Source organism: Phoenix dactylifera, chromosome 3 (assembly GCF_051530095.1).
Source record: "Phoenix dactylifera cultivar Ajwa chromosome 3, Ajwa_hap1_PhDact_Kaust_v1.1, whole genome shotgun sequence".
NCBI lineage: Eukaryota > Viridiplantae > Streptophyta > Magnoliopsida > Arecales > Arecaceae > Phoenix > Phoenix dactylifera.
Window position 1 is genome coordinate 2473615 of NC_143192.1, and position 144179 is coordinate 2617793.

Here is a 144179-nt window from a genome sequence, read left to right on the forward strand (position 1 = left end):
AAATGGGTGTAGATAATGCATGAATAAAAATGAATAAAAAACAAAATGAAAAGTGAACAAGTAAAAAATTTAAAAGAAAAATATTCTAAAATTTTATTAACCATAAAGAGATTGGATTTTCCAAGCCCTATCTAAACGAGTGTTGGTTGACCAAATTGTACAAAGATCCATGAATTATTCGTATTGGACAAGGTAGACACCTGATCTACATCCGGTGATGAGGTTGCTTGGACCAACTCATGAAGTGGTTCCAAATACTAGATATCAATTATTAGATATGTAAACATCCAGTGGTTTAAAATCAATTTCGCCAAGTTGGTTTCAGGCAATTTAGATATTTAAAAAGAAGACTCGGGGCTACAATCCCCTCTTCAAAACCTTTGACAACTGACTATTATTTGCCGCAATCAATTCCTTGGGAGCACCCATGAACTTCTTGCATCTTGATTCTTCACAACAATTCCATCCTAGAGATCATTTATCTACTTAATTATTTTCTTCTATATAATCAATTTTTATCAGCATGGTTTTATACATGTGAGTTATTATTTTTTTCTTTCTTTCTTTACAATACTATTGTTCGATCGAAATTTTGAATCCTTTTACTAGGGCAAAAAATGCCGAATCTTGTCTCTTGATCAACACATGCCTACTTATCGACCTGATTGATTTGGCACACCAGCAATCCAATGGACTACTAAACTAGTTTTCCAGAAACAATGGCAAATATTTTTCTTGTCTAGATTTGTTTTATTTAAAATTTTGCTACTGACTCCCAGAAGGTTAAGTGACACTGGAAAGTAATTAGAAAACATGCTTAATTTGTAGTACTTTGGAAAAAATAATGGTACCATGATTCTAGTTGAATAGTGGCAAAGCTTGTGGTAAATTCAAAGCACAACACATCATGAACTCTGTCTCACGTGCGAACAACAGTTGAATCTGATCAATAGCACTTGAATGAATTTATTTGTGATTTCCAATCAAACTTAGGCTGCAAAGGAGCAAGAAATAGAGAAATCGGAAGTGGAGACTTCTCACCCTACGGCTGTCTCTTGCGGCGCACCGGACTCCTCCCCCTTCTCCTTCTCCTCCTCCGCCGCTGCCTCCGCCACAGCCGCCGCGGGTGGGTTCGCCGCCTGCGCCGACTCCCTCTGCCGCCGCTCGAAATCCTGCACCAGGTCCGGGTCTACATTAGCCTCCGGCTCCCACGTCGCCTCCTCAATATCCACCCACTTTACCAAGTACTCCTTCCCACCTCCTTCCGCCGCCTCCCTCCGAGCCACCACCGCCTCCGCCACCCCGTACTCCAGACCGGCCTCGAAGTCCGCCACCAGATCCTCCGCCACCCACTCCTTCCTCACCCACTCCCTCCCCCCGTCCTTCCACTCCAGCAAGTACTCCCTCCTCTTCCCCTCCCCCCTCCCCTCCACCACCCTCTCCACCTCCGCCCACTCGTACACCGCCCCCTCGAGCTCCGCCGCCGCCGCCGCCAGCCCCGCCCGCCTCCCCAGCGCCACCGCCGGCGTCGCCGCCAGCACCTCCCTCGCCAGTTCCAGCGCAGTTTTCCCCTTCCCGTCCACCGCTGTCGCGTCCGCCCCGGCCTCCAGCAGCGCCCGCACCGCCGCCGCCTGTCCGTACCCCGCCGCCACGTGCAAGGGCGTCAGCCCACCGCCGGCCCGCTCCGCCCGCCCCACGTCCGCCCCCGCCGCCGCCAGCATCCGGATGCACTCCTCCGATCCCAGCCCGGCCACGAAGTGGAGGGCCGTCCGGCCGTCCGCGTCCTCCGCGTCGGGGTCCCGTTCGCCGGACTCGTTGGCAAGGAGGGCCGATAGGGCGGCGGCGTCGGCCTTCCGGGCGGCGGTCCACCAGGGGGTCTCGTACTCCGCCACCACGTCGGTGGCGATGGCGGCGGCGGGGACCCAGGATGGGGCGTGGCCGTCCTTCCACTCGATCAAGTACTCCATTGCGGTAGTGGTGGAGACGGAGCCATCGTCGCCATAGACGGGGGTTCTGACGGTCCTGCTGCCGATGATCCGGCTAACCTCTCCGTAATCCTCTTCTTCCTTCTTTAATTCTTGTGCTTCTTCCTTCTTTAATTCTTGTGCTTCTTCCTGGGGTTGGGTTGGAGATGAGGGTTGCGGGAATTGGTCTTGGAAAGCGAAAGACCGGACGCCGCCGTGGCGGCGACGGCGGTGGCGGAGGGTTAGGCAGGTGGCGGCGATGGGATGGAAGAAAGTAAGGGGTTTGAGTTTTGGAAGAAGGAGTTTGAGGCGTGAAAGAGATGGATTTGTGAGCACTGCCTGCATGGGGAGGAGCGGGGGTTTGTGTGTGTGTGTGTGTGTGAGAGAGAGAGAGATCTCTTTTGTTTATGGCCGGTATGATAGGATAAGGGTGTCGCTGAACAAGAGTGGAGGGGATTGGATTTCGGATTTCCTGCTGTTGGGTCCCATTGTCCAGGACCGTATCTCCCAACCAAGAGGAGAAGGTGCAACCGCTTGACACCACTTTATTTATTTATTATTATTATTATTATTATTAATAAAAGCAGCAATTTATATATGAATACATCTTGCCAAGTCACGAAAAAATAAAGAGTATAAAGAAAAGAAAATATCTCCTATATCAGTATACCGCCAATGTAAACTTCCAGTTAATCTGTGATACCACCGAAGAGCAATTTGCTGACATCTTTATAAAGCCATTGTAGTTAATCAAGAACAATTTTCATTATGGAAGAGCTACTTCTAGTTAAATTTTATTTGCTATCTTCTATTTAGTATCTTTTTTCTTTTTGATTAAGGCCTATCTTTTGCACTTATTTGCTTGGTTTTGTTTATTGTAAGTCGTTAGCATTTCTTATCCTTTTCTTAATTTGATTATATTATGAATAAAAACATCTCATTACCAACTATAGCAAATAGAAAGTGTAATTTAGAAGTTTGTGAGGAAACTTCAATTAGAGCATTACAAAATTGAGAAAGTGTAATTTTATATGTAGTTGGGATTTTTTTTTAAATAGAGCATTACAATTTTTTTTTGTTGATGAACATAAAATTAAAATATTTAATAAACATTAGCAATAGCAATTAATATTTATTTCCTCCTTGAATATACCAAACATAGTTCTTTCTCTTTCTCTCTATGAAGTGTAGATGTTAGGCAAAATTAAAATTTAAGTAATTCTTTTATTATTTTCCCCAATCAGCTAATGATATTGGGATGGTATTATGTGCTTCGATGGAATATCATGCATACAAGGTGCTGAAATTTTACCAGGGATTGAAAGATTTACCATTACAGGATTATATCTCTACACATCCATCAACACAAATAATAACAAAACCAATATCTTGACCTAAATTGTGGATTAAGTACGATAGGTTTGAGCTATTAAGAGAACAGTAAACTCTGAAATAAAAGAAAAAAACAAAATATCAACAAATTCTTATCAACCTAAAGAAAATCATATTCACATACTAACATTTTTTCAGCTTTCAGATTTGTTTGGTTCAGGACCAGTACAACTACAAGCATCAACTTATCCCAGCTGTTATTGTGACAAATACCATCAACCAAAATCATCCAAACACATTTGCTAAAATATTTCGTATTGGAGCATCTCATTCTCTCAGCCTATAGAGATCTTATTATTTTTTTCGTGAACAACATTACATGCTCAATTGATAACATCTATTATCTTCCTTCTATTGTAAAATCTGAATGGAATATTAGAGTTCACTTGATTATGCAAACCTTTCTTTATTTGTTATTTATTTATGGTTGAGTAGTTTTATTTGTTATACTAGTGATATATCCCTTGTCTCCACTTCAAAAATACCATTCATTGCCAGGATGCCTACCACTATAGTTATTAAAATCTTTAATGTTTAATACCCACCATGATTTTCATGATTTTGGCCACGATTTCCACATCCTGGTTCCAAAATTAAAAAATTATTGCCAATATATCCACATTTCAACTTGATACTCTAAAGGTTCATCTAACTTCTTTAAATCCCATTAAAGCTTATAAAGTACACCAATCGATTCATGTCATAGTGGATGTTGAATGAGGCAACAAAGAAAATGGCGCTGCTGCATGGCATTTAGGGCTAAAAATAAATCGGATACGGATTGGATATTAATATATTAATATTTGTATTCATATTTTTTAATAAATACGGATATAGATATGGACATGAATATTAAACAAATATCAAATTAATATCCATATTTTTTCTAAATGGATATGGATACGAATTGGATATTAAGGATATCTATATTTATTATAAACGGATACATATACGAATTGGATATTAAACATATCCTTATATTCCATCCGAATATAGATATAAATCGAATACTTTTTCAGATATTAATCAAATTTGAGCAAAATTTAATGATAAAAACTAGTAATAAAGACATGATTATGAAGAAAATATTCAAATAAAAAATATAATTTAATAAGTATTTATCAATAATAAAAACTAACAATTTCATAAAGGATATACCGCTCAAGGTTCCTCGTCACCGAAGTATACTGGATCTATGGCGCCTCTAAGGCATCTCACGGCTGTAGCTGGTTGCAATTACCGGATGAAAACTAAAAAATAGACAGGACGTTCGAAACCCTATTTGCTTGAAGATGACGAAGAGGAAAAAGAGATGAAACAGGCGAACGAGAGATTTGAGCCTTTTAGCCATGCGGGAGGATTCGAAAGATTTTATTCCAATCGCATATTTCGTATTTGGGTTACTATCTTAAGTAATGGTCATTTGATGTCCGGATTTTTTTAGTTTAGGTTTGGTTAATCACTTAATTGGTTTATTGATTTAACTTAATTTAATCTTTTTCCTTTTACTTACTCTTATTATACAGATATTTAGATTCAGATCTGAATTCAGAAAAATCATGTGTATCCATATCCGTTTTCTAAAGATTTTTGAACAGACTATCCGAATCTGTATCTAGATCCGATCAGATCAAAAATAATAGTATCCAAATTCGATCCAAATCGGATACGAAAATAGATATGGTCGGATATAATCCGATCCGCTTTCAACCCTAATGGCATTAGTCATGTAGCATTACATCAGTAGAAAACATAAATGAATGATTAAATTCAGTGTGACCATAAGGAGGAAAGCTACATTCCACCAGTAGAAAACATAAATGACTGATTAAATTCAGTATGACCACAAGGAGGAAAGAAAAATAACACTTTTAGATGAATTATTCTTTTAAATGGCCAAGCTGGGCTGATCAAAACTCCATTGAGGTTGTGTTTTGTTGTGCAAAAACTAGGGATAGCTATTCTTAACGTGTGCTATCCCTCCACTATTCTTTTGTACCACAGTTAAACAAAAAATTATTGTTTAATTAGGATTGGTTGAATTAACTGAAAAGTGGGAAAAGGTGGAGGAGAATAAGGCTATGTTTGGTTCAAGAATAAGAAAAATAGGGATGGTTTATGCTTATCAGAATAGTTATGCCATAAGTTATACCAATTTTTGTTAGATTACAACGGGTGAGCAACAAAACGCACCTTTTAGAACAACATTAAAATGATCACTTTTTTACATAAAATATAGAAAACATGGAAACAAAAATGTGTGTTTACGCCAAGGAATAGTTTATGAAAGCACACCCAGTTGTGCCAGTCATAAGTAAGTTTGACCAGCATAAGTATTTTTGTATAATGCCTCCTTGCCAAATGCTGCTTGACAAGCATAAAACCTAGTCCAAACTTAGCATAAGATAGAGAAAAACTAACTTCTCGCTCTCTTTTTTTTTTTTTGTTGCTAAGACGGGTGTATCATACCTGACAGGTATAGATACACCCAATAAAATCAAAAAACAAAATACTTCGGAGTGCCTGGGGCAATTTTCTATCTCCAACCTACAGGGTACTACTGAAGTGACCGGCTACATAACTGGCTATCCAATTCGTAGTCCTATTAGCTTCACGAAAAATATGCTTGGCCTGAAAATCTCGTCCGTCCCTCACCATTGTCCAAATATCTCGGAGCAAAGGGTGGATACAACCTTTACCCCTTAGGCCCCTTCTGATCCAACTAATGATTGTGCCCGAGTCTCTCTCTAGGACAATGGAACTGGCCTGTAGAATACATAGGGCGTGACGAAGACCCGCCCAAGCGACCTTCAACTCCGCACCCGGAACCGATATGTCAAAGAAAAGTTATTGAGAAGTTATTTTTCCTCCTGCAGTAATAAATTTACCCAGGATATATTGACCCAGCTGAAATTATCTCCGTAAAAGGTGATGCCATTACCATGGGATAAAACACTTCTTGGTTAGGACGTATCCTGCAACCAAAAATGCTGTCTAGGTTGAGGATAAATGGGGTCTATATATGTTTGTTTTATCCTGAATAACTTGCGAGGAAAGCCATTTGGAGAAGGGATTTCTATAACCGATAATTCGGTCGACAATGTCAAAAAATAAAAAACAAATCATTAGGGACAGAAGTACTTATTTCAAATAAAAATTAAATGTTATCTCTGCTGGTATTAATCTATTCCATGACATTGGACCTTTTCTTATCCTGGAATATCCATCCCACTCCTAGACAAGTCCTGAAACCTAATGAAGACCGGTGAGATCATGGTCCAACTTTCAGATCAACAAAGTCAACACAATACCTAGTAACCCATTGTCTTCATCTACTCTAGCTAGGCTAACCCATTCTAATTTTCAAATGTAACTCCTGATTTAGACCCACGGTGCAACCAAATCTTATAATATAATATAAAAATTAATTTTTCAAGTCTACCGCCTATTTGGCAAAAAGTTCTTAATATAAAGCTATGTAAAAATTGCATATGTGAGTGTTTAAAAAAAATTAACAAGCATCAAATACATTGAAATTCTATACCACATAGAATCAAGAGATATCTATTTGCAATAAAATTTTAATTAAAAGACTTCTAAAAAATTTTAAGAGCTTGTTATCTATCAAGCAAAAAAAGAATTAAAATAAAATTGTTTATTAATCTATATTTGTTTGTTTCTGACAAATTAAGATGCTTCAAATACCTTCTTCTGTACCATTTATATTAAAAAATATCTATTTAGAGTTATAAGTAAAATTTTAATTTTTTTTAAAAAAATTATCGCCGTAAATGAATATCTCTTTAATCTGCAGTGCATCTACATCCAAGTTTATATTTGATAGTGCAAATATTAGCTAATAATATGTAAAGTATTTAACATATTATAAAAATATCATCAAGCTATTTATTATTTATACTAAAAAAATTCATTCCTTTGCAACTCAATCAAAACATATACAAAGGATAGAAAACTTGTGCGGCGCAGTGAACCGCAGATACTAACGCTGGAAAAGAGGAAATAAAAGTGTTTCTTTACTCGGAAACCAAATTACTCAATCCCTGCTGTCACCCACTTTCTTTTCCCCTTTTCCCCTCCCCAAATCTTTTCCCTCTCCTTGAACCCGTCCCCGGAACTGAAATACCAAAAAAGAAAAAAAAAAAACCCAACGTCTCTTCTTCTCTCGTCTGTCTCTCTCAGAGACTCGAAGAGCGGGATAGAGAGGGGTGGCGACGATGCACGCGAAGACGGACTCGGAGGTGACGAGCCTGGCGGCTTCGTCCCCGCCGCGGTCGCCGCGGCGGCCGATATACTACGTGATGAGTCCATCCCATCCCGATGCCGAGAAGATGTCCCTCGGCGGCTCCACCCCCGGCGGCTCGCCGGTGCACCACCACCACTACCAGCACCACCACCACCCCCACCATCACCGCTACGCCAGCTCCCCCATCCACCACTCCCGCGAGTCCTCCACCACCCGCTTCTCCGCCTCCCTCAAGCACGCCTCCTGGCGGAAGATACCCCTCGCCGGCCGCCACCCCTCCGACGCCGGAGATGCCGATGACGACTCCGACGCCGACGACTACCCCGCCGCCACCCCCGTCCGTTGCTACGTCGTCTGGTTCCTCCTCGGTTTCATCTTTCTCTTCACCCTCTTCTCCCTCATCCTCTGGGGCGCCAGCAAAGCCTACAAGCCCGAAATCTCCATCAAGGTCCGTTCTAACTCGTTCGATTCATCCCATTTTCTCCCCTATTTTATCCATCATTTCTTCGTTTAGGCCGAGTCGACTCGGTTTGGTGTCTTCTTTTTTTTGCCCATTTTTGTTTCGCAGAGCGTGGTGTTCGAGAGTTATAATATCCAGGCCGGGATGGACTTGACCGGTGTCCCCACCAAGATGCTCTCCATCAATTCGACGGTCAGGATCGCGTTCCGGAACCCGGCCACCTTCTTCGGCGTCCACGTCTCGTCCACCCCCTTGGAACTCTACTACTATGACCTCAAAATCGCCTCCGGAAGCGTAAGCATCCCAACCAAAACCATCCATCTTCTTCTTCCTCTTCTTCTGCACTTCAAGTGCAAACCATGGTCACGGAAGAGCCAATAGAAGAGCTCCACATCGGATTTATGCGTTTCCTTGTGTCATTTTGTCGAACATTTACTTGGCGACGAAGCGGGCCCCGCTGAATGGAGCGCCGCAGAAAGCGATAATTTATCTGAAAAGATGAAACAGCGCGCTATTATGATCTGACAACATTTCGTACGAACCAAGGAGACGTTATCGATGGATGATGGTGAGTCATGGATGGATGGATGTTGAGCCAGCCATCTGTGGGCTCAACATTACCTAATATGATGTCTGTTTCCATTCAGAGGGGGGCCATCCATTTTTCCATTTGTTATTAATTCTTATACAAATTTGTCATTTTTATTTTCTAATTTCTAATGTTTATTTCCAATAATGTGGTCTTCTCAACTTTTTCCCCACAGTAGTAGGCATCCATTGGTGTTAAAATATTTGTTAAAAAAAAAAGAGAGTTTTTTTTTTCCGTTCTATCGTATTTCATATATATTAGTGTATATAGATGTACATTAATAATAAAAATATTACTAACTGATACAAATTATGTGATTCTTTATAAAAGAAAATAATATAGATTGATATGGAATCATGCTGATAAAAAAAATATTATGTTGGTATGTAATTTTTAAAATTATGCGGCTTCACACATTGTTTCTGAGCCTATTCAGTTCACGAGTTCCTTGGCCAGCCATTACCTATTGCGTCTGCAACTTTATTTCATAAATAGCCATTCAATGCAGGTCAAGGTTGCTTGATTCAGGCTCAATATCATGTTTAGAACCTGCAATTCGCCCTTTCGAAATGTATGATATGTCTTAATTTTGTTCATTTGATCGTATTTTGAACCAGAGTTTATTTGGAGCCAACGTATAGTTTTGTTAATTCTGTGTTCCAGTTGCATGATTTCAATGGAAAATGTGTGCAGATGAAGGAGTTCTACCAATCGAGGAAGAGCGGCAGGGTGGTGGCGGTAGATGTGATTGGGAGGCAGGTGCCGCTCTACGGCGGTGGCTCCGGCCTGAGCAGCCGGTCGGAGGGCGGGCCGCCGGCGGTGGTGCCGGTCGACCTCACGTTCGTGATGCGGGCTCGCGCTCGCATCCTCGGCAAGCTGGTGAAGTCCAAGTTCTACCGCCGCATCCACTGCTCCCTCACCCTCAGGGAGACTCATCTCGGGAAGAAGCACCTCAACCTAAGGAATTCCTGCAAGTACCGTTACTGAGCCGAACCGAACCGGCCTGAGGGCATTTCTGTCATTTTAGTGAATGGGGAGCGGTAGTTTTGGATTCAAATGGGTTCATGAGAAGGTGTCGGTCAAAGTTATGGAGGGCTTTTTAGGCAAAGTCTGACTGACGACTACTGCATTCTAAGTCCGTGATGTTGATAGTTTTGTCGGTTTCTTTGTGGATGTTGCCGTTGGTGGTCGATGTAGAGGCTGATAGCTTTGTTTGAAAAAACACAGGATTCTAAAGGTTTTGTTTTGCGTGAAAGATGTTATCTTATTGTTTTTATTCTACGAGAATTACTTTTAGCACCCTGCCATTCTCTAGACAGCAGCCATAAAAGTCTTCTGGTTTGGTGCGTTCTTACTAGAATTTTTATTTTATGAATATTCTTCTCAAAATTTAAATTTATAAGAATATTTTTTTAAAAATATATATTTATTTTTTATTTTTATAAAATACTGTTTTTTAATGAATGTTTCTAATATAATGATGCTTTTAATATAATGATTCTCTGACACCGTTAATAAAAATTATATTTATTTTAATAAAAAATAAAATAGAATTTTAAAATTATTTTTTTTTGTTCTTCATTATGGTTTTATTATAAATATTTTTTTTTTGCATATCTATTTTTTTAAGTGTAATTTAGTCATTTTAATTTAAAGATAATTTTTTTAACGGCATTAGATGGTATGGGTACATAAAAATTAAGAATAAAAAAAATAGTAAAATAAATATTTTACGAAGGTATATATATATTAATTTTTAAGGGGTATTTATATAAAATTTGATATTTAGAAGGATATTTATATAAATTTTTTTTTTTTTAAGTTACTATAGCACTGTGCAGAGTCTCGATCTGTTGTTGATTCATTCTTCTGTTTTCTTTTATATATGCATATAGTTTGGTAAGTAACATATTTTGATGCACTGTATGGTTCTTAGAGCCTTTGATTTGCTATTTATGATTTTTAAAAATATGTAGTCGTTATTTAAAGTCTAAAGAAATGGATGCTGTTGGCTTTCAATATACTCTTTATATGGATGATACCCTTCCATGCAATCCTCTTCTATGCAGACTTTGCTCTAGATGATACCCTCCTGTTGCCGTGTCCCTTTCAAATTGGATGCTGTCATCTCTCAATATACTCTTTACATAGATAATACCCTCCTATGCAATTCTCGACTCTACTCTAGAAACCAATTTAGAGTCAGAATCAGATTTGCTGCATCCCTCTTGCATGAGCAAACTAGTCTAATTAGCTATGTTCGGGATCAAGTAGACTCAACTAAGTTTCCTTAAATCCATGTATAGCTTGGTCAAACCACTGGTGTTGGCTGGGAGCTGATGGCGAGCATCTATCGATGCAAGACATCCCTACTATAGTAATAGGTTGTGCCGTCTTTTTTTTTTTTTAGAAAAAAAAGGGAAAGAGGGAGGGAGGGACAAGCCCACCTCCATGTAGCAGCCTTCATTCCGCCAGGAGTATGCTCGATGCAGGCAAAACTGATCATGTGTTGGGCACGCCGACCGTTTTTATTCATACCTTTTCCATCCGGTTATTTCTCTGGGCTTCGATATGAACTCTCCATTTAACATCCGTCACATCCGGCACCACTGAGGCTATCAGCGGATCAATAAGCTCACTTCTGGGTTGTGCCATCTTTCGGATATTTGTAGGATAGCTTTGAGGTTATCTCTTTTTTTTTTATTATTATTGTATTCTCTAACTTAAGTAGATATACTTATACCAGAGTACTATAATTTATCCATATTTATAAAAAACCTCGGAGACGTTGAGCCTTTGCCATCCGCGAATCAAAGTGCCTTGGCCCGTAAACCCCTCCGGCCGCGTAACCCAGCTCGTCTCTTGTTGCATTTTTTTTTCTTTTTTTTTTTTCCTCTCTTTCTTTCATTTCTCTTTTTTTATTTCTCTGTTTCTTTCTTTTCTCTTATTACCATTGATTTTCCGTCATGATCGGTGCTTGGTTACTTAGGAAAGTAATCAACCAGTCAAAAAGAAAAGATACTGTATCAAACCTTCAAACTGCTTGGCGCTCACAAAGTAATCAACCATTGTGTGTGATGGCAGCACTAGCACCACACCTTTTTCTTGCTTTAGTCTTTCTTTTGGTTTTTAGTTTCTTTCATTTATCATTTGATCATTGCTTTGCTATCACTTAAGCGATTGGCTTATCTTCAGCCCAAAAGAAGGATTCACCTTCCTTCGCATGTATGCACCAATGGATGGCGCAACCATAACTTTGAGATCCGTATATCCTGATGATTGAGGGAGTTCCGAGTGCTTTGAGAGCTATATGAGGTGCGACCCAACGGATAATATTCTGAAAGAAGATCAATCATTCTTCGTACAAAAGATTTAATCCGAACCCTTAAAAGGTTATCGAGCAGTTAACTTTCAAAACTGCTGCTACTAAAAGTACTCTACTCGATAGTCAAAAAGAAAAAGATAATGCATCAATCCCAACTTGATCAAAAGATGAAAAGGTTCATTGACTCAAAACGAGGAAAAAAATTGAGAAAAAATAAATTACATATAAATTTATCCAAAATACCTTTCTCACAGGATCAGATAATTTATGGATGTATTTTCGAGATTGTCGATTATAGGGAACAATTTTGCCCCTCCACCACCAAGATGGGGCTTTATCATTCTTTCAATAAGAGAAAGTTGTGTCTCACCCAAGAGTCCTTCCTAGCAACTCTCCATAAGAGGAGAAATTATACTTACACTAGCTGCACCATGTCAGCGGTTCACCATGCGAATGGTGTTTCACCATATGGCCTAGCTTAACATGTTAGCTTAAGGGAATGGAGAGTTTAGCGCTTCGCCCACTCTCGTTTCTCCTCTTGATCAGAAAACTTTTTCGTTCTTCAGATGATGGAACTAAGGCAAGTCAAAATCTCTTATGGTCCCTTTTTTTGTCCTAAGGATTGTGAGAACAGATCCAAATTAAACCTTTCTATTTAAAATTCAAAAAAAAAACAAAAAGACATAGGAGTGATCGCGATACTTTGCCATGCGCCTCCATTTAGTGGATAAACAATTGTGGTCAATGTGGACTCCAAGAGACCTATACAGAGCAGTCTACCAGCCATTCAAGCCGTTCTCAACCATAGTCAGATTTACAGACAGGGAGCGAACCCGCCGTGCATGTTCAACCTCTTGAAAACCCTTTCCATTTTATCCCTTCTTCCTTAGTTGATCGAGTCATCCTCGAGTCTCTAGCACTTTATCTTATCTCTGCTTTCTCATCTCGAGTGGCCGTCGTGCCGCCATAATCGAGCTCCACCATCCAAAAACCCTGGGCTTTCTTTCTCTCCAATCCCTTCCCCTTTTTTTCTTATTTCAAGATCCATCACCACAACCTAGTAGAATCCACATCTTTGGCCAAGGTCCGTTGTCTTTGCCGTTTACCAAAGAGCCATAGATTATTGTCTATGCAACTTTTGGGGAATATTTTTTATTTACTCATGAAGACTTAACAAAGGAAGTTAATTGGTAATTAATAGACTTATTATGTTTGGTTGCAACTTGGAAATAATTAACACAGGAAAAGGCAGTGACATGCAAATAAAAGATAACGGGAAGGGCTATATGCAAAAATTCTATCTTCAACTTTTCTCCATATGTGGTGTGGCCCTTCATGACACGTGATGATTGATTTTGATCGCTTAGATCACTATCAGACGGTCATTGCCAGCTGGAGGGATCTTTTTCCTCTATTCCAACAAAGAAAAGTTATCTACTCCATCTGACTAGTTTCGGGTTCGAGTCCCGGGCAAGAAAAATGCTTCACAAGGTATCTCCAAAGTAGATGGCGATTGATAGGGTCATCCTTGATCGTAATTTCCAGTATGAGTACTGCGTCCAACATGAAACTAGTGATTGGTAGTAAAACATCGCCTGTCCTCTTCATCGATGTCTTTTTATACCTTATGATGACGTCTTTTTATACATTGTCAAGGTGAAAGATCTTTAGGTTCGGCTTTCCGTCCTTGGTCTCGTTGTAGATGAAACCCTCTTATGTTAATTTATTCTGTATTTGCGTGAAGATTGATTAACTCTTCGGATTCTCACTGCACCACAAACGCTCTTGAAGCGCCGGTAAAATACCTTGGAGGTTTCTCCGGCTTAGCAATCCATGAACCGAAGTGCCTCAACCTATAAATTCCTGGGGCCGCATTGGCCGGTATCTCCCATTCAATGGTAGCGAAGCTACTCTTTGAATTGCTGATGCTGCTGCTGTTATCTGCCTTCCATTTAAAGAAGAGGCTGAGGTCGTCGTCGTCGAATGCCGGAACCCAATTCTTCTCTCGTTGCATCTCGACGACGGCAAATGTGCCCTCGGTGAGGAGGTCGTTGCGGGGGTTGGCGCTCCAGAAGGTGGCACTGGCCTTCTCTCCTTTCTTGAGCCAGCCTTGGGGTGGCAAGACGATATCCTGCTTCATGTCTCCGAAGGTGGTGCCGCGGGGCGCGGCGTCGCCGGCGGGGGGAGGCAGGAGGCTGATGAGCTTGGAGGAGAGGTCGGGAGGGGAAGGGTGGCCGCTCTTGGGGAGCTGCTCTCCCTTGGCTAGTAAGGATGCTAGCTTCTTGAATTCTTGGATGTAGGCTGAGAGTGTGTGGGGTCCATATAACGTAGATGCAGCCTGGGACAAATATAAATATAATTAATTTATTATATATTTTAGGATCTGAAGGAGTAATTAATTTATGGATGCTAGACCTTGGATCCTCTAATCTTTGATTAAGTTTCTAATCTACTATGGAAAAAGATGCTAATTAATTTACATTAAATGGAGAGGTTTTGCACCATTCGTGCATCAAGAATCGTAAAGATGTGCGATATAAAGACGCACATACATCCCACACGCATTGATGGTTGATTTTATATGTTGATCATAGGACGGTCCAAGTGCTTATCCTTTTTACTCTATTCAAAAGCCCAAGGGTTAAGATCTTTTGCACGGTGTGCGGGCCGTACCATAGAGGTGGCCACCATCATGAGATGAATGGTACATTATTTGATGGCCGTCCATCTTCTGATGGTGGCTATTGAAGGTTGCATCACTCTATGGTGCAGTCCACACACACACACACACACATACATACATGCCTAATAGTGGCCCAACTGTGAGAAAAAAAATATTTGATCACTATTCTAACACTTTTGAATCATTTGTCCATTTCAATGTTAGCTTAGCATTGCTTAGTGTGCAAATGGCTTAATTTGCATCTAGATGACTACACTAGGATGCTGATGAACTATTGACTGAGAGGTTCGGAGCTCAATTCTAGATGCCCATACAAGCCTGTGTGGAGCTCAATTCAATTGATCCTATGAGTAGAACCCTTATCCAATATGAGATCCGCTCCTCTGTGCCAAGGAAGGTGATGGCTTTGGACCCTACAGAGGTGGTTTAGAACTTTTAATTTCATTATATATAGTGCTGGTACTAGGATATTTCAAACACAGAGCCTGATAGGAAAAGGTCGAGATTAATTCTTTCTTTTGAATACTTGCAGATCTATCTGAACTTTCAAATGAATGGTAATCACATATAGCATAAGGCATAAGGTTAAGATAAACTGATAGTTGTCCTTTTCACAAAAAAATTGGTCAAGACCTATGCATGGTTACATAGAACTTGCTTTCCTAAATCATCAAAGAAAATTTTACAGTTTTGATTATTTGCAGGATGTCTCATCAGTAGAAATCCATATAAATATTAGAATATCAATAAAATCGATTGAATCCTTCTTTTTTGTTGCTTTGTAAGAGTTCATGGAGGAACGACCGAGAGAGGCTGAATCAATCAATAGATTTAATTCTAGAATTATTAAGAAACAGGCTTTATCAGTCTAATGCAATAACCTATTAGCCCAGACCTTCCTTTAACCTATAGGCTAACTTGAAGTTTTTGTCTAGATAGCCTGGATCACTGTAGCCTAACTGGTTTAGATTGAGGTAGCACATAAGTTTGGATCTTAATTTTCATGGTAAGTGCACATATGCATACCTCATATCTTTGTTGTTTGTACTCTTCAAAGGTTGCCACATACTGTGAGTATGCATTTGAAAGGCCAGCAATCACAACATGAGTGCTTTCATCAAACTCTCCACCCCCACTGCTTATTAGTGCTGACTTCACTGCCTCCCTTAATCTCCTTCCTGCCATTGTAGTGAACTCTACAATGCTCCACCAAGACATTGTTAATTATCACAATATAAACATAATACAATCTTCCTCTAACAATATAAACATAACAATATATTCTCTTACCTCCAGGAACCGAGAGTATGACTAGCTTCCCTATCTTTAGTATCTGAACAGGTAGAATCGCTGGCTGATATTTCGTCAAGAAAGAAAATGAAATCAAGACAGTAAAATATTAATGATCAGGACCCAACCATGTTTATATTAGTCCTCATTGTATATTTTATGCACACAAATTCCTTGTGTTCTAAACAACTATATGCATATCTTGTACACAGGAGTTCTGGATTCTGGAGGACTTACAGCCCAAGCATAGGGTATGAACATCTCCCCAGTGCTGAGCAAGACTGCCTTGGGCTTCTGACACTCAACTTGTTGCGGGCTTGGCTCTTTGAGAAAATCCCTGACCTTCTTCCAGTATTCATTAATCTAATTATATGTAACATTACCAGCTTAGTAAACTTGCGATCTACATCTCTTCTTTATAGGGACTTGCTGCAGTGCATTTACTCACCTCAGTGTCTCCTTGTTGGAATCCAAATACTCCAGGGCCATCAGTGGTACCTGCAGCAAATCCTGGGCCAAGTGCAGCAGGACATGTGTGTGCCTTCCTCCCTCCTCCCAACTCCACCTGAAGATTAGTAAAATTGAGATATGTGTGACGGTAGTCCACACTCCCACTTAGCTCCTGTCTTGCAGTATTAAAAAGGTCGATGGCTCTGATGAATTGCCTCTCTCCAATGATTCTAGTGCTCTTTATCTCATCTGGGTATCTAATTATTAGGTAACACAGTAGGAGTTACACAATGAGGAAGCATATATAGTTGTGAATGGAACCTACGTACTCCGATGATAGGAAAACTGAGGAGAAAAATTAAGTTGGTGGAGTTTACCCCGGGCCACGGCCTACGCAGAGTTGATCATTTCCATGGCAGGATGAGTGATTGAAGTCACAAGGAAGGCCACTGTCGAGGCAGAAAGCACCCAAGACATTGGGAGTGACATCACCCACATTGGACTGGCAAAATGCCCCTACAAACTTGATCTCGCTGTTCTGCCTTACTTTGAAATTTCTACTGGTTGTCTTGCCACATGATTGCCCTCCCGTGGCTTTGATCCCCCTTGCTTTCTTCAGGTTGGTGGACTCTACAGCAAATGCTGCTGTTAATATGTTATAATTCTTATTAATGTATTGTACCGATACATATGGATCACCATACCATATTGTACAGGTACCAAAACGGTACGCGTTACGGAGGTATACTTATATCGAACCGGTATATGGTATCATACTGGATGTATTGATGATGTAATAGAATGGTATTGGTACAAGGTCTGGTGTTGAGACGGCGAAACTTAGTTTGTATATCTTTAAAATAGGTTATCGGTTATACTAGTGTCCATTACTTGCAATGATTTGATTTTATGGTGAAAATGAAGATGGATGATAAATAGTAGTTCTGCCCTGCACCTGTAAAAAATTGTTTTATCATCCTATGCGCGCAATAGGGTAGCAAAGGTATATATAGCAAGGATGTTAACTCCTCACAGGTTTTACACTAATAATAATCATATATTAATTATGCTTTAAGGTGAAAAAGATATAATTAATAAACAACAATGCATTAGAAATTGCAAAATTATATACAAAAATATTTCTAGCATTGTGTTTGTGTAGATGTTGCAGTGGTAGATACGAGAATAGATTATATCTCTTGTAGTGTTGTTTTAGACTCGTCAAAAATATGAAGGTCAGAAAATATTTTACTATCAACATTTTTGACTTTTAATAACCATATATATACACTAATATTGATTTAAAACGTTGTCACTGCTGCATTAATTAAATTACCTGGTTTAATCATAACAGTAGTTTTTGGCTTTTCAGGTTGGGTGCTACTGTTATTGGCAGCAAACCAATCTTCAAATAGCCTGGCAGCAACACCTTTGTTATCCCCACTAATGAGCCTGTTATCTCTGCTCATGGAGGTCCCATGGGTCGCAAACCAATTGAATGCTCCTATGCTCTCCTGACTCTTTCCATCCACAAACTTCAGCAGCGTCATTTCAGTGTCCACATCTCTTGCGTACCGTTCTCTCTCCTCAGGTGGGTTGAACAGATAGGCACTGGGGCTCCTATTAATTCCTGCATTTGCCACATCTCCTGCATGACAAAAAGCCAACCACTGTTAATGATCATGTCACCAATCTTCCTCTTAGTCATGTTAGGACGTTGGTCTTCTACATATAAAACTTGTCACAGAAAGGACACAATCCAGTAGTTCCAGCATTATATTGTTGAGAGTTCCATGTACATGGTTCATGGGCAGGTGTTTGCTCTATGCAGATTCTAAAGCCATGGGAAAAAAAAATTCGGGCTATGGTGTGGGTCCAGCAGTGTGTGGGTGGGGTGAGCGACAGCCATATGCTACTCAGAAATATTCGGACTATGGTGTGGGGGGCCGGGATGGCCGTTTAGACAGAGCATATGTACCGAGAGGCCAACGGGGTAGCAAACTAGATAGCCTCTTACGTGGTTAACCATTCTGGAGAGACTCTCTGCCTGAGGAAAGGATGAATTATCCAGAGTGCTTGGGGACTTGTTATCTTTTGACTTTTTTGGATGTATTCATATCCGCCATGTATGATACATCTACTTTAGACAAAAAAGAAGAAAAAAAAATTTCCTCAAGCTATAGAAGTGTCTCCGAACGAAGGTTTATAGTAAAATAAAAAATTAGGATTATCGATAGATATAGAAATAACTTATATTCTCTATTTTATATTTATTTTTTATTTTGATTTCGATATTTTCTTTTATAGTCTATATTAATATGTAACAAGGCCAGATAATTTTTATTTTATTTTCTTTAATTCTAATTCTTAGGAGAGAAAAATTTACTATTTTATTCTGTTGATAGAAGGTTTGTGATTACTAATCATGAATAGAGATAGGATAAAAAAATAGTTCTGGAGGAAAAAATAAAAAGTAATTACCCGAAGCTTCTAACTCTTATTACAAGTAAAACTTATGTCCTTAAAGAAAACACAATTCTTTTTATTTATTTTTTTATTACAATGAACTGAATACTTGTCCGCTACAAATAGCTAAATTTAGTACTACACTTTATTAATATTTTGAATTTTGATTCAAGGGAAATGGTTAATTTTTCCATCATTGATATGAAATGATTGGCAGCATACCCATCGTAATATATTCTCATAAATTATGGGTATGCTTCTTGGTGGAGAGAATTTGTTGCTCTATATATAGCTTGTTAAATTCGAAAAATGGCAAGATGGAAACATGAACATGAGTTTGGATGCTCTGACATACCATGTTATGCATCCTTTAATTACAACAAGGCGCCCCCATGGCTAAGAAATGGAGATGGGAGGTAGGAGAATAGAAGAGATCATGTTTCTTAGAGATACGACCATCCATATGGGGTTTTAATGGTTTCTGTATATCATTTTCATAAGATTATTTCTGTGTTAGCATCATGTTTATTTGCAAGGTTGTAGGGTCCCTCTCCAACTAAATTAATGATCCAATGCTCCCTTACAGGTTGTATCTTATGCATCATAATGCCGTGATCTAGCAAAATCATCCTTGTGAAATAGCCCATAATGCCATGACCAGCAATATTCCAAAACATGAATTAATCAAATTATGTGTAGTTTATTGAGATTACTTAGAAGAAAATAAAGGTGTTATTTTTGGGATAATTTACAGCATTATAGATAATTTACAGCAGTTCCTTTTTCAGTTATGGATTTATAAGTTGTAAAAAGGGATATAATTAACAAGTAAGAAATTTAAACTGATTCAAATCTTGAATGAACTGCAGGTGCTGGTTTCCTCCATTGCAAAGTGGCAATTTTTTTTTTTTTACCACTTTGATGCTGATCTCTTTGCAGTTACATAGAGGAGCATATGATAAATATTCTAGTACACCTGTGAGGAGGGCTTTCATCAAAATTATCAAATATAATCGAAGTCCATGCCCTTATGTTAACAACATATGTTAAGTGAATCCTAATATGCAACATCATCTCTTTCATTCTCTTTCTGATGAATAACAATGATCTCTTTTATATGTGAATTTTTTTTTAAAAAAAAATTGAATCATCAATTGCGTATGAACAAGGAGTCTAAGGCTGCTATCATAAATCAAAATGTACAACATGATTTATGTATGACACAAGTTAGTAAAAGGAAACAATAAGATTTAACTTATAGTTCCTGTACCTTTGTTGATGAAAATGGACCCTGGCCTGAGGTTTTCATGAGCTTGGACAATGGATTGTTCTATTGCACTGACTATGACATCAAATGATTGCTTAACAAATCCAAGAGAGGTTACAGAGTACACAACATACTGCAAGTAGCCCCCCGGTCCGGCATGAGTGTGAGTGCCACTGATTGCTATATTATCCTCATTGTACAAATCACCAAACCTAAATTTGTTTACAGACAAGCATATATAGATTAGCTAGCTACTCCATCATCTATATATCCACTTTAATCTCTTTAAAATCCAAGGCATTAGTAGATTACCTTGATCTAAGCCTCTCTAGGACTTTGATGGTGACTAACTGAGAAGCCATTCCAGCATCAAGGTTCACAAAAGCCAGCCTTCTTCCATTTGGAGATTCGGCGACGACGAACGCCCGAGCACGTAACCGGAAGTGAACGCCGGAGCTGACCTGATCCATGTTGGCATAACCCATCATGTTCACGCCGGCCGCAGGGCCCGTCATGTCGTAGCTTCCTACCCCGATTAGATATTCGCCATTTGATAAGCTCGCATTGTCACAGAGGATACTGCATGTTAAGATGGCTGCAAACATGGGTATATAGTAACTCTTCAGAGGTTTCATGGCTGCCTAGTTTTTCTTTGCTAGTGATACTACTGTTATCAGGATAGGAAAAAGTTGGGCATTTTTATAATGGAATTATATGCTGTTTTGGATGGAATCTTTGTTGCTTTGTTGCTATTTGTTTTCTTAGCTTTGGGTGACATGATTCAAGAGGCTGCTTTGTTTGTTAGCTTCGGTGTTGAGTTGGATGATGCTCACCTTCCTTGGTTGTCCCGAGGTCTTGATCATCTAAATTTTTTTCTAAAAGACTATTTTGTTGCTGGGGAGATTTGTCTGGAGATATCTAGGGATGGATGTTTTGACATAGCCATCTTTACTTGATTATGGAATCTAAAGTTCCTGTTTTGTGGTTGCCTTTGTATCAAAAAATCTCTTGATTGGGCCTTGGCCAAGCAAAGCATTTCAATCTTAGGTGCTGACCACTGTAGTCATATAATAAACAGCATTCTTGCGTATTTACAACTAATATATATTTCCCAAATCCATCTCAGATTTTGTTTGTTTTTATAAAATGACAGAAATTATTACTAATTTTTTTGATAATGCTCGAGGGATTCATTGATCTAATCATGGTTCATTCCTCAAGCTAAGCTTGGGCCTAATCATGGAGAATTTGGTAATGGGCAGGCAATAGTTTAAACAAGAATTAGTAGCAAACATAATGTGAAGGGAAAAGTTTAAACCAGCCCATTGACATCATTGTGTTGAGAGGGATTCTCTGGTACTTGAGTTTCAAAATTTAACTTGGATTTGAACCATATGGATCACCTAAAGGCCAAGTTTTGAAAGGTGGCATGCCAACCAGGTGTGCTAATAGTTGTTGCATCTAAAACATATCTTCTATGACTACTTCTGGAGATTGTGCATCTAAAAAATTATGGCCTTATTATTTTCATGTATTCAAATCTTTTTTAAATTTCAAAATATGGAAAAGTTTGAGGTTGTTAAAGTGAAAAAGTTTGAAAATGAAAAATTAAAGACAACAAAGAGAGAATGTAGGGGAGGCAAAATGATGGAATCTTCCATGCCTGCTTCAAAAGAAACCAGTCAATTCATCTTACAGCGAAAGTTAGACTCCTTTTGTGTTTTTATTAAAGGGAGATTACTGATTACATGGTAGCACGGTTCTGCTCTGCTCTAAATAGAAGATATCTGAAGTATTATAATTATACAAATAATGCATGACTTGGCAATGCACTGGTACAAATAATTCCCACAAGCAATCCTTGGTAAACACGGTTAGCCCTAAGCTGGCGAAGGAGGAGGATGATCAGGCTGGTGGGGAAGGAGAGGAGGAGGAGGAGGCCGATGGAGGAGCACTGATATCTGAAGGCGGAGCTTGGGAGAGGAGGAAGAGGAAGAGAAGGAGGAAATTAATTAGGTATCCAAAAATTAGGTCTGGCGGTGGACCGAGAGAATCAAGATTGAAATGGGTGGTGGATGGTGTCCAACGGTACTTATTAGTATCGTCTTATAAACGATCTACATGTCTTTCGATAATGCTCATCTGAAAAGCATCGAAAAATGAGATGTTTTTATTAATGTCGTTAATCATCGTCGTTGATAAAAAAGCATCATGATGTTAATTGCCGACATTTTCCCCTAGCATTGGTATAAAAGAGTTGGCAAACCCATTTTTCCCTATAGTGATTCTACCCCTAACCATGATTAAGAATGCATTAACTTTGTTGCATGATATACACCTTACTAACATGCAGGATACACATAGTATGCATTCGGTAACTTACTTTGTAGAATGTTTCTGACTGTATAAAATTTTTTAAAAAAATAATAAAAGGATAAAGATAAAGATAAATGCTCCAGGCCCCATAATGCTAGTCCTAAATTATCTTTCAGAGTAATTTGCATTCAATTAATCTTACTAAGAGGGAATTGGATATATTTCTATACCCATTAAAATCAAAATTTTATTTTAATCTAAGAGGGAATTAGATACATTTCAATACCCGTTAAAATCAAATTTATCTTTCTTGCCAAAGCCTAGCACCTTCCACATCGAAAGAGAGAATCCTCCCTAAAAAAAAAAAAAGCAATCGCCAACACATTAAAGCCCCAAAACCAACCCACCAACCAGCTGATTTCTTCTAAATGCCAGTCCCTTCCGGAACGAAGAGGACAAGCTAAAACACATTCACTTGTCACAGTCTAAGTTTAGAGTAAACATAAACATACTAAACAATCATATCACTAATAGGTATGCGTGCACAATGAAGCAAGTACATCAATACTCCCATGTCCTTCTTGCCGACTGGCAAAAAATTACATCAAATAGGAAGTACATACCTAAGCACATATCCAACAAGGAGGGACCAGCAAACTACCAACCCAACAAACAAACATTGACAAACCCAAAACATTTCATGATAAACAGCAAAAGCAGAAAACAAACATCAAAGATATATATCAATAAGCTTTTCTTCTAGGGGCTGCCACTAGTCTTCTCACTCTCCTCCCCACCATTCTTGTGATAGCCGGGTATCTTCTCCATGATCTTCCCCAGTATGCCCTTCTTCTCCTTCCCATCTTGTCCATCAGCTTCATGCTCCTTCTCATGGCCGGTGCACTCTGCAGCTGGGGCCGCAGGGGGGGCGGCGGCGGCGGCAGCCTCCTCAGGCTTCTTGTGGTGGCCGGGGAGCTTCTCTTTGATCTTGTCCAGGAAACCTTTCTTCTCCTCCTCTGGGGCTTCCTCCACTTTAAGACTCTCGTTCACCTTCTCCACCTTGACTGCAGTGTCCTCACCTTCGGTGGGCACGGCGGCGACCGCCACCTCCTGCTCGACCACGGCCGGCTTCTTCTCCTCTTCTTCACCTTCCTTCTTTTCACCACCAATCTTCTTCTCGATCTTCTCTTTCAATCCCTTCTTCTTCTTCTTCTTCTCTTTGTTCTCGCCCTCGACTTCTTCCTCATCACTTGACTGCATACCATAAGAAGAACAACACGGAATTTAGATTAGATTAGACAAACTTTCATGGCTGACATGAGCTTAGGCCATGGTCGGTGACCTGATCCAATTACTACAGAAAATAACCATTTTGTCCTTATCCTGTATTTAAAGGATGGATCATTCATGGGCACAGAATGGTCATTTTAGTAAACATGGAGGGCACAAAAGATAAAAGATATATAATAATAACATTAGGCCAACTTACCGAGCTAGAGCTGGTGCTGTGAGACCGGTGGAGCTTTTCAAACAAGCTCTCCTTCTTCTCCTCTTTCTCTTCCTCTATATGAACCTTCTCCACCTTGGTGCCCAGAACGTCCTCTTCTCTCTTCTCCTCGGCCTCCTTCTTCCCCATGAAGTCGAACAACCCCCTATCCTTCACCTCCCCCTCCACCTCCTGCTTGTGCTCCTCCGCCATCCTCCCCAGAAACTTCACTCACACACACCAAATAAGAACAATACAAACAGAGAAATCTTCGATGGCTAAATTTCTGCTAGAAGTCTCCTCTCTTCTTGGCCTTGGATTCGAGATGAGGGTGGGGTGGCGAAAGCAATGGCGTTATATAGAGTTTTGGTGACTGGTGGGGTCGAGGGGAGAGTCGTGGCAACGCGTTACCAACGCGACGAAGGATGGGAGTTATTAAAAAGAAGGAAGAATTAAAGCGAAAGAAGTAACGATTAAAGAAGAAAGGAGGTGGCGTTCAGGGAGTGGCCTCGTCTTGCCGACAACCAATCAAAATCCCCCACCGCCCATCACGCTCGGGTGGAACGTCGCTGGCGCTCGGTATGATGCCTCGCAGATGAGTTCACACCGCCCGTCCAGCCAGCTTCGTACGCGATACGTGCATGGATTTTATTGGGTGACGAGATGGCAATGTCTCCGTGTTGTGGTGCTTCTGGGGGAGAGCGGAAGTGATTGGCACGTGGGACCGTTTGGTATGGCCTTTCGTTGCGCGATTCCTCTTCTCTACCGTTCAAAAAGAGAGAGAGAGACGGGGGAAGCCCGAAGGGCAGGAGTGGGATGATGCGAGATCTCAGGGTTGCAAATGTCGGTTGTGTGTCGGCCTTTTCGTCTCTTTCCTGAAAGGTTATCTCCCTCCATTCTCACTCAAGTGAGTGAGACTTTAGGGCAAGAGGACTAAAATATCGTGCCTTGGGCTATAGGAAAACTATTTTGACCACTTGTTACTGAAACAAATGATGTGTTACTACCCATATGGTTCTCTTTCACACTTGTCACCATTTTTATCATTATAATAATTTATAATTAGAAAAATATTACAGAGATTCATTGGTTCGACCAACATCAACGACCTTGTGGTTTGCTACATCAACCTCCGATTGCCATATTAGACAGATAACCGATGATCCGACGGGTGATTGGTAGTCGAATTCTTTTACTTCAACGTGTTTTCTTGATCAACTCGTAGTTATCTGGCATTCCAAGTAGCTATCATTTACTTTATATATTGTGTTCGGGTCATTTTGCAGATTGGACGGCCATGAACATAGCAAGTGGCCTGCTTATGGTAATTGCGTGTGATGACAAGTAGCTATCATGTTTTAGAATGGTATATTTGGACCTTTTGTACTCTTTAACCTTAGCCTTTTGACTCTCTTTGGGGCCTCTTAAAAGCAATAAATACTAATTAAGCCTCTAGTTTTCTCTCTGACCGATGGCAATGGGATGGCGTAACTTTGAGTAACATAATCCTTCATCATTGTAATGTGGAGCCCCCTTGCATGGAGTGGTGTCTAAGGAGGAAAACTTTAGGGGCTTTTGCCGAGATCAAAGGTCGGAATTATTATCTCTCATGCATGAAACGCTTGATACCTGGGCCTGAGCACATGCTCGCACTGCAAAATGGTACCATGAATCCCAGGATTAGCGTACCATGAACATATTGATTTACTCTGAGAACAGGTCCCATTCCATGGAGGGCGAGGTGGAGTACCGAGATCCCCATCTCGTGACATAGTTCTTAGTCTAGGGGTTGATAAAGTTAGGGATACGAATCCAATGCACCCTTTGCTCTCGAGATTTCTGAGCAAGCCAGCTGCCCCGCATGTCGGTGAAATTTTTAGCCAGACCCAAGTCTATTGTTGAGCTGGTGGACCAGTCTAACCATGAACCAACATACACAAATATATCTGTATTACTCTCCTTTTTTTTTTCTATTTCCTTTTTATCTGTCATGTTGGTTCATGGTTGGACTGATCCACTGATGAGTTAGTGGATCTGATCCAACTAATAATTTTTCTCTTGTAGGAGAGACATGTTTGCGATTTTTACTCTAGAGAGAGAAATAAAAAAAATTTAAAGCCCTCTTTGGATGCACCAATCACCTGTACGTATGGAGATAAATGAGCAAGTGCCATGTAGGTGGGAGTTACGTGATCTTTGCTGAGCTTGATGGGATTGGACTAGAATAAATTCTACAAAGTATAAAGAAAATAGCTGAAGAAGGAAATTTTGGCTATGATATGGATGCAGAGGCCAAATGACTATGATAGTTGTGACTAACCATAATATAGAGGAGTATGGATCGATTTTAAAGGCATTCCAAGATGCAGAAGACTTTGTTATAGGGCCATCAAGAAAGACGGCCGACCCAAGCCATGCAGGGATAGGTCGAAAATAGTGAAGGATAGATCAAGGTCGATAAATACCAGTATCGGCCTGATAGTTGGTAGATCTTAATAATCATACAGTTGTTAAAAGGTAACTGATGTTAGTAGCCAAAACTCACAGGAGTGGAGACTAAATGTGGAAAGCAACTGTTGAAATGGATAGTTATTGTGCTTGAGCGTAGTTGTTATATATTAGTATAAATGGTGGAATTATACTCTATAAAAAAATCTTTTGATAACCAATCTAATCAAATTACCTTTACCTTTATCTCAATCTTTTATCTTAGCCCAACGCTATATCCCTATCTAATTTTATTACCTTCAAGCGACAATGTGATAGTAGTGAAAGTTCTTAAAGGTTAAGACTTAAGATATATGGACCCACGCTACTCTCTATTCTCCTTTCGATCAATATTTTTCTAGCTAGTTTAACACCGGTGGTATGCTCGTACATGCACCTACCCCTTCCCCAAGCAAGCTTGGCATCACACTTTTTTCCAACAGAGTTTTCTGAAATTCCAAATATTCTACGATCCCAAGTTCTGTAGCTCACCCAAAACGGAATAGAAAGAGCGCCAACAATATTATCATAACATATTTTATTACATTATATTATAATAATACATTATATTGCATCACAATGACATTAAATTATGTAATATTACATTATATTATAGTACTATTATTATATTATATTATGTTATGTTATGTTATATTATATTGTAATATATTATATTAACTTATTTTATTTTATATCATATCATGTCATATCATATTATACTATATTATTAATGCTATATTAATAATATTATAATGCACTATATTGTAATGATTCTATATTACATTATAATATTATATAACATTATAATAATATTATACTATATAATAATATTTTAATATATGATAATATATAATATTATATTATATTATACCACTATACAATACCATATACTTTTTTTATTATAATTCTATCATATTAGAATTACTATTTTAGTATTATTACTAAATAAATGTTAATATTTTATATTTTTTATAAATATAGTTAGCGAATAGTAAATAATTTTTGGCAAAACCTCTGTCAAAATACTGCTCGCTATGGGAGCAAAACTCTACTTCCAACTTTTAAGCCTCCACTATCAACAGTAATACGAAACAGCATCTTAGCCTATATTGCCGGGTCATTAAACTAGCACCGCGTGGCGGAAGAAAGGGAAGGTGTCATCTCTTTCCTGTTCGTCAAAAAACAGCTGATCAGTTCAATCTCAACGGCTCCCGGAACCTCCTCGGCTGATCAATTCAATCTTAACGGCTCCCGCAACCTCCTATGCCGACGATAAGTTGTGCCTGCGGTGCACCCGTTTCATCTTTCCACCGTTCTTCTTTCCGGGCCAAAACCCTCTCTTCTCGCTCTCGGATGCGCTGCCGACTCGTTCGATGGCGGCCGACGGTCTCCGCGCCCCCGCCCTCGCCGAGCGGTGCTTTCGTCTCTTCCCCTGCCTCGACGATCGAGGTACGACCCCCGAAAATCCGATCTTTTTCCGTGTTTTTTCTTCGATTGTTGGTTGGATTCTCTGAGCTCTCGTTTGGTCGCTTTGGTTTCCAGCGAGGAGATCTAAGTGGGGGCTGAAGGTGGCGCTAGTGCTGCTTCACGTGATCTTCGTGGGCGTTCTGTTCCTCTTGGATGCCGATTTGATACGGAAGACTAAAGAGGAGCCATGGTACTCTCTAACTCCACTGTCCTTGTCTCTGAAACTTCTCTTGAGTTTTCTTGTTCCTATTGATCTGATTTTAACTGCTAGGGTCGTGCCATTGCTTAATTATTGTTTTTTAGAAGTCGATCTTTGGAAAAAGGGCGTCATTTGATGGAAGTGGATTTTTGAAGCTGCCTGTCTGGTTAATCTGATATTGGTCAGGCTAAAGCATCTTACTTGCTTCTTTTAAGGTTCTAATGGGGAAGAATTAAGTGTTGAAGGATTCTCATAACTGTATTTAGCCAAAGTTCTTTGTTTAGTGAGGTCCTTTGCTCGTCCAACTACATAGGCCTCGAGCTTTAGTAGGTAGGTAGGAAGGTAGACCGGGGTGAAACTAGGGAAATGGGGTTTGGTCATATGTCTTGAAGCTCTGCATATTTCCTAGGAAAAGGCGTTTTCTACCAAAAAGTATTTGCTTAAAGTAATTCTGATCTCTCTGTAGTTACTAAGCATCAATGATACAGTTGTGGATGGTGTTTTATCCAGAAGAGAAATGAAGAACTTGTGAAGAAACTAAACTGTGTTGGCAAAACAGTAGAGAGAAGTGGCTAAAATTATAATATTATAGAATTAAATATCCTTCTAAGAACTTCTGTCACAAACACAACTTTAGAAGCAATCCTTAGTTATAGAGAACGCATGGTGTGAAAAACTTTTCCCAATTCATGGATTGGAAATACAATTTTAACTCATTCTTGTTGTCGAAAGAAGAAAGAGCTAAAACTCCTAGTAGAGATCTTCTTTCCTGCTTTTTCCCCTCTTCATGGTAGACTTGTGTGTGGAATGGGTTATGATCAAAGTGGTGCTTGATTGTCCCAAATGCATAGCCCTGTAAGATCAGGGTTGAGGAGAGAAGGGGGGGGGGGGGGGGGGGGGAGAGGGGAGAATAAGTGAAAAATAGAAGAAGAACAAGAGAAAAAGAGAGGCTCATGGCCTTTACTTTGTAAACTTTCTTGCAGAGCTAACTTCCATAGTCAATTTCTGAATTTTCCCCAGCTGTGTACATAATTCTCTCTAGCTGGTCACCTTTTCTAATTTTACTAGAACTCCCTAACATACAAACTAAAATAAAACAGCCAGTCAACATCCTTCATAAAAGCTCAAACTACATAAGAAAATATCCTTTACATCCACTGTTGTTGTCAGTGTTGCGTGGACAAGGACATGAGAATCAGATTGAGATGCGTAGCCAAGTGTTTGACTCGACAAGACAATAAAAGGAGGTCCGGGGACATGCAGGACAAAAACAATTCTAACTAAACAATATACATTTCTAACTTTAAATATTGCGTAATAGAAAATAATAAAAAAAATAATTCTTGTGAGGCTTTTTATCGCACATGTTTCTCATCCTAGCTTCCCAATTAACAATGACAAAAATAATATTTCACAAGTTTATCTTACTATCTACATCCTTGACCAATCTTTACAAATTATAAATGCTCACTACTAACACCAAAATGGAGGGTTGAAGTCATTGTTGGTAGAGTTCAGCTCTCCACCAATCTTTAAGAATTTTAAAGAAAGAATTTCTTAAAGTGTCCAAGTGTTTTATGTGTGTCCGATTCGGATATGCATCCAACACATTTTTGAAATTGGACATGAGTGTCTAGGTAACATTGGTTACTGCTCATGGTATTGTAGCATGAAGAGTACCTTGAACAGTACAATACAATATATTTGATCTTCTAAAATAGAAAATAATGATTAATTGGAAACCTGAAATAGTGTCTATAAATTGAATTCACCTTAGTTTCTAACAATGTTTGAAATATTGGTATATGGGGGCGAGGGTGGGTATGGTAATGTACTCCAAGGATTGTACCAACAAAGGGTATTGATGAGTGCATATAGACATGGCTGTTAGGTCCTTGATACAGCTTGTTTTGGCCTTTCTAGATCTAAGTTGAGATTTTTTTCCATTGTTTTGTCATATTTTATATTCTTTTGCAGGAAACAAGCTGGAAGTATCGAGTTAGCCACCCTAGTCATGGTTTTTGTTGTATGTTAAAGTCACTAGCATGCATATTTATCACATAAATCACACAATATGGAATAAAAAATACATTAAAAATATATTAAGTATCAAAATTAGCAATTGAAAAGCAATTAAGTTACTAGAAATAATTAAACTGGTCTACGAGATAGAATTGGATGATTAAGGTATTGAACAAAAAGGAAATCCATTATATAATCATCTAGTAGTAATACAATGTTCTTGATATGCAAGTTCAATCGCTCACCTCATGGTAGCACCACCAATTGGGAAAAATTTAAAAATATCACATGCATTAATGACATGCTTTGGTAGATGGTATGCATTAGCTTATTTTGTCTATATATTTTTATCATTTTTTAATTTTTTGAATTTTTTGTAGGGAATATTACATAATAATTCTTCAAAAAATGCTACTATCACAAAAGTGGCATATTCGATGGTGCTATTTTCATCTTCATCTGTTGTGCCGCCAAGTAGACAGTTTTGTTGATCCCCAAGCATTGTGTGTTTTACATGATGTTCAATCAAAATAAATATTAATATGAAATTAGGCACTGCAAAAGTAGCTGCCTACAAGACAAAAACAAGGTATCGATGTATTGGGATGTCAAAAACAGAGGCATCAACATATTTGGATGTTGATCCCATGTATATTGGCCTTGCCTAATTGAATAAAATGATTAAAGTGTATGTCTTCCCTACATTGTCCATGATCCTCCCCATTTCTCTTTACTCACCACTTGTTGGCATTATGCTGTCGTTGGCTCTGACGAGGGCGATGCCATGAATACCTACATCTCCTCCACGGTCAACCCTGCGGCCACCATTGCCTTTAATGGGAAGGCAGTCATCATCAAACCTACCCTTGGAGTGGCCTTTAGCCATAGGCCTAACAGCCTCAGCTTAGAGACCCTAAAGTCGAACCTTATCGCCGCAAGTGTTGGCATCCTTGCTGCTTGGACTGATGTCATGGGCCTGATGAGGTAGGACTCCAACAACTAGAAGATGGAGTTCTAAATCCTTTCTTGGACCTTGATGGCATGCCCTCTCATGAGCAGATGGATCAGCACCGGTTGCCTTCCCCCCTTTTGTGGAAATAGGCTTATTCTTCATGACAAACCAATGCTTCTCAATAGGCACAACGGTGGTGGAGTCCAGCAATGATCTATACCATAGCGAGCCTTGTCGATAGCCAGCTCCTTGACCAGCGGGTCCATGATGCTGCTTGACTTTAATGCCAGGCACCTTAACTTGGACCAGGCCAGGGACCTCGGTTTGGTGTATGACCTTGGTGTTGGACTATGTGGCCTTCCTCTACGCCCTATGGCCTAGGTTATGTTGGGCTGTTTGGGTGATTCCTTGCTAGTGACTTGTCTCAAGTGAGAAGACTATCATCCTCTGATGAATTTTTGGGGTGGATGTAGGGATGGTGGGTGAGGAGAGGTGGTCAATGGCGAAGTAGCAAGGTGGCGCCAGTGGAAAGGAGAGAGGTCTAGTGGGGAGGAGGATAGCAAGAGAAAGACGACACATGTATTTTTTAATTTTTTATTTAGTTTGGCATGGTCTATGTTGACAAGATTGGCATCTTCCTACATTGATATCCTGTTTTTGGGCATCCAATATGTAGATAACCTTGCTTTTATCTTGCATGATAGAGCCCACTTTCAAACTAATATTTATTCGGAGTAAACGGCATGCAAACACTTGATGCTCATGGTGGTTAAAATCATTTGTTTGACGGTATAGCGAAAGAAGATGAAAATAACATCATCAAATTGGTAGTGGCCTCTTTTAAGAATTTTTACGTACTATTCCTTTTTTATAACAAGGTTTGAAGTGCAAATTCATTGCCCAAATTAGTTCATTCACCTTATGCACGTCGAATCAATTATCTTCCTTTCTATGTGATTAAACAACATTAAAAACATTTATGCATTTTAATTAATTACAAATAGATAATCAATAAAAACAAATTTGTGTGAAAATTAATTATATAATTTATATTTCAAAATAATTAATAAAAAGTAACAATATTTTTGAAAATTAGTTTAGATTGAAGGATTTTGTCAATTGGCCTCATGTACACAAAAAAACTTTGGACATGAATGAAGGTGCTTTTGTTAAGTTGATTTCAATTTATGATAATTTCTAGCCTAAGATGGTGGAACCCAAGTACACCCAAATTGCATCCATTATGGTTCAGATATTGGTAACATATGCCCAATGGACATCATCGGTGTAAACATGCTATCATTTTGGCGAAACATTTCATAAATCACTATTTTAATAATTATTTTTATAAAATTAATTTAAAAATATAATCTAGTAGATTCATAAGTTGGCCCTTTTTTATAGTATATCTGGAAATCAACTTGAGTAAACATCATTTGCTTGGGTTATTTTTGGATTTAAACAAATTCTTAGAGTAGATTTTGCAGTTCAACCAAAAATCTCCAAAATTATTGATCTTGATCTCAGATATGCCTGGGGGCATGAATCCAACAATCAAACAATTGCCAATCACATTTTACTGAGCTTCCTCTTATTTTTTCTGATCTCTAAAGAACCTCTACATCAAGGTCCGTTGGACCAATATTGGGTGCTGTACCAGTCCGTGACCGATACGGTATGGCACCGGTTCCGTATCGTACCGATATATGGTATGCAATGGTATATTGGTTCCATATTGTTATGCCATTTTTCTACAGTCTTTATTTTTTCCATTTTTTCAATTTTTTTATTTACTTTCAATGATTATTTTAATGATTGTGGTTGTTCAATTGAAGATTTCAATATTGTTTTGATATTCTTTATGTTACATTGGTCTCGAGTCTCGACAAACATGCTATGATCGATACATTTATGCAGTTATAGCATAACTGAATGCATGAATGCATATAATTGAATCTACATACATTATATCAAATAGATTTGAAGTACAAATTATGTATTGACATTTAAAATTTTGTGGGGTGTTTATATCCCTTGCAGACGCTGGTATCCTGGTCATAGTATGAGCTTGGGATATTACTCCAACTTTGCAAATCATCTGCCACCCATCCCTATGATCCTTAATCTTTGCCTCCTAGATGGTCATCCTGATACTGATTTTTTGTTTGATATTAAATTGGCTATATAAAAATGTAAGTAGCAAAATTCAACCCTAGGTTGTTTGAGGTTGGGAAGTATTATAGCTATTCGAATACGATGCCTCAAATAAAGGATATCTATGTGGGTTGTAGTCTAGCTGTTTGGAATAGAATCCAGCATATGACTCGGATCTAGATATGTCTAGGGACCTTGCATCATGTGGGGGTCATCTGTAGCAGCTGTGCAATCTCCCAAACCATCTTGAGAGGTCTATCTCGTATATGCAATCGTATTTTCATGGGTTCTACTAGGCGTGCACCATGGTCTTTATCCTGTGTGGTATGAATGAATTCAGATTCATTGGTGAATTGATGATCACGGGACTGTGATCCATATGTACCCATACCATGTCCACTACCACCTTCCTAGTCACCAGATGCATCATTACTAGAACTTCATTATCATCATAGCTGGTATTGCGAGAGGATCTGGGCAACCAGTCATCTGAGGGCCCACTAGTATTGAAATTAGCATGAATAGACTCCTTATCCTCTCTCCACAGTGGAGCTGCAATGTCCTTTTTTTTTTTCTTTCTTGTTGATCCAAGAAACTACTTTCTTTCCTTGAATACCTCAGCCTGCCTTGCTTTGCTGGGTAGCTCAACTAAGCCCCACCACCTTGACCGGCACTTTTTAATGAAAACCAAAATATAAGTTGGGATGATGAGAAGGCATGGGAGGCTTCTCTGCACCTCCCCCCTTATTATTGGCTGGATCAAGGTCGGTAGAACCATCCTGACCACCCAGTTCGGGGCATCCTGAGCCGTACCGGCCGTGGATCGGGATGGTTCTGGCGATGAAAACGAGACCGACGCCGGAGGGGGAGAAGATGAAGGAAAAGAGAAAAAGAGAGTGAGGGAGAGCGGGGGAGGGAGGGAGAGGGAGAGGAAGGCTGGCCGGGGAACCGCCACATGGAGGAGGGAGCCATGGAAGAGGGGCTCGCTTCGGTCTCCTGTTTCATGGCATGCCGTACCATACTAAACCGAATGGTACTGAGCGTATCGTACCGGTTCGATATCGATACCGATACCGGTGGCGCACCAACATTCGGTACGCCAAAAGAACTGCATACCATACCGTACCAATACTATGCTAGTGTGGCACCGGTACGGGGTCCAGTATCGAGACGGCGAACCTTGACTGGTATACAACATTCCTTGATAATATCTACTAGTTCTATACTAGCAGTGTACAACTCCATACAATTTTTTTTTTTGCTAATCTGAATCAATGCTGTACTAGCCCATGTGGACACTTACCATGATATGTATCATATTATTTGGTCCCTGATATGAGGGCATACATAAATTTTTTAATCCCTGGTATCATAATTGATCACATCATTTTATTAAACCTGGTGAGAATTTCTTAGTCCTTAGTTTTCGTAGTACATGTGTATACTCCCTCTTGCATGTTTTGCACTTTAATCTTTATGTTTCATTTATTCGTTCTTTAACAGCTTTTCCCCCCCAATTTCCAGGTATACTGCAATATATTTGGGGTTTCTTGTGGCGACATTAGTTCAATATTTCTTTACAGCTGGTTCTTCCCCAGGGTAGTTGGTCTACATGCTCATCAAGTTGATGCTCATTGATCTTTGGAAAACAATCTACATTCCCTTATCAGAATTCAAACAGGCTTACATGTACCCTTTTTTTTCTCTTTATATGGTGTTAGGTATGTTATTGATGCAATGAGAGTTGGAAATGAAACGTATACAACCTCTATGAACTCTCCAATGATTTTAAAGTAAGATTATGGGTTCTATTCTTATTTGCACATACAAGAATGTACATGATTGCCAGTACCCAAATCTTATTTCTGCATATTTTCAATGATCAAGCAAAGTCAATCTATTTCAAGAAATAATAGCTTCACTTCTTCCATGAATCGCAACCAGTTGGGGAGACATAATTGCCGAATGAATTCGTCATCATGGTTAAAGCTGGTGATGGACCTCTACCCTCCTGGATCATCCAGCAGGTATGGATGTAATTACGGCAAACCAAGAATATTGTGCTTTAACAAAATTATTGGCTACTCAATTTTATATCGGTGTTCAACATTGTTTGTTAATGTTCATAAATTATGGAATTCAACATCTCTAGTAATAGAAGGGAAGAAACTCACAAATACCTCTAAAGGGGAGACAATGCAACAAAGGTTATAACTTATATTCATTCCATATTTCATGGAAAGATGGAAAACACGAGAGATCCATGCAGTCGTCTTTCTCCCAAACTTATATTTCTTTGTAGTTGTTAACTGCTAATTAGAGCAAAATTAATTAACCTGTGCCTTGTAGTGGCTGACTAGTATACACATATATGTATGATGCATGCATCCATGGATGCATGTACAATAATTCTGATAATGAAATGGTTTAACATTGGAATGTAATATGAACACCTTGCAGTTTTCTAAGACAAGGGGGTTATAGCATGTAAAGAGAAGGCAGAAATTAGTTTGAGTTTGGGATGTATATGATGATAGATTGTGGGGTAGGATAGTCTAGAATGATATGGAAGAACAATTATAGAGAGCAAATTCATTTCTGGTTACTTTACTACTGTTGTAAATAGATCTATGATTAAAAAACACCACATATAAGGGATAAACAAAAATTAAAAATAATAAAGGCACAAGCACTCTATGGTATCCAGGTTGTATCATACTTTAGACTAGTAATTTTGACATATTCCTTTATTTCCTAAGCTCAAAAGTTGATCTGACGTCTACACAGGCTGCGACCCAATTATTTCAACTTGTCCAGCCACAACATCTTACAGGGTTAAGGCCTGCTAAAACTACTCAAATCGAAAGTAGAATTAGAAGATCACATTTACAAACGGAAAACAAATTAAAAGAACTAGACACTAACAGGGTGGCTGTCAGGACTCTCTCTCTCTCTCTCTCTCTCTCTCAAGTTTTACAAATACTTGATTTGTCTTAAAAAAAGATGCTCTGATTTGAATCACAAACAATGGGCCATATAAAAATGATGCTCTCTTGAATCTATATCTTTAAGAGCTAACTGGTTCCTTTATGCACCTATGTTTCAAAATTGAAATCCTATATATGGATTTAAGATCCCATATCCTTGTCATATCTGAGAAAATAACATTTTTCTTGATCAATCAATTTCTTTGCTATATTAATGGCTGGTGAACTGTCAACCATGGCCATCTTCTTGTAGTCAATTGGAAGGATGGTGAAATTGTCTAGTGTGTGTGTGTGTGTCATGTTTGACCTTCAATCTATCGGCCATTTATTTCACCAGAATATGGATCACATACAATAGAGCACCACATAGAACAATTTCTAACTTTGTTAAATCTTGGAAGAATCAAGGTAGGCATTAGTATCGGACACCATGTAATTCATGGTGAACCATTCATTTGAGTTGTTAAGGTTGTTCCTTCCTTTCATCTTTAGTTTGAGCTTTTTCACCCGCTCGTCTGGCATAGCTTTTGCTTATGGTCCATTCTTCAATATGAATGGGCATCAACATTGCTGCGTCTTAGTCTTGGTCCAGTTTATGCTTCTGAACATTGTTTATCTTTCCATCAGCATCAGTTTTCAAACCCATAGCTGCAGTTGTGTGGTTGCAATTGATTGTTTCTCAACCTAGAGCATGGTGGTACTGTCAGGGACATTGTAAAGAAAACTACCCATTCACATGAAAAGCATCTCACACTCAGGTTCTCGGGTTGTTTCTTAGAAACAGTTAAGTTTTTTCTCATAAGCAATTGAACCATGATGCCCTGCATATTCTATAGTAACATGATCCATCAATGGTTTGTGTTCTCTTGTTCTGCTTCTCAATATGTGAAGTGGTCTGATTGATTGTCCACTATAAATCTTTGCAGGCCAATCAGCTCATTTGTGATTTCAATCTTCAAACATGCTTTATATCATGCAGCAAAATATCTTTCAATTCATAAAACCCTGTCTTAGTGGTTAGTTCAGTCTTCTTGCTTAATCTATTATGGGGTCACCCAACTGTTGGAATTGATGAAAATATATTCATAACAATGAAGTGCAATAACTTGGCATGAAATATGCATGTGGAGGTTCTTTCATTTCTGATGCCACCAGAGGTGTGTAGGGTTACTTGTTGTTGGTGAATGAGACAAGATCAAACGCAAGCTTGCTGTCATTCTGATTGGCCAGATTACTTTCTGGATAACAGTGTCAGTTGTCTTCTCTTCAAGGCACTGAGGTGTAACATCTTATGGAACATGGTTAAGTCAAAAAAATTCTGACTTCAAGTGAAGGTATTCTTCATTTTCACTCTTTAACTGTGGTAAACAGTTGAGATTGAAGCAATGATAATGAGGGAAAAGGGTTCAACAAACAAAAATTGACATAAGAGAGGGATGGGGTGTGTGTGAAGGTGTTAAGAAAAAGAATTGGAAAAGAATAAGAAAAATGTAAAAGGGGCCGGCACCCATGTTATATTTGAACTTTTAAAAATATAAGCCCAAAATCATCTACTGAACAACTAGAATATAAGATTCCTTTTTTGGTCTAAACTTTGCACTTATCCTACTCTAATTAGGACTCCTCAAATTGCAATTAGAACAGAGAAATGATAGAAACTAAAGCCCTGCAATATATAGCTTGCTTGAACTTCTTTTTTGAATCCTTTAGGGCACCTAAAATAGGAAACAATTTAAGTGAGTAATGTTTAAGCAAATAGCACTAGCCACTAGCTGCTAACAATTGCTTCCTTGTCGGAGTTCAGTTATAATTCTTAAAAAAGGAAGCAACCAGAGGTCTTTCAGGCACCAAAATCAGCAGATATTGTTGCCAGATTACCAAAAATATCCGATTGCACATCTAAAATAAAATCTAACAGCAACTTTAAAATAACCTAAGGCCCCCAAAAAAGCTAGTCAAGCCTTTAAGGCTGGTCTAGAAGAGACTGTCCAAAAGGGTTTCTTTGGCTACTCGTTCTGGTCCCTTAGCTGTGCCAATTTTTAATCAGATGGTGACTTCTTGACTGACTCCATGATGTGTGAACTTTTTAGTTTGGCCCTTAACAAACTGTACCTCAGTTCCCTCAGTCATTGAAAGCAGGAGAAGGCAGCGGGTTATCCTACTTAGAAATTTCTCAGGTCTTACCATGTCACAAGTATCTGGAATCTCTAATCTGAGTCCTTTTCTTATTTACCAAGAGCAATGAAACAAATGTTCATGTTCATTTGTGTGAAAAGGGGTTCCGTGGGGTCAAATTAATAATCACTATGTAGAGATCTAGCAAATAGCTAGCTTGTTGTCACCAAAACCAGCATTCACTGTCCCTAGAAATCAAATTAAGCAACTCATGGTATTTAGGATCTGAAAGGATTCATTACCATCCATGGTAGCTAAAATTTGCTTGGTTTTGTTTGGTTAAGAAGCTCCAGTTGTCCTATTGATGATTTGTTGATTAATCAATTTGTCTATGGAATGTACATTGATCCCTAAATGCTCCTTATCTTCATGATATTTTTTTTTTCAAAACATTTCCTTGTCAATTTATTGATGGAGGGTTGAAAGGTGACTGCTTTGAATTGGGCCAACATTTCCTTATTCTCCTTTATGGTTTTAAGTGCTGCAGCATGCTGGTTTGCACTGGTTAGGTATCGGCATGGTACAGGAGTATGTAACCTCTGTATTTCTTGTACCTATCTATCCTAGTCAATATTGGTCAGTTTTTGCATATGCCGATTACCTATTGGCATGGACCAATACAGATCACCACAGTTTTTTTTGTTAAGAGGCTTGGCGCAATGATGAGCACATGACCAGCACAGAATGGTGCCATCCAATATCATGTGCTGCAAAGTGCAAACCATATCTGGCACGGTTGCAGCATGTGACATTTTAATCTTTTAAATCTCATCTAGCAAATCTTCCATGCGGTTTATTCACTCCTCATGACCCTTGATTGCCATCTTGATTATCAAAGCATGGATACATGGCTTCATGGCAAGCTTCTATTGTGTCAATCTTTTTGATCATCAGTTGTTTAACATGTGCTCCAATTGAATGACATGGATACTCTAATACCAAACCAATTTGATCTCTATACTCTAGAGCTCTTGGGCATAGTTCAGCTAATGAGGACAATTCGTCCAACGTTTGGAAAGATTTCTGGTGATCAAAGATTAGAAAAACAACAAAAATAAAGAAACTTTGATTATTGAACTATCTATTATATTTCTTCACAAGAAAAATAGAATTGATGAGAACTAACCATAAATAGTAGCAAAAACAAGACCACCAGTAACGACATAGAGCATCATTAATTTGTAAGGCATCAAAGTTTTTGAATCAGTCATGGGCAATTCATGAGTAAATCATAAAATCTAAGATAATGGCAAATAATTAAATATTCTTGTTACTTTATTACCAAGGATAATCTGGAGGATCATTCTGCCAGTGTAAAAATTCAAGAATAATTTGAGAAATTTTCAGTAATTTGGAGAATAATTTTAGGATACTAGGGGTTAGGGATTGATGCAAAGGATTATGTGTTTGGAGAAAATAATTTTAGGATTTCATGTTTAGGAACAATGCTTTTGTAGTTTTTTTTGGGTAGAAAACAAATCACATCAAAACACAATGATAAAAATAAAGTAGAACATAGAAAAGGAGAGAAGCATTTAAAGGATAGAGACAGAAAAAGAGAGGGAGGGAGAACAGCCAAACCTTGGCTTTCTTCTTTCTTTCAATCAAATTATCTCAAAGACCGTCTCTATAATGAGATCATTACAACCTTTATATGGGCAAAATCATAACAATGTTACATCTTGATCCTTCAATTAAAAATAAATCCTAGCTATTAGTTTAAACATAAGAAATAAACCCTAAAAGGCATTAGACTCCTAAGAAGTTAATTTTTATTGCATTATTGTGAACAATTCTCTGTGACAGTAGTGTGGATAGTACAGCAAACAGTATCCACTACAACAACACAACAATAAATATCACTAAAAGTCTAAAACTCTCCTACCAAAAAAAAAATCACTAAAACTCTTCATTAAAACATGGACAGCTGGAATCTTCTCAATCAGTACACTCCCACATCATTTGCTTTTGCTGTGTGGGTCTTGTCCTCGAGATCTTTTTGATGTTTCCTAAAACTTTGATCACCCACCAGATATCTAAGATTTGATGATGAAGCCCACATAAACTTTTTCATAATCTAATGATTGGTTGCTGTGGTGCCCTTAATTGATGACAACCAAGCTAATGGATCATTTTTTTATGAGTTGTTGGATCCAATAGATCAACAAGCAATGGATCTTGGATCTTTATATTGCTTAATCTCAATCGTGGACTCTTGAGTCTTGAGTGATGACATGATGTTGCCATGAATGCTCCGCATAACTCAATAGGTATTTGAAATTAGTGAAATGCATTTAAAAAGGACATGAATAAGATTTTTGGTAAACCTAATGGGTAAAATTGATATTGAGGCTATAGAAAGATATCCCAATGCTTCATTAGTTGCATGAAGGGGTTTTGCAGCCTTTTCGGCTGTGACAGCTGTGACTGTTTCCTCCTTTCTGTAGTATGGCTTAGTGTTTGATTAGGAACCAAAAAAAAAGGAATAGAGAAAGGACAAGAAGACAGGAAAAGCAGGAGGAAGGCACGGATAGGGAGACAGCAAGAAGAAAGGTACGGAAGGCATTACTGGTTGCTCTGCCTTCTTCTCTATTTCTCTCCTTTCTTTCCTTTGTTCTTTGCTTTTTATCTTTTTCCTTGGAAGAAATCTGGGATTGGCAAGAAAGAGGAGTTGGCTGTGAATTTTCTTTCCTTGTTCTTTTCCTTGCATCATCCACTAGGGTAGGAGACGGGAGGGTGGGTCTTTTTTCCCCCCCTCTCTCTCTCTCCCCTCCCCCCCCCCACCTCTTCTCTCCTTCTCTCTCCCCCTCTCTCCTTCTCCCTCCCCTCTCCCTTCTTCTCCCATTTCTTGATGGCTAAGGGAAGAGGCATGCTCAGTTTTCCCTTTTTTCCCCTTCAAGGACCATGAGATGTGCCATTGTTTTCTTTGGCAAAAGGGGTGAGACCGTGAGACTATATGCCACTGTGCCATGGTGTACCCTGTTGCATCAAAATGTTGCAAAATTTCTGGATTTTGTCATGTCCGAGCAATACTACTCAAAACCCTAACAACATTAAATCTGAACCTTTCAAACAAATCTAGTCATCAGTTAAAAACATAAGAAAAGAAACTCCACAAGACTAAAAAGCCTCCAACAAGTTTTTGTTAGAGTATCATGAATAGTTCTCTGCCAAAGAACCATGAATAGTACCATGAAAGTGGCACTATAATAAAGGCTCTTTAAGAACATCAACTGAAAATCTCTTCATTAGAACAGACTGCTGGGGTCTTATAAATTGGCACTCTCCTACATCAATATTGTTACTATGTTTTGAAGAACCAGACTACCTTGGGATGTAACTAATTAGTAATGGAAGGAAGATAAAAGTCAAATAGAGTTAGGACTTAGGAGCATCTATTAATAATGAACTATGGAATATTCTAGGCTAACCTGAAAGTTTAGTGAAGGAGAAAGAATTTAATACTCCTTTGCTGAGCTGCTGCTTACTGCTCTTATTAATTGAGATCATGTAAAGGGGAAAAAGCATGAAGATTGGAAGGTATTTGTGTGTTATGTTTTTGGGCTAGGATTTTATTTTGTTATTATTACAATTTTAGGCTAGGTTTTATTTTGTTATTAAGCTTCTTTAGAGGAGGTCCAGTGAATTTAGGGGTTTTCATAAGGATTAGGGCAAAGGTGGAAAAAGTCTGTCATGATTGATATGAAAATTGAAGTTTTAAAATAGATGAAATTGTAATTTTCTTGGACATTACTTGTGAAGGATGGAAAGTAGATGTGGTTGAGAATATTAGATAAATATAGATAAAAAAGCGGAGTCTAACATTTATTAAGAAATCGTCTTTAATTTCTTCAAAAATAAAAAATTGAAAGAAACTTTAATTGAAGTTATTAAAGTATAGCCTGAGACTTCTACTAGTATAGGGAATGTGCAAACTCTATACTTTATGTGACCATTTTGCTATTTGTTGTTGACCGACAGTATTTAGCATTGTATTGACCATTTACTTGTTGTTCTGCTTCTATAGCTTATCCTCTATTGCACTATAGTATGGTAGAAATCAAGATTGAATGATCCGTAATGTTTCAATAACTTTGATTTTCCCTTTGCTCTGGCAGGAATTGGACTTGCGCTTACTGTAATATAATTCAGGTAAAATCTAATTATGTTTGCTTGGTCAAATTTGACCAAACCCAAAATGTTTTAATTTTTTATTCCATTAATGAAAATCCCATATAAAAATACTATGTTGCACATGTTTAGAGCCTGCATAATGCAATTATAGGATGCAGTTCATGAGACACAAGCATAGGAATTAACATATAGGAAGAAAACAAAATATAAGGACATAAGATAATACATCTGGCTGAGAGTTTGTCACAGAATGCCAAATACTCATCTGGTAACTAGACATGGCCAAGGTGCAATTTAAGTGTTCAAGTTAGGTGGACTTTTTAACTATCCACAAGAATTAAGGGACTTTTTAACTATCCAGACATTCTGCAATTCTAAAGAGTTGCCTTCGAACAAGCCAAGATTTTGAATAGAGCATGACCAGAATTTGTTGGACATAATTAAGGAATTCGGATACAATAAAGAGTAAGGCTTGTCCTGGTAAGCCTCCAATAATATTGTAGATGATGGGAAAACTAGTATATGATTTAGGGTCTTCATGTAGGTCCAGTAAATATATACCTGAAGTAGACCTAATTCGATCTAATATTTCTCACACAACATATTAGGGGAATTGAGCTACCAAATCCTCAATCTTATAGGTTACTTCTTTGAGCAAGAAACTAAGGCCTATTCACATTCTTCTTTTTCCATGCTTTGTAACATGAAAACCAATTGGTGGGCTTGAGCTAACAGAAAATTTGGTCAATAGTGAATGTGGAATAAATTGACATCAATTAATTTGAGACCTAATTGAGCGTTGGATCTGATTCATACTGTATCTCAACTTGACTATCTGGTAGGAAACTGGTTGTTACATACCTATGCTAAATCCATGGAACTGATGGAGTTTTTGAAATCTCACCTACTTATACTGCCACTAGACTTGGTTGGTTTCAAATTTAAGTCTTGAATCCCTGAATAGATCTAGGTTTGGTTTGGGAGGTAATCTCAGTTTTGACTTGACTAGATAGCACCCTCACAAGTAATAGAGGAGTTATCTTGTGAGCTTGCAAGGTTCTTTATGCTGGTACTAGCTACGATACTAGTAACAAAGCATTTTCTCACATCCAGTCATGGTACCACCTAAAATCAGGCGGTGCGTGTTGGTACAACATGGAACCGGGTAGTACAAGGTCGTGCTGCTCGGTTCAGACTTCTACTACGCATATACCAAACTAGCCCTTGATACAATCGAGTAGTTTGCTACTCGAGCTCGACTTGAAAAACTGTTCGAGCTACTCGAGCTCGATAATGTTCAAGTCGAGTCGAGCTTGGGCTCGAGGCGAGCTCGAGCAGCTTGCGAATTGCTTGGTTCATTTTCACCCCTAGTCTAGCCGACTATGAGGCAGTTACTCTTGTTATACAGCATCATCCTTTTCAGTTTCTGGTCAATGACTTTTCTGCCAATTTGTTTGTGATTACACCAATTGATGTGTTTGCTGTAGCCATTTGGATATACATTGTTCTAAAATTCTTATTTTCATTGAGAATGTTGTGTTAAGGTATCTTGATATACTCAAGAAAATGGTTTTGGAATGTTAGATAACTGGAATCAGGAGTTTCCTGATTCAAAAAACATGCCTGTGAATCTCAAAATCTTAATAGTATGGTTTGACAATGCTGTATTATATTTACTTGTTGTTGCATAAAGGTACTTCCTTTCTCCATTTTAGAAGTAATCAAATTCTTGAAATAAACTATAGTGGCATCTTATTTTTCAATTATTTCACTATCATATGCTTAAGCTTGCAAAATTTTAACATTATGATTTTTTTTTAAAAAATCAAGCTTTAATTTTGTGCAACATTTCACAGCCTCCACGCTCGAAGCATTGCCATGATTGTGACAAATGTGTCCTTCAATTTGATCATCATTGTGTGTGGCTAGGGACTTGCATTGGCCAAGGGAATCATTGCCGATTTTGGTGAGCTTTTTCTCAAATTCATCTTTCCCTATGTCATTAAAGATATTTGAACGTCCATGCTCATATCGCATGCAGTGTAAATGTTGTTCTCTATGTCTATACACAATGTGGGTGCTTATATATGTGCATGTATGTGTTTATGTAAGTAGGCATGTATTGTGTATGCATATATGCACGCATGTGTGGGTGATGTATGCGTGCATGCCTGTGTATGTGTTTGCACCCGTCTTTGTTGATATGTTCATGTATCTGCATATGCTCTTGTTTCCGTGTGGTATATATCCTCGATAATTCTACCTGTAATTATTCTATTTCCCCCATTGGAGATTGTTTATCACATTGCGTATCTGGAGCATTTTCTTTTTTAGCCATGCAACTTTAAATCATGACTTTTATAGCGTTGTTCTTGTGTAGCTTCAGAGATGGTTGACATAAGTTCATTCTTTGCCGATATCTACCATTCAATTGAACAGTGCCCTCATCCTCTATGACTATAGGTATGAGTTGGACAACCTAATCTCTGGAGGCCACTCAACAAGTTCTGAAAAAATGACCAAATTATGGAGGTTACATTTAGAAGCTTGAAGCAATTCCATGTTTGAAATCAATTTGTAGGAGGTGTGGATCTTTAAAATACTTGTGGAAAATACCAGATTTAGACCATCCTTTTCTTCCTCTTTTCAGAATTAGGATGGGTGGAAGCTTGGTTGAATACCATAGTGAGGGTGGGAACCCAGGTCTCTTGCATCAACACTTGGGATTTACCAACCCAGCCAGTTGGCACCCTCATAGCACCTCCAATATCAAACCTTTCTAGTTCTCCAACTAACTTTTTTTTTTCTTGAACACATCTTTCTCCTCTAGGAGCTTTTACTCCTGACCTTAATGTTTTTGGTTAACTTCTTGTTTTTGTTGTTGTTGTTGTTGTTCATTTCTCAGTTTAAAATTGCTTCAAGTCTTTTTCTTGAACCTCCTATAATCTCTCTTCCAGTGTTTAACAACAAGGAACCCTTTCTTGTGCTTTATTCTTGTCTCATTTTATTGTTGTTGATATTTTAGCAAATCTTGGTCATACGGATTTCTGGGTTTGATGTGTCCAAGTTTGTTTCCATTCTATCAGCCCTTTTGTATTATTTTTTATGTTTGTTTCCATGGTGCAATTTCATTTTATTTTACTTTCTTGTCACCAACCCTCAGACATTTAAGTTTTTGCCTGTCATTATTCTTACACTCTAGAGTAAGGTCAGCAGTACCAACCTGTACTACCACGTACCAACCTTAACATACTGACTGCTAAAATTTATTTTTCAGTATTGCTTTCACTAAAATCATCTGTAACTAAGTTGATAATGAAGTTTTTATTGATATCTGGCAACCTTTCTTTATCAATATATCAGTTTTTCTACTTTTTATGGACTTTCTGAATTTGTATGTTCTTGTTTTCTTCATGAAGCTTAGTCTATGTATGTCTCGTATTCTCTGTGATATCAATAACTTTTCATTTTCATCCAGCTACTTTGCTGAACTATAAGTTTTTTCTCCTGCCAGATTACTCTTGAATCTTATTTTTTTCTAAAAGTACAGATGTGAGGGAAAACAAGAAGCTCTATATATAAACTTCGAACAATGTTTATAAATTGCCAAACATTCAGCACATATTTGTGGTTAGCTTCTCACTGACTTTCTGAATCTGCAAATGTAATGTGTTTTTCCCCTTTTTTTCCTTTTGTAGGTGGTACATTTTTGAAGAATCAATTCTGTGTGCATGGACTGTTATATTGTATATTGACTTGTTGAGTTCAAAAATCATCAAGGCTTGGTATGGTGTTACTCTCCTTAAGGCTAGATAGTACAGCCCTTTGTTCAAATTGCATTATTTTGTATTTGTGTCATTGTCACCAATTGCTAAAATTACTAAAGATCTTAATAAAAACATCAATGGGAATTATCACAATTTTCTTAACATTCTGAATACTTTAAATTAAACTGTGACGAGCTCATGCAAGTTTGCTTGAAATGGTCTACTCAGGTGGAAGGAGTTTTTTGTGATAGTGCTGTTAGCAGCATTGATCTTTTGCCTTGTCTTTCTACTTCTACTGCTGCTATTCCATAGGTAAGACTTGGACTCGTGACTGTATTGTGTGATGAGAAAAATTGTGGTAGTCTGAATCATGCTTCACTTATGTGCTTCTTAGGGCTATGCTCTCCTACTTTAGCTGAATGCCAAAATGTTTTCCAGCATTCAGGGATTGATATCTCGGCATGTCTGATATATTGTATTGTTGTGATGTATTGTATATCTAGGAAGCTAATAATGCATATTTACTTATTGTGGTACTCTGGATCATGCTTCATTACTGATTGCTTATTTAATTATGATTTTTATGTCTAGGAAGCTAATAAAATTCTTCAATATTGGCATACATGCTCCTTCTGCTGACATGCTAGGTCAATCTAATTTTGTTAGGTATGCCGTGTGACTTCTGCTTTTCATAGAAAACTCCAGCATCTAACTCTTATCAGTCCTATTCTCTGGTACTGTCGAACCGATTATGGAAATGTTTGGTATTGTTATAGCATTGTCATCTGGGTAAAACGTATTTTGCCCCAAGGTACTGCATATTTCACCATCTAATTGATGCTATAATTGGCTTGCCGCTGCCGCTTCTAACTGATGTTGTAATAGGTGCTGCATATTTTACTTTCTCCTCCACCACCTCTTGCCCCTCCACCAGCTGCCTTCCTCTCCTGCCTCGGCGCTCCGTCCTAGGGCTCCTGTCACCCTCCAATTTCCACCCAATCACTAGCGACAAGCCCTTTTGCTTTCAGCCATGGTGTCCTGTGCTTCCCTCTTGTACAACTCAACCTCCTCCCTTCCTATGGATCGTATCAGTGCGGATGCCACCCATGGTCAATACCACCTCGATTTGCCCTCCCTCCCCCACCACTATCCCCCAACACACTCCCAACAAGAGAGGAGCACCTGCAGGTGTTGCTTATAATTCAAGCTGCATTGAAGTTTGAACTGTAGAGAAGCTCCACTTATGTGGCTCCAGCAAGCCCCTAAAATGAAGCTCGATAATCTTTATAACTAAGGTTAGGACAACAATGGCATTCTATTGCTCTACTTAGTTATTAGTTTATTATAAATTTTACGAAGTATAGTATATTTTTGAAATTGTTTTGCATTGTTTACATTAATCATATATTCTTTAAGATGTGTTAAAATGTCCATACATGTGGAAGAAGTATGAGATGTTCTGAACGAAGTGTCTTAGTCAAAGAATTATTGTTGCCTGTCATAAGGTGACTATTTGGGCGCTAAGTCTATTAGCTAAGGTCATTTGGGTTGTTTGACTAGTGCACATCTTTCATATCTTTCTTCTCTTCTTCCACTTGATAAATTTATGAAGATCTCTATTCTCTTCTTATGTATTAATCAAGAACTACTCATGCAATGGTGTTAGAAGTTGTTTCAGTTTTGTTGTTTTGATTCACGGTCATCTAATTGGGACTTGATTTTTCTGCTTCACTTAAGGCTTAAGTTGACTTTCTTTCACCAAATGTTGTCACATTGGAAATGATAATTTTCGAGAAACTAGCATACATGCATGTGCAATGCATGTTAAGTATAATAAAGGTAAAAAGAAAGATATTATTTAACTATATAAATTATTATTTTTATTGTACAACTATAGATGCTAAAAGTTAAAGCTAGTCTTTTGTTATCCAAAGTTATTTAAATTCGCTGGATATTAATGTCTTAGATAATATTTTTTTTATAAAAATATAAGCTTTTTAAGAGGACGAGCTTTGGTGCAATGATAAGTTTGCTTCATTGTGACCTATATGTGACGGGTTTGAACTACAGAAACAGCCTCGCGACATGCAGGGTAAGGCTGCATATATCTGATCCGCCCTAGACACTGAAGTGACAGGAGCTCCGTACTTTGGGATGCCCTTTTTTATGAGAATAGGATTTACTCTTTTTGAAAATATAGAGCATCTCTGGTGTCATGCAGTTTCAAGTTTTTGATTTTTTAACGGCTGGAACATGAAAACCAAGGCGAGAAACTTGTTTAGAAGACTTGTTTTCATTTGTTTTTGTTTTTCAAAAGCCAGACTCAACTTTTTTGGAAAAAGTTAAAGCTAATTTAGATTAGGTTTCCCTTTTTCTGAAAAGAGACTCTGCTTGGGATTTCTCTTTTTTTCACTGACTTAGGGACCATGCGAGACCCTTCTCTCCTAACTCCATCTGAGACTCAGTGGCCCCTTTCTACAACTGATCATCCGGCTGCCGACCAGGCATATTTTCTGTTTTCTTCCTCTTCTGTTCCTCTTCTCTCTGCCGTTCCTTTCTCCCTCATGCAGATCAGTCTAGATGTGGGCGAATGGCCTAGCAGCAGGCCAGATCTGCTGCTCTTCTCCTCCCTCCTCTCTCTCCTCTTCTTCTCCTCTTCTTCTCTTCCTTCTCCTCATCTTCCTTTCCTACCTTAATTCTGCTTGTATTATTGAACATAAAAGACAGCACCGATTACTAATTTCGAAAATAAAAAAAAAACAAGATGGATTTTGAGTTTAAAGTTTTTAAAAAATAGAATATTTCAAGTGCAATTGCTCGTTTTTGGGAAAAGGAAGAAAAGGATATGACTAGGTTTTATCTGAAATGAAACATGAGAAGGCTGTACTTCTTTCTAGGAAAATAGTGGGAGAAGTTTGTATAGAAACATTTCAAAATTTAAAAGGAAAAGAGTTTGTGATTGACAGTCCAAAATTATGGGATTGGATTGTTAAGGTATGGATGCCTCGTGCGTGAGAGAGAGAGAGAGAGATTGAGAATCATTATGAGGTATAAGAGTTGAGAATGTGTTGTTAAGAATTGAGATAAGTGGAATGTGGTTTCCAAAATCACCCATACTACAGTTATTACTAATAAATTTTTTTTATGCAAATTACTAATTTTCTATCAAAGGTGAAATTTGATAGACACAAAGGACCAACACTTCATTTCAATGTTGAAGATTGTTCTCCCTACAATTTGTTATTGTGATAGTTTCTTCCTGCTTAAGAATACTGCCAGTGCCTCATCGAGTATGTATCTTTATCACCGGATATACCACCGTTACATGATGCAACAAATTTTAAAATCTAAATTTTTTTCCATGCTTGGAAGCCATACAAATGATACAGATTTGAAACATCAAAATTATATCTCAATATCTTAACCAAGTAACCAACACAATATCAATACTGTGGCAATTACTGTATTCCTACTCCATGAAAACTGAATATTTATCATCTATAATTAACACCTTTTTTCCAGCATTAGATGCAATTTCTGGAAAGTATTTGGGGATGCAGAGGCCCAAAAATACAAAAACAAACAGCTCACTAGTGAAGAACAAATAATCTTCACTTTTTTAACTACATGATGAAATGCATCTAGCAAGAGGCGTTAACTGGTGAAGTTTTTGTAGTGGATAAATGAGCTTAATAGGGAGTCCTCGTCTTTGAGCTGCACTTTTTTCATAAATTTACACTTGTCAACATTCAGAGCCTAACATATGCATGCTGGTGTGCTTTAATTGATCTTCTTTTTCTTTGCATAGTTACCTAGTGTTGACAAACCAGACTACTTATGAACTGGTGAGAAGGCGACGCATTCTATACCTGAGGTACCAATAATTGTTGTTTCCTGTATGCCCATGAAGTTATTATTAGCTCATCAGTAACAGTACTTATGAGAAAATTTTGATCTGTAGGGGAATTCCTGAAAGGGTTCATCCATTTAGCAGAGGCATTTGTAAGAACTTGTATGTCTTCTGCTGCTCCAGAGATGGCAAATATACCATGGAAGCAGTGCCCGCAATGGAGGAACTGGAAGCCAAAGCAAGACCATATACTGGTATGGACATCATGTCCTGTCGGTGTTGTTGACAAGAGCGGATTGGCTCTTTCTTCTTTTCTTCTGATGCATCATAGCATTAGATTTTCATTCTTTTCAGTATTATTGTTGTGTGAAAAATATATAGATTTCAGCCTGCAGTTCTCTCAATCCTTTTATGAAGTGTTCAATCTTTTTTTTTTTTTGGTCGATGTCTAGAGCATCTGCTTCTTGATCTTTCCCTTATATGTGATGGGTAAGGTATGTCATGGACCACAATTTCATATATTAGAAATCTGAGTTTACAACTAAAATTCTTGTGATTCTTTCTTAGTGAGTTAAATTATATGTTGATCTGTTGAGTACTTTTCTGCATCGTACTTTTATCCATGTTATTGAAACTATACTGGGGTGTGGAAGGGGGTTAGGCGGCTAGGGTATCATGTTTCCAAGTATCAAAATGGGGGTGCCGGTGGATCCATAATAGAAAACTCTGAGGTCTCTCTCTCTGCACCTGCATGCGTGCGCATGCATGACACACACAACATGCACATGCATGCATGCACGCATGGTGCACATAACATGCGGGCACAACAGACGTGACCCCACACGCATGCATATGCAGGCACGCATGCCCACACTAAATACTTGGGAGTAACTAAATTGTTTGAATTTGTCTTTGAAAAAGAAAAAAAGAAAGTTGGAGAATTTTAGTGTAAGGAGCTGTTTTCGGGTGGAGGAAGCGACTCCTCTAAATGGAGGAGATGTTTCATAGATGAAGAGCCATCTCTCAGATCCAAGGGTTGTACAGAGTAGACACAAGTCCTCTCCAACTAGATGGGAGTTGTCTTTCAGAAATTAGAACTTAGCGAATCAGGGAGAAGTCATCTCCACCATTGTAAGAGTTGCTTTTAGGGGACTGGGGTGGAACTACAGATCTCAAGATTCGTCATTGACGCATTAGGAGTCATCTCTGGTTCACAGGAGTCAACTACGCTACTGAGGAGTCATCTCCAGTGTTCGAGAGCTGATTGGCACACTCAAGGAGCCGTGGAAGGAGTCGCAGACTAGAAGTTGCTTCGGCACACCAAGAGCAGTCTCGTCCTTACTTCTAAAGAGTCAACTGACATAAAGTCAAGAGTTATCTCCTTCCAAAAAATGAGCTAACTGCAAACAGTCAGGAGTCGTCTCAAGCTACGAAGGAGTCATCTTGTGTGTTGAGGAGCCGTTCAAGCAAAATATTAGGAGTCGTCTCTTCTAGGTCACCATAAGTCATTTATAGAGGAGTGGGCAAAAAACCTTTAACTTGAAGAGTCGTTTGCACAGATCTTAGGAGTCATCCCCTGCAGTGTAAAATATAAACCTTAAAACTCCTGATCATCGGGAGTCGTCTTCTTTTCGATGAACCGAACAGTGTAATGACTGGAGTTGATAGAGACCTCCAATGGCTACAAACAGCAACACCAGACTCTCCGGTATAAATATGAAGCCTCCTCGACCTTATGAGGAAAGGAACTAACTAAAAAACTTGAAAATGAAAAAAAAAAAAAAATCAGACAAAAAAACAGAGCACAAGATGCTAAGAAGAGGGAAGACCAATAACTGTGGATCTTTGTTCCCCTTCAACTGAGAGACATTTATTGGGCCCTTAATTTGTTGTAGCTAACCTTTAACAGATTTTCTCATTATATAAAGAGTTATACTTTGCTGAGAGTTGCAAGATCCAGGAAGAGATGTGGTGAGAAAAGGTTTGGCTAATGCTCGTGAAGTTAGCTTTGCATGGTTGAAAGTTTGGGGGGGAGGAAACTCTTGTGTAAAGGTTGGGCCAACATTTAGTAAGTTGGCTGACTGTGTAATCTATGAATTATATAGTGAAATTTCCAAGAGGATTCATGGGGAATGGATGTAGGAGGTGCATTTCTATGAACACTGCAAAATTTCTATATGTTTTTTTTGTGCGCTCTTCTTTCTACTTTTCTCTACTGTTCCATTGCTTTATTATCTCCGCATTATCTTTTATTGCATTGCTCTCTTCTTCACGGCACATCACCTTCATAGAACACAACAATAATCTCATTACAGCTAGATTTATTTTTTTTAAAAGAAACCCAATTCACTCTCTCTTGGGTTGCTATCTTGGGCAACACAATGAAATCCTCAATTAAAAGAATAGTGAAAACGAAGAACAAAGCAACAACTAGAGATCCTACTGGTCTTCCAAATAAAGTAGTGACCAAGAAATCCATGAACTTCCATCATAATAACCTCCATATCGGAATCAATAAAAAATTTATCAAGAACCAAAAAAAGAAGAGAGGAAAGAGATTGGTAGGCTGGAGAGATGAGGGAGTTGAGGCAGACTAGAGAGATAAGGGAGTCGGGGCAAGCCAGAGAGACACTAGAGTCGAAGAAGTCGGGAGAATCAGTAAGATGGGGGTTAGAGATTATAGAGCATATTTTCATCATCCACGGATGGAAAATTAAAAATTTATCTACCTATAGACCGGATGTTACAAAATCAATCCACCAGGGGGCTTATGACTAAGGCATGGTCCATGGAGGGACCAGCCATAAACTTCCTCAATTTAAATTGATTAGTGGGGAGTTGGCTTGGTTAACCCTCTATTCTTTCCTTATTCTGCCAAATGGTCTTTTGACCAGCCGAATAGCCCAATTCGCTTTTTATAAGTTGTGTGGGGATTCTTTCTCATTTGGCTGTTTGGGACAAATCCCATTGGATACGGTGGGATCAGCTGGGGAAGGAGAGCCCGAGAAGAAGAGACCAACACCCAAGAGAGCTAGTGGGGATTGAGGTTTATTGTGGGGTCATTTTTGTGAACCATTTTAGTTACTTTGAGCATATTTCAATAGAGTTCAGGAGCAAGATTTACGAGTATCATAACTTTCACACATAATTCCTATTTTTTGTATATTTTATTTTGAAACTAAATAGAACTGTAGGACCATCAAAACTTTCGAAGATCATAACTTGCACACATAATACCTATTTTTTTTGTATGTTTTATTTTGAAATTAAATAGTTTTTCGGTATCTATGATAGGGCGACTTGCCAATAGGTTGCAGGACCATCGATGGCCCCATTTCGAGGCTATTCGGGCCTTTGAAATGCACAGTCTATTTATGTTCAAGATTCGAAGGGAAACCCACCATATTTTTCAAAAAAACATACTATTTATTCATTGAATTTGGTACTTAATGGCTAAATTTTCCCTTCTATTGTATTAGGTATGTAGGTGGGTTCGGCTTTTTCAGGTTTATGGGTGATTAAGGCTGCCTAAGGTACTGGAGCTGGAGCAGCTGATGGCATTAAAAACTATTATGTCTTGCTTTATCAAGCAAGACATCTTCAATTGTTGATCAGTTTCCCATCTTGTAAAAACATAAAAGAGAAAAAAGTCAAGCAAGTTTCTTGATCCATCCATGCACTTCTTAGTGATCTCCATCATGCTAAACATGAGAGACATCATGAATGGGAGAGCTTCCAGATATGTTGATCATTTGCCAGATGCATCCCAGATAACATTGTTATGTTGAGGGGGTCCACAGCAACTACAAATTATAGGACATATCAAGTAATATTACTGCATCCATGCATGTCTTGTAAGGACTTCAAGCTTTTATCTACTTTGCTCTCTCAGAAAGAGATATGCTGAATGAAGTAATGCTTGACCATATTTATGCTGTGAGATCCTCTATTTTGCTTTGAAATAGGTATTGCTTCTCCTTGTGGGTTGGCATCTCATTTTTTCTCCAGGAAATCATGCTAAAACCTTCATTCATGCCTAACGCCAAAGGATCACATTGAATGAGCTTGCACATTGTTTCATTTTTTTTATTAAAGAAATCATGTTTGAACCCTTCAATCATCAGTTCAGTTGTTACTGCATCTCAGAGGAGGATAAATAAAAGTTTTGCAGCAGCCATGATTTGCATAAACTGATGGCTACTACCACAGATTACTGAAAGAAAAACTGTGATGAACTAGAACATAAGCATGTTGCTTAAACATGATTCTATTGAAATGTTGGCATTAACGGAAGCCATTTGCTCCTAATTATATTTCGGAACTGAAATAAATCCTCGCTAAGTTGAAATCTTGTATTTATATACAACTCTAATCTTAGTTTGGTGTCTGCTGAGGCAGCAGGGTTTATCCTTTATAGATTTTAGTTGCAGAGTCTCTCCCCCTTTAAATGTACCAAAAAAAAAAAAAAATCCAACTCTAATTCGAATGTTGTGCAATCCAAAATTAGTTTCAAAAGCCATATACTACTACTGAAATATGTTAGGTATTAAGCAAGAATACCTTTTTTCTAGCTTCGGCCATTGGTCTGCTAATAAAGGAGAGAAAAACAATAATAGGAGCGGATCGAAAGGCAGCATGGGCGCAGGACCATGTAAAATATACGGAGTTTCATGCAGTTTGAACACCTTTTGATTCCTGGCAGCCTCGACTCTAGATTGCTGGTGGCTGGTGGTAGCTGCATCTTTAATGTCTTTTGTTTTCAGTGCGAAGTTGAGAATAACTTGGGAGGGTAGTAGCTATTGCCAGGCTTATTCTAGGGGCGGATCACATTCAATTTGAAGACGACTCTGCCACAGTAATTCAGTAAATCTAAAATCACTGTAAGATGCCATATGGGCAACCCTTGCTCATGATATCTTCAAGCTGACCAATGATTGTACTGCATTCCAAGCTTTTCATGTTCACAGGAGACGAACACAGCTGCAGATTAGATTTTTTTTTTTTTTAATTACACAACATTCAGGTGGTATCCTATGGTGCAGCTACGAGATGATACCATTTTTTCTTGTTTGACTTTATATAGATGTATTCATGCTCAGGGTGTATGATTTTTAAGACTTATTAAAAAAAAACATCTCCTTAGGGATCTTCGTTTCAAAAATTACCAATAGAATAATAATATGCTTCTTTTCCCGATACATTGACGGTGACATGGCTTTTTGTCCATAACCAAACCACTGCATGCTTTGAAAACGAGGAAATGTGAAAGAATCCATCCCCCCTCTACCATCCTACAGCAAAGTGTTTGGAAAGCTATCCAATATTCAACTTCTAGTCTACTATTATATACTACCAACTCTGGGGAGTGCAGGGAAACTCTGCTCTTGCCAAAGAATCCAAAGTTCAAGGTGCTCAGATCAAATCTTTTCCAATAGTATGCTGAGATCATCTCTGCAGTGGGAATGATATATATATATATATATATATATATATATATATATATATATATATATATATATATATATATATATATATATATATATATTTATATATTTCAGGAAGCTAACATAAATTCCATACAAGCCATAAATTGAAGCATCATCAGGTTGACAGACTTCAAAATTTCTTTTCAATGCTCCATCATTCATTGTCATCTTCTTTTCCTCTTTTTTTTTTTTTTTTTTTTTGGCTAATAAAAAAGGGGTAGGGGGAGGAAGGGACAAGCCCACCCCCGCGTAGCAGCCCCACTAGACCCCTGCCCCGCCAGGAGAATGTTCGATGCGGGCAGAAATGGCCTTGGGCACCCCGACCGGTTTTACTCATACCCTCCCCACCCGTAGACCCGGCTCAGCTACTCTTCTGAGCTCTGGCTCGAGTTCTACGTGTGAGTACGTCACACCCAGCACCACCCCGGCTACCAGCGGTTCAAGAGCGGTCCTACACCACAAGTACAAGCAGTGGCCAAAGTAGTGAGCTCCGGTCCACAATTTAATCGTCGCCGCAGCGATTCGAACTTGGAACCTTGTGGTTAGAATTGCTGCCCAGTACCACTAGGCTATCACCTTGGTGGCTCATTGTCATCTTTCTGGTACAAGGCATTTCACCACATTAGGGCCATACATGGTTGGAGGATTAGATGATGACTAATGCCAGCACCAATGGCATTAGGCACTTGATCACTATTAAGCTGAAAATTCATGGAGAAAAATAATGAACAGGATGATGCATAGAAATAACAAAGGGACAAATAATTAGCCTTAGTAATTTCTTTAGAATCTCTCAAACCATGGGATAAAAACACTAACCCCTTCCTAGCTCCTGCCATGCTACTGCTCGCAAAAGATCCATGGCAGGCTGGGTTACAAAGTCCAGCAGCACTCGCTTTCTTCTGAGAAAATTCATCTCCCCTCCCAACGTAATGGCCACATCTCCCAAAGATTCTCAGCAGAGGCAGCACCTCACGCAACCCCTTACCAAAAAAAAAAAAAAAGGGACATATAGGATATCTTGTCCTTTTCCTTCCTATGCTTCATAGGAAAATCCCTTACCACGCTTTTCACCTTATCCTCTTCATCTCTCCTTGGCTCCTTATAAGCCCCCATTCCCCTTCCCATCATATCCAAGCTCCCAAGTACCTACATGCAGTGAGCCTAGGGAAAAGGAAGAAAAGTTCCATGAGCTCCAATAGGCTAGGTGAGATAATTATGAGGAAATGGCAAAGGTTGGCAGCCAAGGGAGGGAAGAAGAGGAGCAAGGGGCACTTTGTAGTTTATGCCAAGGGGGGGAAGAGGTATGTTGTCCCTCTGAAGTATCTGGACCACCCCATTTTTCGAGTGCTGCTGGAGATGGCAGAGGAGGAGTTTGGAACTAGAAGCCATGGGCCTCTAATGGTGCCATGCGAAGAGGAGCTAATGGAGCACATTGTCTTTCTGCTGGAGACCAACCCTGCTGAGGATGTGGAGAAGGCTTTGGTTTCCATCACCTCCTTCAGAGGAGCTTCCTTTTCTTCTCTTTTTCCTCTTTGCCATTCCCAGTCTCCCAGAACCATAGGCATAATATAGTCTTGTAAAATTACTTACTTCAGCTGTAGCTTTGGCTGGTGAAGTGTTTTGAGCCTTCCTCCATGGGAATCTTCTACTGCTAGTGGAATCATATGTAAATACCAAACTGTTCTGTCCATATAGTTGGATGCTTCGCCAGTGTAGATATATGTCCTCTTCATCAGTTAATAGAGGTTTTCATTGGAGACAGATTGCAATTTACACCACTTTGTTTCCAAACATATTAACATACTTTCATGTTGAGGTTTTAATGTTTTTGAGAGTGATTGCAGAGTGTTTTCATTCCGAGTACAAGAAATTTTCTTAATGAAGCTGCATTTGTTAGATAGATCTTGTGGATCATAAATTTGTCTGCATGGAAAGATTTATGAAACAAATCCCCTACAGGAAACGATTCTTTTCCTTCTTAATGGCAGTGCATCAATAAAAAGAATGAGAAACCACACAAGACAATTAATTACTCATCTACAGACTATCATGATCAACTATCACAACCATGAATCATTCCAAGCATAGTTCCAACTATCTAACATGACAATAAGTCAATAACAAAGATTGTATCCCAATCTTTCTGTCAAAAAAAGACTAACAGGGATTGTCTATGTATAGCTTTTTGGCGTGACAAAAATGCGAATTTCAATATCCTCTGTTGGATCTTGCTCAAGTTATTGGTTAAGAAGATAATTAGCATAATGTCAGGTCTTGGTTTGCTGCATCAATGGCTTGGATCCCATCTAAATCAAATGTCTATGAAATTAATTCAGTTGTCATCTTGACCTATGTAGTCTCTTTAATTGTTTATTTCTTTATGAGCTTGGTCTGGGCCACGAGGGGGAGTGTTAGCTCTGATTTATATTGGTGACTCATTTCCAACTAGCCTAAGCTTCCGAGATTAAGCAGTAAGCTAATGAAAAATTGTCCACGTGTCAGTTCTCTATCCGTGCCTTCAAAAAAACTTTGTTATGCAAGGCATGGCCATTCTAGCTTGGTACTTTTGCTCCTTTCTGGAATCTCATGGTTTTCACACTTTGAGTATTGTTGTGATGCTTCGATATTATTAATATACAGTCTAGAAATTTATATAGGGCTAAGAAATCTAAATAATATCTTTCGGCATATCTTTTTAAGTGCGATTCTGGTTGTTACAAATGGTATTAGAGTGAATACGATTTATGACTATATGGATTAGGGAACACTACAATATGGGCATATATAAGTTGACTACCACTTAATTGTGGTGCTTGTAATTGGATTTATGATGCTTGTTATTGGACTTGAAGGAATCTCGACTTTTAATTTGGCAAAGACACCAGAATTTAAATTGGGGGAGAATATGAGGACTTGTGCGAGTGCGTATTTAGTTCCATATCAGCTATGCGTTGGACAAATTATGGATACTTATACAAGGCTAAAAAACTCTAATAATATCTTCTAGCTAGCAAATGCCTATGAAGTCTAATCTCTTTATTTGAGTTGGAATTTTTTTTAGTTAGAAAAGAATGAAGACTTCTCTCTTTTTATCCTAGCTAATTTCAGATTAAATTGATTGAATTACTCTCCTAATTAAACAGGATATAAATTATAAAAATAATAAAATATTTTCAAAGTTTTTAGATTTTGGTAGAAGCTATATCTTGACTCTTATATCAATTTCATTTGCAATCACATCATTAAATTCTTTTCGGATTAGAAGTTATGGCTCTCTAAAGTTTTGGTACTCGATTGAGTCCTAGATATGATAGATTTTGCTTTCAAATTTTATTTAGACCTACTTGAAGCAGCAAGATTGGTCTATGACCAATTAGATTATCCTTCTATATTAAAGCTCCCCCTATTTGGAAAATCTAGCTCCTACTAACTTAAAATTGGTGTCATAGAAAATTCTGCTTCTCTGTTTTACAGCTAAGTCTCTTAGCTTTGTGGTTAGAATTTATTCTCCATTATGAAGTATCCACCTCTTTCTGCATCATTGGAATAAACTTCTCTTCGTCTTCAGATGTTGGAGATAATTTTGTAACAAGAGTTATAGCTATTGAAGCAAAACGAATCAGTTAGGATATGACCTCGAAAAGGTCGACAATCTTCTTTTTCAATTGTATGAGACATCCCTTCGTCTCATTATCTTGAGATAAAAGTAGTAGCTACGTTCATTTTTGTTCTTTGATGAAGGACAAGTATTGATAACTTTTCTCTCATCTACTTTGTATTGCTAATATATCTAGATTATAAACTAAGGCCTCCATTGATATAAAGAATCAGCTCTAATATCAATTTGATCCAATTGAAGACCAAGAATTTTCTTCAATCCTCTCAACTTGAATATCTCAAATAAAAAAATAAATAATAGAATTTTTAAAAAGTGGAGCGCTAAGCCCTTTGCTTTTTAATTTTTTTATGATCATAGGTCATGGATGGAAAATAGAGTCTATATATGCTTTCCCTTTTCACTCTCTCTGTTAGGATTTTAGTGGATGGAAAGTAGGGTCTATACTCTTTTGTTACACTCTTTCTATTCTCTGTATTCAAAGCTAAAACATTTGCCCTTTATGTAGACTATGGAGATCCTCCTTATTTGAGCCGAATTCTTTTTTTACCTAAAAAAGGAAAAGTTCTCTATTATGCTATAGAGTTCCAATCTCTTTATTTATACTGGATTCCACTTCGAATTAGAAGAACATAAAAACTTTTCCTTTTTATGCTAATGAGTCCAGCCAAAATTTTCTCTCTGAATTATAGAGGATCAAAATTACAAAATAATAAAAATATTTTAAAAAATTTTAAATTTAGAAATAGGTTTGATCTTGACTCCTACATCAACTTTATCTTCAGTCACATTGCTAAATTCTTCATAGATTAGAAGTTATTGCTTTTTGAAATTTTACTACTCAACCGAGCTCTAGATATGGTGGAGTTGCCTCCGAAGTTTGTTTAAGCATACTCGAAGTGGCCATATTTGTTCACAACCGGTCAGATGATCCTCCTAGCTCATCATTGATGCTTCCATGATTCTAAAATCCCATTGTACTTTCATTGTTGGTTAATCAGGATTGTTCAATCACCAAAGCTAATCTAAGCAAAACAAATTTTATTTTAGGTTTCCAGGTAGGGGGCCGGTACCGGATGGCATACACAGTGAGGTGGCATGGCAGCCACTTGTCCAAGACACAGGTGATGGAGTTCATGGCAAAGCAGGTGCGTTCATGACTTAAGAAAAGTTCTGATACTAGCTAAGCTGACTTTGGTGTCTTGATTCTTACCAATTGTGAAAATTTTCAGGTTGCCCCATACAAGAGGATTCGAAAGGAGTTTGTGTCAGCCATTTCTAAGAACCCATCAGGGAAGATATTAGGATCTCAACAAGCTTGCCACTTCTAAGCTTTGATGGCTATTTTTTCTCTTTCTTTCAGAGAAGATAGATATTTTTTTCTTTCAGAAGTAATCATGGTTTTATATCTGAGGCTTAGAGTATATTGTTTGGTGGGAGAAAAAGAGGAAAAGAGTCCAAGATAAGGGCCTGCAACAGTGGGTGTCGGTCGTCAGTGGCGGATTAGTTGAAGGCCTTGGTGTTTCTGCGCGTTGGTATATGAGGCCACTTTGTACCAACTAGAGAAGAGTTACTTTGCCGTACGTCTCTTTTCCTTAAAACCTCCGACTAAACTTGAGTTTTTTCTCTATTTTTTTCATTGACTATATTTTTCTCATCCTCTTCTTTTCCACGAACCAAATGAGTCCTAAGGACAACATGATAATGTGATTGTGTGAGGACCCGTGCGGACATGTATTTAGTCTCACATCGGTTATTTGCTGGGTAGATCTTGGATACTTATACAGGATCAAGGAATCCAAATAATACCTTCCGGCTAGCCATTTTAGGTGAAGTACTGGATTGTTACAAATGGTATTAGAGCATACCCGGCCCATAACCTATGTAGACTAGGGGACACTGCAGCACGGATCTATTGGGGCTGACCACGGGCCGATCGTGGTGCTTGTGATTAGATTTGAATGGATTTGAACCCTTAGCCTGACGAGAACGTCAGGACTTGAACGGGAGGAGTATGTGAGGATCCGTGTGGGCGTGTGTTTAGTCTCACATCGATTATTCGCTGGGTAGATCTTGGGTACTTATACAGGATCAAGAAATCCAAATAATACCTTCCGGCTAGCCATTTTGGGTGAGGTCCTAGATTGTTACAGATTAGCTCATTCTATAGGAATTAGTTATATGATACTAATCTTGCTTTTTGAGAGTTATTCATAAGCATTTGCCTTGACTTTGTGTTTGTTATTAAGAGATAAATATGAGTTGGGAATCCTCGTAAGTTTGCAATTGAACTAGAAAGATACAATTTCCATTCATAGGGGCAAGCCAAAAATCGATCAAACCGCAAATTGAATCAGCCTGTTCAGCATGTTCAGTTTAATTTTTTAAAATTTAATTTGGTGTCGGTGAGAAAGGTTTGAACAAAACAAATTCATCTCGATTTCAGTTTGAATTCTCAGAAAATTAAACCCAACCCAACCTAACCTATACATATAATATCATTTTCTTATATTTTTATATATAAAATAAATTTTTTATGTTTAGATTTAATCCAATTTATTTAACCCAATCCATTGAATATCAATTTGATAAACTCCACCAAACCGAACCAAATTTTTCGAATCGATTTCAAATGGCATTTGTAGAAGGCCCATTCAGTTTTCGTTTCAATTTTAGGAAACCGAGTTAAATTGATTTAGTTCTAGGTTTACCTCCAAACCAATTTGATACCCATTAGTATCTACCAGAGTATGACACATGAAATACATTCGACGCGAAAAACTTAAGCAGCCCAATGTATGTGGGAAAAATAGAAAGCGATTACATTGGTGAGTTCTAAGTTGAGTTCTTTTAGAAAAGTATTCTAGATATCTTTAAGATCCGTTCATGTTGAGAATGGATTCCAGATGTTCGCATTGGTAAAGGATGCTAGATATTACGGCGACATGGTTAGAAAAAGTGCGACAAGTTGTGGGGTCTAACATTTTGAGCATCTCATACGCATGCATTAATTCTAGAGTTCGCATTATATAGCAGACTAGTAGAAAAGCTATTGCATAACTTAATCTCTCAGTTCAAATTTTTGCAGCTCTTAAAATGAAAAAGATACATTTGGAAAATAGAAAAAAAAAAAAAAACAAAACCTTTTAACCTCCTCAAACTTCATCATTTTTGACATGGATCCCTTTATCTTTAAAATTTGCAATCAAATCTCTAGCTTAGATATTTGATGCAATGCAAGAAAGTCATCCATTGGCCTCTAAATGATGTTAACGTAGGGCTTCCAAAGACTAAAATGACCTGTAATGTGAACAAAAGTTTTAAAAGAATCTAATGAGGAGGTGGATGATTGATGGTCCGAGGTGCAGCCGCAAAGCATGAAGAATGGCATTGTGACAGGCGGAGAGTTGGCAGGACTTCACCACCTTTTCCGCCTTCATGAAATGATATCAAAGTATTTTAGTCTTATAGAATTATTAGATCATTACATGATGTTCTCATGACAAATTCTTTTTTGATTCTGCTAATAAGGTGGACGGCAGGGTCACATTGGTTCGCTCAAGAGATTTTCAAGGATTTGATTGCAAAATTCTTTTTATATTCTTTTTTCATTTTCTTTGATGTTCTTATTTAGAAAGTACGTGGCCAAGTCCATCTTACGATCTTTTATGGTCCACATAGTTGGGATTGTATCTTCAAATTCCATAGAATATTAATACTTGTTTTTGTTGACCATCTTTAATGTAGCATTTGGTAGCCCAAATGGGATCACCAAGATGATCTTAAATAATTGATAATCCTTATTTTGAAATAATCTGATTCCTGATGATTTAAGATTATCACATTTTATATATTATGCTCCGATGATTAAAGATTTTCAGAAATCTATGGATAACTTGCTTAATTTTATGAAAATCCAAAGTCGCTGATTACATAATACCAAAACTACCTTTAATATTATTCCATAAAAATATATTCATTAATCATATATATTATAGTAAAATATTATTATATTTATTAGTATACTAACTATTAATATGTTCCATAAAAATATATTTATTAGTTTTATAAAATATTAATCCTATAAATATATATTAATTGTTATTATATAAGTAATATTTTTATTTATACTTATAATATATTATTTTTAATAATAATATTTATTTTGATTAAAAAATAAGGCAAATAGAAGTAATATATTAAATAATTTTATTATATAAATATAAAGTAAAATAGTGTATTTCTAGTATAATTTAAAATTATCATTGAATAATTATATAACAATTATATGGCTAATAATATATTATAGTATAATATATCATAAATACATATAATATCAATATCATATATATAGATAATATATTAACGGTATAGTGATATATCCATATTTCCTACTAGACTTGTGGCATTTTTGTATTCAAATTTTAGCCTAAGATTACTGTCCTAGGGTAATTTTGGACATCCGACCTCAAGGACAGATATCCCATCATTGCTCAAGCAGTGATTTGAGGAGTGAGTGTGAGTTGGGATCACAGCTATGTAGGACCACCATGGTGCAATCAAATATGATAATCTCATAACCTCTATGTATATCACTTTTTATCTCGGGATGATCTTCTCGTACCAAACACCCCTTAAGTGTGGTCTCGGCTTAAGGATGATAACTAAATACAAAATGGGCTAAATTTGGGCCTAACATACTTAATGGAGGTTTTGGCAAGGAGAACCAGGCCTCTCTATGGGGTGCAAAGTTTTCCTTTGATCTACTACCATGTTACTTTTTTTCTTTTGTTGTTCTTTTGTTTAATAACTAAACTGTATGGAAGCACAACCAAAATTGGGTGAAGGCAAGATTCAAACTTAAGGTGTGAATAGGTCAAATTGTGTTGGGTTTACATGCAAGTCGAACTCAGTTCGAGTCAAAAACTCTTGACCCATATCCAACCCATCTGAATCCAAATCAACTCATCACCAACCCATCTAAACTTATAAAACAAAATGTGGTGTTCAAAAATCACAAACAACAAAATCAAAATTATCTTTAAACATATCATTTTAATCATAATAAACATAAAATTTAGAATATATGACACTTATGAACTAATTAATGATAAAACTAGATAAACTGCAATCTCATATTCTAAAATCTCAAGGCCCACTCTATATATCCGTCATTCTTGTGACCATTTTATTAAAAAATGAACCATACCTTATGAGAATAATTAGAAGGCTGTCAATTATATGAAGTCTGAGGGTTGCTAGTTTTTAACCGGATCATCCTAGATAAACCACCAGGTTGGGAGGCTAAACTTAGATCAATCCATTTATAATTAAGTCAATTTTGGGTCAGCCTAGAGCCAACTTGATTACAAAAAAGCTCCATCCAAGTTCATTTATTTCGAGTGGGCTCATCCAGGCTGGCAACTTTTTGTCATTTCTAAATTAAATCCTCATCAAGTACAAAATCTAGTGACTTTGCCAACCGTCCCAATTGGCACCTTAAATTGGGAGTGGTACCACAGTGAAAGCGTATATGTAAGTGATATATAATTTGAATGTCTGCATCAGGTTCATATTTTATAATGTGTGTTTTATAATATAAATTTTTATTTTTATTTTTTAAAAAAATTATAATTTCCAACGTTTTTAAGCGTTGGTAAAAAACGCCGTAGCACAGGCCCAGCACGCCTATGCCGACGCTTTAAAGCGTCCCTGAAAGTTAGGGTTATACCAACGTTTTAGTTTAACGTCGGCAAAAACGAGGATTTACCGACGCTTTAAAGTGTGGGCATATGCGAAAACCCGCGTGAGGAATTTATCCATTAGGTATTCGCCGAAAATAAGAATTTGCCGACGCTTTCGCATAGCGTCAGCAAAAAGTTTTGCCACTCCGGTATCGCCGACGTTTCAGCGACGCTTTGAGTAGTATCAAAGGAGCTTTAGCCAACTCTTATAAATATCGCTAAAGGTTGTAAAAAGCGCCAGGATAGATTAGTTTTCCTGTAATGTAATGATGCTAGGTCATGATAATGATAGTGAATTCCATTTCCTCTTAAGCCAACAGGAACTACATGTTTAACAAGTGACAATGTATTTTTTTTTCTAAAATTGCTTTGATCCCATAAACTATGCCAATGAGCAAATGCAGATCCTCACCCTTAATTTTTATTGTGATAATTACTAAATTGAGCAATCAATATTTTGGTGGTGTTATCCCATCAATGCAGGTAGCCACCATTGGAAGTAGAAAAAACATTTCATCGAATTTCTTTTAAATAAAGCTATATATAGAGAAATATAATAATAATTCATTGTTGGCACCTAAGTTTTTTTATTGATAAATCTATCATTAAAAATTTTTCCTACACATTATGACAAATCCACTATTTTGTATTTAAGATTGCCTACTTTTTATCTAATTAACTAGGCCTTAATGCTTTACTCTAATTAGGGCCTTAACACATAATTATGTTTAATGCTCAAACTCTATCTAGAGCCATCTCAAAATCTCTCTTCATGTGTTTTATGTAATAATATTCCATGGAAGACATGATTAGCGCATATTTTTCACATTGGTGCGCCGCTATAGCTATGTGGGAGCATACCACATAGATTGATGGAAAACTAAACCAAATCGGTACATTAGACATGCTTAACAAGCCCATCATGCACACCATTATTGTCCTATTTTGTCACCATTAGGGCTAACCTATAAACACAGTCTCAAGCTAGCCAAGTCACTCTATTTTACAACAATATAGATAAGCAATTAGAGGAGGAGCTTGGACTAGACCAAAAATAGGTAGAGGGCAACGAAATTGGAAGTTCGATGTTGATCTAGTTGCAAAATCACTGAGACCATTTTACAAAATCATCCAATCCTCGTTCATTCTCCTAATTAATCTTCCACCTTCCCCAAATTCGATTTGAGTATCTTGGATCTGCATCTGAAATGGCTTAATATCAGTTCGCCAAAAGCTGATATATACAAAGCAAGTTCTCAAAGCATATCTTCCTAATCAGAGCTTGATTTCGGTATATGTTTTGAGACAAGCAACATAATGCTATGGGACAGGGCTGGCCTAATTTTTAACCCAAAGAAGGCCAACCGCAGAAAAAGCCTCAAAGACAAAATAGAAAGGAAAAAGGCCTCCCTATGAGTTCGCCTTAGGCCAGTCTATTGCAGAGAAGGCCTCAAAGTTCAAACAGCCTTAGGCTCCCAAATATATTGGACCGCTTCTGCTATGGGATCTAACCATCGTCACAAATTAAAAAAGACAAGAAAAAAAGCTACATGCCAAATGATATAAGGGATTTTTACACCCTGAAGGGTTGAAGCAAGGAGGAATCAAATCATTCACATGTAACACAAGGCAACAAAGTTTTTTGGTTGTTCATTTTTAATAATTCTTCTACGAGTGTACGAGTGTCGGCTTGATTTTTTTCTTTTAATTTTTCATAGATGAGAGCTGCAAATAATGACCAATGCATACAAACATACATAACTCATTAGCCTCCCAAATTCTTGTGAAGCAACAATCTTTTCAAATTGTGCTGTAAAATGTTTGAGCTCTCCTCTTTTCTTTTCTTTTTGTTATATAGTTTCTTTTAACTTCCATTAAAACTTCTCTCCCATGCGTACATGCAACGCCTGTGCCCCTATGGTGGGTGCCATGTTACCCGGAGCGATGCCAGTTCACGCTGCGGCGCCCACGGCCGCAAATCCCGCAGCCCGGAAGGATAACGCCAGCCTGAGTTTACGCGACGCCAATGCCTCCAATTGCGTGAAAATCACCTCAATATTTCTTTATCTCTTCACCCAGCATCCATGCATCTATTTTAATTACTCTTGCTTGCCGCCCCTCCATCAACCCAAGGCAAACATTTCTTCTTATCTTCATCCATGGCATCTCTAACCCTCTATTTGGTGTAAAAAATAAATTGGAGTTAGCAAGAATGATAGGTGAGAAGGATAGGTGATATTTGTATGACATTTTTACTGAACTCTCCTTTGATAAAAAAAAGTATTAGTATTATTATTTTATAATGCTTACTCTTAGTATCATATGATTTGTATAATCTATAATTTAAAAAATTATATAAATATTTAATTTAATGAATATTTTATAAAGAATTATATATGAATTAATTTACTTATATATATTAATCATATAAACAATTAATTGATTTATAATTTAATTTAAATAGTTAATTAATTTTATATAAATAGCTAACCAAAAATTAGGGAACATAAATAGAGAAATAGGAAACAATTCTGGTTGTTTGCTTATAGTTATGGAAATTATTTGCTAAAATTAAAATAATTAGTAATAATATATATATATATAAATAACATAAATGAAAAAACAAAGAAAGATTAGAATTTTTTCAAAAAATTAATGAGAAAATTAATATGGAAATTTATTTTTATATGCTTCATTTATTTTTTGTCCTTCGATTCTGGAAGGATATAAATTGGTTGGAAGGAGGTAAATTGGTGGATCAGGATGAATGACCAATCTTTTCTATTCATTAATTTTTGCTAAGATTTTTTTGAATCAAACAGTGGATCAGAATCACCCATCCTTTCAGTCCCATTCATCTTTCCCCTGGCGCCGGTAACCAAACAGAAGCCTCCAAACTCAGCAAACCCTCCTTGACCTGAGCCCCAGCATCCAGGTTCATCCCTCGCAAGCCATCGCCCAGCCAAAATTCCCGCAGGACCATCCAACTTCCCCATGTTCCGGGTCCCACCCTAAAGTTAAAGTTGACGCGATTTGTCTCGGGGAACCCTTTTTTTTTCTCTCACAGCTCTCCATCAGAGCTAACAAACGGAGGAGGCTTCATCCCATTCTTCCACTAAAATCCATGGCTGTCCTTCCTCTCTTTGCTCACTGTTGGGCTCGTGTTGGAGTTGGTGAGAGGTTGCTATTTCATTTTGTAGCTCCTCAGCATCTTGCCTTGGTGTAACCATGTGTCCTTTTCCCCCAGTTTTTGCCCCGTTTCTATATACCATGCTTTATTATATGAAGGACCATTGACCCACCATTAATACCACCACCACCCTCTTCTTATTACCTCTTGCGAGCACCCTGGATTCCCCCTCCCCAATTCCCTCATCACTCCACTCCCCCTCTCCTCTATTAAAACGAGCTCTCCCTTTCCCCTCCACCTATCAAACTTGCTTCTGAATCAAACAACATGGGTGGCGACTCTCTTCTCTTTCTCTCCGTCTTTCTCCTTCTATCTTCTGCAACTGCTTGCGACAGATGCGTGCGTCAGTCCAAGGCTTCCTACTTCTACTCCTCCTCAGCTCTCTCCGGTATGCTGCATGCAAAGATCACACTCTTGGTATTTGGATTCCAAAATCTAATCTTATCCTCCGAAAATCTTATCTGTTTGGTCCTCTCTATTTTTAGCTGGGGCTTGTGGCTATGGACCCATGGCGCTGGGCTTCAATGGAGGCTTTCTTGCTGCTGCCAGTTCTTCTCTCTATAGAGGAGGGGTTGGTTGTGGAGGCTGCTTCCAGGTTTGTACTTCAAACTTAAATTAATTTCTCTCTCAATTCTCGATAATAATAATAATAATAATTTTTTTTTTTTTAAATTTTTGTCCTCGTTTTTGGGGAGATAGATTAGATGCAGGAGCGCCAAGGTTTGCAGCAGCGGAGGAGTTGAAGTAATGGTGACGGACTCGAGCAAGAGCAACCGCTCGGACTTCGTGCTCTCCCCCTCGGCGTTCATGGCCATGGCGAAGGAGGGGATGGGCCAGGAATTGAAGCAGCTTGGAATGGTGGACGTGGAATACAAGAGGTAACAATTAATCCAATCAAACCCCAATATCACACGGTTGCCGGACTTGGTCTCACCCGATTAGTCTCTCTTCCTTTCCGTGTCCATCAGGATTCCGTGCAAACACGGGAACCAGAACCTGGCCATTAGAGTGGAAGAGCACAGCCGCTGGCCAAACCATCTAGCCATCAAATTTTTGTACCAGGGTGGCCAGACCGACATCGTGGCCGTCGATGTTGCCCAGGTACACCAATTAGCACAGTATAACACTGGATTTTGAATGTTAATTTTGATAATAAATAAATTATAAAAAAATATAAAATATATAAATAAATCTATCTTACATAAATCTATCTCGTCCAATAACCTTAAGGTTCTGAAATAAATGGTGATTTTGACATAAATTGATGTGTGGATTTTTGGGCTCTTGTGCAAGAGTAGGTTGGGTCGAGCAGTTGGAGGTATATGAGCCGGGATTACGGGGCGGTCTGGAGCACGAACCGGGCGCCGGCCGGGCCGCTGCAGTTTAGGATGGTGGTGACGGGCGGCTATGATGGGAAGTGGGCGTGGGCTCAGGAGGAGGTCCTGCCGGTCGAGTGGAAAGCCGGCTCGGTCTACGACCTGGGGGTTCAGCTCTCTGATATCGCCCAAGAGAGCTGCTCTCCCTGTGATACACGGCAGTGGAAGTGAGACAAATAGGCTAACTTTTGTTCTTTTTGGATTTGTACATTGTTAATTGAATGATGATGTGACGGTTTAAAATAAGAAGAGGAAAATGGCCTATGTCTCTGTGTACGGCCAGCAGAAACATTGGACCGGGTCTTTTGGGATTATTATTCAAAATCCGGAGTAGACGGCAGAAAGTTGGTGTTTGACAGTAAAAAACTTCTTTTTCTTTGGATCGCAGCAGAAGGAATTCTAAATTAGTTTTTCCTTCTCTTTTAAAGATATCTGAATCATAGGTGTCAAATCAACATCTTTGTTCAAGCAAGTTGCCTTCCAGCGAGTGACATTCAAATGTTAGAATCCTATCTAAGAGCACGGGCATTTAAATGAATGGGCCCAAGAGAATATAAGATTATTATTCCTTAATGCAATGGAGTAGGGATACATGAATTAGTAAGTGCGAGTTTGAAAGTTACGGTCTGAGCATCTAAAAGTTGAAAAGTATATAAGCACCACAAGAATTTTTAACTATTCCATGTAGAATTCTTATTCCTTAACAATTAATATCGTTGTCACAAGTAAGCTATTTTCCAACAAGTGATATTTAGCGCAAAATTTGATTAGCAGCTACATGTTTGGTGCAACATTTGGATTGAATATAAGTTGGTTCAATTGAACTTGATTCAATAAAGCAAAAAAATTATGTAAATAGATAAATAAATAATATTTATTCATTAAAGCTATAACAACTAATATAAAAGAGGGAACATAATCTGAGTTTAAGATTGAAATACAATCATGATAATTAGTTTATACTATAAACATGTCTACACATGCCGGGCATGTATGCACACTTACATGCATGTGAAAACTTCAAGCAATTTTAGACTCTAAATTTCTTAGATATGATAGTCATGATTAACCTAACGTTCAGCTAAAAATATTATATAGTTTTAACTCAAATTCATAAATAAGCTAAAAGTATATTTAAGTATATTAATAATATATTATATTATTTTTATTTCAATATAATTAATATTATATTTATTTACTTATTCAAAGTAAAGTAATTTATGTATGACAAGAAATATAATCTCACATTACCATTCAAATACAAAAATCCTAATATTTAGCTCATACGCTACATATGTGTGCCCGTGCTAGAGCTTTTCTGTAAGAGCACATGCACGCATGCATGCATATTTATATAAAGGACAAAGGTTGCATCTTTCGTGTGAAAGAAGGAACCACCTTCTTTCATGCGAATCCACAGCTGGATTGTGCAATGGTCACTTTCACATATATACAGGTGGATGAATGGAAGAGTTCAAAATACTCTATACGAGGCACGATCTGGTTAGTATCGCAGAAGAACATCAATCACTCAATCATTCGTTTGTGCAAAAGACACAACCTGAAACTACATGTGAAGACTATGAAAGGCCTTAATTAGGCTCTTAACAAATTTCGTAAATATGCAAAATGTGCTAAGTCTGAGCTAGCATTTGGCTTATCCACACCATCAGATAATGTCCACCCAATGAGATGGCCTGTATTTTTAATTTTTATGAATCCTTCAGGCTCATTCCTGACACTACAACTGGTAGCGTGAGAATCGAGGGAGGTTAACTTAAAGGCACCCACGTCAAGTGGCTAACAAAAGGGCCGGTGTCGGTTCAATATTGGGACCAAACAACAGCACATTATTGGCCCCTGGCTTTCTTTTGATTGAGATTTCCCAATAACTAAAGGATGATGGATGAGCCAGTATTATGGCTCCATCTATTCTAATCAACACTAAATTTGTTCCTATAGCGGAATTAGTGGCTGCTTGGTATGGATTTAAAACAACTATATCTGTGCTTCAGAATGATAGAATCATTTTGAAGGAGGATTTGAAGATAGTAGTAACATGGATTGATGGTAAGGCATATTGAAAAAGGCATTCCACACATCTGTCATTAGAGCTGAGTAGAGCTCCAGGTGCGGCCTGCATTCACCTCAAATGGAACTCAGCCACGATAATCGAATGGGTCCGAGGCCGGCATAGCGAGACGGGCGGGCAATCATTACTCTATGATATTCTGAGACTAGCGATAGGGTGTGGCTCCTTCCTGACCTTCCATGTCTACCGGAAGGCGAACAGTATGACTGATTGGATGGCCTCCTTCGCAACTCAGCACTCTGGAGGGTTCTGTGCCTTCTTCTCTCTATCAGCTTTTTTTTTTCAAATTTTATTAGCTGCACTCATTCATTGGTTTTGAAGACTTTCCTCGTAGCTTATCTCATTATGTCGGAGCAGCCGCAGAGGGCATCCCTTTCATTCCATTGTAGCGAGTTATCTCACCTCCTTCTATCAGAAAAATAAAACAAGATGACGGATGGAATCTCTAGAAGTTAAAGACTTTGGACCGATCATAATAAAAGAAAAGTAAGATGAGTCTGAAACTATAACAAGATAAAATTAGCAAAAGAAAAATCAAATCAACAACATTAAGTCATAAAATGACGCAAGTTGGAAAATAAACTTTCAATAGCATTTCACCATCAGGTGAATCATCTACCTTTCATCGCTGAAAAATCTCACTGCTGATGTTTGTTTTGTTATCTTTTCCTCAAAAATTTTGAAAGATTTTGCCGGTTAGACTATTGATGTCGTAGTTTTCATACGATTTATAATAAAAAAAGAAAGACTGACAACGTTTTGGTCCTTAAGAGAGTTTGAGAGCTGAAACTATCATTGAGGCAGGTTGCCCGTCAGCTCCAGGTGGGTGGTCCTCAGGGCCAGAGGCAATGGATCGGTGTCAAATAGATTGGTGGCCAACCAGAAGCCATGACATCATGCTGTTGGTCTCTCCCAAATCTGGTCGTCAAGGCTGCCTGTTTTTTCCTCTCAAGTTACTTCAGCTAACAACACTGTTTAAGGACCTCAATGGATCCTTACAGAGAAGAAACATCTGCTGCTCTTTATGCTTTATTATTGTTAGAAAAATCCATTGGTATATCGAAAAATTATAATCGAACATTTTCTATCGATTGAATTTTAAAATTCGGGATGTGTTTTGCGAAGAGTGTTCTAAATCATGAATTGTTTTTCAAAGTAGGCAGTGACAATGCAGCAAGTAGGTGAAAGGGAATATGTAAGATAAAATGGTTAAGAGTTAGTTGGGCCTTGAATTGAGGTTTTCTAGTCTTCATTGTCCTAAGAGCAACATCAACAAAGGATATCTTGCAATATCACTTTCAATTTGCCCATAGTGCTCCAACAACCTCAAGATCAGCTCTCTCTCTCTCTCTCTCTCTCTCTCATGTGTGGGTAGGTGGAGTTGTTTATTAGGGGCATAATTTTTAGTTTTATCTCTCACGTGAAAACTTGGAAATAGGGAGAATATTATAGTATTGTTTCAGGGAAAACTAAACGAAGACTAATTGGAGGACTTGACAATATTTTGTAGAACAAGAATCACTTAAAGAAGCAAAGAAAAAACAAAGCAATAATTAAGTACATGTCGAGTGTTCCCTAGGATGGAAAGGCTTTCATGCCAAAGAATAGAGATACAAGTAGTTCATGGAGTTTTCCATGGAGACTAGTTGGAGGTTACAAGGATATATAGTTGTTATGATTGTGGCTTCATTTCCTCTTAAGCTTGTGTATCACAAGAAACCAATGGCATTTCGAAGGCCACATTGCCCCTTAACCTTCATTTTAGTTTCTAGAGCCTCTCTGCTTCTCATGTGCTGACCTTGACCCCTTGTTTCTTTGCACCAAATGTCAGTTGACCGTAGGACTAAGCAACGAATATCATTGTTAGATTAACATTGATGACTTTAATTTTTTAATATTTACTTTAAAATTAAGTCTGAGCCATAATCCGCCATGTGGCTGCTTATGTAAGTTTTAGGGTAAACATATGCCTCCCATCAGTTTCGGGATTTCAAAATACCAAGTTAATCTTCATGATTATATCAAAAATGTCGAAATTTATAATAATGATAGCCGCCTAACGGCTATATTAATTATAAACTCCCCAGTCTATTGAACAAAATCATCTCTGAAAAGGGCTTCAATGCCATTTCAACTCACTCTACTATTTCCTTTTGCTTATAGCCATTGAGTAACTCTTCACTGCTTCTTTGTTTCCCCCACTTTCTTCTCCTCTTCAATTACCCCAATCTTTCCATCCATCTCTTGACTATCAAATATCCAACAACATGGCTCCATGATACATTGTGCCATGCGATGCCAATATGAGTAGAGACATTTGTCACCTATCCAAATTGATAGGAAGTTTGGGAAAGTTAATCTTTCAAAATGGCTTCAACCAGTCTCTGATTCATCCAGGAAGAAATCTTTCAGAATAGCTCCTGCTCCTGAAGGTAATCAAGCTTGAAATTAAGCTTTAGCTCAAGCTTGGACCGAGGTTGATTTGAGCTTAAATTAATTTCTAGCTTGATGAAGGATTTACAAGCTACTCATTTAGGCTTGTGTTCGGCATGGTTTGAAATTAGGAATGGATTGAGTTTGGAATAGAAGTAAAAAAACCAAGCTTGAACAAGCATTTCAAGCTCGAAATTAGTTTCAAGCTGATCGAGCTTGATTGGAGCCAGACTCAGATCTATCTGCTCGTTTGCACCCTAACTCCTATAGATCAAAGGAAAAGATAAAAGAAAGCCGATACTCCCTCTCCAGATCTGCCACCTGATGAGGAGAATTAAGGTCCCTTAATCTTCTGTAAAAGGGCTGCACCGTGCTGGCGGCAGCCATGGCAAGAGACTCTCCAACCTCGATCTCTTCCATGACGAAGAATTTGAAGAAACCTTACAATGTCAATGATCTGTCCTCAAGAGTTAATATATGACTATGAGGTAAAAATGTTACTTTTCTCTTTTGATGTAAAAGCAATTGTTGAATTATACAGTCTAATGTAATTCCAGAAATTCCTAGGATCAGCATCACTGTTATTTGGATCTAGAAATCTGTCTTCAGGTATTCTTGCCAAAGGAAACAACACAACTTTCACATTCCTACAACAAAGGTATAAACTTGCATTTTTCTTGCCTGCACTTATTACCTGCTCATCCACCCTCAGAATTGCATTGCACCTTGAACAAGTGGATGTTGGATGTCCAAAATATGATCTATCTGCATCTTTGCCTATGAAGTATACATATGGAAAACAAAAACAAATCGACAAGGCAATCTTAGCACTAGTTAGTATAGATTACTGAAACAAACAAAAAAATACATTCGTTAAGGAATTCAACATCATCACTTCCCCCACAATGTCCACTCCAAACATCTATATCAACTCTGCTCTCGATTCTCAAATCGATGCCACTACTCATCTTATCATTCATTTCTAAATCATGATTCAAATATCCACTACTCCATTCAAACAAACTCCTGATCTAGCATCTTTTTCCCCTGTCACTGTTTTGGCATATCCAAGACAATTTGATCCCTCCATTTGATGAACTGGTTCAGCATCCAATCTTCCCTGACTAATGTTAAATAGGTCATAATGAATGAATAGCCCATCTTTAGTTTTCTGAACTCCTACTATAGAAGAGTTTTCTACTCTTTTACAAAAGCTAGATCTACCACCTTTAGACCGAATATTATTTCAATTTGCATCATCCATGCTTACCGCTAACAATTTCCTATCAATCGAAGCTGTCGTCTTTTCTCTCTATGACAGGCCTGCTGTAAATTCTGCTTCTGCTCTTTCTATGGATATGTCGGTATTGTCTTCCATTTTCCAAGCTGACCTACAAAATTATCCATACCAGAAAAATAATTCTACAATGATAAATCAACAATAAATTGCAAAGTAAATAAGTATTAGTCCACAAAGATAAGCCTACACACCTTCCAAAATCCGCTGGTACCGCAAAGACCAATTCCAATTACAACTGCAACACCTTTTCTCTGAACTAAGTAAAATGGGAAACAGATAGTAATCATTTGGAAGAAACAACACATACAAAATAATCCAATACATAAACAACTCTTTGCATTCTAAATTATATAAATGCAAAAACAATGAGCCAATCATGTAAAGATTACTAAGGGGAAAAAGGCCATGCTGCGCTCTTCACTGCAGCAGACTATTTACCAATATGAAAGGAAAAAAATTACTTATTATATTATTTCTCTATAGCTCAGGATTTGAATAGTACATCAAACTGCGAAGAACAGGAAGGCGAAAATAACTTATAGAAATGTTATAAATAAAGGCCCTTTTTTTTTTTGAATTAAGAACTCGAAGTTCGCAGCTTAGACATTGCACCTTCAGATGCTAATAAATAGCTAAAAGTATTTGTCAAAAAAACATGCATTCTTGTATAACAACCACCATACTAAAGAGAGAAGCCAAGTTAAGATGTAAGGATTTTCTCAGATATGTGTTTTGAGAAGATGCTCCATGCTGACTCAATACATAAAATAAAACCAATCAGCAGACAAGATGGGAAACATTGCTTCCACAATTCCAGACATAAAGGGCCAAGCTACTGCATCATCTTTTTTACATTAAGAAGTTGAAATTTTCAGCATAGATAGCACAATTCCCCATAACAATAAAATAAAAGACCTTTTATATAAAAAAATAATGCTAATGCTTTGTGTCAAAGGGTGAAAAGGTCTAAACTATATCCTAATTACAGTTCCAGTGCCAATGCAAAAGGCTAATCAGAACAGATACGGCAAAGGCTGGCCAAAGAAGCATAGTCCCACCACCAAGTAATAAATAAGACAACCTCCCTGAACTAAACCTATAAATATTTAGATGACAACAGTACAATATCAAGGAAAATATAATCCTTTTCTTCCAATGAATCGAAGGCAAAAAGATGAGGAACTTTTTACCAAACTAACTGGCTAAGCAACAGCATAATCTCCTGCACTTCAAATGACAAACATCAGACCTACCATAACATGATGTTGTAAAAAAAATACATGCCAAAACCCCAGCTATTCCCTTACATGAATTCACAAGAGCCGAGCAACCACTAACAAAGCACATGAAACGAGAAAGAAAAATATGAACAGATGGTCAGGACCAAGAAAAAAAACAACCTCTATAACAAGTAAACAAACAAAGATCAATTTTTTTGGTAAACTGGCTTTATTAAATCAATCTAGAATAAATACTACCGAGGGATTCAAGAAATAAAATATTAAAAAAATTCTATAGGCGAATATCTACCAATGACTTCCATAGAGTAGATCCAGTATGATTAGCCACATATGTCGCCATCCAATCTACTGTTATCCTATCTTTAAACATGTATAACTTCGAAGCTGTAGAAATGCCATCATTTCCAGCAGTCCTGTCGAAGCGGATGAAAACCAACCTCTGAAGGTGTTGCTCCAGATAACCATCTAACAAACATCAAGGGATCCCCTTCAAGGATAATATAGGTTGCCTTTAGAAATCTAGTAGCACAAAGTTCTACCATAGAAATTGTCGTATCAACCAATCTAACTCCACTTGCCGCAACTATAGCTCCACTTGTACTTCTTATAACAAAGCTAGCTCACCCCATTCACCTCCATTTAAAACACTACAATGAAACAACAAAACACAAAAATATGCAGGCCAAAACACAACCAACGAAGCAACAATAACACAAAAAAAAGGAAATTACGCTCAAGTATGAGTGTATGACAGCAAAAAACAAAGGAAAACAAAGAGAAAATGATGCAACTCTTGCCACATCAAAGGAGAAAAAAAGGATAAATCAACGAGCATAACAAGCAAGACAATCTTACCAAACCGGCAAAGTAACACTTTTCCCACTGGATTCACAACACCCGAGCCAATATCTGTACACAGAACAGGTCAATATGTACATAAGGATATCAAGAATAAAGTTTAAAAAAGATTTGGAAATAAGACAGCTTTGATCTTAACAAAGAAAAGCAGGAGACCAAAGACACCAAGCAAGCTTAAGCTCACCACTCTGGAAGGAAGGGCAAAGCCATTGCCAAGCCACGTTCCCTGCACTGAGAGGAAAGGAAACTAACAAAAAGAAAAAAGAAAACCAGAAACCAGGACCCCAGAAAGACCAATACACAAGAACAGCAGGCCAAATCGTATACCACAATCAAGTAAATCTTGGCATCAACCAGCAAATCAGCATATATGAACCAATAATACGAATACATTACTAGCTCTATCTGTTAGAGACCAGCATTGTCTAATGATATTTGACCTAATTCTGTCATATAATTTTACTTTTTATGTGCCTATAAATTGCTATATTTTGCATGATAATTCATTGAGCTCGATCTACTGGCCATTTATTCCATTAAGGACTAGCTATTTATTATTTGGCTGGCCTCAATCAAGGAACAATTGCAAAATCTCTGCTCTATAAATATGGGTGCGTGTTTATAGGATTCTTTTTTGGTACAAGTAAGAGGAAAAACAGATTGGAAGCATGAATTAATAAGAATACATATAACAACAATCATGCCGTCACTTTGCAACAGTAGGGCAAACTTTGAATGAATAAGAACTAATCAAGAAATTCGTATTCATATGTCTTCCTATCAACCAATCGGTAGAATAATTAGCTTCTCTGAAAACATGTGCTAAGGAAATAGGGTTTGGATGTAGCTTGAAGAATGCCTTTATTGAACTTTGATCAATCAAAGCTTTGGGCCTTCTATTTTCTAGAACTCTCTAGAACCCCGTGGTTGTTACAACATTATTCGTGTTTGAGTACTATCTACCGCATGCATAGTTCATGGAAGAATCGCTGTATCTTTAAAAAAAAACCATCAAGCAACCTATGAATCTTGTGGTGACGAATCATTATTTAAAGATAGAATCTTAGAACATGCCTAAACTTTCTTCTCTCTATTTATTACTATGCTTGCTAGTCATTTTTCCTGTTTATCTTACATTTTGTAAACTATCAATTATCAAAAATTGTAGAAACAAAAGTATAGTGAAAAAAAGGAGAAAACAAAATAATAATAAAAAAAACCTCAATGTTACATTTCCTCCGCCACCCCCCCCCCCCCCCCCCCCCCCTCTCTCATAGTAAGCCCAGCCACCCCAACCACTTCCACCATCATATAATATAAAGAGATCATGCAAGGCCAGAAGGACACTACAACCATTAATGTCGGAAGACAACATAAACCATAGATTTGGCCAACCCTAGGGCAAAAAAGCAAACAAGTGAAACCATTGGAGAGAAAAAAGGGACTTAGGAAACTACCCATTGATCAAGAAATAAGCAGCAGTGACCAACTGCAGTACCATTGTCTTTGCTATATTTGAACCACTTTTGAATGCCCTAATTTGCCAGATCCAGCACTCACACAGAGGAACTCCAACCATGGCAGGAGCGGCCCAATGCATTTGGGGGCCTAAGGCGAACTCACTAAGGGAGACATTTTTTTTCTGTTTTGTCTTTGAAGCTTTTCCTGCTGTGCGCCTTTTTTGGGCTGGAGCCTCAGTTGTCTAAGAGTTGGGCCGATCCTAAACTAAGGAGAAGAAAGTGAGACAATGTATTAAAGAAATCACTTTTCCGAAAATTCTCCATTCTTTCTCTAGAAAGGCACAACAATAGTATGGGTGCAAATGACTCCGATCCGATCCGGTTTTTTGTTCGGATCCTAATTTTGGACCCAGACCTAACCTGATTGAAGATCGGGTCAGGTCAGGTCGGGTCGGGTCGGGTCCGAGTCGGGTCCATTTTTTTGTGCTTTTGAGAAAGAGTTTAGGCAAATCTAATTTGGTCATATCATAATTACGAGGTGCTGGGTGACCCTGGAAATACTTGCAATTGATCTCTAGTCGGTCTACAAGCCAAATTTCATATCACACTATTTTTTGTCTATATGACTGATTGGACGGAACTTGGTATCTCCCAGCTCCCCTCTCACGAGGACAAAAAAAAATCCCAGACCTTCTTCCAAAATCCAATTCCATTGCAGAAAACTGGCACATGACCCATATTCAGTTCGGTGTTCCCTCAGTTCCTCCCTGCAAAAGTTAAAAGAAACAAAAACCAAAAAACAGAAGGAAAAAAAAAAACTCACTTTTGCTTTTCCCCCTCTCTCTCTTTGGGTCCATTCGGGTCGGATCGGATCCGTTCGGTAAACCTACACCCGACCCAGAAAATGATTCAGATCCAATTTTAGGATCCGACCCGAACCCGCGGATCCTAAATTTCGGATCGGGTTGGGTCTCGGGTCGACCCGACCCATTTGTAGCCTTAGGTGAAGTCTCTCCTCATAGACGAAGGACAATCACCCCTATTTCCCAAAACACCCCCATCGCCCCAGGCTTTCTACAATTCTTAGTACTATCAGACTACGTTATTTTCTCCAAAATGGGGTATCAAGTGGCAAAAACCGTGGCAAAATGAAGCCATTTTTTCCTTCCAAGAATACTCTCGCACCAGAACAGCCACCTAGCAGAAATGGCCAGTCATTTCGACTTTTATAAGCGGAAGGTAGATGCCATACCAGCTTCCCTATATGCCACTCATAAAGGCGTGGGTGCATGAATAAATGTTTATGTTAATGATATTTCTACAGTTAAAGTCCAGTCCTGTATTTTATTCCAAATATGTTCTAGTTCCAGTGTATTTGAAGAATTATACTATCACTGAATGGGAGAGGTGCATGCTCTGGGAGTTAATAGGCTGCCTCATTTGTCATGACAGTTCATGTAATAATTAGGAAAGTGGGATTACTTCTCATTATGCGCTTCCAAAATCAAAAAACATTTAGAATCATCAAAGAAAAAAAAGAAAGAAATTAATAATAGAATGAGAACTATTATGTCCAACAATTTGTTAGTATTATTCAGACTTTAATTGAGAAGTATGACTTAGGGTATCAATCCCGGCAAACCGAGTTAAATACAAGTCGGGCCGGATGCAGGTTGGGTCCAAAATTTGTCAACTTACACATGATCTATTTATTAAATAGGTCAAAAATTTAGATCTCAACATGACCTATTTATTAAACAGATTGAATTAGGTTAAACGGATTAAAGCAAAATAAAAATGAATATAGACGAGTTAAATAGACTAAACAAGTCGAGTTAAATAGGATAAAAATAGATGAAATAGATTTTAAAAGGGTTAAACAAGTCTTAATTAAATAGGTTAAATAGGTCAAGTCATGTCTTAATTCAATTATTAAACGAATCAAAATGGGATAAATATGTCAAAAATTTAGACTTAAATCCGACCCACTTAACAAACAAGCCTAGCTGGGTTGATACTTTTATAACCTAAACTTTTCATGTAAAACTCCAACCTACTTAAAATAAAGTAGATAGTTTGCAGATCGGGTTATCAGCTTAGATCAAAATTCGCCACCACTAAGGGCTCGTTTGATTAGCGGGAAAAGAAGGGGGGAAAGTGTGGTCAACGGGAAAGTAATGAGATGCCTCTTGTTTGGCTGGAGTTTTTAAAGGAGAGAGACGGGGAAGTTGTATTCCCATGGGAATATGATTCCTACATTTCATGGAAAAGACTCTATTTTTATTTTTTTCCAAAAAGACCCTTCAGCATTAAAGATGCATTAAAGACCTAATTTTTATTAAGGGCATAATAGGAATTATATATAACTTTTCTAGGAAAGTGGATGGCCAACCAAACATAAACACTTTGGAAATTTGTCACTTTTCCATGGTCAACCAAACATGCTAAGAGTATTTTCCTAGGCATCCTCTTCCTAGGAATTTGTTTCCCAGGAATCATATTCCTATAAAAGAAAATGCTTCCCGCAAACCAAACGAGCCCTAAGTATGACGTACCTAAGCAAGTCTCACCAATAGTTTAATTCACGTCCCATAACTCTTAAATTGTTTAATTTTTAGTCCATCTCAGTACACATTTATATCCCTCTTTGTAGACAGTTACAAATAGTTGTGTGTACAAAGATATAATTTTTGTGAAGAGATAATATAATTTTGTGGCAAACTAGAAAAAAAATGTAGAACATAGTGTAAATGCCTGCGAATCCTGTATAAATATATGCTGGAATAAAAGCCAGCGTAAAATGGCGGTCAAAAAGCAAATCGGCTATAAAATGGCAAAGGGATAAAAAAGAAGAAGCAAAAAACAAAAGGAATTGTGCGTTAGATTCCTCGTATCAAATTTGGGCCATCCGTTTCTTTAATTTGGCAGGATGTACTCAAACTTAATTTAATAAAAATAAAATACCGTTAAAAAAAAAAACCTGGGCCCACCCCGGATCCATCCCCTCTGCCCCTCGTGCGCTCTTCTTCCATGCCGCCCCCCATATATATAATCCTCTCCCACCTCAATTCTCGCTCACCCACCCCCTATTCCAGCTCTATCCTGAATAAATCGTGAATAACGAGGGTGGGGAAGACAAAATGGTGGGCGGAATCCGCCGCTCCCTATCCTTCCCTATTCCGCGCTGCGCCACTCTCAGCCCTCGGCACCAGAATCCCCTGCGCTGTTCGAGCATCTCGTGCCGCTTCTACCCCGCCGTCTCCTCCGAGATCCAAGGCCTCCGGGAGTGGCACGCCGCGCCGCCGCCGCTGTCGGGGTCGCAGAAGTGGATCGCCGACGGCCTTGGCCGCCTTGAAGCCCTCCTAGCAGCCCTCGCCGACCTCCTATTCCTCCCCAAGGCCCAGGAACCTCTCCGCCGCCGCCGCCTCTCCCCCTGGACCGACCGCCTCCTCGACGACTTCCTCCGCCTCGCCGACGCCCACGGATCCTTCCGCGCCGCCCTCGCCGAGCTCAAGAGCTACCAGTCCGACGCCCAGGTCGCCCTCCGCCGCAACGACGAGCCCCGCCTCGCCTCCGCAGTCCGGGCCCAGCGCCGCGCCGAGAAAGAACTCATCCGCCTCGCCGCCGGCATCCGCGACGTCGGCAGGTCGCCGTCGATGGCGGCGGCGGAGGAGAAGGAGGACAGCGGGGAGGCGGCCGAGATGGCGGGGATCATGAGAAAGGTGACGGTCGCGGCGGTGGCGGCGTCCGGGGCGGTGATGGTGCGGGTGGTGGCGGTGTCGAGGGCGGCGACGGAGGCGGCAGCTGGTGGGACGGGGAGGCAAGCGTGGGGGACGGCGGCGGGTTGGACGGGGAGGCAGGCGTGGGTGGCGGCGGTGCTGAGGTGGAGTGCGAGGGCCAGAGCGATGATGAAGGAGCGGGAGGAGGGGAGGGAGAGGGAGAAGGAGGAGGAGGCGGCGTGGCGGAGCGCGGCGTTGGATAAGATGGAGAAGTTGGAGCAGTGCATTAAGGCGTTGGAGAGCAGCAGTGAGAGGGTGTTTAGGACCCTAATTAATACTAGAGTTTCTCTTCTCAACATCCTCACTCCCAGCTTCTAATTTCTCTCCCATGGAAAAGAAAGCGCAAAAATGAGCGGAGAAAAAAATATAAAATTTTGTAGGGCGATCGCAGGGTGCTGAGAGTCATGGAATAAAAAGAGAGATGGAAATGTAGATGATGGTTAAGGTGAGTTCGTACAGGTTTTCCTTGTAATCTAAATTCTTTTTATCTTTTGTAACATTTTGTGTAAAAATAAGCTTGGGGGATACTTGTTTACTGGAATAGAATTTGGAGAAATTATTAGGTAAATCAGATTCATCGTGGATCTAAGGTGAAATGAATCCACCTAGAATAATTTTATTGTGGTATAGTCATATCTAACTCTCTCTCTCTATATATATATATAGGCGAAACCTGGCAGCCCGCCAAGAGTTTAACGTTCTCCGGTCCTTCCAGAAAACCCTACTTTCTATATATATATATATATATATGGACTTGGCTATATTCAAGTGAATCCCTACTCAAATCATGTTAGTTCTATATTGGACTATGAAGAGTCCCGCATCGATGATCCGAGCTATTGAATATGATTTGCTACCTCTAAATTGCTTACATATCAAAATCATATAATTTAGAAATTCCTAGCTTATACATCAACTGATAAAAAAATATATTATTATTTAATATTATTTACACTATCTATCTTTTGGCCTCCTAATGTTTAGGCTAGCCATCTTCAAATCATATGGTCATGGTATACAAGCAAATTAGAGGTGGTAGATCAAATCCAATAACTTAGATAGTCGATATTAGATTCCTATCATTCAATTTAGATGTGCCCGGATCTAAGTGAAGATTATTCAAATGTAATTAATCCAGTCTCTCTCTATCTCTCTACACACACATGGCAAGGATTGCTGAACAACGGTTACAGTTTTAGACATGAGATGGGATTTCATTTTATGAGGCATTGGTCCTCATTTCAACCCTTAATATTATATCAAGTCTCCATTATATTGGTAGCTCGGTTTATCCAAAGATCAGGTGTGAGTGAGATTGATTTTTCCCACCCTTGACCATTCAAGGCACACAATCAATGCATTATGATGAATCCATATTAACTTCATGAGTATCCACAATATGTGCACCACATCATGGATACCGCCGATAGTTCTCATCTGTAACTATTTTATTATAGTTGTTAGAATCATGCACAATCTTGCCTATTATAGTATGTATGATATCAGATATAACATCGGATTACATGCACAATCTTGGTATATCATCCAGATCAATCTCTAAAAATTATGAGACCAGATTGTCATATTCAAATTTAATATTTATACCAAATCATAGAATTTTGCTATTATATTATACTATATTTTGGCTTCTAGTATCTTTTCCATAATCATGAATTTTATTATTGTATTCTACTATATCTGGAGACTCAACTTGTATATAAAGCACATCAGTGCCATGAACAGAACAAGCAATTCAAATCTTATTTCTAATACAAATTTCTCGTAATATTAGAGCGGGTTTTTTCTTGCTCAATCAACCCATCTTTTTTGTTCTCCTATCATCTTCTCGGTGTTTGTTTTTCTTGGCTCTCTATTCTCCATTTGATAATTATGGCCTCTTCTACTGTTATTTCCAATCCTAGTGTTGATATCACATCATCATTCTTTCTCCACAACTCAGATAACCCAGGCATGGTCCTAATATCTTAAGTCCTCAATAGTGATAATTATCCTCTATGGAGATGTGCTATGAAGACTGTTTTCTTAGCCAAGAATAAAATTGGCTTTATTGATGGTTGGCTTGAGAAGTGTGACAAAAGTTCAGCAACACTTGATGCATGGCAACATTGCAACACCATGATGCTTTTCTGAATTTGAAATGCAATCCAAAAAGATCTTGTGAGCAGCATAGTCTATTTTAAACCTGCAAAAGAAGTATAGAAAGATCTAGAGGAGCGTTTTTTTCATAGCAAGGCTGCCCAAATTTATCGTATCAAGCGAGATATCTCTATGCATATTCAAGATCAATCTTTTATTACTTCTTATTTTACCATACTCAAAGCATATTGAGATGAAATCAATGATCTATATCCACTTTTTATTTGCACCTATGGTACAAATGAAAGTTAAATCAGATTTCTGAAGATGAAAAGGTTTTTCAATTTCTTATGGAGTTTAATGACTCCTTTTTAACTGTTTGGAGCCAAATACTCACCATGGAGCTACTACCTACAATAAGTATAGTTCAAATTGCGATAGCCGAATATTTGGTTAGAAATGTGATATAGGATGTAAAGTGATTTTCAAAATCTTTAAGATGAAACTACATGTGACTCGTTTAAATTTACAATTAGAATGTCGGATGCAGATCCATGGATGGAGTTTCGATAAAAAGAAGCATCGTAGTGCATAAGGCTTTGGTCACTACAGAATTAGTGAAGGATTAAATGTATACGATATACCCTCTTATGCGAAGAGGCTTTCTATGTTTGAACCTCTGACACCTAAATCATAATGGAGCAACTTTACCATTGTGCCAAAGCCTACAGTACATTGAGTTTTGATAAATAGACAAAACAGCTTGAAGAGGATTTAGAATGATCAAGACAAATACTTTGACCAAAAGCTTTACCTTTCACCCTTTCTCAAAGCCATCCATGCCTATTATGCTTTGGACATGCTCATATGTTCTATATTTGTATTTATTTTGAAGCACATAAGATAGGTTAATTGCTTTCATTTCATGTTCTGTTACATGAGTTGCAAAACTATAACATTTTATCTACTTGATATATTTGGATTGCAAATATATCATCTAGGTCGATATCATGGTGCTCATCTTACACCTTAACAACTAGACACTTTAAATTCCATTTTCTACACAAGTTGGACGCAGAAAGCATGGGTGAACATCCAGTATAACTTGATTATATCCAACAAAATTACCTATTCTTTTATGTCCATAAAATGTGATTAATACATATTATATTATTTTGAAAAGCACTAGAAATACATTTGTTGTCGTGAGTCTTATTTATAACACCTCAAATAATAGAAAATTATAATTATTTAATTAAACAAAAAAGAAAAGTCAGAAAGAGTATTTAGAAGAAAGGTAGCAAGTGGATGTTAAGTATTGGTGAAGCAAGAAGAAAGATCAATATTCCGGTTCTTATACATACACAGAAAGAGTATTTAGATCCATAAATTTGTGTATAAGAAAGAGAGAGCTAGATGCAAGATGTCAGTTTTTTCACTTCTTGCAAATGAAAGCCGTAAAGTTGGTAAATGTAGGAGGCAAACTTATAATTGAACAAATGTTTCTTCGTAGATTTTGTATCTTTCTCATCTTTTAACTTTCCATACCTTCCATTTTTGATAGACTAGAACAAATGTTTCCGTAAAGCTGATGCTTGATCGGCAATGTCTTTGTGTCGATGCTCAGAAGAACTATGTCCAAGCCTTGAATGGATGGCTAGCACCAAGTCTTCATGATGAGCCCGAAGAAACAGCCGATGGGATTTCTTATTCTCCTGAAAGATTAGGTGTTCATTATCTGTATTTCCTGGTCACAGGTTATGGACCAGATTTTTGCCACTATTATGCGAGATCTGTGGGAGCTAGCAGCACAACGTTGAACTATACCAACGGATGATGGCAAGGAGAGGTTTGGGCAAGTGGTTCAGGGCTGTGGAAATGCAGACGCAAGGGATTGACAAAAAAGTGGATACAGCAAACAAGAAACTAACCATGATTCCAGGTCACATGAGGAGGTTCATCAGTGCCAAACATCTGAAGTGAGCAGCCTGCATTAAGGTTTTAGACAATTCTTTGAAGCCTTGGAAAATTTCACAACTACTCCATTAATGCAAGCTTACGAGCAACTCTTCAAGCACTCTGAAGAAGAAAGAGTGGCCAGAGAGAACACAGAAGTTTCGCAGTTTCATGCAGTATGTCCACAGTGGTTGGAGGAATTTTTACAGTTTGAGATAATTCTTCTAACAAAAATTTTGCTGCAATATCTCATTCCTCGGAGAGGAGGCTATAAGCTGGATTTATAGTAGAATATGGTTTTGTTCACAGCAAACCTCTCTACCGGACTACATAATTTTGTTTGGCGCGTTGGCTGCTCAACCAAAATCTTGTACAGGCCCCAACTTTGAACTTGGTGTGCGTATGTTAGTTATTAGACATTATTCTGCTACCTCTTTCGAGACTTTGGACGAGTGAATAGATCAAATAAAACAGCGACTGAGGAGCAGATGTTGGCTCTTTCTAATAACCATAAATTGGGTTCAGATCGACATATTTCTGAGATATGATCAGCCTTAGAGATGGTAGGCGAATCTCTTGTATATTTAGTATATTAAATTGACTGTTTCTCATTAATTTCAAGGTTAGCTAATAAGATGAAACTATGTGGCGTGATTCTGTGCCACAAGATGTGGACTTAAATGCTGATGGTGAACACCTTTAATGTGGAATAGGGTGCATAGTGAATAGAGTTTCTGCGATGAAACTGCCTGTGGCCTGTGTATTTATGCTCAGGAAGTTCAATGCAGATCATTAAATGGGTGTAGTTCAATTGAATTGTTTGGGTTTGTTAGAATTCAATGCAGATCATTGGATGTAGTCTGAGCTGCTTGGATTTGTTAGAAATGCATCACTTTAGAGGGGTTTGATCACATCACTGATAGCATTAGTTCGGATGGAAATATAGTCGTGTAGAAGTATGGGAGACAGGTTGATCACATGATATGAAGCTATTTGTGTGGGAGAATTACCTATGTAACATATTGCAAGAAATGCTTGTTTGATGTTTGACCACCAAGTTTATTGTAATTCCGCATGGATGTTAATGTTCAGGTTGGGAATGGATGGTTAAGACAGCCGTTACTATTTGGTCCATTGATCTTGGCATAGGGGAATTTTTCAGGTTTAACCTTGCATGCCGCTCTTCATCAAGGAGATATCCTACGTTCCCATTCACACATCAAGAGAGCAATGTTTCAGCTAGAGTCGTACAAAATGATAAGCCGGCTGATTTCTCCCTCTCCCGGTAAGTAGATTAGGCGCAACCAGTTTGGCTATGTAATACCCTAAGAAAAAAAAAATTGGGGCTCATGGGCCGGCCTGAAGAGGCCAAGGCCAAACTCGACCTGGACTTGCCCCACTTGTGGGCTTGTGGGCATAACCCATTCGCTGGGGTCTTCTTCCTCCCCAAATCTGGCAGAGAAGAAGGCATCTTGAGGGCACTCCGAGTTCAAATCAAACTTGGAGATCTTGTATATATAATTTCTCTCCCCTGTTCTGAGGAGAAAAAAGAGTATTCTCTCTCCTCTCTTCTTTTTCTCTTAGTTTCTCTCTCTATGGGACTTTCTCTCTCTATAAGACGTTCTTTCTATACAGAACTTTCTCTCTCTAGTTTCTCTCTCTTCCTGTTGGGGTTTCTCTCTCTAGCTTGATCTAGAGAAATCATTGTTTTTGAGAACTGCTGGATAGTCCTGAGATGTTAGGTGCTGATGACCTTTTAGAGATCAATAAAGGGTTCTGGGTTGTCAGATACTCCGGGTAATTTTTAATGTTGACTTAGTTCTATAGAAAAACAATCTGTTGGATGAGAGAATGTTGAGCAGGGTTCTGTGCATCCCGGTTCATAGATCACTGTGTGGGCGGGTGATTAATCTGTTTGGTTGTCAGCAAAGAGGTAAGAATTCTTGTACACCGACTTACATAATATAAATATTTTTGCACCTGTATATGTATGATATGTTATGTTCCAGATAAGTAAAAAGCAAGAATAGTTTTATATTAAATTGTGTTTTGATCGTATTTGCTTGTGATTGGTATCATGATTGTTGCATGTATGTGCGCGTATAACCTACACCTGCATAATCGGATTTATGGATGTAGTGCTTTAGACTAATCTTGTTATTATTGGTTGTCCTGTCACGGGCTGGAAATGTGATCGTGGTTAGTCTAAAGTTGGAAATAAAAAGGGATTGATGTGTGGATGTGAGCTAATTAAATGAACATGGACTTTGGGCCGTCTCGTTATCATTGGTTTGCCCTATCACAGGCTCTAAGTGTGACACTATTGGTTTGCCCATCACAGGCTCTAAGTGTGACACTATTGGTTTGCCAATCACGGGCTAGAAATGTGACCGAAATTTGGCCCAAAGTTCGAAAGATAGTTGATCTCGATCAAGTTAGTAAGGAACGGAATGGAAGGCATTGAAAATACTAATGAAGATTATTAGATATCGTATGATATAACACTCTTGAGTGGCTAGATCTATATTGGTATTTGATGTGCATATTTATACTGATTATTCGAGCACTATTGAGAGTCGATTTGTGATTTCATGATGTGTGCTGTCATGTTTTGTGGTTTTCAAACTTATATTATTATTATATTGGTGTGAATGTGTGGGGATTCTTATTAGGCTGTAAAGCTCACCACCCGTTCTTCTTTCTCTTTTTCGAAGTTGCAGAATGTATAGACATAGATGGGATAGGCGCAGAGTGCGAGTGTCAGAGTCATCAGTTAGTTAGTTTATTTTGACATCGATGAATATTGAAACTCTTATAATTGAACCAATTTGATTATTTGGATATGTTGGATTTATCTATTTAAATTAAGCAATTAATTAATTATGAAATTATCGTATTTTTGTTTATCTTAGGCCTTGTATGATCTTTAGGGCACTACGCTAGGGCTCATACGGCCCGTCGCGTACCGGATCCAGGTGCTGAGTTTGAGGCATGACAGGCTAGCAATATGATGCTACTGTAAGAAGCCAAAACCTCATCCAAAAAGACTAACTGAAAGGTATTATTTGGATTTTTTGTCCCTCTATAAATATCCAAAATATAGTTAATGTGGGACTAAACATATGTCTGCACACGTTCTCACAACTGGTGCCTATGAGTTACAGCTATTTGAAGGTGAGAAGGATTCACTAGGAGGAAAACTGTTACTTCATTAGCTGCAGCGCTCGTAAGCAGCGGTATCCGCTCATCTGTTTATCTTGCACCATTGCTGCCTGCGAAAAAGTATGTGGTATAAAGCATGCAATTGGGGAGATGGTAGATCACCATTTTCATTGCAGATGCCACTGCAATGCAAAAGTATTAATGTCTGAAGAAGAGAGGTCTTTCTTCCATTAGTTAAGACATCAGAAAGAAACCAAGTGGTTAAAGGCCTACATGTCCAAACTCAATAGCTAATGGCTACTCCATAAGCAAACTCCTTGTGACCTGCTGTCAGTTGTCAAAGATCATTGAACCATCTCGGATGGTTAAGCGCATGAAACAAAGGCAAAGACTGCTTTACCAATAACACCGTCGAGAAAAAAGATAATTCCAGCGAATATAGATGCAAGAAACCAGTTTTTTCAAGAAAAGTTGCCGAATCCTCTTTCACTGCAACGATCTATACATAATCTTACCTTTAACAAATAAATGCTTTCTTTTGGAGATATTGAAATTCTTTAAAGATAAAAAGAATGTACTATTTGCAAAATGAAGTGTATTTATCAAGCTAGAGTAGCAACAAGCACTTTCTTCTTCTTCTTCTTTTTTTTCCTTGAGTGAAAATGGAGATAGCCAAAAGCTTGCCCCCCATATTACATTATTAAGAAGAGGTAAATTTACACATGGGAAGAGGTGCAGAAGAATGTACAAAGGTAAGAGAGAAAAAAGAAACAAAAGATACAAAGTTCATGATAGAGAATCACAAGTGCCAGTGATTCTCCTTTGTACCACTGAGCATATGCACTCCCAACTATGAAAAGCAAGAAGTGCCTTTTGAAGGATGGAGTAAATGGATCGATTTCTTTTGAGAAATATTCTCTCATTTCGTTGTCTCCAAATCTCCCAGCCAATATATGCAAGAAGCTGATTCCTTGCACTTTTTTCTAGAAATTTTTTGTTTCTGGATCTTCACTTGGTCCATAGATCGTGAAAATTTATAGATGGGCCCTTCAATTCAAACTATAGTTTGTTAGTGGACCAAATGCACCCTACTCAGTAAAGAAGAGTAATAGAGCTGGTGCCTGGTACCAAAATAATATTGCAAAGTTTTTCTACCTAGTTCATTTTCTTTCTATCAATTTCCTTGTTCTTTTTTCTTTAATTTCTTGGTTATTATTTCCAAAACTATCATTATTATTTTTTTCTTATTGTCTTACATATTAGTTTTAGTGTGCAGCCACAAATACATTACACCTCTCTCAGTAACTATCAACAAACATTTTATGAGGGGATGGACAAGAGAAGGTCAGTCCCCAATCATGGCTCCTCGTGGTTTGGCAAGACGGCCGTGATGCAATAGATCTTGCATCTTATATGAACAACACGCCATCAAATTCACACGATCATAAGATTATATATCCATGTTCAAAGTAGGCATGTTACCAATTTTAATTTTTTTTACTTATTTTATGAATAATATGTTCGCACTAATTTTGGAAAGCAAGAAAAAACGAAAAAGGTAGTGGATTAGATAGCGCCAAATCCAACTCCAAGAAAGAATACCCATCATGTCCGACCTAACTTGGCACCATTACCATCAATTAGGAATCTCCACCAGCAATAGCTGGGTTGTCCTGCAAATGAATCAAAAAAGGCTTAATTGGCCTTGAATTATTTAGTTTAGCCTCTGGTGATCCCCAAAAAGCCAGTCTGGTCCCTCTTGGACAGCCCTTATTATATTCACCCACTAGATAGAAAGGAGCCCAATCTTTTTTGTCCTTCAAACAGGGAAAGCTCATCCACACATGCAGCAATGTACTGACACCTGTAAAGAATTGGAGCTTAATTAGAAAATGCAACTCTCAACATCTTTCTAAAGTAGAGGCTTTTGGAACCATTTGATTAGGGTATCCACTATGCTCTTAAAAGTTGAGCTTTTCCTTTCTATTGTGCACGTCTCTTTGGGAGTCTACTCGACCAACCTAATATTGTTATCTTCCACCAGCTTTGTTTGTAACTTCCCTCTAAGAAGGGATACATATAGAAGTGAATAAAAGAGAGTTTGTTTGGTAGAGAACCTTTTTATAGTGGCTTGGGTATAACATCATAAGGGGTTAACAATGAGGTGAGATAGATTTAAGGATAGGTGATGGATTATGGGAGCTATAACAGATAGCCTTTCCTAAGAAAAAGAATAATGCTTAGTGAACTATACCAGTATGCAGCACTAAGGCCGGTTTGCTTTCTCTCCTTCTAAAAGAATACTATTGATTTTTATAATATCACAACCTGGGATCTCACTTAAAAAGACTAGCCAGAAAATATTGTTTAGATTCTTTGGTTCTGTATAAGTAGCCAAAATCTGCCCATGTGTCCTTCTATACTTCCTCCGTTTAAGTCCTAGTCTTCTCATCAGGCTAAGGGTCCAAATCTATTTAAATTCAAACATAAGTACCACAAATCCAATATAGACATGTGCTGCAGTGTCCCCTAGTATATATAAGTCATAGTCCAAATCCGCTTTGATATCATTTATCGCAACCCAAAATGTCGTCCAAAATGGCTGGCTGAATGATATTATGTGGTTTCTTGGTCCTGTATAAGTATCGAAGATCTAACTGGTGCATAGCGAATGCCGGACTAAAACATACGTCTGCATGAATCCTTACATATTAAAGTTGAAATAGTTATAAAGCATTATTGATTGTTATAATAGTTAGAAATGTTGTTTGTGTATCCTAGCCCATGTGATTTAAATTTGTTTTGTATTCACTAAATAAAAAATTATTTTCCAAGTGATATATAATTTGTTGAAAAATATTGGTTAAAGAACTTGAACTTTGAAAAGTGCAACTTTATTTAGGGACCAATGCAAAATAATGGTAATTATCCTCTTATATATTGGTCAATGTAATGCAATAGTTATCAAATAACTATAGTTACCCATTGTTAATATATTTAATATAACAAACTTCTCTAAAATTATTGTGATGGCTATAGTAAAGTCACAAAGGCCGTCATTTTAAAATCATGGTTCTAACTACTGACATGGCGCTTGCAAATGTCCTCATTTCAAATGTGGATCCCATCCAAATCAAGATTAAATTATAGATATCCCATTACCAATTATCAACCTTCGACATAATGTTGAGATAGCTAGTTATTAAGTCCGAGCCATGAGCTATACAACCTATGTTATTCCTATCCCATCCAATCATCAATTATTTTGCAATACATAGAAGATTGGCCAATGATGACTACATCTTTCTAATTCAAGCATAAACTTGAGAAGATTCAAAATACTTGATCTGACCACCACCCTTGTGATGGTGCAGGTAAAGGAGTGGTGGTTTATATGATCTATACAATTTTGATTGAGAATGTTATTATAATCTCATAAAACACCTCAAACTTTTTTTCTCTTTTAAAGGGAGGAGTAGGGGTGGCGGAGGGGATGAGTAGCATCAAAATGGCACTCATGTGGCATGGTATGGTTTGGCCATCTTCTCATGAATTGAACTAGCTATTATAAAGCAAACCTATCCAATCATCATTCTACACTGCATTAGTCAAGGAAGATTAAAGCATTGTAGTGTCACTCTTGTTGATGAACTATTAAAGAGAAATAGATATTAAAGCATTGAAAAATACCCAAGCAATATGTAGATCATTTAGACAAATTTAGATCCTCTCCAAATCGGGATTGAATTAGAAAGGTTTAATTTTCGTATCACAGCCATCTTCACATTAATGAAGGTCTTGATTCAATAGACCCTGTTGCAACCAAAATTCGACTTGAGGTCAATCATTGTCCAAGGTCGATTGAGGTTAGCCGATACCGAAGTGAAGAGCTGGTTGGTCTAGAATCGATCCGAGACTTGGGTAGGTTGAAGGGCTATCGAGGCCACTCTGGAGGGCGAAGCCCCAGTAGAGCATGATAAAGTTGGATTTTCTGGTGATCCGAGTTTCTTCTACCTACAATGCAATCTTGAGTCGGCCTGGTTCAAATGCCTTCCGAGTTGTGGTATTGATCTACCATCTATTAATAAGATTCCCCACGATAAATAGGATCGGCAAAATCCGAGGTGACCAAATGTTAGCTTGGAGATGCTACATGGCCACACTCAAAGGAAAGAAGCTAATGGAGATGCTGCCAATTGAAGGTTAGATGCAAGAGACAAACTGAAGGAACAACAAGGTGAGCCGGCTGAAGAACTTATTCATATTCCACTGAAGAAAGAGGAATCTAACTAAATAGTTCAGATCAGTTTGCAATCAGATGAGGAGAATTGAGAAAAGCTCATCGACTTTCTTCTAGCTAATGCAGATGTTTTCACCTAGTTGGCTTCTGATATGTTAGAAAGAAGCCCTGAGGTGACTGCCTACAAGCTTAATGTAAATCCTACATACCAACCTCTACGGTAAAAAAGGAGGAGCTTCGCATAAGAGAGAACAAATCATAGATCAAGACAAGCTTTTGGAAGTTGGTTTGTTTGAAGGTGAATTATCTAGACTCGCTGACCATAGTTGTCTTAGTAAAAAAAGCTCATAAAAAATGGCATATTTGCATTTACTATACCAACCTAAATAAAGCCTGCCTGAAATATAGTTTTTCTCTCCCAAGGATCAATCAGCTCGTGCATGCGACCTCGGGACATCAACTGTTGACCTTCATGGATGCTTTCTCCAGCTATAACCAGAATCAAATAGCCACTGAGGATGAGGAGAAAATCGTCTTTATCATTGACAAAGTTCTTTAGTGTTATAGGGTTACACCCTTTGGATTGAAGAATGCAAGGGTGACCTACCAGCGGCTCATCAATAAACTTTTTAAAGAATAGATTAGCTAGAACATGAAGGTTGATGGAGAGAATATTAGCCATCATTACCTCGGACTGCCCCAAAGTCCCTAACCTCAGTTTTGTCCAAGGTAAGTGATGAGGTATTGGCCGAGATGCTATTCTAGTCAAACCAATCGCAGAATAATGCCAAGAATCATTAAAGAAACCATAGTTATGATTTCGGCAGCAGTTATGCTTGCTTAACCATGAACGCACGACCTTTGCCATTATCGCCATGTGCACCTTGTGGGGAGCCATTACCAAGCGGTTAGTGCACGATTAGCCATTCCAGTATGGTTATCGCATCTTTCGATAATTAAGGTAACAGACACTAACCCCATCATATATATAGAGAAAATAGAAGGCCCTCAGGTAAGCTCTCAGAAAAATCTACTATTGTCTTCTCATTCTCTCTCTGATTCTCCCTTGTTGCACTAGAAACCCATTAACTTAAGCATTGGTGGGTTCCTGCCAAAAATCTTCTAGGAAGAGTGCTTCTTTTAAGGTTAGACTCACCCTCCAAAGTGGCCTCGATAGCCCTTCAACCTACCAAAGTCTCTCACTAGCTCTAGACTGATATGCTCTTCATTTTGGTATCGGCCAATCTAAATCGACCTCGAACAACGACCGACCTCATCTCAGATTCTAGTTGCAATAGATTAGTTCTAGAGAAAGAGTTAGTTGACCCATATTTGGGGAAATAGAGAGATATTGAAGTACCCTGTTACTAATCATGAAGTCTCGAAGGAGTCGAGGTGCATCCGATGCATTACAATGGCGGGTTCAACCCAAGTTCACATGCCCCACCACTACAACCGATAGTGGAAGTTACTCTTGAGCAATTCAATTTGCTCGTATAGCAGGTGCAGGTTTTAACAATTGTTGTCTAGGGCCTACAATAGACCATAGCTAACCAAATATGGCCCGAAGAGTCAAATCTTGCTCCAGCTCCTACTCAACCAAGCCATCATTCCTAGCCATCGACTCATCATTCGCACCCACCAAGTTGTCGTCCTTTTCTGTGAAGTCCTGGGCGATCTCAACAAAGCCGACATACTCTACCGAGGAGCATTGGTCAAAGTGAGAGGCATGGAACACTTGGCCCTCACTCCATTGGCCCTCACTCTAACAAGGACTTGACTCTAGGGCAGTCTTCTTCCTGCCGAACAGAGCATATCTCAAGATAGGAGCATGACATTGATCGAAAGATCAACAACATAGATCGTCGAATTTAAGTATTGAGGGGGAAGGCTTTAAGGCCAGCTAATGATCATAGATTTACTTTGGATCCCTCATCCCAAAAAATAATGGAGGAGACACTAATTCCACCTTAATTCAAGATGCCTCGGGTAGAACCTTATGATGGCATCTCAGATCCCCTGAATCACCTGAAAAGCTTCAAAGCTTATATGATGCTTCATGGTGCAACCGATGTTGTGCTATGCAAAGCTTTTCCTTCCACACTTTGCAAAGCAGCTCAATTTTGCTATTCAAGACTTCAGCTCAGTCCCATTCACTCTTTTGAGCAGGTCGGTTGCTTGTTCACGGGATATTCCATCAGTAGTCACAGGCAGCTTTAGGGCTATGATGTTTTGCTTCATATCAAGCAGAGAGAAGGAGAATCTCTCCATGATTTTGTCAACTGCTTCAATGCGGCAACCTTGGAGATATGAGATCTCGATCAGTCGGTTACTATGTTAGCTATGAAGGGAGGATTGAGATCATTCTATTTTCTCTTCTTCTTGGAAATGATTCTCTATATATTTTGTAGAAATGTTGGCCCGAGCAAAAAAACATGACAACATAGAGGAAGCTATGGGAACTTGGTGAGAGTCAGCCGAGGATAGTCCCAAAAAAGAAAATAAAAGGAGAATAGACGAAAGATAAGCATCAAGATGGGACTCTCATCGAGATGAAGGAAGTTCTCGCTGGATGAAGAGCCCACCTTGGAAGCTTGAGAGGTACACTTCTCTTAAAAGCCCAAATCCTTCTGAAAATAGAGGGCCAAGAATATTTGCTAGCTCCTGGAGAATGAAAGTTCCGGCTAATAAGAGATATAAAAAAAATATTGTCAATTTCACCCAGACTACAGCCACGACATTGATGAGGAGTGCATCTAGCTAAAGCATGAGATCGAAGTTCTCATCCAATGAGGCTGGTTGGATCAGTAAGGTCAAGAAGAACCTACTTCGAATCGATGTCCTTCCGAAGAGCCAAATGATAACAGACCAACAACGGGGGGTTATCAACACTATCGTAGGAGGCATTGTCGGCGGGACTGTTGGCTCATTCCAAGGTTGTGACCAAGAAGGATGGGAGGAAGATGTGTTGCCAAAGAGATAAAGGATCGAAGATGTCATCTTCTTTTCAAATGCTGCCTAGAAGGAGTTCAAACTCCTCATAATGGTGCCATTATAATTTCTCTTACAATTTCTAATTATGATGTATGAAGAATTCTTGTGGATAATGAAAGTTCGACCAACATGTTATTTTACGATGCTTTTCAAAGAATGAAATTATATGCCGAATGGTTAAGGATAGTTAGCTCTCCCCTTATTATCTTCTCGGGAGATCCTGGGCTTCTTGAGAAATCTTGTTCCCATGGAAGGTATTATTAATCTTCTCATTGCTTCTGGTTGAGAGCCTCGGGTAGAGCACGGTCAAGTTGTATTTTCTGGTGGTCCAAGTTTCTTCTACCTACAATGCAATTTTGGGTCGGCCTGGTTTAAACACCTTTCAAGTTGTGGTGTTGACCTACTATCTGTTAATGAGATTTTTCACTAGAAATAGAATCGGCAAAATTCGAGGTGACCAAATATATGCTCGATAATGATATATGGCCATAATCAAAGAAAAGAAGCCCATGGAAACACTGCCAATTTAAGGATTAGATGAAAGAGATGAATTGAAAGAACAGTGAGGCAAATGTACCAAAGAACTTATTCATATTTCACTGAAGGAATAGGAACCTAACCAAATTGTTTAGATCGGTTCGCAATTGGACAAGAAGAATCGAGAAAAGATCATCGACTTCCTTCGGGCTAACACAGATGTTTTTGCCCGGTCAGCTTCTAACATGCCAGGAATAAGTTCCAACATGATTGTCCACAAGCTTAATGTAAACCCCACATACCAACCTGTGTAGCAAAAAAGGAAGAGCTTCACATTAGAGTGACAACACTCTTAGATCAAGAGGTGGACAAACTTTTGGAAGCTGGTTTCGTTCGCAAGATGAATTATCCAGACTGGCTGATCAATATTATCTTAGTAAAAAAAATAATAGAACATGGCATATTTGTATTGACTATACCGACCTGAATAAAGCCTGCCCAAAAGATAGTTTTCCTCTTCTAAGGATTGATCACCTTGTGGATGCAATCTCGGCACATCAACTGTTGACCTTTCTGGACACATTCTTGAACTATAACAAGATTCAAATGGCCACCAAGGATGAGGAGAAAACCATCTTTATCACTGACAAAGGTCTTTATTATTACAGAATTATGTCCTTCAGATTGAAGAACGCAAGGGCATCCTACATATAGCGCATCAACAAAATTTTTAAAGAATAGATTGGCCGAAACATGGAGATTGATGGAAAGAATATTGGCGATCTTGATCTTGGGTTGTCCCGAAGTTCCTAACCTCGATTTTGTCCGAGGTGAGGACCTTGGCATTGGCTAAGGTGCTATTTTGGTCGGACCAATTGCAGAATAATGCCTGGGATTATTAGAGAAACGACAGTTATAATTTTAGCAGCGGTTACGCCAGCTCAGCCATGAATGCATGACCAGAGAAATTATCGCCATGTGCACCTCATCGAGAGCTGTTGCCAAGTAGTTAGTGCACTATTAACCATTCCTGCATGGCGATCTCACCTTTTGATAATTATTATGGTAACAGACACCGACCCCATCCTATATATAAGGAGAATTGGGAGATCCTCAGGTAAGCTCTCAAAAAATTCAATATTCTCTTCTCATTGTCTCTCTAATTCTCCTCTATTACACTAGAATCCTACTTTAGTACCGGAAGGTCCCTCACCAGAAATCTTCTGGAAAGAGGACTTCCTTTTAGGTCGAACTCGCTCTCCATAGTGGCATCGATAGCCCTTCAACCTACCAAAGTCTTCCACCAGTTCTGGACTGACTTGCTCTTCACTTCGGTATTGATCGACCTCAGACAACAACCAATCTCAGCTTGGATTCTAGTTGCAACTGACCCTACACCACATATAGTCTCTTCAAAGGGGCAAATTAGTATGCCGGTCTTATGAGCATGTCAAATGCTGGAGTCAGTCGATGGTCTCAACTAGCCTTCTACGCATCAACCCGTATGTTTTGGTCTTTTAGTAGATAGAAGCTTGCCTTGGACCAGCGAAATGCTTCTTGATGATGAGAAGCATGAAAAAGACTAAGATGCAACTCTATTGTGTAATATATAAACAACCATGATTGGGAGATTGGATCTTTTTAATTCAGCTTTTGCATAGAAGAAGATCCCAAAACAAGTAATAGCTTTTAGTATTACATAATGGAGTGTGTGTAGCAGCCCATCTTTTAAAAAAGGTGACACATTCGCCATCTCCCACCTCCCACCTCCCACCTCCCACCTCCCTATTGTTCGAGAGAGGCCATCTTTGAACCGGAGTATTTTTCTAGATGATCTTCAACTAGTTGATCTTTAATTAGTGATCTTCAACTAGCTTTTAGGTGTTTCTTTCTGAATTTTGACATAAAAATATTTTGTTCTTCTTCTACTAAGTTACTCCTAAAAGTTGTTCTACTTGTTCTTCTTCCCCAAATTTACTGCTAAAATATACATTTAAGTACTTTTATAAAAAAAAATATATACATACATACACATATACATGCATACTTACAGACAATATATTGTGTTATATTTTTTTATTTTTATATAATATGAATGCATGCATGCAAATACTCTAGATGCATATCTATAATATATATATATATATATATATAGAGAGAGAGAGAGAGAGAGGCACGGCTTATGCTGAGCTCTTCATTTGCCATTTGCCACATAGATGCTTGTATTAACAATATTATCTTAATTCAAAGTATACTATTTATGACTCTTAATCAGATTATGCATTTATCCCTGCTAACGAGGATTATGCATTGGCACCACTAATTATTCTAGAACTTATACTATACTAGACCACTCTACAAGGTATAAATGTGGTAGTATTGGCCCACTCTCCCATACCTATAATCACTCTACAAAGTATAAATGCAATTCAATAACCCTATTATAGAGTATAGATACGACCATAGTTTTATAGTCTAATATGTCAAACATGTTTTGTGAATTGATGGAATTGGGTCAAATGAATTTTTCAAAATAGAAAACTTGTTTGCAAAAATCTATTTTGGTTAAATGTATAATATTTCCTAATGTGCTTAATTGTTCAAATCTTCTTTAACACTTTCTTAATCTAGCTAGATGAGGTAAATTAATTTTTACTATATTCTATCAAGCCCATATTTTGTTTTTCTCATTTATAGATCTAAAGGATTAGAAATCAACAGAGAACCATTATAGAAGTATGACTAGATGCAAAATTTTCAATGTAACCTAGAACTAGTATTTATATTGAAATATTGTCGGAACTATGTTATAGATTTTCCTTCTTTGATTATATTTTTTTAACATTGAAGAGATATTAAATTAGATTGCTGTGAATTAATTTTTTGGATTTTTTGCATGTATACCATCCTAAATATATGACATTGCATGAGTACCCTTACATGTGTATCCTTCTTTTTTTCTAAATATGTATCCGTACCATCTAATATGTTAAAAATATTTTAAAACTAAAATGACTGAAATACCCTTATGGGTAGATGTGAAAAAAGTTATAAGGGAATACACACGCAACTTTATAAGATTATTTATATAATTTTTCATATTTAGAAGGATATATATTCAAAATATCCATAAAAAAAAGATCAAAACTCAGCTGGAACTTGCTAAATCTTTTATGATTCAGTTAAATCGACAAGTCAAAAAAAGATCGAGCCACATTGTCAATTTTCTTTTTTAAGATTATGACTCGGTCAAATTAGAATATTAGGTAATTATTTTGGTAATGCTATTCTCTATTTGATTTTGATATAATTATCATTATTGAATCTATGATATCTATATATTCTTCATTATTTTAAAAGATTAAACCATATCAAATTTAAATTAATTATAGATACTTAGATTAGTAAAATATTTTTTAGTGATTTGTAAATGTTGAGTTGTTGTTTATATTTGAGGCAAAAATTTCGTAAAAGCAATATAATTTATTTTATAAAAGTTGGTATTAATGTAAGATCATTTTTGTACGTCTACCTATGAGGGTATTTTAGTCATTTTAAATTTAAATTGTTTAGATTTTAATAGCATTAGATGGTATGATACATACATATAAAAAAGAAAGAAAAAAGATATACATACAAAATAGGTATTTTATGAAGGTATACATGTAAATAGCAATATTATGAAAATATCCATACAATTTTGTATATTTTGGAAGATATACATGCAAAAAAAATCTAATTTTTTAAAATAATTTTTTGCCCATTTTTCGACTTGTTAATTGTTAATTTTAGAGTTTTAGTTGCTCTGGATTTTATCCCATTGCCCCTATTGAATTTGTTATGTCATCAGATTTATAGTGACCTAATGATGGGTTGGATGTGTTGCATTCTTGGGCAATGCCCTATGACCTCTAGCCCATCATTTCATGTTAGGGGCATGACATATCCTACCTCTAACCTGAGCCTAGATGAGTAGCTACTATGATGGTAAAGCTTTGCCCAATTAAACCTTCAGGGTTCACTTCAACATAGTAGGCTGTCTAAAAGGATACTTGTAGTTCCAATGTTTCATGCTTTTGTAGTTTACCAGCAAATTGGAATATAGTTAGGGATGTCCCTTAGATAGGATATGGGTTTATTGAGAACAATCCAATTGCAGGCAATCTAGTTTAGATGTGAACCACAAACTCAATTAGTCACTATGGGTTGGACAAATTCTTAAAATTCTGTCCCAAGTCCCTAGGATAGTGGTTATAGTACTTTAATGCTTGGTTTGAATGATCCATACAATTAATTAAGGGGAAAAGGAAAATTATAAATAGAAAAGTGAAAAAAAGAGTGTGTTTAGGATTTTATCATATTTGTTTCACCATTTTGATTTCTTTTCTTCTCTACCATTATTTGGACACCCAGCTCTAGATTTCCCATTTCTTTTTGGCCGTTTCCACTTTTTAGTTTTCTAAGATATATATTGGATAAGGAGAGTCATAATTGAAATGGTGGGTTAGATGTGGATCCACATGAAGTAAATGAGTTGGGCATGAGTTTATTGTATTCAACTCAAATTACATATAAATGTTCTGATATAACTAGAATCAAATTACACCAGTTGCCATGCCCGTGTGCAATGCATGAAGGATAAAATTAAAAAAAAAAAGTTAAAGATCTAATTATTATTCAGTCGAAAAGAATTAGGATTTTATAGATGAATAGAATCATAATATATAAAATCAATTTTTTTTAAGAAAAATAACATGGAAAATCATTGAAATAGGAAAACGAGAGAGAGAGAGAGAGAGAGAGAGAGAGAGAGAGAGAGAGAGAGAGAAGGGGGGACTTCTATTTCCATTCTCAACTTGCATCCTTCTCAAAAGATGAGATGGAGGCAAAAAGAAGTGGGTGGGAGGTGGATTAAGAAATAATTCAAAATTTGCATATTGGTATTTTGAATGTTTCTCTTCACTCATAAGTCCTAATTCATATGTTGCCCTTACAAAACCCTTTTTAATAAATAAAATTATAAATTATATTTTTGCTCTCAATAAATGAGAGAAATAAAAAAGGGTAAAAGTCAAAAGTAGAGTGTTATTATTAAGTTACACAAAAAGAATTATAATAATACTATAATTATTAAATATTCTAAATTTATAAATTATTTATTAATATATTTAATCTAGATAATATATTAAATATTTTTTTATATTCATTTAACATATAATAATATTTTAATATCTTCTAATATAATATACTATATTTATTGTAGTATAATAATATTGATAATAATAATATAATATTGTGATTATATTATATTTTATTGTTAGTATATTATATTATCAAAGATATTGTTATAAAATATTGTCAAGTTATAAATTATTTTTAATCTAAATAATATAATAAATAATAATTTTTTGTAGGATAATTGCTAGGTAACAAAGGATATTTTGTTTGTCATGGAGTCTCTCTTGCAGCACATAAGGGAATGATCGTGCTAAAGAACTGGATGGCACAGGTTGGGTGGCGATGTGTGTCAGAGCTTGCCATGTGCATTATATTAACCATAAAGATATTAATCGAAGGAAGGATATAGAGGAGCATAGATCAACATACATTGATTTTTAAGAACTTTAACCACTGTCGCACCACGGTTAAAAGAACATGAATTTGGATAGCGATAGAAGTGTAGCACTAAGGTATAGTCGTAAAAATTTTAAATTACATCGATTCTAAGGACAAAAACTATTAGTAGATTAAAAATTAAGATAAGATAAAATACATTAATTTGGATTGTTGAAGCATTCTTAATTCAGATTACAATTTAAAATTTATTAGTGTTTCCTCCTAATGGGTAAGATGGGCGTCACTACTCATGTCCTCACAACTATGTATCACATAGCTCACTATTGACCTACACGATAGGCAGTTAAACCATTTGTATCATGCATGAATAATTGTAATTGTTGGCCAACCACCGTTCTCGAACCCTGCTCTACCAAGATTTCATCCTAGGCTGAGAACTCTTACTCTTTTAAGTATATCCCATATTCACTCGGTCTGCATCCTTTTTGGTTTTTTGATCTACACCTCCCTTGGCGTATCAACCTTTCTATGGCAACTGATATGTGTGGTGTAAACAATATTATAATAGCAAACTAAATAGTTCTTAATCTAATAACAATGTAAATGGTTGACTTTATTCTATATTCTTTTCTTCTTATGGTTCACCAAATACTTAGGAGTAGATCCTCCTCTTTCTCACCATCATAGTGAAACTCAAAATTTTTAATTATATAACTATGACAATAAAAAGATATCAACTTAAATAATTACGATAATAAAAATATTTTAGAGTCTCTTTGACTAACCTAAAATATAACAACATCTTGACTTATCTTAAATAAATATTTTGTCCGAAAACTCTAAATTAAAGCTTTTCTTTAATAAACATTTTCCGGCTTTCAGAGAAGGTAAAAAGTTATTTTAAATTTTTTATGAAATATCTTAAATCTTTCATCAAAAATATCTTAAAACCATCTAAAAAAGCTTCTATCCTTGTAAGAAATAATTTTTGGCTAAATTACAAAGTTATATCCCATCGGTTCTTTTCCAATGAAGTCCCCCATTCTTAATTAAAATAGTTTCTGTCTTCGGAATAAACACCAACTTCATTAATATCCTCTCTTATTTTTGTGTCTAATAATGGCCAAATACTATCAGCGGTCTATTTTTGCACCCATTGCCACGTTCTGAGCCTTAAAATCTCCAACAAGACTTGAGCCAATTTTAAATGAAATCACTGCAGGTTGCACATGCTGCATGATTCAAGCTGAAGAGTATTAATGGCCACCTTGAGATGCGTGCTGGTTTCAAAAATAAAATACAAGTACTGCGACAGAAACCACCAGTACGCATCTCGATGCAAATCATTCAGGGGGTGGCCTGCGTTGATTGGCCTTTATCATCATTCAATGCATCCATGTGGGAAAAAAAAAACAAAAAAACAAACTCCATGGGAGCGTTTGGTACTGTCCTTTTTTTTTTTTTTGTTTTTTTAACAGAAACATAGAATTCCAGCCCACAAAACAAGTTCGATCATTTTAATTTTTTAAAAAATATTTTTTAATTATTTCTGAAAAATAAAAATAGAAAATTTTTTACTTTTCATTTTAATAAACATAGGTTTTCAACTGCCCATTTCATCCCTATTTTTTTTTTCTTTTCTGCTTCCTCAATTACCCCGAGACCTGGCATTGAGCTCTTCATTATTCTCATCATATTAACAGCCCCATCACCTATAAATTTTTTTTTTTTATATGTATACTCTTCTAAAAATTTAAATTTACATAAATATTCTTTTACAATTTATATTTATTTATTTCCATACTCTTATAAAATATTATTTTCGCACAAATGCTTTTAATACAACGATTCTTTTAATATTGTTAATAAAAAACTATATTTATTTTAATTAAAAATAAAATAAAAGTTTTTAAAAAAATTTCCTTCATCATGATCACTTTATAAATGTTTTTTTTTTTGCACATCTACTTATTAAGAATATTTTAATCATTTCAATTTAAAATTGATAATTTTTTAATGGTATTAAATGGTGTAGATACATATGCAAAAACATGGATAAAAAAATAAAATAGCAAAACAAGTATTTTACAAGAGTATACATGTAAATATTAATTCTAAAAAAATATTTATGTAAAATTTAATATTTGGAAAGATATTTATGATTTTTTTTCTTGCTACTTCCCACTTATCTCTAGAGAAAAAAAAAGAAACACATGTTTCCGGTGGGCAATAGATGTTACCAGCACGCATCCTGATGCATATACTTAGGTGGTGGCCTGCGTTTCTTTTTTTTTAAGGCGTGTGAATAATACATGACGAATACGGATACATCCAATAAAATTAAAAAACAAAATACCTCAGAGCGTCCGAGGAAATTTTTCATCTCCAAGCCACGTAATACTAACAGAGTAACTGGTTACATAAACAGCTATCCAGTCCGAAGTCCCATTAGCTTCACAAAAAATATTTTTGGCCTAAAAAGTTTTTTCAGTCTTTACTATTGTCTAGATATCTAGGATGCGCTTATCATCGTGCATTGCATCCATGTAGGCAAGGGAAAAAAAAAAAAAAAAAACCAAACCCCAATTTGTGCGCGTGTGTGTGTGTGTGAAAGGCGGGCCTGCCAAGCGGAGCGGCGCGGCGCGGCGCACACAACGCAGCACGATCAGCCGACACGGACGCGGACGCAGCGGCCATTCGGCCCGCCTCTCCCTCCTTTCTTTCTCTTTCCGCTTTTTTTTCGAATCCTGCCCCTACTTCTCTCTTTCTTTACCTTATTCCCTTTCTCACCACGTAAAACCCAACAGGTGTGCGTCGACCAGAACGTACGGCATATCTTGTCACATCCTGTACATGATCATGGTGAAATCAATGATTGGACGTGGGGTGGGATTAAACCTCTGTCTGCTGTCTGCTGTCTGCTTCCACCCCGTGAATCAGTTCACATGAAAAATTTCTCCTCCATAAAATATATATTTTTAAAAATACATATTTTAAATAATTTATATTTAATTATGTATTTATTTTTTAAAAGTTCTTATCTTATTTTATTTTTTAAAAAAATATTTTAATTTTTAATAGATAATATAAAAAATATAAAATATATAAATAAAGTTTATTAGTTTAAGTTTTTAAGATAAATGGTGATTTTAATATAGTATCAGGTCTTTTAATTTTATTATTAAAAATTTATGAAAAAAATATAAAAAATTATAAAATATATAAATATATATATTTCATTCTATCGATTTAAGTTTTTAGAGTAAATGGTGATTTTAACTTTGTATCCGAGCAACTTTTCAAATAAATAATAATTTATATAAATAAAAATTAAATTATTTATATTTTATATTTTTTATAAATAATGTGAAATATATTTTTTTATTGTTTTACTGACCGTTCTGCAAAGCAAACTGTGTCCTATGAAGGTGGAGCAGGTCGTCGTCATCATTAATTCTCTCCTCCTGCTGATGAGGCCATCTATTTTACCTTCTTACCTTTTTGTGTAAAAAGATTTGCACTATTTTTTTTATTGTGGAGATAGTTATGGCACGACCTCCCAACTTTTAACAACGATAGGTGATTGAAATGTTGACATTAGGTTAATGATGTAAGTGTTATTTATATTATCATCTGATGCAGCCCCTCCAGCTAAGTAAGATGACAATTAACAGTGACACCCAAACCAAATTCGACCACATCCAGATCCAATTAAACACATGATAGATGAAAGTTCCATTAATTGGAATCTAAGATTGATAAAATTGCTCAAAAATTTTAATTTAAAACTACTCATTTTATTAAATAAATTATTTATTTTATTCTACAACAAATTGAAACAAATAAAATGGAGCTTGTTTGAGATGATTAAGAACTAAAAAAACATGTAGATATAAAGACCAAGCTTGATAATGAAAGTTTCTAAGCCACATGGCACCAGGCAATTGGTGTGGCTTATGTGACATGTGCCAATAGAGGTTTCTTCTAGTGGGAGGATTTTTCATTGATATAATCAGAAACCATAGCAGTTATTTTATGTTCAAATTCCCATTCCTTTGTGACCGTTACTGTTGAAGACCACCTCAAACCAGTAGTTGATTAAAGATTAGCTTGGTATTAAAATACACTCTTCACCATAAGATACACCAAAAGAGTTAATTAAGCTCAGCTTTCTCTGAAAGCAATAGCTTATATGCTCCGTTGAGATCCATCTTCCTTTGAGAGACGATGAGAGACGATGAGATGTCAACCATTGGATCACACCCGGCATAGCTCTCAAAGCACTTCTATTTTTTTTCGTCCACTTATACCGATCTCGAAGCAATCGATCTACATCTTTGCTAGATTGGCTCTAGAGACGGATTAGATTCAGAAAAATATTGACAGACACAGACATCTAGATAGGCACCTGCTCTTGCGAAACATATGTGAAGTTGTAGGAGAACTTGCAGCTTTTCTAGCTACTCATGTTTATCAGGAAGCGAACAGTGCGGCTGACTGGATTGCATTCTATGCGGCGCCCCACACAGAAGAATGTTGTTGGAAGATATCAGGATCCGCTCCCTAACCCTTGCGTCGACTTCTTTTTTTATACTCTTATAAGTGTACTTATGCACCTGAACCCGTATCGGTAGTCTACATCTCCGGGCTCAAATCCCATACTCCGTCAAAAACGCCCAAATACGTAGAAATCTAGACACCTCCTGCCCCTACGGAGCTTCAATTGACTCCCAGTCTCCTCCTCCATCTCTTTCTCTCTCTACGACAGCGCCCGATCCAGCGCACCGAGCACAACTCCTCCTCCATTTAATAGTCCATAAATTCTAACACCCTTTGTCTTCCCTTTCATATCTATCGAGAAAAGAAATAAAGTCGGGTCCTGAACTGCGGGTACCGTGTCCGTGTACACAAACTGCAAACACAGCAGTAGAGCAATAGATTAGATCGCCCTTTTTCTCCTCCCGCACGCCCAGCTGCAGACTCGGAATCCATACCTTTCCTTTCTCTCTTTTCCTGCCACCACTTCTCCTTCCCCCCCAATCTATCAATCCATCAATTATATTGTTACTGCCATTAATCTTCTCCTCCTCAACCAATAATAATACGCAGCAAATATTGGTACGATAGATAGATATAGAGGACGGTATAGAGAGCGGAGGAAGAAGAAGGAATTTATAGGGAGGGAAAGCTTGGGTAGAGATAGGGGTAGGGATGGGGTGCTGGTGGTCGTGTCTGCGGGCGGAGACGCACCTGGAGAAGCAGAACCACCAGAACCACCAGCAGCAGCGGCAGCAGCAGAACCAGAGGCCGTCGTTCTCGCTGCACCAGGCGGCGCCGGGGGGGGCGGCGGGGGCGGCGGAGGCCGGCGGAGGTGGCGGGGGGGAGGTGCCGGCGTTCTCGGAGTTCTCGCTGGTGGAGCTCAAGGCGGCGACCAACGGGTTCGGCTCCGGGAACATCGTGTCGGAGAGCGGGGAGAAGGCGCCCAACCTCGTCTACAAGGGCCGCCTCCAGAACCGCCGGTGGATCGCTGTCAAGAAGTTCACCAAGACCGCCTGGCCCGATCCTAAGCAGTTCGCCGTGAGCCATCTTCTGATTCTTTTGTTAGCTTAGGTGAATTAATTCGTTCTTTTTTTTTTTCCCTAAGAGAAGAGATGAAATTGATTGGGTTTATTGCAGGAGGAGGCATGGGGAGTGGGGAAGCTGAGGCACAGGAGGCTGGCGAACTTGATCGGGTACTGCTGCGACGGCGATGAGAGGCTTCTTGTCGCCGAGTATATGCCCAATGACACACTTGCAAAGCATCTGTTCCACTGTATGTGCCCCCTTAGCTATCCTAATTCTTGAATTGAATCTCTGCTATTACTCTGAACATTAGATGATCGTTTGGTTGGGGCTGTAATGTTTAGAGAGAAGGGAAATGGGCATTGCTTAATTGGAAATTCCCTCCTTCAGGACTGTAGTCTGGTTAACTGAAAGGCAGGCAGTATTTTGAGATTGGGAATTCCCTTTTTATGAACAAAGCTCTTCCCTTTTCTTTTTTTCTCTATACATACATCAAGTCCACGCATGATCTGGTTGTACCTTGTATGGCATTGTTGCCTCCCTTCACTTTGTTGGATGGCTAACTTGGCACTAACCGTGCTGATGAGAAACAAGCCTTAGCTAAATGAGCTGTCCTTTGCCACTGCTTAGCCTGACCTTTTAACCTTAACCATTCTTAAGTAGCCAATATGTGTATGCTGTGATAAGCTAGAACTGGACATGATGCCCAATGAGCCTGATTAAGAAATGATGTGACTGGGTGTTCCATATTAGATATTTTTAGATTCGCACAACTGAGAAACATCATCAAAATTATTCCTCAATGGATCACAGAGGCTTGCGGAATGGATGTCTGGGTGTTGGGTGAATGTTAAACATAGCAGGTTTACCATCTGTCGTCACTAATGAGCTTAGAAAAATAAAAAGGGAGTAGATACATATAATTAGCAAGTTTAACTAGGATATTTATGCAGTGCTTTTGCTATTCAGTTCAGATTTGCATGTTTAGCAAGGAAACTACAACTGGTTTGGTGGCATATAGGGAAGATGAATTAATTACATTGTTCTAATGTTTTCATGCTGAGCTTCTTATTCTCATATTTATTTATGCATATGTAAAATCAATAGTCGAGCCTTCTTGCTTGTGTCTTCAATGTGGATTGTGGAATTGGCAAAATTCTTTTAGACTAATATTCTTAGTTCTTTTCATGCAAACACTTGTTTCTTTCTTCACCATGCGCTTATGTTCTCATTTGTTAATCATCTTTTAAGCCATCTTTTTTAAGATAAGAAGAAGTAGTCCATTTAGACCTTAATTTAATTAACTTCCATGTAAATATATTATATATATCCATCCATCCATCCATCCATCCATGCATACATACCTTCATATATATATATATATATTGATTGTTTATATGCTTGTCACTGAACTTGGACAGGGGAAGATCAAACTATTGAATGGGCTATGCGTTTGAGGGTTGCATTTTATATTGCTGAAGCTTTGGAATATTGTAGCAATGAAGGACGGCCTTTATATCATGACCTAAATGCATATAGAGTCCTTTTTGATGAGGTTAAATATCTGACTTTCTTTTGCTTAATGAAATGTTGGTTACTTTATGCAAAATCAAAAATTGAACTCTTATTATTTATTTAATTGCAGTTTATTAGTTGACACTACACTATTTTTCCGATTGTCAATATGGACTATAATTCTGAATAGTTGCAACATTTACTTGTTTATGGCTACCCTTGAAACTCATTGATAAGTTGGAAAACAGTCTCTATTTGATTGCATGTGGGATTTCTTATGAGCAATTAGTGCATTAGAAATCCTTAAAAATTATATACATGATTATGCATTTTATAATCCATCACACATGGCAGAGGGCTTTTGGTGTAGAATAAAAAAATTTGCATGGTTTCTTTCATGATTTTTTGGGACTAAATTTGTTTGCAAATTATGAAGGAAAGAGAGCTGTTTTATGATTGAGTTTGGCAAGGTCCATCTAGTAAGAAATGGTCCAGCAGTAAGTTGTTTCTGCACCACTATATTTGCTTTAAGCCTTTTTGTTTCATGCCATACGTCGTCCACATTAAAAATGAGGTGTGAATCTTAACAAATTGGAGATAAATAATTAGTGTCGTCATCATTATCTTTTATTTATGAGCTAAATGGCTAATTAAACCAAGATCTACCGAACCAATACTAGTGCTCATACTGGTTGGCGATTAGTTCGGTATGGTATGGGTCCGTACCATATCGTGCCGAAAAATAATGAACAAGGGAATAGGGAGGTCATGACATCAGGATCGGCAGTGTCCAGCGAGATGACTCATAGAGAGGGCGAAGAGGGAGGAGGAGGAAGAGAGAGGGTGGGAGGGAGGGAAGAGAGAGAGGGAGACACAAGGGGGCTTACCTGGGTGTGACGGAGAGGTGTTCGGTTAGAAGACTTACGGAGAGGAGCGATAGCATCGGTTGGCGAGGGCGAGATAAGCAGAAGCAAAATGAGAGGTGAAGAAACAAAGCCCTCAAAGCCGAATAGAGAGGTTTGGGGGAAGGGATTTTATGAACGAGGGATTGAACCAACCCGAGCGGCTAAACCATCTCGGGCTGGCGTCGGTATGACTCGGTACGAGCCGACTGTCTGGTTCGGTCAATTCATCAATCATCGAATTAAACAACAATTTGGTTGATTTGTATTAAGATATTTTGAAGCATTATTCGTCCATTTAATAAAATTTGGGAAGCTATTCTTTTGTGGTTCAATATGTATAAGAAGTAGAACATATAGTAGGCATTAAACTTTTTAAGCTTTGACAATTCACTCTGCCAAATTTCTTCAATATCCCCACTTAAAAATTCTATGAACAGTGCATGTCCTTTTTATATCATCGTCCATATGTGGGAATCACATGTCAGAAGATGCAATGATGCCATGCTTCCACTATGGCCAAGGGGCCATACCCCTTATGTAAAGTCTGGATTATATTGTATAATCTCATTTGCAATACTCAAGCTTGTGGTGTACATAGATGATTTCATGCATGACATGACTACATATGTTGGAAATAGTCATTGACCCAAAGAATGTCCATTCTCTGTCAAAGCATGTAATGTACAGGCCTAAGGTCTATATACAATCAAAAGGCAACCAAAATTTTCATCTTGAATACATAACGTAAATAAATGTTAAAATGTTCTACCTGCCAAAAACATAGTCTATCACTTATTGAGTGTTTGCCGATCTGATACTTGGAGCCTGTCATGTCGTGTATCCCCAGGAAGAATTTCAGAATATATGAATTAAAGTTAAGCAAAAAGTGGCAAGTGGAATCTTAATCTTGATACGCTTCTACTTCTTGAGGAAGCTCTTTTTGTTGATTATGTGGATATAGCATTATTTTTATCATAATACGGAACAGCAGTAGTTATAATGCTACATTCAGATTGCAGATAAGGTAACAAAGACACCAGTCTAAAATGTGGTGTAAACTTTCAGATACTAATTGGCTTCTTCTTTAGTTTGATCTTTTTCTGGGACGACAATCCTTCCAGCTTCTCTTTCTCACACACAATCACACACCCAAATTTTGGTATAATTTGTTAGTAAACATTTCCCAGAAGACAAGGAAGCAATGTTGATATGTTTTAGATGTTTGAAATTGACGAATACCAAGCAAGAAAAATAATAGACAAACTTTGGTGTTGACTGCTCAATGACGATCTTTTGTGCTGGAGTGTAGCATTTTGTTTTAACATTAGATAAATCTGTAAAATTTTGCTCATGTTATCTGTAACTAAAGCTGCCTATATTAAGTCTCACTATTCAAATCGATATAGGAGAAAGTGATAATGGGAGAAAGAGAGAATCGAGGAGGTTCATTGGATTACAATCCACAACGATCTAACGGATGGATGCAGCGTGTAATATGAGAGGGACAGATGTTGATTGATTATTTCTAAAAAATATGTTGTTTGGCAAACCATCTAGATTTTTGGGCTACAAGAATTTATTCCATCTAATCTTTTTAATTTTTTACTAAATATTGATATGATGATCTTTTATGTTTATCTATGCTGACCAGATAATATTGAAAATGTAATTTACATTCGATCTGTTATTTATTTGAACAACATTTTTTAATTTTTCTTCTTTCTTCACAGGATGGTGATCCAAGGCTTTCCTGTTTTGGTCTTATGAAAAATAGCAGGGATGGAAAAAGTTATAGCACAAACCTAGCTTACACACCACCAGAATATTTAAGAAATGGTATTTACTTATTGTGACTAAAAAGTGATTCATCACAATTTCTCTATTTCTCTGGTATTAAATCAATGGCATCAACTACAAGGCTACCCTGGCTTTATGTTGTGGAAGATCTTACTCTATTAGTGCCTTTTCCTTGCTGTTTTATTATTGTTGCTATTACTATTATTATTATTATTATTATCATTATAAAATCAATCATGGCTAGTTTAGAGTTAGCAAATGATTATTGTGCTAGATAATCATTTATTAGCATTTGGTATAGTTAGAAATTAGGACTGTATTGGCTGGGAACTTGAACTGCTTAAATTTTGTTTTTTGTGCCCATTTTCTTTTGTTGAGCCATGCAAGTATTCAATGAAACTTATTTTACTATCTTCAAATTTCTATTCTTTAATTAAAGTCTCTCTGCCAGTGGTTCCCCAACTTTATGGGAGGAATTAAGGATATATTCTTGAGCTTGTGGGAAGCCAAGAATTCACGAGCAAAAAAACTATCTTGTTGGGTGAAATTGATTGTATAGTTAACAACCATTCGTACCCTATCTCTTCTTAACCCATCCCAAAGGTCCACTTGTGTTCCCACTCAAGGTTGTGTGATTTTCAACAATGCAAGTCCATTAAGAGGGATATAGTTCTAAAATTTATCCAATTACTCTAGACTCTTTCTTCTTCTTCTTCTTCTTCTTCTTCTTCTCATTTTTTGGTGATGGAGGGACCTGTAGGCAATGAGCTACCCAACAAGGGTTACCCTCCTCCAAATGCCCCTAAGCCCCCAACCCTTGGGAAGGTGGGATCCGGACCCAAGTCACTTGGTCTAACTGCCAAGGACTTCACTAGCTTGACAAGTTGGCACCTTCACTATGAACTATTGTTTTCGTGCATTAGGTGAGCACTATGGATTTAAACGAATGTATGGACTAGCAGGTAGGTTTTAAGTATTTTCTATGACCACTACTTATTATGGCATCCTGACTGGGATGCTTATATGAACCTCAATAGCTAGACCGACTCCACTACTATACTTTGACCAAATTACACAGACAATGATGACAAAAGTTGACAATAGCTACTAAACAAAAGCTGTAGGACTTAGGGTGTGCTTGAATAAGTAGTTGGATTTCCAAAACAAAGTATAAGCTAAAGCCTGCCATAGAAAAAGGGGCAATTAACTCATTATGTCTAGCAATTGAATCTAACCCATCAAAATCATAAAACAAGACTTGAATTAAAGTATTAATTAACTTAAACAGGGTACAAAACATGTATGAATGAAATTTCCATATACATAAGATTTCTTTTCTATTCCAAGATTAGTATTGCTTTGTCTAGACACTAACAATGGTCCAGGCTCCTGGAAATACAAATCCAAAGACCATACATGAGAATGTTGTTTTATCTGGAATACCTCTCTTTGCTCTCTCTGGGATTTTAATAAATGTTAGGGCAGTTTTGAATCATTAATTTTTAATCGTCAGTTTAACTTGGAAGCAAAAATATATCCATGCCCTAGTGATATAAGTGTTGAATAACCTTTTCTTTTTACCAATGTAAGGTAGCTGGAGAAGTCATGTTGCGTTTTCTTATTTACGCTTAAAGAACTTGTTTGCACTTGAAAGTTTTTTCTTTTCATTTCTTTTCTTTTTTTGATGCACTTTTTTGGTCCTTCATCCTATGCAAATATAGTTCTCTAGATTTACTTTTAAAATGTGATATATATTGCTGATCAGAGACAAACATCTAGTAAATCTTAGCAAGAATTTTGTATCATGGTAGTAAAAATTGCCCCTTACTGCCACATGATTGAACTTTTTCACCTCAGTAGGTCGGAGCTCATGGTTTTCGTGGCCAACCCCTAGACTGAGCTCCACTTGGACTTGAACTCAGACCTGCCACTAGAAAAGGACCAAATTCCTTGCAAGAATTGGAGTGAGGCTGCAGTCTTCTCTCAACTATAAAAGCAAGGCATGGTTAGTTTTGAAACTAGGGAGTGAAGTGTATATATAACGTGTAGGCATGTGTGTATGCAACAACCCAGGACCTCACTCAAAAAGACTAGCCAAAAGATATTATTTGGGTTTCTTAATCCTGTATAAGTACCCAAGATCTATCCAGCGGATAACCAATGTGGGACTAAACAAACGCCTGTACGGGTCCTCACATACTCCCCCCATTTAAGCCCTGATATCCCGTTAGGCTAAGGGTTCAAATCTATATAAATCTAATCACAAGCACCACGATCAGCCTGTGGTCAGCCCCAATGGATCCGTGCTATAGTGTCCCTTAGTTCATATAGCTTATGGGCTAGGTCCGCTCTGATACTATTTGTAACAACCCAGGACCTCACTCAAAAAGGCTAGATGAAAGGTATTATTTGGATTTCTTGATCCTGTATAAGTATTCAAGATCTACCTAGCGAATAACTAATGTGGGACAAAACACATGTCCGTACGGGTCCTCCCAGTGTGGGTACTGGCATGAACATGCAGGTGCATGGGCATTGGCTTGTGGTTGTGGTAGGCAAGGGCATGCAAGGTGTGATGATGAGGCATGTAAGCATGGTGGACATAGAGCTGCAATGAGAGAAGAGAATGAAGAAAGAGAGGAAGAAAGGAAGAGTAAAGAAAAGAAAAGTGGAAGATATAAATATGAGAGGAAAGTTGAGGAGAGTGTTTGATCTTGTAATCTTGGTTTAGGCTTCGGGTTTCATTCTGGTGTGTCATAGATTTCTTTTTTTTGATTTTTTTTTAAGGATTGTGTGTGCGCTTCTCTTGGATTTAATCTCTCTCTCTCTTCGGCAGCTCTCAGCCAATTTTTCCTTGCGTAGTTCTCTCAGACAGCATGCCAAAGGTATAGCTGAACTTTGAGAAGGATTGTTTGTCAGTAATATTAAATCTAAAGCCATGTATTATTTGATATACTGGATATCTTTCGTTCCAATGGATGTAGCCTGTTTTGGGTGAACCACACAAAATTCGGTTCCTATTATGTTTTCCTTGTTATATTTGTGCCATTTAAGTGTGCATGGAACACATGCTTATTACATGGTCTGTAAGCAGAGGGATCTTAGCTGAAAGATGAGGGCTTTCTATGTTACTGGGACCCTTCATTTAGTCTAAAGTGCTCACATTTAACACTTAAACATGGAGATCTATATGACTTGGGCACTGTTTTGTAAGAAGAAAATCATAAATATGGTAAGGATCTGCACTTAGACATGCACCTGCACCTGATACATGCTATCAAGTCCATGTGACATAGGGGGCCTGGCTAACACTGACAAAAAGAAACAAGTACAGCATTCATAGATGAACAGTACACAGATACTGAAATATATGGTACTACTTTACTTTGGAGCGGGCATTATATTCTGATCAATTTATCATATTCTTGAGCCAGTTTTCTGTGTGAACTGCTTACTGTTATATACCTTGGAAGTAGTTGGTAAAGGCCAGATCAGCATTAGTAACTGCTGCATTATACATTGACTAGGTCATCTGTCTTACTCTGATGATGTTAAGTATTCCTTGCATGAATCTTAGTCTAATTTATCCATCTGCTGCAATGAATCTAGCAGCTTTGAAGATTACCAAAAAGTCCATGCAATATTTACATTTATAGTAACTAATTGACTCTGATTTTATTCTCTAACATGTGGGACTATATATCTTTATGAAATTCCTGCTTCTAGTTTCAAAATTGAACTGGCTTTTGCTATCACCACTGGTCTGAATTCCAACTACTTGTTGGCTGACCAGCAATATCATATGTCTTATGTTTCCAGGTGACAGAGATAAAGGCTGTCATCTAGCATGTGTGGGCTTTATAGAAAGTAATTGCTATTGGTTACCGTTTGCCTTCCCTGTCCATTTATATGAAATATTTATTTACAACTCATTTGCTTCCATAGGCAAACATTTCAAATTTTTCTAGAACATGGTCTGTATTTTGTTCATGTATCACTACATGGATGTCTTTATCACATGTACAACTTAAAACTATCATAATTTTTTGCCGCCAAAAAGAACATGATCCAATGCTGAAGAAAAAGTAACAATAATGCCTGGAATCTTCATAATGTCACTTTTGCAGGGAGGGTCACTCCTGAAAGTGTGATATTTAGTTTCGGTACTGTCCTCTTGGATCTTCTTAGTGGAAAGCACATCCCTCCAACTCATGTAAGTATATCTATCTATCATGTATGTCATAATAGAAATATTTATTTAAAATATTCCCCTTTCCTTTTGAGAGTAGGGGCCTACTCTTTGCTTTCCGTAGCATAGTTCTTTCAAAAATTGGTATAAAAGTAGAAGCGAGAAATTACCATTTCTTCTAAGTGTTTATCTGTATGTTGTTGTGGCATCATTAAGTTGGTCATATAGATAATTCCTTCGCAATATAATATATTGTGTGTTTTTCATTTTCTTTCACTTTTAGCCTTGTTTGTCTCTGTTAAGCTGCTATTGTGCATGTATTTCAGTGTTACTATAGCCATAATATCAAGGACTTGTTCCATCAATTTGGCATAAGGATTGTAATTCAAAGTCATTAATCATTTATTATCAAGGGTTTGTCTCTGTAAGGTTTTCACATCTTTTTGTAACTTCTTCTTGTGTTAAAGCTTAGTTCTTTCTCCTTGTTTGGACCCTTCAACACAATTTTGAGCCCCTTTCCTCAGTAGTGCCTCCTTTGATTTTCATTTGACAGGCCAATACCATTTCAATCAGTTCTCTGTCACATTACACTTAATTGAACAGTTATGCCTGTTTCTAGCTCTATGCCTCCTAGTTTACCACACATCATTGCAAACAATGTAATTTCGATCTGTATAATATTTTTTTCGTATATTCTGCATTAAAGAGATGAGAAATGAAAACATGGAATAAATTATATCAAGCTGAATGAAATGGGAGGTGATTCCAGTGTCCTGCAATATGGACTTGCTTTCAAGACTTAAAATAAATGTTTGACACAACAATAAGACTTGCTAAGCTTTATGGTTTAGAATGTCTGGTGGAAATATGTTCTAAGCACATAAATTTATGCTTAAACAAAATAAATTATGAAATGAGTACTTTGGGGCAACATAGGAGCATGACCATTTGGGCATAAATTGATGGACTGTTAGTTAAAATCATATGGTGTTTTGCAAGGAAAAATCTTTGGGCTGCTAAAAATAAAGTTATATATATCATAATATGCAAGCATAAAATTTACAGGACATACAAATGAAGGGAACTTTAAAATTCACATGCTAGAAATGAATTTCTTTCCAATAGAATCTTCATTTCAATGCATTGGAGTGGAGTTACTAAGGAGATGCTGAGAACATTTAATACTGAGGTCGAAGTTCATTTTTCGTTTGATTTTTCCATGATGTCAGTTAAGTGCATATAAAATGACATATGTAAGACAAAACTCCTGGCATTTCTTTGTTGTTGAAGTGGTTCTGTAATGACATCTTCATGGATTAGTCTTTTCTTTTTTTTTTTTAGTCTTTGAGTTTTCATGCAATGCTTTCTTTCTAGAATATGCATTTTGGTCCTAATTGAGAAGACACATTATAGTTTCCTGTTGGTGGAGATGAGAGTTGACAAGTTTAGTGAGCAATTGACTTCTAATGATGTCATTTCAACCATTGTTGGACAAAGAAACTACTGATGTAGGACTATTTGAGGAGGACCTGCGAAAGCTTGAGAGGACCTAAGAATGACAGAAATCAGAGAATAATTCAATCTCTACTTTGCTTACCTATCACTGAAAACAGGACAGAAAAGGTGCTTTCTGATAATTGAGATGAAAACTAAAGGATAAAAAGCTCTGATTTCCAGTTTCAAGAATAGGTAATGACCCAAGCAAGGATTACTTAGTGTTTGAGGTATAACAAGAAGGTGTTACTTGACTTATAACTAAACTCAGGTCAAAGAAAAGATTTCAACAGAGAAAAAAGAATAAATTCTACAATCCTAGCAATCTGTAGTATTAGATCTAAATTACACCTTAAATTGGATGCTTGAGATTGGGATTACAAGAACAATATGGTGGACTGTGGATCTATGATCAGATTAGTCCCAAAAGATAAATAAACAACAGGAAGTAAAGAAGAAACAACAGAAAGCCTGGACAGAGAATAAAAGAACAGAGTATATAAGAGGATAAGAATAAATGGAGATAAATAGAAGGAGAGGAAGGGCAGCCAAGCCTGGCTGTATCTTAATACTTTTTCTCTACAAAATAATTCATGATCAAATCCTCTAACCAGCCAATAAATCCTCTTTTATAACTCTAGAAGCCCCCACCCTTTCTACTTTTAAGTCCAGCTACAATAATGGAATAAAAAGAAAACACCCCTGTCGTGCCGTGCTACAGTATTCGCCATAGTAATGTGCTGTGGTACATGCTACAGTAAATATATAAAAGACTTTCCATCAGGTGCCAATTGCTTTCCTAACTGAATATAGTTCGGCTAATCAAGAGACCCTCTAAACAATTAAACTACAGAAAGTCAAAGCAGTGACCATTCTTGGCCATTGAATGAAGATTTGGAAGTATTCTGCTCTGATCTTGGTTCCAAAGCCTGGATAAGGTCCTAAATCCATTCTCGATCAATTGGCCTCGCAGTCAAGTTCATCCATGGTCTAACACAGCAAGCTAAAGGTACCATTGGTTGGTTCTTTCATTCCCACAAGTGACCATAATGCACCTTAAAGTATTTTCTTTGCTCCTTACCACCATTGCACCTGCCTTCAGGTTTTAAAAACCTTTCCTCCACGGAAATTGCATTGCCTTCCTTTTGCACTTGTTTGACATACAAATTTGTGGTCATTGTCCTTTTGATAAACAAAGGCATCGACATATTTACTTTCCACCAGTGGTACCTTTTAACCCACTGAAACTATAACTAGAAATATAAACGACAATACAGCAAATTGACAACTAAACTTAAATCTAAGACAATCCCAAGTCATGTGGCCCACTGATGCATCATCAGATGATCTGGGACCTCTATCATGAATCCTTTCAGCTCATCTTCCCATGTTAGCCCTATCCATTTAAATCATCCACCATCTAGTTTTTTATGTCTATATGAGTAATGGTGTCATTGAATACAGTGGAATAGTTAAAGGGGGTCTACTATCTATTCCATTGCTTGTTCTCTAGTTGGTAGGGCCTGACTGAAAAAGGGTGATGGATGATCTAACAGAACCTGGAGGAACTACTAGATGGAGTGGATCCTAACATGGGAGCCTCATGCATCTGGGCAAAATGGAATAGTGAAGAAGTTAGATATTCCTTCCTCCCCCCAAAACACCCACAAACACACACACCCCCCCAATCATGTGCCATATAAGAAAATAAATATATAAGATTTGAGCTTTAATCCTTTCGATCATGGCCCAGATTAACTCATATCTTTTATGATTTAACTTTACAAGCAACAAATGGACATGATATATGATAATATATTATCCAAAAGAAAAATATCATAAAGCCCATAAGAAGAGAGAAAATATTAGAAGTAATGATGTCCACTTATTAATCTTCTTCTTGTTGGATAATAATTTGCATGCCTATCAAACTCTCATCTGTGTTAGTGAAAGTGTATTCAATAGTGTAATTGCCCAAATCTCACCTTAAAATAGAATTGCCGAATTTGAATGTTTACATTTTCATCAAATAAAGAACCTTTCTGTTTTGTTTTGATTTTCATTTCTATACAAAATAAGTTAGCATGTGTTGGACTCCAAATTTGGGTTTTTCGGGCCAACTACAGTTGTTTGGCACAAGAGTAGTGCTTGAAGTATGCACATATGCATGAGAAGGGGAACAGAAAGATGCTAACAAAGTCTTTAGTAGTGTAACACCATTCCATGTGTTTGTAAGTGGGGGTGATGTGACAAGGGCGTGCTTTATTAGGATACAATAACGGAACATGGATATACAGGATATGTAAGGCATGAAGCGGAATATTATGATCTGTTTGACAGTTCTTAATAAATGTATGGCGTGGCCTCTTCTTTATTTTTCTTAGCATTTACGTGTTAAGATGGGATTTAGTTAAAATTAGGAAACTTATATATATGTATTGAAAAAGATATTAACTATATGATACTTTTTTAAGCATTGCTTGATGCAATCTAGTGGCTGTACGAAGGTAGGATGTTCTGTAAGTTTTAGTACTAATTATCCGACATGCGGACACCACTTTTCCTATTATTTAGCCTTTAGTAATAGGGTATTCTTTAATAGCCTTTAAAGAATTAAGATTGGACTTGGATGTCGCATCACAAACCTAGGCAAATGGGTGATTTGATGAGCAGAATATATCTAGATTACCTTGATGGGAGAATGTCCTAGTTTCCCATTCACCCGCCCGCAAATGAATCACATACTTTTAGATGATGAAAGAATAGTTTTTGAGATGAATATTGTATTTTTTAGCTTTTTATATTGAGTGATGAAAATTAATGATAGATTGTGTACCATCACAGTCACTTAAATTGGTGACTTAAAAAAAGTTGGTGACTTAAAAGAGAAAAAAATCTCATTTTCTTGTAAAAATCTCTTTGTTTCACCAGATAAGGGACCCCAACCCACCTACCACCCCCTTCTTTTTCCAATCAGAACATCTAGATGGAAAAGTAAATAGTCTACAAGAAGATTAATGTAAATGGAAATGAATTTTGCAAGGTTCGCCGTATCGGTCAATACCGTACCATACCGGACTTACCATACTATACTATTACGTAACCACTATGCAGTCTCGTACTGTACCAATATTCAGTACATCTCGCCGTCTTATACCATACCATGTGTGGACATTGTAATAAGATGTTACAAGTATAGGGTCCGGTACCAAGACGGCGGACCTTAATATTTTGTAATGAAAGAGTGAAGATTGAATATCAATTTGCTTCTATTTTCATATTATTGCTAGTTATATTCACTTAATAAATCCGTATCTCTTTTCCATTCATCATTCCAATCATTGCACATATACGTGCAATTTTGATTAATTTTTATGGATGCAGGCTCTTGATATGATAAGAGGCAAAAACATTCTGCTCTTAATGGATTCACATTTGGAGGGGAACTTCTCAATAGAAGAGGCAACAACGCTAGTGGATCTTGCTTCTGAGTGCTTGCAATATGAACCAAGGGATCGCCCTAACATGAAAAAGCTAGTTGCAACACTTGCACCATTGCAAACCAAATCAGAGGTAAGAGTTTTTTGATAATAGTTTATCAACCCATGCAGATGAGATAACTTTCTTGAGATAACTTGCCTAGTTCTACATGTAATGTTATTACCATGAAATTCTACAAGAATCATTTTATCAAACTTTCTTAGACATTCATTTAAAGGATAAAGTTGGTTCTCATTTGAAATGGTTATGTTGAAAAAAGATTATAAAAAATTGTCAACCGAGTTATACCTTGATATAGAATTATTGGTCAAACTATCGGTGCTCACAGCAAGATGCATGACCTGGATACCTGTTCTCTTACCAGTATCATTATGAAGCCGGCACATATTTTTTGAGTTCAGTCCCTGTCACCACAAATGAGCTTGCACGTCAGATGCTCTATGGGCCAGATGCAACCAAGGGGCTGGTGCTCATACACCTGAGTTATATTGCATGGTTTGAGGAAATCCTAAATAGGATTATGGGTGGCTAAGGGCTAACATTCCAGTACTCATAACACGGTGCTTATTCTTAAAACACAAATGCTTATAATTTTGTGCAGCCAAATATTTAATCATATTCAATATAGAAAATTACTACATTAAGATCATTCATTTGATCATGTTCATTACTCATTATGGGCCTGAGAATAACATACATGTATTCATGCATGAACATGACTGCTAGTGCATGGGTTCTGGCAATGCCTTGTCTTACGGTTCATTTCTATTGTTGTTATTACAAATGTATATGGATTTACCCTCTGGCATTTTATATCTTCATTGGATTTAGGTAGTTCAACCTATGAGTCCTCCATTTGTTAGGTCTGTGGTAAATAATCTGCAGTCATTAAGCGTTCATTGATATGCAAATTTTTCTGTTGTTGCGAACATACAAAAAGTTCCTCATCTCTTGATGTTCGTAAATGGTGTTTGGAATTGAAGATGATTGTTTGGTACTCTGGTTAGAGCCAAGCTTGTGGAATGCTAATTTATACAAACGGTGGTTTACTGTCTAGGCACCTGGGCACCCATCTAGTCCCTTAACATTTAAAAGGGCTAGGCGTTTAATCCAATTTCATAATTATTTGTACAAATACAGAAGTTTGTAGGGGCATCCATGGAGTAATCACATCTCAGTTTATAAAAAATTAGTAGTGATTATGATACTAGTTGGACTTGCATTACTAAATATTCTTACTATTTGCAGCATGGAATAATGCTAATTTTGTGAGTTGGGTACATACTTTCCATCAAATCATCAGTAGTGACACTAACAACTCTATGGATGTTGATTTGAAGGTTGATTCTTAGAAGTTGGTGTCCTTGTAGGTGATAGGGTGTTAGACTTGCACAGAGCTAAAATATGATATTAGCACAAGTATTTAAGCACTTGAAAGAAACAATTACCTCACTCTCATTGTTGAACTGCAGAATGCTGTAAGTTTGTGGGTGCTTGACTGTCTTAAGCTTCAGCTTGTTTCATCTCTTGAGAAACAAGATTCTCACTGCTCCCACTATCAATAATCAAATTATGCAGCTTTCCACCAGCTCTGCAGCGAATTCTAAAAATATTCTTTCTCAGCCAATTTGCAGAAAGTGCTGCTTGTGGAGCCATCACTGAATGCCGTATGACTAGTGCTCCCCAGTGGTGTCCCCTTTTAAGTATTCTTCTACTCCCTATCATTTCCAGCAACTTTAGCTATAAGCTGATCCTCTTCATCATAGACATCCTCACCTTCCTCTGCCTCATCTGCCAAGTTGACTTGCCCTTCACCCTTTTTTTTTTGAGCATTCATTGGGAAGATGGCTTACTTCAAAGCGCCTGTAGGATCAGATGGTAGGCTGTCCCTGGCCAGCCTTTATTGGAGTCATATTTCCAAAATCCGCCAAACCGGTACCGAGATCCATACCGGTCGGTGCCGGATATGGTTTGGTACCAATTCGGTACCGTATCGAACGAGTACGGGTAGAGCATGCCGGTTCACAAACTAACATGCTCGTTTTTTTTTGGAGTTTTCAAGAATATTTAATTAGTAATCACTCTTTTTGAACTTTTTCAATGATTTTAAGTTTAATTTGATGTTTTTTTTGATGTTTTCTTAATGCTTTTTGATATTTCTATGATCCCGGTTTAATCTAGATGGTGCATCTTTTGTTTTAAAATGATACAAACTATAAAATGAACTACATAAAATATCCTCAAATCAAGTAGTAATGTAAAAATTAAAAAATGATACAATCAATTAGATATATTTAAAGTCCAACATACATACCGATATTTAATTTTGGATTGAGTGGCGATGCCTCTTGTAGATATCTGGATCATCAGCATAGTCAGGAGGCACATCAACCCACCTTCTTAACCAAAGCGGCGTTGTAGTCTTGCACGTTTATCCCATAGGGAACATGCGTCGGATTATGAGCGCCCTTGGATCTCTCGTTGAAGCTCTGGCTCTAAGAGGTGTCCTCTGGATGATTAGACGGCTATGGAAGGGCCCATCCAAATATGCCGGCAGCAAAATCCGACCCATAAAATGCTCCGGGCTGTGTAGGATAGTAGCTACCGAAAGATGCCTCAAACCGACCATATCCGTTTCCGCCTGATTATAAGCACCCTCGGATCTCTCGCTAAAGCTCTGGTTTTGAGAGGTGTCCTCCGGGTAATTAGACGGCTATGGAAGGGCCCATCCAAATATGTTAACAGCAAAATCCGATTCATAAGATGCTCCGAGCTGCGTAGGGTAGTAGCTACCGAAAGATACCTCAGAGGCATCATATCCGTATCAGTATGGATCATAGGTTGCCTATGGCTGTGGATAATAGGATCCAGTATACAACTCGAAAACTAATACGTTTATGGATCCTACTCTACGTACGAGGTCATCTGCAGCTGCATCGTGTCCTCTTGAATGAATATTTTTAAATATCATAAATTTAAATAAAATATGATTTCTACATCAAAAATTACTTATGAATTATGTAATATGTACTAATTTTTCATAATTTTTGATATTATTTATATATTTTTAAATATTTTTAGAGTTTAAAAATAATTTTTAAATATTAATATTTTAACAAATTAATTTGAACTCAGATCCATGTAGAACCCAATAATGGATGCTACATATATTTTTTTAGACCCTCGGACATGCATTAAAAGCTACTTATTTTTCAATTTTTTTCAAATTTAGGCCTAGGCCGCTTTGCGCATGGTCGCATCAAAACGTGAATGAATGAATACCAAATTTTTATAAAAGGTAGCTTGTATGTCCCTAAATACATTTTTGATTTTATATATATTTTTTAAAAATATTTATTTTTTAAAAAAATTATTTTTAATCCAAAAATATATTTTTAATTTTTAAAACTTATATATAATTTAAAAATTAAAAATTAAAAAAAAATGTCAGTTCGGTTCAGAACCGTTGTTTCGAAGCCCTCTCTCCCTCGTACATTGGAATAGGGGCGGAGCCATTGTTTCGTAAGGAAATAGGGGCTTCGGTCCCTTTTTTATTGTTTTGATCCGCCCTTGTTCTGATGCATGGAGGAGAGAGGACCTCAAAAGCCTTCTCCCCCTCCCTCGGTCTTGTTCCGACGGCCGCCACTCACCGCCTTCCTCTCCCTCTCTCTCCCTCCCTCCCTTTCTCCCTCCCCTTCTCTTTTCCACTCTTTTCTTCTCCCTCTCATTGTCGGTTTCTTGATTTCATTGCTGGACCCGTTCCGGTCCGACATCGATATGGCTTGGTATATCCCTAACAAGACGGTTCAAGACGGTTTCATCTTCCTTGGTACTGACACATGGTACGTAGTGCTTGTTCCACTACACCATTTTTTTTATTTTTTCTCAATTTTTTATTGTTTTAGTTTGTTTAATGTTTTCAGTATTTAGATTAATGATTATGGATGTTTAATTTAGGATTTTAATATTGTTTTGTTGTCTTCCATGATAGATAGGTCTCAGTTCTGGATAAGCATGCTATAATCGATAAATTAATGCAATTATAACATAACTAAATGCATGATTAACATATAATTGAATATACATACAATATATCAAATGGATTTCAAGTACAAAATATGTACCGACATTTGAAATTTTTAGACTGCTATGTCCCTCGTAAATGTCAGGATCTCGGTCATAATTAGTCCCGAGATATTACTCCAATATTCTAGATAATCTACCACCCAACCCTATGGTCCATAAGCTTTGCCTTCTGGATAGTTGTCTTGATACTAAACCTGTCTGATATTGGACTAGCCAACTGAAGTTCGAGAAAGAAGACAGGCAGTGACAGCAGGAAACTTTGTATTGCAGCTTATTCCATGGTGTAAATAATGTTTCCTATGCAAGGAAGGCTATGTTAGTTTATTCAGCTTCTCTTTGTTGGAGAATAATTATGCATAGCACATAATATATGCTTTTGATTTTATTTGTATGAGAACGTCTTCCTAATTCATAGTATTGATGTTTGTCTCGACATTTGACAGTAATATTGGGATGCAGGTACCGTCTTATGTGTTGCTAGGGATTCGAAAGCATGAACCACAGCGCCATCTCTCTCCTATGGGTGAAGCCTGTTCCAGGATGGACCTCACTGCCATCCATCAAATTCTAGTTATGGCACACTACAGAGATGATGAAGGAACCAACGAGGTATAATGGGAATACTCTCTTAGTAAATTATGCAGTGAAATCAGTACAGTTATGAAGGTATAAATGGTGAATTTTAACAAGTGAGTGCCGTATGTTCTTCTATCAGCTGTCTTTCCAGGAGTGGACACAGCAAATGAGGGATATGCTGGACGCCAGAAAGCGAGGAGATTTTGCGTTTCGAGATAAGGATTTTAAGACGGCCATTGATTGTTATTCTCAGGTACATCCTTTTTTTTTTCTTCCAAAACTTGATGAATCCAAATTCAACGCATTATAGCTAATTCCATGTAGAGGGATAAAGGTTGCTAATCAGAGATCCCCAGTGCCTACATAAATAGACACATCCTCACGCACAATTAAGTGTACACACATCTGGCTGCATTCTGCAGTGAATCCTGAGACTAGAAGTTCGAGAATAAATCTTAACCATGATCATCAAGGGTGTTCCTCACTGTATTGTGGTCAGCCTTGCAAATCCTTCACGAACCACTATTCTTGATGCGTATCTTTTATTGCAGTTCATCGATGTTGGAACAATGGTCTCGCCCACAGTATATGCAAGGCGCAGCCTGTGCCATCTTATGTGTGATCAACCTGATGCTGCCCTTAGGGATGCAATGCAAGCACAATGTATCTATCCTGAATGGTCAACAGCTTTCTATATGCAAGCAGTTGCCCTAGCCAAGCTAAAGATGCACAATGATGCCATGGACATGCTGAATGAAGCAGCAGAGCTAGAAGAGAAGGGGCAAAAGGGTGGAAAAGGTCCATGAAACAGTACAGTGAATTATAACAGCCATCTTTTCCCCATGTCTCTGTTGACAAAGAATGTTAATTTGCAGTGTGAAATCTGTGATTGGTAGGCCTCTCGGAAAAATGTATTATAGAGAAAGCCCTTGGATTACATTAATGCATTTGGTTTGCCATTTGTTTGGTATATTTTTTGGGTCCTTGTATATGAACAGACAATCAAATCACTCAGGACTCACTAAGGGAATGTGAACAGATAATCAAATCAGTCAGTTCCTAAGGGAATTTTGTTTGTTTGGTCATGCAGCTCCTGAGCAGGCTCATGAATTCCCATCTACAGTCTATTCAGTGAGAAGCTGTAGAAACTTATGATTGATTTTGACTGTGCCTCGTTCAATCTTTGTGACCTCTCTCACCTCAGCATCCATCAGTCTGTTGTAGGATTTGTTTCTGATGCAAACTGCAATAGAGATGTCTCTATCCAAATCTTATATCCTTAATGTCATTCGCCTGTAACACATTGATAGGATCGTACTTGTGAATCAGCTGGTTGCCTAAATTATCTGACTAATCCCGGCTGATGGTTTCATTAACAGGTATGATTTCATGGCTGTCAATTCTGGACTTGGCCTGTATAAATGTGACCCAACCCGACAATTGGGATTTAGCTACAGTAGTTGAGTTTTGCAGGAGTTTATATGCAGTATTTCCTTCATCAAGCTTGAAATGGTTCCAGCATGCCAGCAGCTGATTCAAACACGAGACAGATTTATTTACAATATTGTGTTTGTGTTATGGGTTTATAATACTAACATCAATTTAGAACTAGACTATGCTTGCCCGGTGCCAGGAGTGACGCAAGATGTACGCAAGGTTAAACAAATTTTAAACAGGTTAAAGTGGGTCGTTTGCAGGTCGGGTTGATGGGTCCGATCATAAATTGCCACTCTTAACTTTACCCCATTTTATCTAAAATTTTAAGGGCTATTTTTTTAAAAAAATTTATTCTAATTTTCAGTTGATAAGAATTGGATTTTTTCGTATCTCATATAAATTTTTCTTTTTTATGAAATATTAAAATCTTATTTTCATAAAAAATTTATTCTTCCATCTCTATCCTTTAAAAACTTCAATCAAATATGAGATATTTCTTCAATTTTTTTTGTTGACCGTTTTTTCCCACTTTCTCTTTCTGGAACCAAACAAGTCCTAAAATATAGAGAGGCAACCCATAAAAAAGCACACCTAATAAAAAGAAAAGAAACGAACCAAACACTCTGTTATCATCATTTTTGCCTCTATTTTCTTTTCTTGGGCAACCTAAAGCTGCATCGTTATGAATTTCTTGAGGATTCTACCAGCATGCCAAACTACTAATATAGATGGGGTCCGTTGTGGTTTGCAAAGAAGTTAAGCCTGAAAACTGTGGTTGTAGGGGTGTTCGGACCCTATATTATTTTTTCTAACACACAGCACAACATACTCTTAGTTTTTCTTTACCTTTAGAGACATCTAATAATGTACTCATTTATGTACGTTTCCTTAAAAATTTTAGAGAAGTTCTGAAAGTTACTTCATTTCTTTTACCATTTGTAATAATCTAGAACCTCACCCAAAAAGGCTAGCCATATAGTATTTTTTGAGTTTTTTACTCTTATATAAATATTTAAGATCTTTCTGATGAATAATCAATATGGAACTAAAAACACATGTCTGTACGGATCCTTGTAGGAATGATATACCATATGTATTTGAGAAATAAATATCTATGTTATGGATATTTGCTACTAGTTTGAGTATATCTTACTTAATTTTATAGCACTACAAATACAACATGCTTGGTCTTTTTATTAAAAGAAAGAATATTTTTTGTGTTCTCTAATTATGTGATCTTACAACATTGTGAATGATGGGTTTCCACGATTGATTCATGATCATAATGATGAAATAGCTCTTGTAAGGGCGTAAATTAGTTTATAGCATCATAATTTTTTTGTCAACAAGTGGCTTTATCATGATATAGATATCCAAGAAAAAAAAATCCAAAAGAACAAATCCATCCCCTTGCAGTGCTATACATTCCTCAAAGTGGTATCCGGGGTCGTCGAATGTCAAACCCCAAACCTGCTGCTCGAGCTGGCACGCGATACAACCACCCATTCCATAGAATATGACCTCAGAAAATATTCAAGACCTATTGAACAAAAGCTCAACAATGCTGGATAAAAGCATATATTTATGCATGGCATGTAGGAGTGTGTATATATGAATATATATGTGCATGTATCTTTGAATATATGCATATTTATTTATGTACTTGTATATTTGTGTTTGTGTGTGTCTAAAGTGTGTGTGTGTGTGTAATATATATATATAAAATATTGGACATTATAACAATATTTTAACCATTTTCAGACTTGGGGTAAATGCCTAAACTTAGTTGATGGCTATAGTTGTTTTCTATTACGAATCTTAATTTTGATTAGCTATATTTTATATTTGCTTCCCTAGTCACTTTCTAGGAAGCTTCCTTTTTTTTTTTCTTTTGCTTTGATATTCAAGAGGCTCCGAGCTGCTTAATAGCATCCCATGCGATGCAGCGAACCTTTTTTATACTATTTTTTCTTCTAAAAACAGTATGAAAAAATATCAAATAAATGCATGGATGTTTAGAGGCCTAGGCATAGTCAAGGTGACATAAGATTTAAATTTCAAAACGACAATACTCCCTTCCATGCTCGGTCTTCTTACAATACACTTGGTCCATGACAATACAGTCAACAACTGCTTTAGCTCGAGACTACATTGATGGTGCTATGGAATCACTATGCTCCTTTTGGGATAAAGTTACAACAATACTAACATTTGTTTGCTACTAATTCAATATTCTGACACAAATATAACGTATGATGTCCTATACAAACAATAGTGGAATCAATTAATTGCTAGAAGACCTAATACACATGCATGCTCTTCGTGCAGCATAGTCAATTCCATCCCCTAGTGACCATCAGTAAAAGTGGAAGTCCATCAGACCAACCTCATTCATTTTGCAACTCCTCTATAAAGTATCACCATCTTTCCTTCTGTTCATCACTATTATATTTTTCCATTAGTAGTCCTTTAGTGGTTTAGATAATAGCTACCATGGAAAACATCTTTGTTAACTTCTCTTCCTCCTCTGATCCTCTAGTCGAGAAGGACTTGATCAACTGCTTGGAGAGAGAGTTTTGGGTTGGTGGCCTAGATCTGACCCTTTCCCTCCATGCCCCTATCAAGACATGCGCCCATTGTAGGGCAACCAAGACACCTCTATGGAGGAAAGGCCCTGATGGGCCAAAGGTAATAACCAAACTGAATACATGCATTATATTTAGAGTTATTTTCTTTTCCTATTTCTTCCTATGCCTAGGCAAGTTTTATTTTGCATCTCATATGCTTAATTTGTATTTTGGATTTATTGCATGAGTAAAATTCCAACATGGGTATGCTTTGTTGGCAAGAATCCAATTTGAGAGAAAAGGTATGGATTGATAGATTGCATCAAGATCTTTATAAGATTTTGCTGTCACTGGTGATAAAATTCCAAGCTATTAGATTATATCTACTTCTGCCATTGGTAGTTTGAACGTATGCAATCAGAAAGTTAGATATGATTTTGTCGTTATTAGTGTATAAAAAAAGTCTACATAAGAATTTATCTGTTATTGATGTTTTTTCTTTTGTCGTTTCGAAAGCGATGATTTGCGATTAGGGAATATTATATAATTTTGTCATTATCGATGATCACAAAAGGGTTATTTATAAGTCTAATTTACTAGTTTATACTAATGGTTTCTTTTATTAGAACAAACGTGATGATGCACATTATTGGATAAAATAGATGCTTTGTCGTTATTAATTGTAAAAAAGGAAAAATCTTATCATTAGTTCAATCTAATATTTTTTTACTAGCCAAGATAGTTGAAAGATAATCAATATCAACATCGATATCAATTTCTTTTCATTCTTTTCTTATTGAAAATAAACTACATTTTGCAACAATACTATTCTTTTGTAGATTATCATAAAATAAAAGATCGTGCATCTTGTTCAAAATGAAAAATGATTGTGAACGATTTTCCATATTTTGTAAAAGAAAATTAACTTTTATAATAACAAAAAATTTCATGGTAACCAGTAAGTTATTGACAAATACATAACTAATAATGCACCTTCTTCAACATGACCCTCTATCAATCATATTCAATTGTTTACATATATGTGATAGAAATTTTGTGGGTCTTATGTAAAGATATCTTGATTTTATTTAAGACATCATTTTAAAACCTTTTGTCTAGTATACTTGTGCAAGCTCATGATGCCAAATTGCAATATTCATTTCTCTTCGTTATCTACTTTAAAATAGACTATATTATTTCATCCTTGCCAATGAAGACTAAAAACAAACTTAAATAACACTGTAGTAAAATTTATTTCTATTGTATTGTAAACAGATAATAATTAAATCCAAAATCTTTGTTTTCTTTTTACATATCACTATGTTAAAGGCACACCTTACTAATTAACATGTGCATGTTCCTCTAAATATATTTCAAAAGTATCTTGAAGTGTTATAAGAGCAAACTCAATGACATCTAGTGCTAGTTTAACATCAATTTCTGTTCTCTTTTATTAGTACGATACATACTAACTACTGTATTTTATCTCATTGCTTTTATTGAAAACTATTAGCAGACTCTCTGTAATGCCTGTGGCTTACGCCACAGAAAAAATGAAATGCAATTGAAGACCATCCTGACATTGTCCCCACCAGATCCAGTTGCACGAGTAATTCGTCGTCGTCATTGTGGCCGTCATGATTGAATAGTGTGGATTTAGCTTCCCTAAGTTCAATATATGTGAGCATTCATGATAATGGAAGCACCTCGTCAATCTATTCGGTTGTAGATGAATATGGTTCATTTATATCGTAGTTCATCTCATCACCCCTTGTTATAAGAGGATGAGGATGTTAGTGAAGACATTGTCTTTGTGGATCTGCATTTAATGTTGAATAGCAATAAAATGTTAAATTAGTTCATGTTTTGGAAGCTTATGTATGTGTGTGTGTGTGTGTATATATATATATATGGAAGTTTGTGGAATGGTTATTATTTTACCTTATTGGCTTATGAAGGTTAAACTAGACATCAATGAAATTGCTTTATGTTTTGTTGAGAAAATGTTGCTTTAAAATGTATTGCGTTAACTTTCAGTAAGTTTGTCACATCTGATAGTATTGTTCTTATTACTACTTTCTCAGATCAATCTATTTCATTTTGTATACATTTGCTACTTTTCAAATGATTAAGAATTACATGTTTTCATAATTTATTATTATAAAATATTTATATTAATAGTTTTAGATTAATTCATTTTACAAAATAGTCTGGCTAGTTTTAGATAGGGCCAAAGCCATTATGTTGCTTCTTTCTTAAAGAAGAGAGAGCATTCATTTGCTATCCCTTGCTTCATCTGGTATGACATTGCTTTTTTCTGTATCTCTTCCTCCCATAACCATCTAGATATCCCACGTCAGCTCTGAATGCCATAATTATCAATGATGTAGTTAAGCATTAGAACTCCTTACAATCCTAATGAAACTAATCCCTTAACTTCTTCCTAACCATCTCCTAATATTCTCCAAAGAACTCCACTCTCTCTTTAACACCATTTCCTCCCATCTTAATCTAAAATTGTTGAATTAAAAAGAAAAGGCTGGCAAAAAATTGAACAATCTCTAAGCTATGGAAAGAAAGAAATGGGATCTTATTGCTATAATATGCTGGGAAAAATAATACCCCCTTCTTTTTTTTATTTAAGAAGAAAAGAGGGAAAGCATTGTTCATTGCAAAAAGAAGTAAAAGATTTTATTGAAAATGAGGATCATGGACGATGAGGAAAAAGAAGATAAAAGGGAAAGAGAGCAAGGATTAGGCTTGTGAGGCCCAATAGTCCCACATCGGAAAGACTCGTTCCAGAGCCTGGGCATATGAGGCGGGTGTCTCCAAATCCTGCAGACGCGTTTTGGGTGGAAAACAAAACCGGGGAGGGATGAAGGACGCTTGCGTGAAGCCCCGAAACCGGACAATATCTGACAGGGGAGCCCCGTGTTCCCCCTCATGTGGCCTCCACATGGGCACTAGGTGCCGCACGTGCTCCGCGGAGGCGGGGACATAACATTTGGTATCAGAGCCGACCCGGCCCATAGCCTATGTGGACTAGGGGACACTGCAGCACGGATCCATTGAAGCTGACCACGGGCCAATCGTGGTGTTTGTGATTAGATTTGAATAGATTTGAACCCTTAGCCTGACGAGGACGTCAGGACTTGAATGGGGGGAGTATGTGAGGATCCGTGCGGGCGTGTGTTTAGTCCCACATCGGTTATTTGCTGGGTAGATCTTGGGTATTTATACAGGATCAAGAAACCCAAATAATAACTTCCGACTAGCCATGGGTTGTTACAAATGGTATCAGAGCGGACCTGGCCCATAACCTATGTGGACTAGGGGACACTGCAGCATGGATCTATTGGGGCTGACCACGGGCCGATCGTGGTGTTTGTGATTAGATTTGAATAGATTGGAATCCTTAGCCTGACGAGGACGTCATGGCTTGAACGGGGAAAGTATGTGAGGACTCGTGCGGGCGTGTGTTTAGTCCCACATCGAATATTCGTTGGGTAGATCTTGGGTACTTATACAGGATCAAGGAACCCAAATAATACCTTCCGGCTAGCCATTTTGAGTGAGGTCCTAGGTTGTTAGAAATAGTATCAGAGCTGACCCGGTCCATAGCCTATGTGGACTAGGGGACACTGCAGCACGAATCCATTGGGGCTGACCACGGGCCAATCGTGGTGTTTGTGATTAGATTTGAATAGATTTGAACCCTTAGCCTGACGAGGACGTCAGGACTTGAATGGGGGGAGTATGTGAGGATCCGTGTGGGCGTGTGTTTAGTCCCACATCGATTATTTGCTGGGTAGATCTTGGGTATTTATACAGGATCAAGGAACCCAAATAATAACTTCCGGCTAGCCATTTTGGGTGAGGTCCTGGGTTGTTACAAGGCTAAGAATTAAGAAGGAGAATATTGAGACAAGGATTCTAAGATTCCTCATAATAGAGAAAAATCATCCTATTCCTACATTATTAGGGAGAATAACCAGGTTGCCATTATTGTATGACATCTCTCCAAGCTCATTGGAAGAGACAATTTCAAGAACCTTCTTGAAAAAGTTTTATTTGTTCTCATGCTTGTCACTTTGCACTTACTCTTCAAGGACTAGTGCTTGTTTAAACTATAACAAATACAACAAATTCCATGACAGAGAGTGAAATGGGATTCTGAAACATGACAAACTTTTTTATCCTAAATCCCCTCCTATCAATTCAAGGCTCCCATGAAATATATAGGCCTTCTCATTAAAAGCAAAAGAAATATATATGAAGGCTCCTAAATGTTTTATATTAAATAGAAAATACAAAATATTGTCAATTAAGTTGTTTGTGAAATTTAGTCGGATGATAGTCTTGTGATGAGCCCTAAATATCATTGAATGGCCTATAATATTCCAGATCTCTACACGTATATTATCCAATGGAAGGCATGTAGTCAAACCAAGTGCTTTTGACCATGGCTAAATTGATCATTTTCATCCATTGCCTACTTTGTCTTCCCATCTTTATAAAACCTACAGTATGTAACATATAGGAAGAGCTGCTTGTGGCTTTATCACGATATAGACACCTAAGAAAAAGACCCCAAAAGAACAAACCCAGTAGCAACACTATATGTTTCTCAAAGTGGTATTTAGAATCCTCAAGTGTCATATCCCAAACCCACTGCTTAAGTTGGCATATGACATGATCGCATTCATAGGGCATAACCTTAGAGAATATGCATGGCTTACCGCTTTGAGTATAAAACCTAAAAATAGTGGAATAAACATTCATAAGATATGCATAGCATGAAAGTGTGTATATGTATGAATATATGTGTGCATATATCTTTGCATCCATGCATGTTTTTTTCTTATGTATAAATGTATGCATATGCATATAATAAAGCTATAATTATTTGAAACCAAAATAATGGCCATTATAACATTATTTTAGCCATTTTTAAACTTGGGTAAATGCCTAAAATTGGTTGATAGCTACAGTTTTCTATTTTTAGTTGACCAATTGATAGCTTGATAAAAACAAAAATGTGGACGACAATAGTCTATATGTATTAGGACATACTTTATGATACAAATCTTAGTTATATTTAGCCATATTTTTATTTGGTATACCATATAAGGGAATTTCTTTTCTATATCACTTTCTAAGAACCTTCTATTTTTTTTCTTTTTTGTACCTTTCCGATTCCAAAGCTTTGAGATCAACAGGCTCCAAGATGCTAAATAGCATCCTATAAGATGCAACGAACCCTGTTTTTACACTTTTTTCTGAAAATAGTATGAAATAATATCAAATAAATGCATGTACGTTTAGAGAGCTAGGCATAAAATAGGTAACAAAATGGTTCAAATTTTAGTGACAATACTCCCTCACATGCTCTATTACGCATGTTCAATGAATTGGAGAAACTCTACCACAACATAATCTAGTCGCCATACACTTGGTGCATGACAACATAGCCAACAATTGCTTTAGCTTGGGACTATATCGATGATGTTATGGTATCATAAGATTCTTTTTAGGGTAAAAAAAATAACAATAAAATTTAGTTTGTATTTTTGTTGCTACTAATTCAATGATTTGACATTAAAACATAATGCACAACATATCTTGTACAAATAACCATTAAATCTATTAACTACTTTAAGACACACACACACCCATACGCTCTTCTTGTAGCTGAGTTGACTCAAATCCTTACCCGAGTGACCATAAAAAAAATTGGTAGTCCATCACCACAGCCCACACCCCCTGCCGCCATGTCTATTCTATAACTCCACTAGAAGTTACCACTATCTTTCCTTCTGTTCATCACTTCTATTATTAATCCCATCTTAATCTTCTATTTTCAACTAGTAGTCCTTTAGTAATTTACATAATAGCTACTATGAAAAACATTTTTGTTAACTCTTCTTCTAACTCTGAATAACTAGTCAGGAAGGACTTGATCAATTGCCTGGAGAGGAAGTATCAGGTGAGTAGGATAGATTTGGCCATTCTTTGCAAGCCCCAATTAAGGCATGCAACCATTATAGGATAATCGAGGCAACTCTATGGAGAAAAGGCCTTGATGGGCCAAAACTAATAACAAAAACATACATTACATTTATAGTTATATACTTTTTCTATTTCCTTGCTTCTTCAAATTTAACAAGAAAGATAAGTGTAATTTGGTGTTTTATGTACATAATTTGCACATTTTTTATTTATTATATAAGTAAAATTGCCAATATGGGAATAGTTTATTGATAAGAAACCAGTTTGACAAAAAAAGGTATAGATGAGCTTGGCCTTCTGTGAATATTAGATGATAGCCTTGTGATGAGACCAAAATATTATTGTATGGCTTGTAATGTTCCTGATTTGAACACATTTGCCATTGAACAATAGGGATTTAATCAAATCAAGTATTTTTTGACCATGTCTAAATTGGTCATACCGGCCCACAACCTTCTGATCTCTATCAAGCTTCTTATGTGGAACATATGGGAAGAGCTACCTATGGCTTTATCGCGATATAGATATCAAGAAAGATTCCAAAAAGAACAAATCCATCCAGCAGCAGCATTATGCACTCCTCAAAGTGGTATTTGGGGATCGTGGATGTCATGCCCCTAACCTAACCCACCACTCCATCTGACTTGAAACATGGCCACACATTCCATAACTAATGTCTGACTTAATTATATACATCTCTGTTTAAAATAAATATGGATATGCCTAATATTCAATTTGTATCTATATCTATATTCTTTTTTATTGAAAACATATGGATACAAATATTAGTATATCAGTATCTGATATATATTCATCCAGCTTTTAGCTCTAAAATCTACAAAAATAAGAATCTTTTGATTTAAGAGCACAATTCTTATTGATTTTAGGTATAGAAGATGCCCGAGTGTATTTACAAAGTTACTTTGACAACTTTTTATCTTTTTCTAGTCAAGCTTGTCATCTTCTTAATAGGTTTGTTGCTGCTAATTTAATAGTCTAATAGAATGTAACACATGACAACCACTAGAGATAGCAGTGGAATTCATCCCTAGCTACTGATGAAAAGTAACAAGTCTGGATCCTATTAATGAAATTGAGGTCCCACACCTCACCTCAATATCTCTACAAATTTAATTTATTGACAATTATTTATGTTTTCTTTGGTCAAGGTTCTTATGTTGTTTTGAACGTTTGTTACTAGTAATTTAATGGTTCAATAAAATGTAGCTCACAACATCTTTTAGAGATGGGAGTAGAATCCATCCATTTCCATAAGGAATAATACCTCTAGATCCATTCATAAAGTGAGGGCTTGTACATACCTCATTATCTCTACAATCCTTGCTATATAAAACCACCCTCTTTCTTCTTTCTCCGCCACTTCCATTGTTAATTATAATTTGCTGCTCTTATTTTCCAAATGATAGTACCCTTTTAGTAGTTTAGATAATAGCTATCATGGAGTACTCTTTTAAGATGTCAGTATCCAATGTACATTCGATCTAGTTTTCAACTCTAAAATCTATAAAAATAAAGAACTTTTGATTTAGGAGCATGATTTTGAGTGATTTTAGGTTTAGAAGATGCTCGGGTGCATTTACAAAGCCACCTTGACAACCTTTTTATCTTTTTCTAGTCAACGTTGTTATCTTGTTGGTAGGTTTGTTGCTACTAATTTAATAGTCTAATAGAATGTAACACATAACAAGCTCTAGAGATAGTAGCGGAATTCATCCCTAGCTACTGATGAGAAATAATATGCATGGAGCCTATTAATGGAATTGAGGTCCCACACCTCACCTTAATATCTCTGCAAATTTAATTTATTGACAATTATTTATCTTTTCTTTGGTCAAAGCTGTTATGTTGTTTTGAACGTTAGTAGGTTTGTTACTAGTAATTTAATGGCTTGACTAAATGTAACTTACATCTCCTAGAGATGGAAGTGGAATCCATCCATTCCCACGAGGAATAATACCTCTAGATCCATTAATGAAGTGAGGGCTTGGACCTCATTATCTCTACAATCCTTGTTATATAAAGCCACCCTCTTTCTTCTTTCTCCATCTCCTCCGTTGTTAATTATAATTTGCTACTCTTATTTTCCAAATGATAGTACGTCGTTTAGATAATAGCTATCATGTGGTAAAGCTTCTTTGGTGTCTCCTCCTCCCCCAAACCTTTGGTGCAAAAGGACTTGATAAGTTGATCGAATAAGAGTTGTCAGGAGTCCAAGCTTGTCCTATGCCTTCCTTTTAAATAGAAGTGCATTCTTGTGAGGAGACCAACACTTCATTATGAAGGAATGGCTCTCATTATGGAAGAATATTCCTCATGGATAGAAGGTAATGCTTGCTAAACCTGATGCATGATACAATTTTCATCCTTTCTCCCTTTTTTTTGTTTTGACGAGCAAAAAAGGAAATGTCATTTCTTAGCGATAGGGTTTCTTTTTGTTGAAGCACATTGAGTTATTGACCTTTTTGATATAGTAGTTCTAGGACATGAAAACCTTTATGACTTTCCACGGTATTTGACTTTTTTAGGTGAGAGATCTTATGTTTATCTATCAAAGAAAGGAAAAAGAAGTTTTTCTTTAATTTCTATGTTTTTCATTTAATAGATGAGTGTGAAAAAATTCTTTTCTAAGAGGATTAATGTATTTCAGTTTTAAACATAGAGTTGCACATGATTTGTAAGGTGGGGTCGATGACACCCTGATCTTCATGGATATTTAGATTACTATATCATCTCTCTTCTTTTTGATTGAAAAATTAATAGGAATTCATCTTTGTTGCTTAATTTAGCATTTTAGTCATTTAAAAATTAGGTCAAATCTGAAAAATGTTTTGTTGATTTGATGAATACTAGGATCGACATTTCAGTTTGAGTTCTAGTGAAGCTTCTGTTGGCATTTCTACAGAGCTTTTGTAGGCTTTTCTACATAAATAGTTACAAGATCGAATTATGGTCTTAACTTTTAATTGTTATGAAGAAGTATGCTTATAGATATTAAAAAGAATCGAAGCTATTACAAGAAATTGTTCATTTTGATCATTTGACAAAAAAGGTATATATATTTTAGATGCTTTGCATTGAGTTGCGAAATCATTAGTAACAAAGTAGCATACCATTAGACATGATAAAATTGTTGAGGGTTATGGTATCATATGCTAAAGCAACTCTTTCATCAAAAGAAAAAAGAACTAAGTAGCTTCACTACTGTCTATCTCCAACCCTCACAAGCCAACAACATTCAAAAGACAATTGTTTCATAGGCTTCTTCAACTATAAGCTTTCACAACATGAATTACTTGAAAATTTTGTTATTGCTCAATGTTACTTGCAGAGCCACAAAGATAAAGTGTAGAATCACATTCTCATCTTCATATAAGGAGGAAGAAGAGCACTGCAATATCAACGAACAATTTCTCCTACAACTCGATAATTATTAATGGATCGCTTCCCATTATTAAGGATGCTTACATTTATGAAGTATTGAGAAACATGCACTATATTTTCACCATTCAATTATGATGATGATGATGAATAGCCTACATAGCTTTATTCGATGGAGTTGAGATCAAGGTGGTGTTTATTTTTATTTCATTTTTTCTGTAGCGCAAGCCACAAACATTGCAGAAATTCTGATTGTGATTTCAAATGAAACAATGAGATTAATATACAATAGTCAATATGAATCTTTCTAAGATCATAAAGGACTCCACTTGCATAATTAATCTTGAACTAGAGGTCATTTAGTTTGTTTTTATGATGCATAAAGATTTTTTTTGCAATATCTTGATGTGTCATAAAGATGAACTAAAAGACATCTAATTCAAGTTTAATTATATAAGTCAAGTCCTTTATGCTTTTAGCAAGATTTATATTGATTGTTGGATGTTTATCTTATCATTTCATTTGAAATCATGGTCAAACTTTCTGTAATGCTTGTGGCTTATACTATAGAAAAAATGAAATACAACTAAACACCGCCTTGATCTTACTCCGTTCAATAGAACCATGTAGGTGATCTAAAGCTTTTGTTTGAAATCTTTAGATTCTCTGTGGCATCTATTTCTTATCTTATTGATCTGATCGAGAAGAAGAAATATTTTCTTTAACCCGCTCAACTCGAATCTCTTGAAAGATAACTAAAGGAAGATAGAATAATTGCAAAAGTAGGGCTTAAGTCCTCTTTTCCTTCATTAATAATTAAAAAACTATGGTACGTAGTCTCTATTTATATTAATGAGGTCCATCCTTAGATAATTTGGGTTAGATTGCTCTTTCTAATTCTAATAGGACTCTCTTTTCTAAAATAGACATCACTAGTAAAAAAAATTTAGAAAAGACTAAAATTCTTGAGAAGGTAAATTTCGACTTCTACATCAACTTTGTCTTCCATCGCTCTATATGATTCTGTTTGGATAAAGATCTATGCCCAATCAAAGTCTTATCCAAAAAAAAAAATTTAATTTGATAGGCTCATTTCAGGCCCTAAATGATGGAATTTGGCCTCAATCTCGAAAAAATGATTGATTTATAAAAAAATTATCTCAATCAGACATCGTATGACCAACTTATGGCCTCCGAAATGTTTGGCATGCGACTTGGCTTTTCGATGTGGTGGATCTTGTTTCTGGACTCTATCCAACTCTGCTCGTAGTGACCAAAGTGGTGCACATCGATCTAGAAATCCTCCGGAATCACTTACAAAAAAAATGAGATGCAACTTAGCACCACCTTGATCTTAACTCCACCAAATACAGCATCGCAGGCTAGTTGTCATCATCATAACTGACAGTGTAAATTTACCACATACTTCTCAAAGATTTATAAATTCAAGCATTCAAAATAATGGAAAGTGGTCCAACAAAGACTACTTGTTTGTTGGGGTGAAATTTCTCACTATTATTGCGCAATGGTCACAAATAGCTCTAGAGGATTTGTAGTCTTTGGGCGATCACAAGGCAGAGGACAGTAAACAAAGCTTATTATTCCCATATGCTAGTGGAGTTCAAGCTTCAACCTTCATCCTAATATTGCCATTTTTTGAGTGGGGTAATAATGGAGGTGGGTGTAGCCTTATGGTGTGAGCTCTGTAGAGAAACAAAGCAGAAATGTTGGATCAACATTAGGCATGGGCATCAGCCTTAAAGGTTAGCTTTTGAACCAGATTAATTGATGGCAGAATAGGTTGAAGAGGTTGATACCAGGATTGTTCAGATAGCAAGAGTAGTCGAACAGACAGACAGATAATGCTCTTGCTTTCTTAGACAAGGCATCCCCCCACCTTCTCTATGAACTACTACTTTTTTTGCTGCCTCTGGGCTTAGAAAAGCCACCGAGGAAAAGAGGGCAGAGAGCTGAAGACCTTAACTTGTTTCTCCTCTTTTCTTCTTTTGTTTCTTCTCTTTTCCTTTACTATTGTCCTTTGCATGTGGGATCTTCCTCCACCTCTATTTGTAACATACCTTTTTGGTCAGATGTTGGTGCCTTGCACTGTTTCTCTCAGAAAAAAGAAAGAAAAGAAAATACATGTGAATGCAGAATCAGAACAAGAAGTATGAGACAATGGACCAAAAAATCATCCATCATAATAATACAACTGTGTAAAGAATGACTGCTTCATATCATTGCTTTTTAGATGAGAAAGTCTATAGTTCTAAAAAATACTAATAGTTTGGAAAGGCATGACAGCCATGACTAAAATTTTTAAAAGAATATTGTAGAGTGAGTTCTATTTGTGATATCAACATATCTGATATTAAGCTAGCTTTCCAAGGAATGGTAATTCCTCAATAACTTGAATTCTAATATGATGGCTTTGCATAACAAGTACAAAGAAGGAAAGAAAGAAAACATCTAGCACAAAAAGTTGGCTATGTATGAAGAGTAGAAAGAATGGCATTCAAAGGCCTTATGGTGGCTTCCAAATGCTGTAATGTGTTGTACATGAACTTTAACCTGAACCTTCCTTCTTCTTTTTTTGCTGCAATAGATGACTCATATACTTCTAGTATAAATACATCCAAAAAAATTAAAATACAACAAATCTCGGAGTGCTCGGACCCCTCTTTCACCTCATCCTTAATTATGCCCATATTTAATAAGTAATCTACTGGTTCAACTCTTACTGTTCTTATGAGAGATAAACAAGAGAGACGTGCCAGCCACAAATGAGAGGGTGTTTATTATCAAGTTGCATATATTATGAAAGGGATCTTAATCTGATGGGATCACTACCATCCATTATTTCTTTATATGCTTGGTTGTGCCAACACCATTGAAGCTATTTGTATATCACATCATAAGTTTTCATCCTTAAAATTGTTAAAGTGCACATTGATATTTTAGTTTGAATTACTTTTTGTAATTGACCTAAATGAATTTACTTGTAGCCATTAAAGAAAATAATAATTACCAAAATAAGTAATCCCCATGCCAAGCTCCAAGCGAAGATAGCATGCTATAATGTTGCAACTCCTCAATCTAAGATAGCCAAGATTGATGGATTTGCAAGTTTGGTTCATGAAAAAGTAGGCACCAAATTAGTCTATTTTGATACTTCAAAATTGATAGTTAAACCAATATCCTTTGGACAAGAAATAGATGATGCCACCAAATATTGTTTGTCCGTTATTGTTAAGTTGGATCACATTTCAAACTTTTCTACAGCACATTCTTTCTCTATTTTATTGTTTTTAACCATGGCAAGCAAATGTAACTCTTTGACCTAGTATCATATTTAAGATGCATTTTATTGCCATAGTTGATGAATTTGTTGTGAATCCAGTTGCAGAAAGTAAACAACATATTCGCCAAGAGTTATAAATTTAAAATTGTCTTTGGACTCATTTAAAATTGTTCTTGTTGACCTAGAAATTAAAAAAGCAAAGAGGACATATGTGAATACTCAAGTAATCAACTAAAAGAACATCAATTATATTGCACTTCTGTTGATTTGTGCCAAAGCTGCAAGGTTTCTTTCTTGACCTCTACAAATCTATAAAGGCCATGTGGATGTGCTAACCAGCTGTAATGTACAAAACTATATCTCTTTATCATGATTCAACACCTTGTATTATGAAATTTTATTCCTTTTGTATTTTAAGATTTTCTAAGATTACAACGTTAATATTGCAACCTAACATTAGAAGGGCATGTTGTCCAAACTTAAAAGAGTCACCTTTTTCTATAGTTGTCCTTATATAAGTAATATCCAAATAGTTTAACTAGATCGGCTAGACATCTAGAGAAGTTAAAACAGCCGTCACCAATTCACCCATCTTACCACTAATCATATCTAAA

The 144179-nt window shown here is 37.3% G+C and overlaps 8 protein-coding genes and 1 long non-coding RNA gene across 13 annotated transcripts; 6 read left to right on the forward strand and 3 right to left on the reverse strand.

Annotated features, from left to right (window-relative positions):
* Positions 1-801: 801 nt before the first annotated feature.
* LOC103700610 (putative signal recognition particle 43 kDa protein, chloroplastic) lies at positions 802-2416 on the reverse strand. Its single transcript, XM_008782524.6, has one exon. The coding sequence runs from the start codon at positions 2307-2309 to the stop codon at positions 1038-1040; it is 1272 nt and encodes a 423-aa protein (XP_008780746.4). The 5' UTR covers positions 2310-2416; the 3' UTR covers positions 802-1037.
* Positions 2417-7408: 4992 nt separating this feature from the next.
* LOC103708702 (late embryogenesis abundant protein) lies at positions 7409-9968 on the forward strand. The gene is made up of 3 exons (XM_039123846.3): positions 7409-8068; positions 8189-8374; positions 9363-9968. The coding sequence occupies exons 1-3, from the start codon at positions 7592-7594 to the stop codon at positions 9654-9656; spliced, it is 957 nt and encodes a 318-aa protein (XP_038979774.2). The 5' UTR covers positions 7409-7591; the 3' UTR covers positions 9657-9968.
* A 3373-nt stretch (positions 9969-13341) lies between these two features.
* Positions 13342-20665, reverse strand: LOC103708734 (neutral ceramidase 2-like). Its single transcript, XM_088717281.1, has 9 exons — positions 20463-20665; positions 20154-20362; positions 17754-18089; positions 16795-17047; positions 16416-16674; positions 16205-16330; positions 15968-16031; positions 15704-15873; positions 13342-14332 (listed from the first exon to the last, which is right to left on the reverse strand). Exons 1-9 carry the CDS (start codon positions 20663-20665, stop codon positions 13760-13762), a joined length of 2193 nt encoding a protein of 730 aa, XP_088573407.1. The 3' UTR covers positions 13342-13759.
* A 2298-nt stretch (positions 20666-22963) lies between these two features.
* On the reverse strand, positions 22964-24374 carry LOC103708703 (dehydrin COR410-like). Its single transcript, XM_008793759.6, has 2 exons — positions 23956-24374; positions 22964-23720 (listed from the first exon to the last, which is right to left on the reverse strand). Exons 1-2 carry the CDS (start codon positions 24163-24165, stop codon positions 23226-23228), a joined length of 705 nt encoding a protein of 234 aa, XP_008791981.2. The 5' UTR covers positions 24166-24374; the 3' UTR covers positions 22964-23225.
* A 3341-nt stretch (positions 24375-27715) lies between these two features.
* LOC103708704 (DHHC-type zinc finger family protein) lies at positions 27716-60668 on the forward strand. Of its 5 annotated transcripts, XM_088717424.2 has the most exons (13): positions 27716-27888; positions 27982-28096; positions 34758-34832; positions 34955-35026; positions 35126-35260; positions 42514-42547; positions 44386-44495; positions 46228-46314; positions 46525-46608; positions 50105-50170; positions 50258-50400; positions 60302-60399; positions 60484-60614. In XM_088717424.2, the coding sequence occupies exons 1-13, from the start codon at positions 27813-27815 to the stop codon at positions 60580-60582; spliced, it is 1194 nt and encodes a 397-aa protein (XP_088573550.2). In that variant the 5' UTR covers positions 27716-27812; the 3' UTR covers positions 60583-60614. The 5 variants fall into 5 exon arrangements, with proteins under 5 accessions (XP_088573550.2, XP_088573551.2, XP_088573552.2 ...); XM_088717425.2 differs by lacking the exon at positions 46228-46314 and having other exon boundaries at positions 60484-60668; XM_088717426.2 differs by lacking the exons at positions 60302-60399; positions 60484-60614 and adding an exon at positions 51364-53679.
* Positions 46615-49793, forward strand: LOC149767857 (uncharacterized). The gene is made up of 2 exons (XR_016399731.1): positions 46615-47107; positions 47182-49793. It is a non-coding gene; the product is annotated as an uncharacterized LOC149767857 (long non-coding RNA).
* Positions 60669-68287: 7619 nt separating the features above from the next.
* Positions 68288-70029, forward strand: LOC103708707 (expansin-like A2). The gene is made up of 5 exons (XM_008793763.6): positions 68288-68573; positions 68671-68780; positions 68885-69063; positions 69154-69286; positions 69484-70029. The coding sequence occupies exons 1-5, from the start codon at positions 68453-68455 to the stop codon at positions 69730-69732; spliced, it is 792 nt and encodes a 263-aa protein (XP_008791985.4). The 5' UTR covers positions 68288-68452; the 3' UTR covers positions 69733-70029.
* Positions 70030-82039: 12010 nt separating this feature from the next.
* On the forward strand, positions 82040-83306 carry LOC103708735 (uncharacterized). The gene has a single exon (XM_008793789.5). It carries the CDS (start codon positions 82086-82088, stop codon positions 83040-83042), a length of 957 nt encoding a protein of 318 aa, XP_008792011.4. The 5' UTR covers positions 82040-82085; the 3' UTR covers positions 83043-83306.
* Positions 83307-107908: 24602 nt separating this feature from the next.
* On the forward strand, positions 107909-128036 carry BSK1 (BR-signaling kinase 1). Its single transcript, XM_008793764.5, has 9 exons — positions 107909-108804; positions 108904-109039; positions 110211-110344; positions 112940-113045; positions 117134-117219; positions 122074-122262; positions 126736-126885; positions 126992-127105; positions 127404-128036. The coding sequence occupies exons 1-9, from the start codon at positions 108439-108441 to the stop codon at positions 127656-127658; spliced, it is 1536 nt and encodes a 511-aa protein (XP_008791986.1). The 5' UTR covers positions 107909-108438; the 3' UTR covers positions 127659-128036.
* The last annotated feature ends 16143 nt before the right edge of the window (positions 128037-144179 follow it).

Coding starts and splice junctions, on each gene's coding strand:
- LOC103708703 (XM_008793759.6), bottom strand. CDS start 24,165: ATGGCGGAGGAGCACAAGCAGGAGGTGGAGGGGGAGGTGAAGGATAGG. Junction 23,721..23,955: donor ACAGCACCAGCTCTAGCTCG/GTAAGTTGGCCT, acceptor TATGGTATGCAG/TCAAGTGATGAGGAAGAAGT.
- BSK1 (XM_008793764.5), top strand. CDS start 108,439: ATGGGGTGCTGGTGGTCGTGTCTGCGGGCGGAGACGCACCTGGAGAAG. Junction 109,040..110,210: donor TGCAAAGCATCTGTTCCACT/GTATGTGCCCCC, acceptor GAACTTGGACAG/GGGAAGATCAAACTATTGAA. Junction 113,046..117,133: donor ACCAGAATATTTAAGAAATG/GTATTTACTTAT, acceptor TCACTTTTGCAG/GGAGGGTCACTCCTGAAAGT.
- LOC103708707 (XM_008793763.6), top strand. CDS start 68,453: ATGGGTGGCGACTCTCTTCTCTTTCTCTCCGTCTTTCTCCTTCTATCT. Junction 68,574..68,670: donor CTCCTCCTCAGCTCTCTCCG/GTATGCTGCATG, acceptor CTCTATTTTTAG/CTGGGGCTTGTGGCTATGGA. Junction 69,064..69,153: donor GTGGACGTGGAATACAAGAG/GTAACAATTAAT, acceptor CGTGTCCATCAG/GATTCCGTGCAAACACGGGA.
- LOC103708704 (XM_088717424.2), top strand. CDS start 27,813: ATGGCGGCCGACGGTCTCCGCGCCCCCGCCCTCGCCGAGCGGTGCTTT. Junction 35,261..42,513: donor CCTCCTGGATCATCCAGCAG/GTATGGATGTAA, acceptor TTGCTCTGGCAG/GAATTGGACTTGCGCTTACT. Junction 46,315..46,524: donor TCAAAAATCATCAAGGCTTG/GTATGGTGTTAC, acceptor TGGTCTACTCAG/GTGGAAGGAGTTTTTTGTGA.
- LOC103708735 (XM_008793789.5), top strand. CDS start 82,086: ATGGTGGGCGGAATCCGCCGCTCCCTATCCTTCCCTATTCCGCGCTGC.
- LOC103700610 (XM_008782524.6), bottom strand. CDS start 2,309: ATGCAGGCAGTGCTCACAAATCCATCTCTTTCACGCCTCAAACTCCTT.
- LOC103708702 (XM_039123846.3), top strand. CDS start 7,592: ATGCACGCGAAGACGGACTCGGAGGTGACGAGCCTGGCGGCTTCGTCC. Junction 8,069..8,188: donor AGCCCGAAATCTCCATCAAG/GTCCGTTCTAAC, acceptor TTTGTTTCGCAG/AGCGTGGTGTTCGAGAGTTA. Junction 8,375..9,362: donor TCAAAATCGCCTCCGGAAGC/GTAAGCATCCCA, acceptor AAATGTGTGCAG/ATGAAGGAGTTCTACCAATC.
- LOC103708734 (XM_088717281.1), bottom strand. CDS start 20,665: ATGACGGGCCCTGCGGCCGGCGTGAACATGATGGGTTATGCCAACATG. Junction 20,363..20,462: donor CTAGAGAGGCTTAGATCAAG/GTAATCTACTAA, acceptor AAACAAATTTAG/GTTTGGTGATTTGTACAATG. Junction 18,090..20,153: donor GTCCATTTTCATCAACAAAG/GTACAGGAACTA, acceptor ATGATCATTAAC/AGTGGTTGGCTTTTTGTCAT.